The sequence below is a fragment of the Echeneis naucrates genome, chromosome 9 (genome assembly GCF_900963305.1).
Source record: "Echeneis naucrates chromosome 9, fEcheNa1.1, whole genome shotgun sequence".
Classification (NCBI taxonomy): domain Eukaryota; kingdom Metazoa; phylum Chordata; class Actinopteri; order Carangiformes; family Echeneidae; genus Echeneis; species Echeneis naucrates.
The window spans coordinates 24,102,820-24,237,392 of NC_042519.1; the positions used below are offsets into that span (position 1 = coordinate 24,102,820).

A 134,573-nucleotide genomic window follows, 5' to 3' on the forward strand; every position below is an offset into this window, starting at 1 on the left:
CAGTGAACACACTGCAGTGTGCTGTGGGGAAGACACTGCAACAATGTTTTTATCTCCTTTGGTGCACTTTTGATTTGCCGTCTCGGGTGTTTTTGCACAGAAATGGGTGTGAACATGAGGACTCACTCACAGGGCTAACTCAACTTTGTGCCATTTGATCACTTTCATGCCAAAAAAAGCAAAAGAGCAATCAGTGTTTCCTCCTGAAAGAGAAAACAAGTCCAGGATGAAGTAATTTAGAGAGACAGCAGCAGCTGAAGTCGATGGGCGTTGGTTTACAGGCAGCGAGCTGCTCCTGCTCAGGCTCAAGACGTTTGGTCAAATCCTGTTTTTTCCTTTGAACAACTGTGCTGATTCAAACCGACAGTGAACGTCTCAGAGTGATTTAACCAGGAATTAGTACTGTCCCTACATCGCTGTGAACACACATCACAGCAGCTAATATGGATCACTCCGCTGCTGAAAATAGTCCCCAGCAAACACTCTGTTTGGTCCTTTTGAAAAATTTCCTTTTATCTGACAAGACAGTTCAGACAGAAAGTGAATGACTGTTAAAAGTCCAGGAATCGAACCGGCAACTCGTCTGCTTAGAACCTTTCCCCCTCATGGTACGGCCTGAATCCTCAGTGGGGTACTTCTGTGTAGAATTAGTTTATTTTTATCCCAAGACAAATAAAACAGTTTTAGAAGTAACACTTGATCATTCATAAGAATTTTCCTTTAAGGCTGAAACTAATAATTACTTTACTGATTTATCTGCCGGATGTTGCTTTGCATTTCAGCTAATTGTTTGATCTATAAAATGTTAAATGTTGTCCCTTAAACGAAGCCCAGCTCATCTCAGTTAATCATGCTGATGAGGGACGCTTTGAGTCTGCACATGTTGGGTCTGTATCTGTGTGTTCCACACAGATCCTTTCACCTCTCCAGGCGACACACTGATTCACTGATGGGAGTCTTACAGCAGTTTGGCCTGCGTGAACTGACAGCTGGAGCTCGACCACCTGAGACACTGATATCACTATGGCAACACATAGAATCCATCACCTTTTTTATTATGAGAAATGATTTTATATAGGATTTCCTTTATTTTTTGGGTGGTGGTGTGATACTGTTAATCTGTGGGAATGCAAAAACTCTATTTTATTTTCTGAAACCTTAGTGAACCGTTGGAGCTGGAAACACCGACGTTCACCCTTTGGATAGTTTGGAATATGAGACGTATCCGTCTGGTTGTATTTAGGTTACCATAGCAACAGTCAGGGAGCAGGTCTGCGGCCATGACTGAAATGCCAAAAGTCGTGCTGCGTTCAGGTGCTGATTATTGTGAAAACCCAGCCTGGGAACAGGAGCACTTCCTGCAGCTTCATATGATAACATAATAAACTTTATTCAAACACACTCCAGTTCTGGTTCATTATGTAATAAGCAACATACTGACAAGAATCTGTATATGTGACAAAACTGGCTAATTTAACACAGTAAAGGCTCTAAATCATGTTTTAATGTGATGTCATGTTCAGTTCCTGTCTCAACTCAATTTTGACCCGAAGTTATTATTTAAACCATAAAACCCAGATTTATATATATATACACATTTTTAAATCTTTTTTTAGACAACAATTTAAATGCCTCATTAATAGAAATGTATGAATATATGTATTTTACCTTATGAAATTTAGACTGTCAATCTGTCCATCGTTAGTGGTCGTGGCTCCTTACTCGTGATGTCATAAACCTGTTTACTAATTCTGGTTTTAAAATTCCGCTTCACACACAAAAGGACGACGAAAGTTTTCATTCACGTTTCTTCTTTGTTAAAAATGTTTAAGTCGCCTTATTGATCTTGATAATTGGACCTGTATGTTTTCTTTATTTCACATCTTAAGATTTTTATATTTTCGCTTACGTCCCCTGCCTGTGTGCGCCATGACGTCATCCTCTTGCGTCACTTCCACGCAGGCCTCGCTCCAGACTCGGCGCTCCGAGCTGTCACCGTCTGACCGGCAGAGGCGAAGGACATCCGGGGAGCCGGCCGAGAGGGGAGCCGTGGACACGCGTTTCTCCAGGTCAGCAGGGGGAGAGTGGGGAAAGCTCCGAGCTCTGCTCCCGCACACAGACACGCAATCGGGCGGGAGTTTGGAGAGTAAACGTTAAAAAAAAAAAAAAAGTTTAACGGGATCTGCCCAAACAAACCCTGCTAGCATGTTAGCTAACATGCTAACAGGGTTTGTTACTAACCGCCGGGGCCTTGTCCTCGGACAGACTCCGGACTCCTCCAGCTGTCGGTTTCTGGAGGACGTTAGGATTCACTTGGGGGAAGGAAAAGTCTGATTTTAACGCCAGGTTACCTTTATCAGGTGAAACCGGCTAACGCGCGTTTAGCCGCCGGCCCAACGTGCTAATGGGAAGGAACAGTAGGAACACATCGGAGAGGCTAGCCGGCTAACACGGGACCTTAGCGCGTTAGCTGTGGAGCTAGCCACTCAGGACAGACAGCAGAAACTCCCATCGGCGGAATTTCACCGTGTTTTGGACCAGGCAGTCATTTTCGGTAACTCATGACTCGTGAAAGGACAGAGTGACTGACACACAACTCGGCCAATAAGAACCCCCGGAGTCCAGTTTCTGGGCGGGATTTCTCTCAGACAGCCAATCGGGAGCAGCGGCAGGCCGGTGTGGGCCGGGCCGGTCTGAGGGACTGAGAATGGAGGCAGGGAGACTCAACAAGGTCAAAACAGTGAGACAGACAGACAGGGGGACAATGAGACAGACAGGGGGACACAGGGAGACTCAACAAGGTCAAAACAGTGAGACAGAGACAGACAGGGGGACAATGAGACAGACGGGGGACACAGGGAGACTCAACAAGGTCAAAACAGTGAGACAGAGACAGACAGGGGGACAATGAGACAGACTGGGGACAAAGGGAGACTCAACAAGGTCAAAACAGTGAGACAGAGACAGACGGGGACACAGGGAGACTCAACAAGGTCAAAACAGTGAGACAGAGACAGACAGGGGGACAATGAGACAGACGGGGGACACAGGGAGACTCAGCAGAGATTCTGAGCTCTCAGGGATTTGGTGGTGTCTCAGGGGGACACCTTCGTCCTCCTTCTGGCTCCCAGGGACTCGGAACAGGTTCTGAGCAGATGGAAGCCCAATGGGCCAAAAATCCAAAGAGTCTCAAAGAAGCCCAGTCACGGGGGTGGAGGTGGACTAAACTTGTGGACAAAGTTGCTGATTGATCGACCAATCACTGCAGCTCTGGGCCGCACATGTGGCGTTCACTTCCAGTATGGGCTTCACTGGAATTCGAGCTGCAGGTCCTGATAAAGTCCAAACTGACCATCTTCAGGGACTGTTTCCATGCTAACCCATCGGCCGACGGGTGTCAACAGGCTCTGCAGTAGCAGTGGGACCGAACTGATGGCCAAAGAAAAGTTCCTTCATGTTTGTTCTAGAGCTGATCTTCATCAGAAACCACCCTCTGTGTGTGTTAACACCTGAACTGGGGATGACTTAGGAGGCGTAGCTACTGTGTGATTGACAGACTGTACCACCCAATTAGGGCTGAGACAGAGCAGGTCAGCCCCACCCCTCACTCCTTCTGCAAATTTGTCTTCCACTAGTTTGAAAAAACCAAGATGGCTGACGGACAAATGACAAAGTAGAGATGTCAGAATGTTCTGGATTTTGTGTCAGTTCTCATGATATTCCTGAGCGCACTGACAGGAAACAGTAATTTATAATGTGGATGGGGGTCTTCTGTCTCTAACACAGTGTGTGTCTCTCTCTCTCTCTCTCTCTCTCAGTGGACAGACCAGTGGACAGTGGACGTTTCCTTCATCCTTCTCGGTGGAGTTTTATTTCCTGTCTTTGTTCTGAGGACGCCCAGCCTGTCGGACTGACCACCACCACTGTGTGTGTGTGACACTTTAAGGACTGCTTATGCATCGTTTAAGGACTTGCGCGGCGCGTTTGCGCCCGCTCACCGCCTCACAGGCGGCTCAGACTATAGGCCAGCAACGGCCAATCACAGTTGCCTCCACTGGCAGCGCAAGGACATTTCAGCCAATCAGGTGCTACTCTGCACCTGTGGCCTCAGAGCCGTTCCTGAACGGGACGAGTTCCAACTATGTGGAGGAGATGTACTACGCCTGGCTGGAGAACCCCAAGAGTGTCCACAAGGTAAGGATCAGTGGAGCCCCCTTCTGGCCTGGCCCCCAGAACAGCAGCTCCTGGGTTTGACTGTGTGTGTGAAAATGGCAGAAATGCATGTGGGTGACGGTGCAGAGAGGAAGCACCCCCTATAGGGCAGAGTGTCCATCACATTTTAGGAGCAGGCTAAAAATAGAAGCTCGGCCGTATGACAGAGTTTAGGTGAGCAGACAGAAAGTGAAGGAGGGCACATTTTCAACACCCCGTCACAGGCCTGTCCGTCAAGTCACAAATCAAAGTGTTTCTGTTCAGTGAAGAAGAAAATCTCACGAACCAAGAAACTTAAAAATAATCATTTTCTTTCAACAATTGGTTTAAAAAATGGTAACTGCTCATAAAATGAGTTTGTTTGTTCAAAAAAGTATGGAGTATTTTATTATAAAGGAGAAACAAGAGAGTATAAAGTAGAATAAATGGATTCTGGTTGGCTGACTGGCCTGTTGATCCAACAGCTCCAGAGAGGGAATGGAAAAATACACTGAGATGGTTTTTGGCACTTAAAATAAAATTAATCCTCCTACCTTCTGCCTCAGGAGCTTTTAGTGACGTCTTAATATGAATTTTATCTGGCAGCTAAACACACCTGAGCTGAAGGGCTAATAAACAATAGACTATATGTGACTGCCAATTTTGAGGATGGAGGTTCACGCAATACGTTCTGCACCGAAGTGTGTGTGTTTTACTTTATGTGTCACGGTTGTTATGTAATGATCAAATATGAATGGTCAGTGTGAACTCTCTGGTTGTAGCTTAGCAAACTGACAAATAAAACACAGAACGAACGCACACACTGTACATCAGAGTGATGATATGAAAATATGGAATACTGAATGTCTCTATCACTGTTTTTGATCAAATATTGGCCTGAACTTTTTCAACTTTCCCAGGATTCAGTTCATCTAACATCCATTTTGGTTTTTACCCTCTGACTTGTTATTCCTCCTTGATGATTTATTGTTTTTTTTTTTCTCCTTAATGCTCTAAGGCTCACATATTTTCATCACTTTGTGTTTTTTCTTTTTCCAATAACCAAAGAAAGGTTCCTCTCATATGTTTGGGTTGTTTCTGTCTTTATCTGATCAGGAGATCTGCTCATTAATGATGAAAAATCAGCTCTAAATATCTGACTGTCTTAATTTTGTCAACACAATAAACTTCTCCTCATTTGCTTAATGTAGTTTATCTAAAAAATGAGGAAAAGCTCAATGTTTGTTTTTAGTTCTTGTTTTCAGTCTTTGCTGAGTTGGAAAGAATCAGCTGATTCTGAGTACGAGGAGACTTACAAAAAATGAAAAACACAAAGAGATGAAATACAGAGAAGACTGAATGTGAGTCTAAAAGTGCGAAACCCCCCCAAAAAGGACCCATTCTGTATCTGTCATATGACATATGAGCCCCCTCCCTCACTGTTGATTTGAACTTCATGGTGGTGATGAATCTCTGAGCACTGAGCTGCAGGAGTCAGCATTAGAAACTCAGTTATGAATGAACATCTGGATGTGTTTGTCTCGCTGAGCTCAGCTCATAGAGATGTTTGAGAGTCACGAGTCCACTACGAGCTGAATAACCACAGACAGACGGAGTGCTGATGGGAGGGGGGCAGAATGTTTCCTGTCCTGTTGCCTCCCATCAGTTTGTGAGCTGCCCTTCTGAAGCATCCAGTTTATAATCTGTCTGTCAGACATCTTGGTTTTTGAAACCAAAATGTTTGGGGAAAATCTAAGTCAAAGTCGTCTAGAGTTTGAGACAAGAGCTGGAAACAGCAAGTTGTTCTTTGTTTTTCATTTTGTGTCCTTTCTTCTCAACCCTTTCTCTTCTTCGTCCTCCTCCCCTCCAGTCGTGGGATGTGTTTTTCCGTAACGCTAACGCCGGCGCTCCCCCCGGTGCTGCCTACCAGTCTCCTCTGGGTTTGTCTGCAGCTCCTCAGCTCTCATCTCTGGTTGGAGCTCAGCCCAACGTGGAGAAGCTGGTTGAGGATCACCTGGCAGTCCAGTCCCTGATCAGGGCCTACCAGGTACAGGACTAACCACAAGGGGTCACATGATCCTGTCAGTCTGCTACTCATATCTATAATATTATTATTTAACTATTCATTTGAGTTAAGATAATTCAGAGTGAAAGATGTGATCTTGTCATTACGTCAGATTCTCAACTAGGAACTGAATCATGGCATTTGATTTAATTTCTATTTGTCCATGTTCCCTGATAATGTCACTGTTTTCCTTTAGTAAGATAATGTGGCAGTTTTTGATAATCAGATTTATTTGCACTATTTCCATTGTTAGAATGATTCTTCTTTGAAGTGAGATGTTGGACATTTTGTGGTGTAGAGTTTCTCAACCTCATGGATTCATTTGGCTGCTGATGTTTCTGTTTGTAATTACAGTTCCATTTAACTTTACTAAACTGCTCCACAAACTTCCATGAGGTCTGGTTGAGAAACCCTGATCGATGATGTCATCTTGAGGTGTCTTCACAGGTCACACGAACCAAATCTTTTGTCTTTATCAAAGCTCGTCGTGGCGGCTCGTGTTGATGATGTCATTATTGAAATGAAAATGATAATTCGGCTAGTTTTATATTCAAGGACTCCCTTAAAAGCAGTTCAATTCTTGCACAAAAGACCTTAATTTTCCTTAAAGGATGAAGTAAGACTTCCTTAAACTAAAAAAGTTAACCCAAACACCCTTAGCTCTTCTCCTTAAGTATTTAAGGTTTTTTATACTTTTATACTTATGGAATCACTTCAGTAAGATGATAAATGAACATCCCAGTGACACTGAGCTGTGTGACTGTCATTTGTCAGGTGGGTCATTTTAATGTCACATGATCTCACTGTTCGGGCGTAGTTGAGGTGTTTCCGTACCTCAGATCAACAGAAAACTGCTGAACTTTACAGGAACAGTAACTGGATGTTCCCACTGACTTGTCATCACGTGGTTGTGGACCTGTGAAGCCCTCCAGGTGTCTGTCCTGACCTGTGTGTTTTGATAACCAGGTGTGTGTGTGTGTTTAGGTGATCGGGCATCACAATGCTCTGCTGGATCCTCTGGGAATCAGCTGTGTGAATTTTGATGTTGCTCCGGTCAATACCGGCTTCCAGGACGTCGGTGAGAACGCCACAACAAAAAACCAAATGCAGCCAGTGGTGTTAATGTTGCTTTTCCCTCCCACCCTTCCTCTCTCCTCCTTCTCCTGTTTCTCTCACCCTGCTATTCTCTTTCTTCCTGATTTCCTGTTGACCTTTTTGCACTTTTCCCTTTCTCTGTCTCAATCCTTTGCTCCGATGCTTCTCACCCACTCACCTCTCCCTTCCATTTATTCTGTTGCATCTCGTTTTCTCCTCATCTCTCCGTCTCTTCACTTTCTCCTTCATTTCGTTCATTCCTCCTCCTCCTCCTCCTCCTCCTCCTCCTGTCCCGGGTGGGCTCTGTACTGTTGTCACCCTTGTAGATCCGAGGCCATCATGTGGCCCAGTTGGACCCCCTCGGCATCATGGACGCAGATCTGGACTCGTGTGTCCCCACAGACATTATCACCTCCTCCGATAAGCTGGGTGAGGAGCAAACCTGTATGAACCTGGTCTGCCTCTAGTGCAGCTGCTGCATCTGACCGCCAGTTGGGCCGTTTGTCTCTGAAACTCTGTCTTCACTCAAACTTTGTTGTACAACATTCTTGTGAACATTCAGGAATTTTTAGTCTTAGATTTGTTCTCATATATGATGAATGTTTCTGAACACCAACAGTCTTCAGTTCCTGGTGCAGAAACATTTCTGGATTATGTCCGTAGATTCCTCAGTTTGTCTGGAAACTACCACATCCTAAATTTGTCCTTTAAATGAACACTAGATGTTGTTGGAGAAACTGAAAGCTGGAGCCGTCCTCCTCACTGAGGACAGAGCAGGTCTCAGTTTGCCATCAAAGCCTCTTAATGCTAATGGGATTGAAAGTGTAGCAAGAGATTCAGGCCTAAAGTGTCGTAACCTGGTTTTAATCTGTATTGAATGCCTTTTATCTCAAAGTCTCCCGTGCAGAACAAACCAACAGCGTTGACTCTTCAGGGTGAAGACGCTCCTGAACATCAGCGTTAGTTCTCCCTGATGATTTGAACTCCCTTCCCAAGCTTTTTCTAACAAACTCTGATTTTGGCAGCCATTTGGTCTCAGTGCTTCTATTGGCTTCAGTGGGTGATGTCACAGCCAGTCAGAGAGTCTCTGGATCAGTCCTGTGTGTTTCTGAGTTTATTGTGTTGACAGAATAAAGACAATCAGATATTTGGAGCTGATTTTTCATCATTAATAAGCAGAACTCCTGATCAGATAAAGATAGAAACTTCAGATCAGCTGTAGAACGACCCAAACACGTGCAGAGCTGTTGGGAGTACTTTGAGAGGGGGGGTAAATATGAATTTTGTGCTGTAGTGAATATTTGGGGAAGCAGGACAGAGACAATATAAACTATCTCTGTTGGTTTGTCCCTGCAGGAAATTTGATGACAGTTTGCCAATTTTTTCGAAAAGAAAAATCAGACTTTAAAAGTGCATAAAAACTTAAGATTTCATCCAGACAAAAAAAAGAATAAGAGTTTCTTTCGGTGCCAGCTAACACCAGCTTCGTCATGCTGTTTGCTCAGTGCCTGTGGCTCTGCAGCGTTTCTGCTTGGACAGGTTGGCTCTGAGGCCTCAGTCGTTTGTTTTTGGAAAGCTCTGGCTGTGTTTGCTTCTGTAGAGATGTTTGTTGACTCGACTGTGTCCACTGTTAATGAAAGTGATCTGTCAAGTAATGTTCCAAATTAACAAGCTTCCTGCTTCTGATTGGTCGTAACCTCGGAGCAGATACTGAACCACAGCTACAGATGCGCACACATGAAATGTGATGAGATTAGATGAGATCTGAGTTGGACCTTTCATGTTGACATTTTTCTGGAGCCACAAAGTCTGAACTGTCTGTGCCTCAGCTGAAATAATCAGCCATAGTGAGTGAAAAGGCTGATGAACACGTCATTGTAGACGGAGATGGGCTGTGTTCAGATAATCCTTCATGTTTGTGGTGTGTTTGACATCAGGAGCTCAGCTTACATTGCTCTGAAGTGAACTGAGCCAGTTAAAGGGACAGTTTTTCTGTATCCAGTCCCTTCTCCTCTTTACTGCAGCTGACTCCAGCTGCATTTTTAATCATGTTTGGTCTCAGACCGTATTTAAACATCTTTGTTCTGGGATTTCATACTGTCCCTGGTGCAGCAGGGCTTCTTGTTTGGAGAAACCCTCAGTGTGGTTTGGCTGTGCTGTTGCTTCTTGATTGAGGGCTATTTAAACTCAGCATGGTGTTCAGGCCATCTGTCCGTTTCCTCCACCACTCTGAATCCTCCAAACCAAACTTAATCTGACGACAAATAAAAGGTGGTGGAGACGTCCAGATGCCGGGGCTGATGTTTTAGTCTTTCAGCTGCAGTAGTTTTTGTTGTGGTTTAAAATGTCCGTGGGTGTTGGGGTTTGAACCGGTGGTGCATCACTAACAGTGTCCGGGTATCTCTTCCTCTGCTGCCCTGCTGCTGACCCATCCAGACGTGGCCATTTTCAAGGAGAGACTGAGAATCCTCACGGTAGGAGGTACGCAGACCCACGACAACGCTGACATGTCACTGCGCAGGGCTGACAAGCCAATAGTCCATCAGTGTCCCAACCGCTGTCCATGCAGGTTACTTCCACAGGAAGTCCAGGAAGTGAGAACCAGGTGCTGCTGGATCTGCTTCTGACGTCCTGAGCTCCTGTCCAGGTCTCTGCACCACAGGGAGGATGGAGGGATATTTCAATATAATAATATAAGAACTTTATATAAACGTGAACAGTCTCCTCATGATGAGAGGACTCAGCTGTGGTCTGAGACAGCAGCAGCTGTTTGCTGAACAATGTGCCGTAATGTTGGTGAAATATCCCTCTAAGACCTCAGTCCACAGGAGACGTCCAGCAGAAATCCACACACTGCAGATCAGCATGTTCAGCCTCTGACCTCTGCTCTGTGTAGCTTTGTTAGCTTCTAGCTGCTAATAGCACCTGGCCCAGTGCGTAATGTCTCTGATAGATGATTAGAAACTTCACGTGGAGTCTACAAGCAGGAGTAGAATTATTTTTAGCTGTGGTTGGAAAAACTGACAATTCTGAAGAGTAGACATTCTAATTTTATTTAAAGGACAGCATGGACATTAAAACTGTTATCAGGACCATCAGTCAGTGCGTTAGTACATTTGGACAGGTGTCAGTCCAGATTTAAAAGTGACCCTGGTCATGTGACCTGCTGCAGGCTCCATGTTTGTATCCCAGCGATGAAGCAGCTGGTGTCCTGCACCGTCAGGAGACACACACGAAGACGCACAGCAGCAGGACTACCATGTTGTGTTTAAGGAACAGGATTCCTGTCTGGAGTAAACTGAGCAGTTTATTAGGAACACCTGGTTGTTCAGGGGTCTGCTCCAGCTCGGTAGGTGAGGTGTTCCTAATGAAGTGATCAGGAAGTATGGTGCTGTACAAACAGACACATGTGGACTGAGTGTGTGATGTGTGTTTCAGAGTCAGACTGCCACTCTCAGCTCAGTGTTGGCTGCAGACAGAGCGGTAAACCTCACAGACTGGTTTGTGCCTGTGTCGCCTTTTGACCCCCCCCCCCACAGAGGGGTGAACGCTGAGGGTGTTCAGGGGCCAATGTCCCGCCTGTTGTCTGTCAGCATCATGATTGGCCAGCTCTTGTCGGTGTGTCTCTGCAGCTTGTCAGAGGGTGTGAGCTTTCTGATTGGCTGAGCCAGCTGTCAGCCTGTAATGGGTCAGGAAACATGAAGTTTAAAGGCAGTTTTTACTGGATTTAGGGAGCCGGGACTTTTTCAGCCGAGTGAAGTCAAAAACATCGCAGATATGAATTTATGACTCTCTCTCTCTCTCTCTCTCTCTCTCTCCCCCTTCTCTCTCTCTCTCTCCCTCCCTCTCCTCCCTCTCTCCCCTTCTCTCTCTCTCTCTCCCTCCCTCTCCTCCCTCTCTCTCTCTCTCTCTCTGTCTCTCTCTCTCCCTCCCCTCCCTCTCCCCCTCTCTCTCTCTCTCGCCCTCTCTCTCTCTCTCTCCCCCTCTCTCTCTCTCTCTCCCCTTCTCTCTCTCTCACTCTCTCTCTCTCCCTCCCTCCCTCTCTCCCCTCTCTCTCTCTCTCTCTCTCCCTCCCCCTCCCCTCCCTCTCCCCCCCTCTCTCTCTCCCTCCCTCTCTCCTCTCCCTCTCCCCCCCTCCCTCTCTCCCCTCTCTCTCTCTCTCTCTCTCCCTCCCTCTCTCAGTAACATCTCCATCTCTAACCATCTGAAGTTATAAAATAACTGATTCAACTCCCATAATCCTTCACTGTGTCTCGTGTTCCCGCTCACCCCTCATTGCTGTGGTCATGGCTGCTGTGTGTATTTGATTTAAAAACAACCAGATAGAGACCAGTGCTGATCGGAGGCCTAGAGGTCTGGAGCTGCGTCTGGGTGGCAGCAGAGCTGAGAGCTGGACTGATGGGGTCTCTGGGTTGAGTGATGCTCTGAGTTCAGGATGTCAGTAGCTTCAGTTTCAAGAAGTTAGTTCTTTGTTTCTGTCATCAGAATACCAAAATAAAAAACGGGAACTCAAAAAGGAGAAGCCTGGAAGAACGACGTTACCATGAGGGAAAAGGTAAATATTTCAAAATAAAAGCCAGGACGAACTCGGGTTTCAGACTGTTATATTTAATAGATACATTAGTTTTTTGCCACACGGCCCATCAGTAAGCCTTCAGATTGGTAACCACAGATTGGTGAACTCGGCGTCATCAGACCCTGCTGCCATCCAGACCAGGATCCCTTTAGTCCAGAACAGCTCTGGTCCAGCTTGTTAAACCTTTATCCGCTGATCCCAGTCCTGATCCCAGTCCTGATCCCAGTCCAAGTCTCAGGCTAACTCAAACAGAAGAGCAGAAAAACCACATCAGTTTCGTGGAGCTGTGATGTTTCTGAACAACCAGCGGCTTCCTAAGACTCAAACCTGCTGTTGCCTGGAAACATCAGCTGCTCTGTGACGAAGGCGGATCAGGATTTGACCTGAAGACCAGTGTCCACCCTCTGAGTCTGAGACCCTAACTCACGTTGTCACCCTTTGACCCTGGAGGTTCATGGACGCTGGTCTTCAGAGATCCTCAACAGTCAGCGAGACACAAACCAACAGCAGGGCGGTGTGTGTGTGTGTCTGTATCGTTTCTGCTCAGACGCACAGAAACAATGAGAAGAAGAAAACTACAGTCCTGACTGTTTGCTGTGATGAATGAAACTGATGATGTTATCATCTGACGTCTTTCTTCCCTTCTCCCCTTTTTATTTATTTATTTATTTATTTATTTATTTATTTATTTATTTATTTATTTTTATATTTATTTTTATTTTTATTTTTATTTTTATTTTTATTTTTTTTTGGGGGGGGGGGTGGGGGCAACTGATCTTCCTCCTCTGGACCTCACCCCCCCCCCTTCTGGTCCTGCTCTATCTCTAATACTCTTCCTCTTCTTCCTTCTTCATGTTGTGTTATTTCATTCATGACTAACTCTCATCTGCATGTTGTCTGAGACCTGTTTGTGTGTTTCTCTGGTTCCCCCATCCTTCATTCTCTTTTTTTTTTTTTTTTTTTTTTTCCTCCTCTCTCCGCCTGTCTCATGGTGCATCATGGGAACCTGCAGGTTTCTACGGCCTGGACGACTCAGACCTGGACAAGGTTTTCCGCCTGCCCACCACGACCTTCATTGGAGGGTCAGAGAGTGCACTCCCTCTGAAGGAGATCATCCGCCGCCTGGAGGTAAAGGTTTATCTCCCAGAATCCTCTGCTCCAGCCCTGTGACAGTCGGTGGTTTTACTCCTTCAGGAGAGACCCTGCTGGTCTCCCCTGCTGCCATTAAAACTGTTGTGTTGTGCTTGTGCGTCAGATGGCGTATTGTCAACACATCGGGGTAGAGTTCATGTTCATCAACGACCTGGAACAGTGTCAGTGGATCAGACAGAAGTTTGAGACTCCAGGAGTGATGCAGTTCACCCTGGAGGAGAAGAGGACACTGCTGGCCCGCATGGTCCGCTCCACCAGGTACACAACTCCACACAGTGGTATACATCCGTGATGGGCAATGAGATTCAGTGGTTCTAATGTGCTGTGTGTGTCTGTGTGCGCCCTCAGGTTTGAGGAGTTCCTCCAGAAGAAGTGGTCTGCAGAGAAGCGTTTTGGTCTGGAGGGATGTGAGTCTCTGATTCCAGCTTTGAAAACCATCATTGATAAATCGTCGGAGAACGGAGTGGAGAACATCATCATGGGCATGCCTCACAGGTAACACACACACTGACACACAAACACCCTCGTACACGCAGGCTTTTTTGTGTGTTTGTTCACCACCACCTCTCTGTGTGTCAGGGGTCGTCTGAACGTTTTGGCCAACGTGATCCGTAAAGAGCTGGAACAGATTTTCTGTCAGTTTGACTCCAAACTGGAAGCTGCTGACGAGGTAACAAGCGTCCTCGTTCTGCTGCTGCAGGGATCGAACCCGCGGTTCATATCACACCACACGTCCCGTTCAGGCAGCACCCTGGGTTTAACATGGATACACGGCTAACGTTAGCATTACTACCTGTTGACTGAGCTGTCAGTGAGTTCAGCATCAAACTTCATCTTTTATCTACCAACATCTGGAAACTAACAAATTATTCTGGTCTCTGTGGACCTGAATAAAAAGAACCAAACCAAGTGAGGTGGTCACAAGTTGACAGCACAAATGGGAATTGGGTTCAGCTTCAGAGGAACATGACAAACAGCCTCTTTCAGCTTGACTTTTTAATTTGACTTGAGAATAAATGATCAGCTGCAGGACAGACAGTCTAATCCATCTCAGTAACATGAATAAATCCTGCAGGAGTCCAGACCTCCATCCCCAGACCATCCTGTTTTTATAAACAAGGTCCTCCAGAGGAAACTCAGTCTGGACCTGAATCTGCTGTGGTCTCTGTCCTCAGGGCTCAGGAGATGTCAAGTATCACCTGGGAATGTACCACCGTCGTATCAACCGTGTGACAGACAGGAACATCACTCTGTCTCTGGTGGCCAACCCCTCTCACCTGGAGGCCGTGGACCCCGTGGTCCAGGGCAAGACCAAGGCCGAGCAGTTCTACTGCGGGGACAATGAAGGGAACAGGGTGAGCAGAAGCAGACCACCAGGACCTCCAGACCTGATCCAGCTCTGACTCCTAAGAACTGGTCCAGTGACACTAATGAATAGAAGTGATGAGTTTTTAGACACGCCATACGGTTTGTCTGATCCAGGATAGGAATCTGGGTCTACAGCTGTTTGAAGTTTGAGTCCTAACGTGATCCTCTACAGCAGTGGTTCTCAACCTCTAATTCATTTTTGTCCCTGATTGGTCCTAAACCACTCTGTTTTTAAACTCTCACCTACCAGAAATCCACCAGAGTGAGCAGTCTTCTCACTCTGGTAGATTTGTTGAAACTACAGAATCACTGATGACACAGAGATGAAGCTTCAGGCTCCTAATCTGACAAATGTCTGATTTAATGATGTAAGTAGTGAAAGCAGACTGTGTGTGTAGGTGATGTCCATCCTGCTCCATGGAGATGCTGCATTTGCAGGTCAGGGTATCGTCTATGAAACGTTCCACCTGTCTGACCTGCCGTCCTACACCACACATGGCACTGTGCACGTTGTCGTCAACAACCAGGTATCGAACGCACAATCAGACAATCAGATGATCATCTAAGCGATGGAGTTGGGACCCTTCTGTTGTTCCGTCTCCAGATCGGTTTCACCACGGACCCTCGTATGGCTCGGTCGTCTCCCTATCCCACCGATGTGGCTCGAGTTGTCAACGCTCCCATCTTCCACGTGAACGCCGACGACCCCGAAGCCGTGATCTACGTCTGCAAAGTGGCAGCTGAGTGGAGAGCCACGTTCCACAAGGACGTGGTGGTCGACCTGGTGAGTGTCCAGATCTGAGAGACCTTCTGCAGAGAACAGTCACACTTACTTTACACCTGTGTGTGTGTGTGCAGGTGTGTTACCGCCGGATGGGCCACAATGAGATGGACGAGCCAATGTTCACTCAGCCGCTCATGTACAAACAGATCAAGAAGCAGAAACCTGTTTTGCAGAAATATGCAGAGAAACTGATCACAGAGGGAGCAGTGAGCCGGCAGGAGTACGAGGTGACACACAGACACTGAACATGATGATACTTCTGTAAAAACAAACCTGCTTTTAGTCATGTGATGTAAATAAAAACATCATGTCATATTGATAAAGACGTCAATAAACCTGGCTGTGGAGTCTCCATGGTGATATCTGTCACTCACACTGTCACTCTTAGGAGGAAATCGCCAAGTATGATAAGATCTGCGAGGAGGCATACACTCGCTCCAAAGACAAGAAAATCCTGCACATCAAGCACTGGCTGGACTCCCCGTGGCCCGGTGAGGATCTTCAGCTCAGGAGCCTGATCTGAGGTCCTGCTGGTGGCCTCAGGTCTGGATCAAGGTCTGGTCTGAGGTCGTTGACGTGTTGATCTGTTGTCCTCAGGTTTTTTCACCCTGGACGGACAGCCGAAGTCCATGAGCTGCCCCTCCACCGGTCTGACCGAGGAGAACCTGAACCAAATCGGACAGGTGGCGTCGTCGGTCCCTGTGGAGGATTTCACCATCCATGGAGGTCTGACGCCATCTGACGCCATCTGATGCTGCGTCCCAACGGTTCAGGTCCCTGACAACTGATGTCACCGTTTCAGGTCTGAGCCGTATCCTGAAGGGCCGAGGTGAGATGGTTCGTAACCGGACCGTGGACTGGGCTCTGGGGGAGTACATGGCCTTTGGATCGCTGCTGAAGGAGGGAATCCACATCAGACTGTCGGGACAGGACGTGGAGCGAGGCACCTTCAGGTAAACAGTCAGCCTTCTGAACCGACACACCGTCCAAATCCTGCTGCTGATGCAGTTTGTCTCTTTTAGCCACCGTCACCACGTCCTCCACGACCAGAACGTGGACAAGAGGACCTGTATTCCCATGAACCACCTGTCCCCCGACCAGGCGCCATACACCGTCTGCAACAGCTCGCTGTCCGAGTACGGAGTCCTGGGTCAGTGTCGGGTCCAGGGGATTTCATTTGAACAGGTTTTTGTTGAGTCCATCTCTGTGGATCGGTCACGTCCCTCCTGTGTCTCCAGGCTTCGAGTTGGGTTTTGCGATGGCGAGTCCGAACGCTCTGATCCTGTGGGAAGCTCAGTTCGGAGACTTCCACAACACGGCGCAGTGCATCATAGACCAGTTCATCTGTCCGGGTCAGGCCAAGTGGGTCCGCCAGAACGGCATCGTGCTGCTGCTGCCGCACGGCATGGAGGGCATGGTGAGACCGCACGCACGCACGCACGCACACACTCAGGTGAGCCTCAGGGTCTAATGTTAGCTGGTTTTGTTTTCAGGGTCCAGAACATTCTTCAGCTCGTCCAGAGAGATTCCTTCAGATGTGCAACGACGATCCAGACGTCATGCCAGTAAGACGCGTGCGCACACACACACACACGCGCACACAGTTTATTCAGATCGTCTCCTTCTTGTCTCTCAGAACATCACAGATGACTTTGCAGTTCGTCAGCTGTACGACTGTAACTGGATTGTGGTGAATTGCTCTTCTCCTGGAAACTACTTCCATGTTCTCAGACGACAGATTCTACTTCCCTTCAGGAAGCCCGTAAGACAGACAGACAGACACACACACACACACACACACCCCTCTGGTCCTGGTCCGGTCCGATACAGGACACTAACGATCAGTCAATCACAGGAGGAAGTGACGATCAGCTCAGCTGCTGTTTCTGACCCTGATCCATGATCGTCACATGGTCAGGTCTTGATCAGAGTCTGGTTCAGGTTCGGGTCTTGATCCGATCTTTCTTCTACCGTCAGCTCATCATCTTCACTCCCAAGTCTCTGCTGCGTCACCCAGAGGCCAGATCCAGCTTTGACGAAATGATGCCAGGTAACCTTGTCCTGTCTTTTTCGTCCTTGTCGTTGTTGCTGCTGTTGCTGATTGAGGCTGACCTCCCCTGCAGGGACGCACTTCCAGAGGCTGATCCCAGAGGGGGGCTCAGCGGCGGGGCGTCCAGAGGAGGTGAAGAGGCTGATCTTCTGCACTGGGAAGGTTTATTATGAGCTGACCAAAGAGAGGAAGAACAGAGGGATGGACGACAACGTGGCCATCGCTCGCATAGAGCAGGTACTCACAGACACACACAGATACACACAGAGAGACTTACAGGGACAGAGACGCACAAACCTCTCCCTCTCTCTCCTCCCAGTTGTCTCCATTCCCGTTCGACCAGGTGAAGGCGGAGTCAGAGCGTTTTGCCAATGCTGACTTGGTGTGGTGTCAGGAGGAGCACAAGAACCAGGGTTACTATGACTACGTGAAGCCTCGCATCAGGACCACCATCCAGAGAGCCAAGCCTGTCTGGTAACTATCATCGACGTGTCACTGTGACATCACTGAGGAACAGGTGCTCACCTTTACCGGCTTTCGTCTCTGTGTGTCAGGTATGCTGGCAGGGAGCCGGCCGCCGCCCCGGCAACAGGAAACAAGAACACTCACCTGATGGAGCTGCGCCGTTTCCTGGACACGGCCTTTGACCTGGACGCATTCAAAGATCAGCAGTAAACCTGCAGCAGGGAGGAGCCCCCCCACCCCACCCCCACCCAACTGCATTCAAATCACACACAGATGGCAGCATCAACACACACACAGTCTGAGAGCACCATGTGGTCAGAAGTACACACAGTACACACGTAGTGTATCTATCAATCAGTTTAACACACTTGGCTGTCCACATGGTGAATTGAGGGCAGGGTTCGTTCAGGTGACAAAAATACTGATGAGGATAAAAATATCAAATCCAACGTGCAGCGTTAGCACATGAATTTGGTATTGACTGAATTCTGTTTGTTTTCGGTTTCTAGAGTTTGAATTGCAGCTGGAAAAAATCTAATTTTAAACTCTGAGAGCTGCAGTTCCAGAAGCTTCTGAGTCTGAGCAGCAGGGAAAGTTATTTTATGGAAAAAGAAGACGAACCTTAATGACCCCTTGACCTCTCAACACACACCTTCCTCCGTCCTCACACACACACACAGACACACTCTTCCGGCAGGTCAGCGTTGTTACAGAGCAAACGGTTCAGAACACAGTGACTCTTCCTCCTTTCTTTTCTCATCCTCATCACTTCTCATCCCGACTCCAACACCATCTCCTGTTAGTGCTTTTTGTTTTTCTTCTTGAATGTCTCGTTAGCATCGTTAGCACTCCCTATTGAAAACCAATGGTGCAGGATTGTATCACTACAGCAGATGGAGGTTTTCTTGCCTTTCAGCGGGTGTGATTTCTCGTCAACAAAAGTTTGTAATTAGTCACCATGGCAACGCTTAATTGGCACGCTGAGATTTAATTTTACTTGTCTTTTATGTTGAAGGGGTGCTTGGGGAATAAAATGGTGGTGTTCATAAACTCGACCAAATACACTGCTGAAGATGATGATTTTACCCCTCGGCTTCTCTCTCTCTCTCTCTCTCTCCCTCCCCCCCCCACCCCCACCCCCCGTGCCAAAACTGGACCGGAGCGGCTCATGTTTTTATTGTTTTTGGTGTCGAGCAGCTGAATGAACTCTGTCAGCAGGAAAACAAACGAATGAAACGACAGCAGAAGGTGAATCAGCTGCAGGTGTTCTGGCTCCTGTGAGACAAAGAATGATTTATTTATTTTCATAATAGGGGATGAAATTCTCTTCATTATTTTACTTCATTCAATAAAGAAAACTATGTACTGAAAATCTTCTTCTGTCCTGATTGGAGGATTAATCTTCACTGACAACACCAATACTTTCTAACATGTTCCCTTCAGGTGCAATTTGGAATTTCCCAGCTGGATTTAGTTTTAAATTGACCTTCATAGCTTACATAATACAAAAAAGTTATGACTTTTTTATATTAAAGGTCCATAATTTAACTTCTTCAGGCTTTTATTGTGAAGTTTGTGGTTTCAAGAACCAACAGCCTTCTCAGTGTTGTTACCTGGTTTACGATCCGAGACCAGATGGACCTCGAACATCTGATGGGTTTGGTATCGGTAAGGTGAATGAGCAGCAGCTCAAACGTCACAGTGACGCCTGCTGGACATCAGAGGAGCTACAGCTTCCTTCCCTCACTTTCTCTGTGTCCTGTGTCCTAGCTCCCTTTGTTTCATCCCTCCTTAGCAGTGAATGAAACCTCACTGCCACAGGTGTGTGCGCGTGTGCGTCCAGTTGCCATGGTAACAGCGGCTCAGGTCAAGCACATGAAGCTCATGGCGGAATCGGAAAAAAAACCGATCTCTGTGATGTCACGGTGATGTCATCTGACATCCATTCTGTGTTGGTTACCAGGCAGCAGGGCTGCTACGAGGAGAGGATGGCCAGGTGCATTATGGGAAATGTAGGATTCAGGGGTGTTGGAACATCAACCAATAATTGAAATACCGCGATCCATCTGGTTACTGATCTGTAATCTACAGATCTACAGACCGGTCTAAGTCTGAATCACAGCGAGAGTTTACTGGGACTGCTGGAACCGGTCCGGTCCGGTCTGTGGTGGATGCCCCCCCTCCTCCTTCTCCTCCTCTCCTCCTCCTCCTCTCCTCCTCCTCCTCCTCCTCCTCCTCCTCCACCCCCCCCCTCCTCCTCCACCCCCCCCCCTCCTCCTCTCCTCCTCCTCCTCCTCCACCCCCCTCCTTCCCCTCCTCCTCTCCTCCTCCTCCTCCTCCACCCCCCTCCTCCTTCTCCTCCTCCACCCCCCTCCTTCCCCTTCTCCTCTCCTCCTCCTCCTCCTCCTCCTCCACCCCCCCCCCCCCCTCCTCCTCTCCTCCCCCCCCCTCTCTGCAGTTCTCCGGTCCGACCTGCTGGTTTCAGTCCGACCGGCAGCAGAGATGCAGAGGATCCACGGAGGAGCGGCGGCGGCGGCTTGTCCTCATTAACCGGAGCTCGGTGGTTCTGGTCCGGTTCGTCCTGGTTCATTCCGGTTCGTCGGAGTGTGGAAGGAGCCGGAGCTGCGGGGGATGGTGTTGTCCCCTGAAGCCGGATAATCAGACGCAGAGGCCGGCAGCAGGGAGAGCTAGCTCCCGGAGCCGGGGCTGCTGGCTGGATCTCGGCCTCCGGAGGATTTCAGCGGGACATTTTCGGGTTTTCTGTGCCTTTTAGCGGGCTCTCCGGTGGGGGTGGACTTCAGGTGTGCCCGGTCCTTGATGCCCCGGAGCCCCGGAACAGGGCTCGGACACTGGGGAAGTAGAGGAGGTAGGTGGGCTCCCGGATAAACCGGCTCCGGTGGCCGCCGTCCGGTTATTCCGGTTGTGTGTTTTTCTTCCCGGAGGTTCGGCCGTGGAGCCCCGGAGCGGCTGCCCGGCGGAGAGCCGACGGTTCCCCGACAGAAAGCGACTGTTTGAGCCGGAGGCAGGAGCTATCTGGTGGCTAGCTGTTAGCCTCGGAGCATTCCATTGTCACAGCCCGCTGAGCGAGGCTCCCGGCCGGCTCGGTCCGAGCTGCCGAGGGGGGATACCTTCACTAACGGCGGGCTGTTCCCCACATCGGCCCCGTGTCTCCGGTTTATGACCGTTTTTAAATCGCCGTTCTGCCGGTTATTTTGGACCGTTTACACGCGGTCTGGTTAGCATGCTAAGGCTAGGGCTAGCAGCGGAGCTGACCGCAGCAGGAGCAGCCTGATCGGCCGCGGAGCGCAGCCAGCCTGGCCGTTAGCATTTTAGCATTAGCATTAGCCTCCACCGAATCCCAAGATGTCTCCCGTCTCTGTCATTTTGTCGGCGGTTCGGACTCCGGAGGTCCGCGCAGGGGACACCGTGACGTCACGGCCCGGCTCATTCCGTCATTTTTAAACTGATTCAGACACAATGTTATTGCACGGCGCGTGCGTGTGTCTCGTGCACGCGGTTCGGAGGAGGTCGGCGTGAGTTTGAAGGTAAAGACACCGAACCGGCTCACTTCCTGTCACATGACCTGCTGCTCACCATCTAAGGGTTTGTAACTGATTTTAGGTTGGAGGCAACAGAAGAAAGACAAACTGAGACTTCATCGCTGTTCACGCCACACTCATTTACAGCTGAATCTCTGTTAGGCCATCTTCTCCAACTTCAGGCTGGTGATGAAGATGATGGAGCTGATGACATCACATCCAGGAAGTGTGACACTTTAATTGGCCTCACTTTTTGGAGCTCTGCTGTTTGAATATTTTCTCTTCCTGTTTGTGTCATGTGACCGACAGATCAGTACGTCTGGTCCTGGTCAGTTAGGCAGTACCAAGCAGCCTGGTCTGCTGTGTGGCAGCGAGGCGCGAAACTTGAGATGGTTTTATTAACGACATCACATTGAATCAGCAGCTCAGCCTGTCTGAGCGGAGGATCGGTTTCTGAGCTGGTCCAGACTTCATAGACCGGGTCACATGGTCTGAACCAGTCCCTTACAAACCATTTCAGAGGCAAAACTAGTGAATTCTAAGACGATAACTTTGCAAGGCATTGTGGGTTTTTGTTATGAACTGAACATTACATAGTTCTGTTTTTCTGTAAATCTATATTTTCCCAAATAATTCAGTGAAATGAGTTTGCACAGTGAGAGACTGGTTGTCTGTTAAATTGCCTGTGTTGAGGGGCTGATGGGAAATGTAGTCAGTGATTGAGATACGTCATGTGTCTGTCTGTCTGCCTGCAGGAGTCTGTCTCTGTCTGGACCCCAGTGATCCCCGTCCACCATGAACCCTCTGAACCAGATGAAGGCGGGACTGGCCAACAACCCACACAGGTATACACACACACTTCATTATCATGCAACAACTACACAAAGCATGTGTCTGTTGAGTGACATCATGTGACCTTTGACCCTAACCCATCAGCGACGGCTCGTACCCTTATGACCCCTCCAGCTGGCAGCAGCCCACCAATCAGCCCACAGGATCCCTCTCCGTGGTTACCACCGTCTGGGGCTTGACCAATCCCTCGGCCAGCCAGGTATGAAATTTGTGAGGTTGGTGAAGAGCACAGAGCAGATGTTTGCAGATGTGACGCGTGTTTCTGTTTGTCAGGGTCTGGGTGGAGGGGTGATGGGGCCAGGGGCCAACCCAGGCGGAGGGCCCATGATGCAGGGCCCCGGGGGTCCAAGTATGGCTGGAGGGCCTGGTGGTTACATGGGCCAGCAGGGCTACGGAGAGCCGGGCAAAGGCTACGTGAACCAGGGCATGTACAGCCGGACGCCAGGGGGTTACGCCGGAGGACCGGGGGGGTACACAGGGAGGTGAGTGCTTTGTGTGATCGGATAAAGCTCTGATGATTGATCAGGATTGGTTTTGAACCAGTGTGACTCTGTCTGCCCATGCAGCTACCCGTCAAATCCTGGAGCCTCTAGAGGGTCAGCTGACTTCACACAAGCTGCTGCTGCTGCCGTCGCTGCTGCTGCTGCCACAGCAACCGCCACCGCCACTGCAACCGTAGCTGCCATCCAGGAGAAACAAAACCAGGAGATGAACTATGGACAGGTAAAGAGGGGGTCACTGGGGTCAGACAAATGTAAATCTGAAATCACTGACCCAACAGTGAATGTCAACACGGTCCCATTTCCTGTTTCCTTTCTGGTCTTATGTCAAAGTTCAGTCCCTGAACGTCACACAGGAAGTGTCCATGACTTCGATGTCACTGAGGCTTATGTGATATTTTCCAGATGGGGGGTCCAGCCTATAACAACCAGTTCATGGCTCACTCTGGCCCCCGTGGCCCCCCTGGCATGGCTCCTGGAGGAATGGGCCCTGGACCGGGTCCTACCAGGGGTCCCCCATCAATAGGCCCCATGTATGGACCTGGAGGGGGCCCGCAGAGGGTCCCTCAGCACCCAAACTACGGTCCTGGACCACAGCAGGGCCACCTGAGGCCCCAGCAGGGCCTCAAACGGCCCTACAACTCTGAGGTGAGTTTGATGAGCTGAGGTCCGATGAGGTCCGATGAGTTCTGAGCTCCTTACTCACTCGCTCTCATCCCTCAGTCTTTTCCGGGAATGTCTCAGCAGTACGGTGTCCCTGTTGGTTCCAATGTGAACGTCATGTCCGGTCCTGGTGGCGCCGGGGGCTCAATGGCAGGTTCAGGTGGAGGTGGTCATGCTGGGCCCGGCCCATACTCTGGACCCAACATGCAGTACCACCCAGGTAAGGTGATCTTGAAACGTATGGTAATAACGTGTTAATGTCAGTCGCAGCTTCCTGTTTCAGTCACCAGATTATTTTTCCATCTGTTGATGTTCCCCTGCAGGTCCAGGAGGACCAGGCCCTGCCCCCCAGCGCTCAGGCTCCTCCCCGTCCTATCAGAGCCATAAGATGTCCCTCCCACAGTACCCCCCCTCTGCACCTCCCAACTCTCAGTACTACAAGGTGAGTGCCAATCAGTTCCAGCTGCAGGAGTCATGTGACCTGAATCATGTCTGACACTGTTGTGTGTTTGAGCAGCAGGACCAGTTTAACGGTCAGAGTGGTGGCAGCTTAAACTCTCTGACAACAGGTGGCGGTGGCGTTTACAACTCCTTCAACCAACCATCTGGGGTAAGATCCAGATCAGATCCAGACTTCAGATGCAACAATACTGAGTTTTATGTGTCTCTCTCTCTCTCTCTCTCTCTATCTCTCAGCCTGGTCGAGGGTTGCCAGGTTACCCCTCCTCCCCCGTCCCAGGTAACCCGACCCCTCCCATCACCCCCAGCAGTTCCATGGCTCCGCCCTACATGTCGCCTGGAAACAGCGACATTAAGCCAACGCCCTCTTCCTTCCTGCCTGACATCAAACCCAACATGGCCACCCTGGCCCCGCCCCCTTCTACAGGTAACACACAATCTGATCAGAGAACAAAATAATCAATAATCAATGATATGAACCAGAATAAAACATGATCTGTGACCTCTGTTTTGTTACCTGAGTCATCACAGTCACTTCCTCTTCACAGGTAACCCCAGTGACGACCTGCGGTTGACCTTCCCGGTTCGTGACGGTGTCGTCCTGGAGCCGTTCAGGTTAGAGCACAACCTGGCTGTGAGCAACCACGTCTTCCAGCTGAGGGACTCTGTCTACAAGACGCTCATCATGAGGTGAGGACCAGGTCTTTCTGAGTCAGAGACGGTTGTGAGCACATATTCAGTGTGTGTGTGTGTGTGTGTGTGTGTCTGTCTCAGACCGGACCTGGAGCTCCAGTTTAAGTGTTACCACCATGAAGACCGTCAGATGAACACTAACTGGCCCGCCTCCGTCCAGGTTCGACCTTTATCATTTTCCTCGCTCCTGTTTTCTTTTTTCTTTTTTTTCTTTCTTCTGAGGTGTCTTGTGTTTGTTTTCATCTGCCCCGCCCCTCCAGGTCAGTGTGAATGCAACTCCTCTCACTATCGAGCGAGGCGACAACAAAACTTCCCATAAGCCCTTGTACCTGAAGCAGGTGTGTCAGCCGGGCAGAAACACCATCCAGATCACTGTGACCGCATGCTGCTGCGTAAGGACACACCACATTACACACACAAACACGCCCGCTGTCACTGTCCTCGGGACTAATGTTAGCCCCGCCCCCCCGCAGTCTCACCTGTTCGTCCTCCAGCTGGTCCATCGTCCATCGGTTCGGTCGGTGCTGCAGGGTCTGATGAAGAAGAGGCTGCTTCCTGCAGAGCACTGCGTTACCAAGAGTGAGCCCCTCACTTCTGACCTCTGACCTTTGACCTCATCCAGAACTGTGCTAATCTCAGCTCTTATTGTCAGTCAAAAGGAACTTCAGCAGCGGTTCGATCCCTGGGACCCCTGGGTTAAACGGAGAGGATGGCGTGGAGCAGACCGCCATCAGAGTGTCATTAAAATGTCCCATCACTTTCCGCCGCATCCAGCTACCCGCCAGAGGTCACGACTGCAGACACATACAGGTCAGAGGTCACCAGCCAATCTATGATGGAATCTGGGCTGCATGTGGGTGAAAAGTCATCTGCCCCACACACATGCTGACATCCTGGTCGCCATGGAGACCTCAGCAGTCACTCCTGTCATTGTGTTTCCGTGACAAAAGTGTTTGTATGTCCACAGTGTTTTGACCTGGAGTCGTACCTGCAGCTCAACTGTGAGAGAGGAACCTGGAGATGCCCTGTGTGCAAGTATGCAACAAACACACAAACACACACTGTGAAGAAGAAGCCTAATAGCCCCTGTGTTAACCTGTGTGTGTGTGTGTGTGTGCGCACAGTAAAACAGCTCTGTTGGAAGGCCTGGAGGTGGATCAGTACATGCTGGGAATCCTCATCTATGTTCAAAAGTAAGAAACTTTATTTCAGTGGTTGTTGTCCCGGTCCTGTTTGTATCTGACTTAAATGAACCCCCCAGCTCAGAGTACGAGGAGATCACCATCGATCCGGTCTGCAGCTGGAAGCCGGTCCCAGTGAAGCCGGACCTGCATGTGAAGGAGGAGTCCGACGGGCCCGTGCTGAAACGCTGCAGAACTCTCAGCCCGAGTCACATGGTCCTGCCCAGTGTCATGGAGATGATAGCGTCACTTGGCCCCGCCCCCTCCTCTTCCTCCTCAGCGGCCCCCTCCTCTTCATCCTCCCCGATGCCCTACCCCTCCATGCCTGCAGGGGGGAGCAGCAACAGCAGTAACACACCTGACTACCCCGGACCAGGTATGGAGGGGGAGGGGCTTTTTCTGTCCCTCAGGTTGGTGGCTGATCGATAATCGATGTATTGATCTCTCCGTCAGCTCCGTCCTATCCAGCTCAGTCCGGCAGCTTCTCTGACTTCACCAGTCCTGGGACTGCGGGGGTGGGGGGGGACTTCTCCTCCCCCGGCCCCCCCCCTCTGTCTTACCAGTCTGAGCTCTCCAGTGCCCTCCTCACGCCTGACAAACCCCCCCCTCACCCGCTGGCTGGACAGGTACAGTGCCTCATCTTCATCATCGTCAAACTGGGTTGGAGCCAGTTGAGATTCTCTCCTTTCCTTCTGATGATCTCCTCCATCCTTCTCCTTTAATTCTTCCTTTGTCTCCCTCTCTTCCTTCCTTCGTCCCTTGTCCCTCCTCTCCTCCCCCACTCAGATGCCGGTCTCGGGGCATTTGGACTCAACTTCCCATGGTGCTCCTCTCTCCCAGCAGCAGTCACAGGGTCTCCATGGCAACTCCCAACTGGGGGGCAGCAACCAGATGATGCAGCGTAGCAACCAGAATCCCCGTCTCCAAGGCGACGGCTCCTTTGGGCTTGGGGGGTCTGCAGATGTTCCAGAACCTTCTCTGGATGTAAGTGGCGCTTCAGATCAGCTGCTGTTTTTCATTTTGTTGTCTGTCGGACGCTAACGGCCGGAACATGTCTGTCGCTGCAGCTACTTCCTGAGCTCACCAACCCGGACGAGTTGCTGTCTTACCTCGGACCTCCAGACCTCCCGAGCAACAACAACGATGACCTGCTGTCCCTGTTTGAGAACAACTGAACACACACACCTGGTGAATTCAAACCAACTTTAATGTAAAATACAAACTCTCTTCTCTCCCTGTCCTCCATCATGAGTGTCGGTCCTGTCGACCACCACTGTCAGGATGGACCAATCAGAGGGAATGGAACAAAACAAAAAAAAACTTTTAAATATGAAGCCTCTTTGATGTGTGACTATGAACTTTATTTTATTGTTTTGTTTGGTTTTTTTTTATTATTCTCTGAAACTGTATTTTGATGCTTCATCCTTCATTCCCAGTCGGAGTCGATGGCTCCACCGCTCAACATATTTGAAGTGAGTGTTTTTATCGCAGATCATCATCTTCACTGATCCAGCTCCTTCAGGACAGGTTCAGTTCGTTCCATCACGACGGTCCTTTAAAACCGGGAGCTTTCTGGTCCAGTTTAGCATCAATAGCTGAAGATGATCTTTTTCTGTTGGTCACCTCAGACACAGAAGGCAGTGCGACAGAAACAGATGCACCTTTTAAACATGTTTAAGTGTCTTTGTGGAAGAATTTGATCTGAACTGTTGCTCCTCTGTTCAGTGTCACTTCACGTGGGTTCAGGTTCACGTGATCTTCACTGCAGCTCCACGTGAACATTTACCCAAACATCCGTGTGTTCAGTACTGACAGGACGTGAACAGCTGTAATTTTTCCTTTCTCATTAAAGCGACAGAAACAGAGAGACTCTGGCTTTTATAACATTCACAGTCCAACAGAAGTGTTTTTATGCTTCTCAGCTGGTAGGTATTTTACTGAGAGCTCCAACAGAAGTTCTGCAGATGTGGACGTCTTCAGACTGAGCTGTACCTGCCAGCGTCGGCACCCGTGGATCAGTGTAAAGTCGACTGTCACAAGCTGAAGTGAAACATGAAGATAAAACCGACCTCACGCTGACGTCACGTTGATCCAAGCTCCTCCTCCTTAGAAGAGTTTAAACTCCACCCACACTGAGGGGAAGCCAACAGGAGGAGGTGTGACCTAACAGGAATCACTTTTTGGGTCATGGCCTGGAAACGGAGCCTCAGCTTGTATATGTGATAATAAAGAAGAGTTCACCTTCATCCTCCTCATCATTATTCTGTATGTCGTAAAGTGACTAGAGTCCAGACAGTTGTGGTGTCTCCATGTCCCAGTGAGTCCAGAATCTTCTGGACCAGATGAACCTTTACATGATCACTCTGTATGATTCAATAATGATGCTAATAACGATAATAACCTTTGTAATTTAATAAACACACACTGGAAAGACAGACAAACGGCGTCGGTGATGCTTTAATCACTCTGTTCATCAGAAAAACATTATTTCACCCCTGAAAAGAACCGGAGAGGAAAATAATATGAATGAACTGTCAGTGTAGAAGGCACAGCGATCACTTCATTACGTCCACCTGTAATGTTGATGAATGAACAGAGCTGAGCGGTATCCATGGTAACCAGGTAACAAACAGGTAAACCTGGTTTATGGAGATGCCATTCAGTTTTTGTTGTAAACTAAAAATGAATAAATTGTTTGTCGTCACATCTTCAGTTTGTTATTCCTGAGATGTTAGAGTCTTCATGATGCCAGCAGGCAACACCTCCTCTGTCTGAGCATCAAAGGCTGTCAAAGGTCACTGTGGTCTACCCGCCTCCACCAACATCAAACACTTCACTTCCTGTGCTGGCGTCATCCGTTCTGTCCCCAGCCTGAAAGAACTGAAAGAAAATGGCTCCGCCCCTGACTCACCTATACCATCAATCATCAACAGAAAGTAGAGCCGTCCTCTTTCTGGTCACACTGCAAGCTTTTTGTCCTAAAACCTCACTGACTACAACTTTGAGTTGTTTCAACAGTTGCCATTTTTAAAAATATTTTCCTGTTCAAGTTTTCCATCACTCCTTTGAAGGGTCAAAGGTCACAGCTGTGTCCCCGGAAGTGCCCCTTAGTATTTTAAAGACTAAACTTTTTTTTATTTGTGTGCAGAACAGGATGGACCGCGCCCTGACCGCGTGACCGTGCACACGCTCCTCAGTCAGCCGGCGGGGACGCGCTCTGACTGCGGGCCTGGCTGTTCACGCGCTGCGCCTGCCGCGCGTACTGGATGTCCGGGCTGTCAATCACCCGTAGCGCACTGGACTGGACGTTACTGAGCGCGAGCTCTATGGACCTGCTGATTCGCCACAGCCAACGCCGATCAAATTCTCCCGAGTCATTGATTGGCTCAGTGCGGTTTAACCCCGCCCAACGGGGACTTATATAAAAGCCATCCACAGCCCCCCGTCTTTTTCCCTTCCTCGCGGCCGTCGGTGTTGTTCTCCAGTCGACCCGCTCCACTTCCGTCTGCAGACATGGCCAACCCCAAAGTCTTCTTCGACATCGACGCCGGCAACGAGCCCATCGGCCGGGTGGTGATGGAGGTAAGCCCGGACGGCCGGCGGCCCGGACTCCAGCGGCGGCGGAAGGATGCTGTTTACGGTACTCTTATTTTCGCTCGCGGGATGCGTGCACGTGTTTGCGGCGTCCATCTAGCGCGGCTCCGCGTGCTAACATGACCTCAGACCTCCGGTGGCTTCGTGTTCGGTCTCACCGGAAGACGGAGCCCTTATGGCCGCGGCCTCTGCTGCAGCCCGGCCCCCTCCCTGGTCAGAGTCCGGCGGTGTGGGCTTCCGGCCCCCGGGCACCGTGCAGCTCCGGTGTTAGCCGCAGCTAACTGCGCCGGTTCACGTGTTGGGGGGGGGGGGGGGGGGGTTCTGGAAAGTTCCACGGCGGGGGAGGGGGAGGGGGAGGGAAAATGCGGATGTCGGCGCCTCCGGCAGGGCCGGGGCTCCGGAGGCCTTTGTGCTCCGGGATGTTACATAAGAGCCGGCGGGCCGCCATCGGTGAGCCGGACCACCGACAGTCCGGCAGCCATTTTGTTGTCGCTGTGACTCGAGGGGCTTTCCCGCGCGCCGTCAGGGAACTCCGAGCCGCGTGTGACGCTCGCGGTCTTTGTCTGTATTTGGCGCCCCGAGGCTGCTCCATCAACAGGAAGCGCCGTAAACAGACACACCGAGGCCCACCGGGAGGGACCGGCAGACATTTTGTTTCAGTGTGGGGGGGCTGATCTGGATTCAGCTGTCGCTGCAGCCCCCCCCCCCACATCAGGTCTTCGGTCTGCTGCAGTGCTGCAGCCTGTCTGTCACCCGTTAAACGGCCCAGGCCTCCAGCCAAAGGTTTCTTCATTTCCCTGTTAATGCTCAGCCCGAGCCGCTATCAGCCCTATCTGTCTGGAAACGAAGCACTGATTTCACACCCTGTTTGTCCAGAACAGTTAACTGACTCACTTTCCTCCCCTCCCCCTCTTATGCAGCTCCGCAGTGACGTTGTGCCCAAGACAGCTGAGAACTTCCGCGCCCTCTGCACCGGCGAGAAGGGCTTCGGCTACAAGGGCTGCACCTTCCACCGTATCATCCCTGGCTTCATGTGCCAGGTGAGGCAAAAACAGGACTTTAGTGAGATGACGCATTTCAGCCACAATGGCAGCAAAAACAAGTTCATTTTCCTTCAAGCAGCTTTCACTCTGAACTGAACATGAAGTTGAACTTAGATGAAGAGCTTCTTGTTTTGTCATTAGTCCTAAAACATGGTGAAAATCCTGTTTCTAATGTTTGTATTTGGGTGCTTTTTGTCTGAGCAGTGTGAATATTGAATGTAAAAATGACTTATTAAATGTGTGGTGTTGGACATGCAGGGCGGTGACTTCACCAACCACAATGGAACTGGTGGAAAGTCCATCTACGGCAACAAGTTTGCTGACGAGAACTTCTCCCTGAAGCACACTGGCGTTGGAATCTTGTCCATGGCCAACGCTGGGCCAAACACCAACGGATCCCAGTTCTTCATATGTACAGAAAAGACAGCATGGTGAGCAACGCACGCAACACAAACCTGTACCTGGTTGGCTGTGGTCTTTACTCAGACCCCCAGCTGAAATGCAGTCATGGACCGGGACAGGTCCATGACTGGCCTTGTTCAGTGACTCCATTGACCCTCTGTGTCCACAGGCTGGACGGGAAGCACGTTGTGTTTGGGAATGTGGTTGAAGGTTTGGATGTAGTCAAGAAGATGGAGACCTTCGGCTGTGCATCCGGCAAAACAACCAAGAAGGTCGCCATCGCCAACTGTGGGCAGCTCTGAGCTGCAGCACTTAACCCTTCCTGCTTGCCCTGTAGCCACACCCCCTTCAGGCCACCACCCCCACCCATCACCGTTCAACATTCCTATTGATGGAGTCAACCGACCCCCCCCCCCCCCCCCACCCACCTTTTTTTTTTTTTTTTTTTTTATTCTGTTCTTGTTGAAATCATGTTGCTGCATTTGTGACTTTGAAAGTTTCTTTTGCATTAACGTTTTTTTCCACAAAGTCCCAACAGTTTTTTGTTAAGTCAAAAAAAATAAGAAAATAAAACAAATGATGCCTTGACAAGTGAAAAGTGTCAGCTTTTTGTTTGGAGAGTTTTCCAGTAAAAATTGAACTGGTGTGACTCAGCAAAAACAAACTCCTTCCTTCGCTGATCTGAGAAGTGAGGTGGCTGAACTGGGTCATTCTAATTCTCTATTCAGACTCCGCCCAGTTTGGTCTCAACAGGTCGAACAGCAGAACCCATTTACTGACCCCCAACTGTCACAAGTCTGCAGTGAAACTTGTCCATCAGAGGACGCAGTCTTGGCTCTGCTGATTGGCCACAGCTGTCCAAGAAATTTTGTGCAAAGTTGAGGCGGGTTCTTAAGATGGAGGCACTGGGGACAATAAATGTCACAACAAAAGTACTTCCTGCAGTAATGGTGAGATGGTGGTGTTTTGTTTTGTTTGTTTTTAATATAGGAAGAAGCAGAGATGACGGTAAATGCAGCTGAGATGTGATGGAGACAAATTCACATTTGAAGGAGAAGAACTTTATTTGTGTTGAGTTTGAGAAAGGTGGACATTTTCTTGTCAGAAGACAATAAATAAATTGGACCTGGACAGAACTCAGAACAAGTCAGAAAAATGCTCAGATTTTATTAGACGGCTCTACCTTTATTTTTGTGAAAATGTCTAACTTCTATTGGAGGGGCCCTGTGATCTCATGTGATCGACATGGAGAGAAGTTCATTTCTCAGATGTGGCAGGCTGAAACCTGGTCCATGAGAAGATCCACTTTTGAGTTTCAAACAGCTAAAAGAAGCAGCTACAAATTGACTGGCGATTTAAATTAGAGTCTGATGAAGCTGTCAACAGCTCCTCTCTGCCGTCCTCCTCTTCTTCCCAGAATGCCTTGTTTTCCTTTGGCCCGGCCTCGGACGGGGCAGACACACCCCCTGGCCTTTGTTCTTGCCCAGCTCCGCCCTGTTGATTGCGGTGCAGGACAGTCCCACGTCACAGTCGCAGCGGCCCAGGTTCCTCCTAAGCTTGGTGGAGCCTCGCAGCAGACAGGCCTCCCCCTCCACCGGGATCCTCTGACACCGTTTCCCGGTCAGGTACCGGACGCAGCACAAACCGGCCGCACAGTCGCCGGACCGGACGCAGCTTGACATCTCTGGAGCTGAACAACACAAATCCAGAGTTCAACACAACTCCTGAAATTGCATCCTGCAGGCCTGGATCTGACCTTCAGGACTCACCTTTGGTCCTGTTGAAGCTGTCGGTGTCTCTCTCTGTGTCTCCCTGTTGGTCCACCTGTCTGTCCCGAGCAGTCTGTCTTCTCTGAGCTCTGTTACTGCATCGTCCCCTCTGAGGGACACATCAGCACGAACGGTTCAGACCTTCCTGATCCTTCAGAAACCACGACTGTCTCTGAAGATTCACTCTACTGTCTGTTTCATAAAACCCAGAACTCTCATGGAACCGTGAAATTCTGTCTGCCCTTTAAATGATTATTATTTGGCAAATGATATCTGATTCCATCACATCTGACTTCTTTGTACAACCACTGTCGCCCCCTGATGGTCAGTAGAGAGAATGAAGCTGGAGGTCGACAGACTGTGACCTCACAGGCATTTGGACAAAATGTCAGCTGACCTGAAACCTGTTTAGACCGAAGATGATGATGATGATGAGAAGGATCATCATCATCATCATCATCATTGTGTACTTGCACTTCCTGTAATGTGGAACATAAAACCTGTCCAGCTGTCTGCCCCGTCTGGTTTTCACACTCTGAGACTAAGGTCACAAAGCTTTCCACGGTAACAGCCTCTCTGTTCAGAGTCCACATGTCACCTGGTTGTCATGGAAACACAGAGCACTCGTGTGTAACAGTGAGTGTGTGTGTCTGACCTCTGGTGTGTAACAGTCCGGGGCAGAACACGGAGCGGCTGGTCGACGACGGGAGTTGAAGTTTGTCTCGGTCTGATGTCGAGTTGCCTCCTCCACCTGGTCACCATGGGAACCATCCTGTTGGACAGGTGAGAACTGGTATCATTATCGTCAACTGTTAACCTCACAGGAGGAGTCTCCTCCGTCAGCTGCTCTCTGATGGTTAAACAGAATCAGCCCGACTCTCTGACTCCTTCTGTGTGTTTATCTGCCCATCATCATCCTCCATCTTTGATGGTGACGTCTGTAGTCTCTACATCAGATGCTCCCACTGGCTCCAGTGGGTGATGTCACAGCCAATCAGAGAGTCTCTGGATCAGTCCTGTACGTTTGTTAGTTTATTGTGTTGACAGAATAAAGACAATCAGATATTTGGAGCTGATTTTTCATCATTAATGAGCAGAACCCCTGATCAGATAAAGATAGATGAGAGGAACTTTTCTGTGGAGAAGAAGGAAACATTCAGAGTTTAGTTAGTTCTGGCTTTCTGTCTGAACTGATCAGACAGAGTCAGCTGAGTTTGTATTTGTGGAGACTGAACAGCCTGAATGTGTCTGTCAGTCGGTTCAATCGAAGGTTGTATCCTGGACTGAAACGCTTGCTATAATAATCTGTCAGCTGTGACTGAAGCCTCTCTGAAGTGATCCAGAGTCTTACCAGCTGCTCGGAGCTCTGTGCCACCGTCTCTTTGGACGACCGGATGGTGTTTGAGTCCAGAGCCAGACCGTAGACCAGAGACACACACAGAACACTGCGCCACATCCACATCCTGGACTTCAAGGATCCTGCTGTCAGTGAAACCTCTTTAAAATCCTTCAGGTTAGATCTTCTGCAGCTGTTGGAGAAGATAAAGCTCAGTTCTTCTCTTGACTGCTGCCTTCAGGTGCGTTTGTTTTTATACCCCTCCTCTCCCCTCTGATCCGGCCTCTCTCAGCCGCCTGTTCCTCTGAAGTTTTGAGGGTGCGTTTGAAGCTCGACCGCATCAGTCGGTGGAGACAGCGCCGCCTTCTCTTCCTTCCTGGAAGCCCCGCGGCCTCAGGTGAGGCAGGGCGTTTGATACCTGACACCGCAGAGACCACAGAGAGATTAAAACCCACCTGGAGACACAAGACAGGTAGAGCTGTCTGAGGAGCTTGTGTGTGTGTGAGGGAGGGGGGGTTCTTCATGTGGTCTGAGCTGAGGGGATAAAGACTCATTAGAGCTGGAGCTGTGTGTCAGCCGGCGGATGTGCGGCAGTTTACGGGTGATTAAAGCTGATTAACCAACAGAAGTGAGTCCTCTTCAGAGAGTTGTGTGTTTACAGGTGCGTTTGTTTTAACAGACAGGCGTCTCAGCCAATCCACAGCGGAGAAGGCAGGACTTTATGGCCCAGATGTCCAGCTCCTCCTTCTGGTCCCAGACCCTGAACTGGATCCTTTCAGATCCAAGACTACAGGTCTGATCTGATCTGGTCTGGACCAGTCTAGACCTGCCCCAGGTCGGCCTCAGTCCATCAGATCTGTCCATGTCAGCTTCCTCTCTGGTCTCCATGGCAACATGTCTCCAAGGCTTCATGGGCAGAAGTCAGGACTTTGAGTCCGATCTGAACTGAGCAACATCTGGATCATCATCATGCACATAAACCCCCCCACAACAGTCCACAGTGACGCGGACTCACACACTGTATCCAATATGACATTTAATTTAAACTGTGTCTGACTGAATTGTTTGTTTTGTGTTGCTGTGTGGCTCCACATATGAAGACAAACACACATGAAGGAGTTAACAGTAAACAGGCCTTTTGTGTGTGTCTGTGTGTAGATGTGTGTGTGCGATAAGGTCTCCAGCCTGCAGGTTGTTCCAGGGCTTCAATAAAAGGACAGCAGATGCTCACAATTACAGACACACACACACAGGTCAGAGGGTGTATCATTTCAGTGTTCATTGTGGAAATGTGTGTGTGTGTGTGTGTCTCCATATTGTCTGTTTGTGTCATTATCAGAATGAAAGCGAGGAAACATCCTCCTCCTCCCTTCGCTCCTTCCCTTGCCCCCTCTCTCTCTCTCCTCCCTCAGGTCAGACATATAGTCGTTCGGCCAGCAGCTGGAGGAAGAAGAAGATCTGCACTCGTCCAGGTAGGACGTACCTGCTGGGCTTTAATTTTGTTGAATGATTAGAGTTTGATTTATTCATTTTTTCTTTGAAGGTTTCAATCAGCTGTTTCTTGAATGTTGTTTTTTATTTTTTCCATGTTTACATGTTCAGCTTTGATTTTCTCAGATGTTTCTTTTTTTAATTTATTTCCAGAAATGTCCTCATTTTAATTTGATATTTTTTTCCCAATTTAATTTGAACTTACTTCAAATCTTTTTTTGTTAAATTTTTTTTTTAATTTTATATTTTTTCATGCTTATATTTTAGATTCCTTTTATTCCTATTAAACATTTTTTCCATTGTTTATCCACAATGTAAGTCTTTAAAAGCATTCAGTCCAGTCAGATAATGTGTGTGTGTGTGTGTGTGTGTGTGCGTAACATGTTTTATATTTAAATATGAACATTTTTTTGTTTCTGCATTGAACAAAAGCCTCTAAATTACATTTCACATCAATTTTCCACCAAACAGAGGGAGCGAGGGAGAGAGGTGGAGTAAACAAGATGACAGAGATAAGAGAATAAAAGGTGTGTGCGTGTGTTTAACCATGTTAGTGAGGCAGGACAGAGACTCTAAACCAATCAGCAGTCAGCGCAGACGGACAGGAAACAGCTCACCTGCACACTAATGAGGACAACTCCAAACAGGAAGTTAGCTTAGCATAGAGACGGGAAACAGAGGGGACAATTAGCCAAACACATCTGTCTGTTGGCTAAATTATTAAGCTGGGGATGGACCGGGGGGCGTGGTTATGGTGGGAGTGATGGACTGTACCACCCAATCAGTATACAGTACAGAGTGGGTCAGCCCCTCCCCTCACTCTTTCTCAGCTCCGCCTTCTCCTTCAGATATGGTTTCTAAAACCAAGATGGCCGACAGACGTGCGTGTGTGTACGCTGTTAAATGAGCAGAAGAAGAACCCAGACCACGTCTGGACCCAAGGCTGCCTGGAGTCTGATAACAACAACAACAACAACGACAACAACACATGTTTATTAAAGATCAGCTCAGACTCAACACAGACGCACAACCATGTTAGTGTGTTGAACTCAGGTTCAACATCAAAATCACAAACCGGTCTGAGAGTTCAGGACGTCAACCTTTAATGTGTTGAATTCATAAGACCAGTTGATGCTACGGTGTGTGTCTGTGTGTGTCTGTGTGTGTCTGTGTGTGTCTGTGTGTGTCTGTGTGTGTCTGTGTGCAGACATGGTGTGGCTCCATCAGAGTCGTGGTTCTCCCAGACTCGTCCTCGTGGTTGTGTGTGTAGCTCTGCTGCTCGACAACATGCTGCTCACTGTGGTCGGTGAGTACACACAGTCACAGACACAGACACACACAGTCACACACAGTTACACAGAGACAAACACAGACACACACAGTCACATAGAGACAAACACAGACACACACAGTCACACAGAGACAAACACAGACACACATTCACACACAGAGACACACACAGACACACACAGACACACAGAGACAAACACAGACACACACAGTCACACAGAGACAAACACAGACACACATTCACACACAGAGACACACACAGACACACAGTCACACAGAGACAAACACACACACACACACACACACATACACACACAGACACACACAGTCACACAGAGACACACACAGACACACACAGTCACACACAGACACACACAGACACACAGAGACACACACAGACACACAGAGACAAACACAGACACACACAGTCACACAGAGACAAACACAGACACACATTCACACACAGAGACACACACAGACACACAGTCACACAGAGACAAACACAGACACACACACACACACACACACACAGACACACACAGTCACACAGAGACACACACAGACACACACAGTCACACAGACACACACAGACACACAGAGACAAACACAGACACACACTCACACACAGAGACACACACAGACACACAGTCACACAGAGACACACACAGACACACAGAGACAAACACAGTCACACACAGTCACACAGACACACACAGTCACACAGACACACACAGACACACAGAGACAAACACAGTCACACACAGTCACACAGACACACACAGACACACAGAGACAAACACAGTCACACACAGTCACACAGACACACACAGTCACACAGACACACACAGACACACAGAGACAAACACAGACACACACACGACCTCTGGACCTCGACCTTTAAAGCGGTTGTCTCAGATCAGATGTGTCAGTTCAGTTTTGTGTTTTTGCAGCTTTAATGACGAGAGTTTGAATCTTAGCTATAAATTTGATGTGACTGTTTGTTCGTTATGAGTGAACTGATTAAACTGATAAAATTAAAGGTTGCAGGAAAAATTCACTCTAACTTTGAACCAGTGAAGTAAGCTCCGCCTCCTCCTACAGTTCCCATCATCCCAACATTCCTGTATGCGATGGATCATCCCAGCCCGGTGCCTCCCACCCCCCAGCCCAGCCGCCGCCCTGCTCCGCCCCCCTACTTTGACAACGCCACCTACAGTCTGCAGGAAGTCCAGACTGAGACGACCCCTGACCCTGAGTCCACAAACCAGACCACCACAGACCTGCAGGTCAACCAGACCAGCAGCGCCACGGTGAGCGACCTTTTGATCACCATCAGTGTTCAATAATCAATAACTGTGCCATTATTTTCCTCACTGAGGCGGCTGGTTGTGTCTCCTTGCCCCCCCAGCTCCCCCCCTGTTCTCAGGACAGTCTCTTCCTGGAAGAAGAAAATGTCCGAGTTGGTTTGTTGTTTGCGTCTAAAGCTCTTGTCCAATTATTGGTCAACCCGTTTGTTGGTCCGCTGACCAACAGGTGAGTGGGAGGAGCCACGGATCCTTTCTGTTCGGACTAAGTAGTTACTGATTATTGATGATTGGTTGTTGGTTGTCTCTCTGTCTGTAGAATTGGATATCACATCCCGATGTTTGCTGGATTCATCATCCTGTTTGTGTCGACCATCAGTGAGTCACAAACACAAGACGCACAATCACAGCAGTGTGTTTCCTGTAAAATCTGACTGTGTGTGTGTGTCAGTGTTTGCGTTTTCAGGGACATATGCTCTGCTGTTCTTCGCTCGCTCTCTGCAGGGAATCGGCTCGTCTTTCTCCTCTGTGGCAGGTCCACACTTTAACACACACACACACAAATCTGTAGTCTACCTGTGTGTCACAGCCCATTGTGTGTCTGTGCGTGTAGGTCTGGGTATGTTGGCCAGTGTGTACACTGATGACGAGGAGCGAGGCATCGCCATGGGGATCGCACTGGGAGGATTAGCTATGGGCGTACTGAGTGAGACACACACACACACACACTATTTCTATGGCAAACTGCACATGTGTATCTGTAATTGTGTGTTTCCTGTGTGTGTTGTGTGTCAGTCGGAGCTCCCTTTGGCAGTGTGATGTACGACTTTGTGGGGAAGAGCGCCCCCTTTCTGATCCTTGCCTTCCTGGCTGTGTTTGATGGAGGTAAGACCAGAATGGTCCAGGTCTGCCTGTGGACGGACTGCCAAAATAAAAGCTTGACGCAGAGTGTGAGTCTGTGTGTGTTTGTGTGTTGCAGCATTGCAGCTCTGCATCCTGCAGCCATCAAAGATCTCTCCTGGGGTGAGTCCACTTTCAGATCCTGGTCCTGATCTGGTTTGGTTGTGTGTTCTGATTGGCTCGTGTTTCAGAGCGTGGAGGGCACGCCCCTGCTGACCCTGTTAAAGGACCCCTACATCCTCATCAGTGCCGGTGAGATGGCCGCTCCCTTTTGACCCGTTGGCTGTCATTGGCTCCAGCTCCTGTCAATCATTCAGAGTCCGCTCCCTTTCTGTGTTTGTGTCTGCAGGGTCGCTGTGCTTCGCCAACATGGGCGTGGCTATCCTGGAGCCCACGCTGCCCATCTGGATGATGCAGACCATGTGCTCCCCCAAATGGCAGCTTGGTACGATCCGCTTTTTGTGTGTGTTTGTAATTGTAGTTGTGTGTCTCGTTACAGTGTGACACTTCCTCGGACTGACAGGTGTGTGATGTGTTGCAGGTATGGCCTTCTTACCCGCCAGCGTCTCCTACCTGATTGGAACAAACCTGTTTGGGGTCCTGGCCAATAAGATGGGAAGGTCAGTGTGTGTGTGTGTGTGTGTGTTTGTGTGTTTGCTGCATTCATTCAGGAAGAAGTTTAATCATCAGATCAACAGATTACCTGAGTCCTGTTCAGACCTGATCCTGGAGGTTTCTGGGAAACCTGCAGACAGACAGGTGGCTGATGGGTATTTTGTGTCTCCAGGTGGCTCTGCTCCATGTTGGGGATGTTCATTGTCGGCATCAGTCTGTTGTGTGTAAGTAGGACACTCGTCCACACGCCCAGATATCCACCCCCTCGTCGATTAACCACCCATGTGTGTTCCAGGTTCCTTTCGCCACCAGTATCTACGGTCTGATTGGTCCAAATGGCGGTCTGGGCTTTGCAATAGGTGAAGATCACTGACTGATCAGTTATTGATTATTGAGGGGGCGTGGCTCTGACTGTGGGCTGATGGGTGTGTGATCTGCAGGGATGGTGGACTCCTCCATGATGGCCATCATGGGTTACCTGGTTGACATCCGCCACGCCTCCGTTTATGGAAGCGTGTACGCCATTGCTGATGTGGCGCTGTGTATGGGCTTCGCTATAGGTAACACACACACAGCTGTTTGACGTGTCCCTGACTTCCTGCTTTGAGGAGGGTGTCACTGAGCATGTGCAGTCCCAGTGACTGACCCTGTGTTCTTTTATTTTGACACTCACTCACCCAGGAAGTTACTACACCAAGTCAGTTTCTTGCAGGACTTTAGTTTATGATTATGCATTTAACACTGAGACTTCCTGTGACATCACAACCTCAAACAACAGCCACATTTAGTCCTCTGTTGTTCCAGGTCCGTCCACCGGCGGTGCTCTGGTGCAGGCCGTGGGTTTCCCCTGTCTCATGGTCTTCATTGGTGTGATCAACATCCTGTACGCTCCGCTCTGCTTCCTGTTACGTAACCCAGCCATCCGAGAGGAAAAAATGGTAAATGGGCAGGAAGGTGATCAGGTCTGAGGGGGTCAGGGGTCAGGGGTCAGGTCTGAATTTCATTAAGGACAGATGGGTTCAGTCTCACTCAGACCAGCGGGCAGCTGCTCCAGAAAATAACAACACACACAAACACACACGCACACCGTGATCACAGGGCCTGACAGATCAACAGGAGGTGTGTGCGTGTGTGTGATGTTGAAGCCAAAGTGTGCGTAAACTCATCACAGTGATCTAAGATCAGAAGCGTCTGCTTCAAAGTAAAGAGGAAACTTTTATACTTAATAAGCCCCAATATCCATAAACTGTGTGTGTGTGTCTGTGTGTGTGTTTTGCAGGCCATCATCGACCAGAAGTGTGTGATGCACAGAAAAAACTACAACACACAGAGGGAGAGCCGAGAGTTTCCTCTGAGCGACTACAGTGAAGAAGAAGAGACAGAAGAGTGACACACACACACATGCACACAGTCCATCTAGTTGATGTGGTCTCCATGTTTCACCTTATCATCACTTCCTGTTGTCACACTAAGGTCAGTCCTGCTTCTTAAAGGGCCAGCGTCTTTCATTTTGTTGGATAGCATTGTGACAAAGCAACGTAACTGCTTAATTCTTCTTCATTAGTGAACACAAAATGTTTGGATCATCTGAACAAATGAACAGCTGTTACAACATCTACTTCTCCTTAATGGTCCTGAGTGTGTGTGTGTTTGTGTGTGTGTGTGTGGGGGGTTCGTTAAAGTGAAGATGGAGGATTTTGTCTTAGCATAACCAGCTATCCTTGTTGCCTAGCAACCTTGAGAACAGGCATGCATCCTCAGGGGAACTCTGTGTTTTTTAGGTTGTTGATTAACAGTCTGATCCAGCTTTAAAAGTACATTTTATTTTGTGGTAAAATTGGTTAAAGTCAGTTTGAAATCTGAAATCTTGAAATCAATTAATTTTCAGGTGAAAAAGTGAAATGTTTTATCATTCATCATTTTAAATTATTTGATTATTTGAAGGGAATTTGACTTAAATTGAAGCAATTTCTGTGTAAATGTGTGTTTATTTAATGAATATTAATTCTTCAGTCTGAAAAATTTTGACATGTGAAACTGAACCAAACTCTGTATCTGACCTTTGACCTTTGTTGCCATTAAACCTGCTGTAGCTCTTGTTGACCTGTTCTGTCTGTGGCTCCAGCTTCTTATCTGCTGTTTCATTTCCTGTGATGATGCAATTGTTGGCTGCGGGAAACAGAAACTCTTTCAGATGGAAAAGTCAACAGGAAGTGAATGAAGCTCTCAGATTTTTCTGAATCAAGGATTATTTATTCACGTCCTTGTGACATCGAGTTTTTTCTAGGCTAAATAACTCACTTAGCATCATGCTAAGCTGTGGTTCACATTAACACTGAGATAAAACTGATAGTGAATATACCTGCTGGCTTTGGCCTTATGCTAGCTTTAATTAAATCCTGAGCTAAAATATAAATCAGATCTGGACTAAAATGAGCTAACAAAATGACTTAGCTAACATCAGCTGTGAGCTAACATCTATGAATGAAGCAACTTCATCACTCAGTCACACAATTTCAATTTGATCGAATGGAGGATTTAAACAAATTGTTGTTTTGTGTGTGTGTGTGCGTGCGTGTGCGCGAGTCGATGACATGTCCTGACAGCAGCTTCCTCCTGCTTTGAAACCTGAATAAACAGCCTGTCAGTGGAAACCATGTTAATCTGCCTCATCAAAGGTGGTGAGGTCTTTGTGTTTCACCTCTGATGTGGTCGTTTCTGTGTAAACGAGTCGGAAACACTCGACTCCGTCACTGCTGGAAAACAACAAGACAAGCTCTCCCTCCAAAAGTATCTGTGGGCTTTTAATCTGCCACTAATGTCCCCACAAACACTGAGGCTGTCTGGCAATTGGTCACGTTCACATGTTGATTCTTTGATCTGTCAACACGTGTGAACACGTTGTTTTGTGTGTTTTGTTTGTGAACACTGAGCCTCATCAAATTTTTACTTTTAATAACAGACTACACCTGTTTATTAAAAATGTTTCCTTTTACCACAGTGAGTCTGTTTGGTCCAAATAACAACTATTTCAGTAATAATGAACAATAAAAGTGTAAACCTCTGGGGTGCGTCTGTCTGCTGTTGCTCTGTTGTGTACTTGCTTCATGATGTAAATTTAACATACAGTTGATCCGCATTCAGTTTTTTGTTTGAACCTCAGATAATTTTTCTCAGAGCTCAGTTCCGGTGTAGGAACCTTCGTGCTGAGTTTGTACCCGGCCGGACACATTCTCTAAACACACATTGTCTTCCGGTAAAATGGCCGCAGCTTTCTGTCGGTGAACGGCGTTAATTTAAAGATGATTTTCACTTAAAATGAAATAAAGGACCCAAAGAGAACAGACTTGGTTCGGGTAAGTCTCCGCTTCCGGTTACATGTTTTTATGAATTCATTACAGCCCCTTCAAAATAAGAGTGGCTCATTTCAGCAGGACGAACACACAAAATGTTGTTTTGTGTGACGTCAAACGTTTTTGACCTTAGAGAAACAACAGATCCAGTTCTAAAGAAAGAGTTTCAGTCCTGATCTTGAGGTCCGGCCCCGGGCTAGGACCTGGTTCTGGTTCTGAGGACCGGTGGAGACCAGAATCTGAGCTCAGGAGGAGGCGTGAAAAATGACTGTTCACCTTTCCTCCATCATGTCCGATCTCTCCCTCCCTCCTTCTTTCCTTCCCTCTTTCTCTCCCTCCCTTCTTCCTTCCTTCCCTCTTTCTCTCCCTCCCTCCCTCCTTCCTTCCCTCTTTCTCTCCCTCCCTTCTTCCTTCCTTCCCTCTTTCTCTCCCTCCCTCTTTCCTTCTTTCCTGCCTTCCTTTGTTTCTTCTTTCTCTCCCTCCCTCCATCCCTCCTTCCTTCCTTTCCTCTCTCCTTCCTTCCTTCCCTCCCTCTTTCCTTCCTTCCTTCCTCCCTCCTTCCTTCCCTCTTTCTCTCCCTCCCTCTTTCCTTCTTTCCTTCCTTCCTTTGTTTCTTCTTTCTCTCCCTCCCTCCCTTCCTTCCTTCCCTCCCTCTTTCCTTCCTTCCCTCTTTCTCTCCCTCCCTCCCTTCCTTCCTTCCTCCCTCCCTCCTTCCTTCCCTCTTTCTCTCCCTCCCTCCCTCCCTCCCTCCTTCCTTCCTTTCCTCCCTCCTTCCTTCCTTCCCTCCCTCTTTCCTTCCTTCCTTCCTCCCTCCTTCCTTCCCTTTCTCTCCCTCCCTTCTTCCTTCCTTCCCTCTTTCTCTCCCTCCCTCCCTTCCTTCCTCCCTCCCTCCTTCCTTTCTTTCCTCCCTCTTTCCTTCCTTCCTTCCTCCCTCCTTCCTTCCCTCTTTCTCTCCCTCCCTTCTTCCTTCCTTCCCTCTCTCTCTCCCTCTCTTCCTCTTTCCTTCCTTCCTCCCCTCTCTCCCTTCCTTTCCTTCACCACAGGATGGAGCTTTCATCTTTGCTTCAGGAGCTTCATCTGTCCTCCACAGAGAAGCTCCTCCCCTCTTCTCTTCCTCCAATCACAGAACTCCTGCCTCAGCTGCAGAAGAATCTGATTGGTGCTTCCTCAGACTCAGAAACCAGCTCCCTGATTGGTCAAGTGGTGCAGCTCTTTCAAACAGCTGATCCTGATTGGCTGTTCTCATCAGCTTCAGCCAATGAAGAAGGTGGGGTGGAGCTTCAGTTGGCCTACAGATCTCTGACAGATGCTCTGGTTGGTTGTGCTGCTCTGCCATTGTGCGAGGACGACGTCAGCTCTCTGCCAGCTGCGGCCTATCAGAGCGTCCCGAACCAAGTCGTCACAGTGTGCTCTGCCCTCGTAGCCCTGCTAAGAACTCTGGAAAACAGGAAGTGCACTGGTGTGCTGCAGACCGTGGCGCCGTCTGTGTGCGTGTTCGCTGTAACTCATTTCCAGGTGAGTGTGGTGGGAAAACATCAAGATAAAAGTCGAGCCGATGTTAATGCTTCTCTGTGGTTTCAGGATCAGGTCTGGACCACCTCCTCCTCCAGGGCAGCAGCTCAGAGCCTGCAGGAGGCGCTGCTGAGGGCAGGGAGTTGGACAGACTCTGCCCACTTCTTGATGGGGGACAGGAGGGGACAGGAGGGAGAGGAAGGAATACTGGGAGGGGTCCTGGACGTCCTGCAGCCGCAAATCAGCAAGTGAGAACGTTTCTGAGAAGATTCAAAGTTAAGTTTGTCTGGTTTTAACCCTGTGTGTGTCTGTGTGTGTCTTTGTATCTATTTGAATTGTAGGGAGTCATGGCAGCATTGTGAAGCAGCGAAGTTCGTGTTTGTTTGGACCCTTCTGCAGGTCAGTGTGACATCATCAGATAAATCACATGACCACAGGAAGCACACGGTTTCCATGCCAAAGTGATGTAAACATCACAGATGTGGATCTGCTGGATCCAGATCTCAGCAGGTCCTGGTCCTCACACTTTCATCATGTTTTACACAGGTGACTCGTCCATCCCTCTCTCCTCACCTGCCCCGCATCCTGCCTCCCTCCCTCCTCCTCACTGACCACTACAGACCAGAGAACTGCATGCTGGGAGTTCGCTGTCTGCACCACATCATCATCAACACGGTAAACACACAAAGATTCATCATTAAAACACAGATAATTCCCTTTAATAAACACTGTGTGTATCCAGGCCGCTGCTGATCTCCGTCAGTTCAACAGAGCTGAAGTTCTCTACCAGGCATTGTTCAAACACCTGTACACAACCGAGGCTGCTGTCATCCAGGTAGAACACACAGTGACACACACACAGACACACACAGACACACCATACTCATGGAATGTCTCTTTGTCCCAGCTGGTCTTGTCCTGTCTCTTAGACCTGTTGCTGGTGCTGGAAACACCGCCGTCCTCCCTCGCCCCCTCCTCTGCCCGCAGGAAGCCCTGTCGCCATGACGACGTATTACGTCTGGTCCTGACCAACATGGAGGCGGAGCATAAGGTGGCACTTCGCTACGTCTATGCATCAGCCCTGCCACCCTTCATCGACAGGTGAGTCTGATGATGATGATGATGAAGAACTGTGATTGGTTGTCAGGGATACTGTTCAGACTTTGGTTGCCATAGTGATAAGTGTCTCCGCTTTAGTCAGAGGTGCATTTGATTCATGTGTATGATGCAGGATGGGTGTGACCGTGTGCAGACACCTGCGGCGGCTGGAGCGGGTGGTGCTGGGATATCTGGAGATCAGAGAGCCACCTGAGGAGAAGACCAGACTAAAGATCCTGGAGGTCCTGCAGAAAACCATCAGAGCAGCCTGGCCCAGGTCAGACACACACAGACAGAGAAAGAGGAACGCACAAACATGTTTCTTGTGTTTTGGTGCCTTCCCTCATCATCACCGGTGTAATCATGGCGGACTGCGTCCTCAGGATGGAGCAGCGGGTCAACATGTTGCTTCGCTGCTTGCTTCGGCTGCTGGTGGACGTGTCGGAGGACTCGGAGCTCAGAGTCGGTGTCAGACAGAAGGTGATGAGCCACGCCAGCCTGTGTGTCAAACTGCTGGACCACTGCACACACGGACAAGTACAGGTGTGTTCACTCACCTGACACTCAGCTGTCGAACACTCACCCGGCACTCACCTGTCTCTCTCTTTCTCAGCCCCTCCTCCAGCAGCTTGACAGCAGCTGTTGTGGCCCTGAGGTGCTGCGTTGCCTAGCAACTGTTACAGAGAGGTGATGCTGCACACCTTGACCAGCTGGATGTCTGACTGTAACAGAGCAGGTGCTGCTGTTGGTGTTTAGTGTCAGAGACTTTTATTTCGGAAGGTCAGCAGTATCACTTCCTGTCTTCTGTGGGACTGTTTTTAGCAGTGTATTAATCAGCACCTGAGGCTGGAGTGACATCATCATCATCATCGTCATCATCAGGTGTTCATTGTGTTTGTTTTCACTGACAGCTAGTCAGAGATGATGTGTTCACAGACTCTAGGAATATTCATTTTGTGTTGTTTATCCGTTTGGTTGCGATGTCACAGTTCAATCGGTTTATTTGTCCAGTATTGTGTATGAAGATCCTGGTACTAGTCCTGGTCCTGGTCCTGATGTTTGGTTCCTGGGGTCTCGTGCTGGGCTTGTCCAGATCTGAGCTCCATGTTCGTGAGCAGAGAGTCCAGCTGATCCAGTCTGAGCCTCAGGCCCGTCAGGGTCTCCTCAGTCTCCAGTTGTCTCAGGTTCTCCTGCTGGTTCCACAGCCTGAGCCGAAGTCGAGCCTGAGGACAAGCAGAGACCAGCATGAGGGATCAGCCTCAGGAGACACCAAACAGGAGAGAGCTAACCAGAGACAGATGGGACTTCCATGATCAGTAAAAAATGAATTTGATGAACTCAGAGTCATCATTTGGTTCTTCTTCTGTTTTCTGAGGTAAAGGAAAAATAAAGTGTTGTCACCTTCAGTCGATTTTCTTCCTGAGTTCTCTCTGTAGCTCTGTCCGCCACCTCTCCTCCTGAAAATACACCTGTGATCTACCTGTCCACAAGGGCAAGAACTACTGCCCTGACATGTCTGACCTGAGAAGAGCCTGGATTCTTTAGGAAGGTCTGGAGCATGTGCCACCGAGATAAGACGAAGAAAATGGATGTATGTTTTTAAATCATGTCTTCTTCAGCCTCCTGTCTCATATTCAGTGTTTCCTGTGCTGGTCTGATGTCTGTGGAACTCTTGAGTTCCTCTAATCTGAACAAGCAGTTTGATGGATGGATGGATTTGTGTGTCTGGTTCCCGATCAGACTGGGTCCCACAGGACTCACCTCCGTGTTGATGGGCGAGCTCAGACGGACTGTTGACAAGTAGAAAGACTCGTCCTCCTCTGACTCTGCCTCTGTGCTGTGACCCTACACACACACACACAGCTATTTTTTGTCCCATTTCAATTCTTCTGTGTCACCACAGGGATGAATAATAAAGTTATATTATTGATCAGAAACTTTAATCTGTTGAATTTTTCTTCACCTGCTCTTCAAGCAGATCATCACATTTCTTCTGAGGCCCCGCCTCCATCTGATTGAGCCCCTCCTCGCTCATGTGACCCTCCCTCTGCTGTTTTAGCTCCTCCCCTGATCAGAAAGATTTATGAGTTAATGTCAACTCCAGCAGGAAGTGAGTTTGGAGGAAACGGAATGACTTCAATGTCGACTGACCGAGGAAGCTGAGCTGCAGCTGTTGCTTGTCCAGATGGCGCCCCCTGTCCTCCAATCGGCAGACTGCAGCTTTAATGTCCTTCAGTACCTGAGACAGAGATAGAGGGACAGACGGGAAGGGGGAGCAGAGTTGGTGCTCAGCTGCTTGATTTATTCAGCTGCTCAAAGTCATCAGTACCTGTCGCAACTGCAGCTCCTCCAGCTGTGTCTGCGTCTGCGTCCTCTGCCTGGACACACTCAGCTCCTGATACACACAAACACACAGTTCATAATACACAGACACACACACCTCCTACACACTGACAGATTGTGTTTGACCTCCTCCAGAGTCTGAAGCTCCTTCTTCTTCTTCTCCACTCGCTCACTGAGCTCAGACAGAAGCTCAGAGCTCTCTGTAACACAGACATCAGAAGATCCTGAGACCCTGAACACATCACCGTGAAGACTAACCGATGACACTGTCCAAACTGTGTTATGTTGTGTGCATTACTCACACCTTTGAGCTGTTCCTGATTGGCTGCTGTTTCTCTGACAACTTGTTGGTTGAGGAGGTGGGCGTAGCTGAGCTGCTCCTTCTGTTTAGCAAGCTCCGCCTCCCCTGCTGACAGACACCTGACACACACGCACACAAACATTTTTATATTTGCATTATCAATCATCAGCTGTTTGTAACTGTTCTCAATGTCCCAATATGTCTCTCTGTGACTCCACTGTCTTGTCAACACCTTCAGACAGTGTGTGTACCGTTGTGCGTGCGTCCTTCTGGCCTCCAGGTGTTTACACTGCTCCTTCAGGCTGCTCTTCTCCTCCCTCCTCCTGCTCAGCTCCTCCTGCAGAGCCCCCCCCCCCATCTGTTAGTCTGTATCTATGACTGGGTAAAGGGTGGCTCAGCTCTGACTCCGCCCCCTGACTCCCAGCTCATCCAACTATGGACAAAGAACTTTTGAGACACTCTGATTGGCTGTGACATCACCCACTGCGGCCAATAGGAGCGCCACTGTCAAACGTCACTATCAAAATAGGAGCTGATTGTCTAGTTGAAGGAGACATTTTGACCAACCTGTGTCTCTGTTTGCAGCATCGTTGTGTTTTGGAGACAAAGCTCTGCCTCTTTTCTGTGGGACTCCACTTCCTGTTGCAGGCCAGCCAGCTCTTTCCTCTTCCTCTCAACTTCATCCTGCATTCTGTCCATTTCATCCATTTTCCTGTCCAGTTCCTGCTGCTGCGTCTCCACCATGTCCTTCCTCTTCTTCACCTCGTCCTGTATCCTGTTCAACTCGTCCCTCTTCCTGTCCGCTTTGTCCTTTGTCCTGTCCAGTTCGTCCTTCTTCTTCTGCAGCTGCTGGAGAGTCTGGGTGTGTTTGTTTTTAGTTTCCTGCAGCACCTGCTGCTCGCCCAGAAGCTCCTGAAGAACCTGCTTCAGCTCTGGAGTCAGACACAGAGGACAGGCATCTTATGAAGACTTAAATCTTTCGTTTACGTTTTTAGATTCATCAACTTTTGTGGGCAGCACAGTGTTTAGCTCTGCTGCCCCACAACAGGAGGTCCTGATTCAGTTCACGGCCTGGAGCCTCCAAACACATCCTGGTGTCATTGGTGACTAAACGGTCCGTAGGTCTGTCCAGGCTGACCCCGCCCCTCGCCCAGAGTTAGCTGGGATTGGCTCCAGAACCCCCCATGACCCGGAAACAGATCAGAGGAGAATATGGATGAATGAATAAATTGTGTGTGTGCTTTGTTACCTGCTCTGTGTGCGCTGACTTCAGACTGCAGTCTGAGAAGTTTCTGCTCTTCTTCTTTTAGAGCTGAGATTGTCGACATCTTCACAGTCAACAACATCTCCTGCTGCTCCAACAACCCCTACACACACGCACACAATTTTCAGACATGAGCTCACCACGTTTTTTTTGCTTGTTTATGTTTCTTTAGATCTTCAGTTTCTTTGTGGTTTAATAGTTTGCCTTGTAATCTTTTGTATGTTAGCTGAAATGGAGTGTCTTTCACACAAAGTTTCAGCAGAAGTAAAAGTGTTTGTTGACCAGTTTTTTCAGCTGTGTGAGACATGAGTGCCACTGAAGAATGTGGGCATCGATCCCACTACCACTCACATGCTGAGTGAGCTAATTCCCCTCTGTTGGCAAGCGAACATGCTAACCTGCTGGATTTAATACAGCGCTTTGGGAAAGGATCCATTAACATGCTTTAAAAGAAGAATCATCATTTAAAAACAATTTACGTCAATTTACACATTAAACCAGGAACATACTGGAGCTGCGTCGTTACAGCTGAGAGGGCTTAAAAAGTAAATGCATATAAAGAGTATGCCACCTCATCAAGACTTCCTCACCTTGATGGTGTTCTGTAGTTGTTCCCCCTCATGTCTGACCTCACTTACTCTCTTCACAGCTGTTTGATGCTCGTCCGTCCTCTGAACCAGTCTCTGCTCCTGCTGCTCCACCTGCAGAGAGACATGAAGCTTCAGTGTCTCCTACTTCAAACTTCAGTCTCCCGGTGGTTTTGGATGTGGGGTCACGAGTTTACCTGACTGTTCACTAACTCCAGACACCTCTGAGCCTCCTGACAGTCTGACAGCAGACCAGATAATCTGAACACACAGATTTGTGTTAATACCGCAGACTCACAGACATCTACACAATAAAAGTCCTCAGATCTAAAACTTGTAATTTAGGAGTTTTTACTGTGGCAGTAAGTTCAGTTATAAACTATCTGTGAGCTCTGTGTCCATGATAGACATGCTAAGTGTGTTGCTAATGTCACCTGAGTGTGTTGAACTGTACCTTTGTGTAGCTGAGTGTGTTTGTGTCCTGAGCTGTTGGAGCTCCTGATCTCTGCTCTTCTGCGCCTCTTTCACTTCCCTCAGTGAGTTCTCCTCCTCCTGCCTCCTCCTCCTCAGATCTTCCACCTCCTCCTGCAGCTCTCTGCCACATCAGTTCACACATTAGATACACCTGATAAAGGATCAGGGCTGAGTCTGGAGGTCAAAGGTCAGCCTGGGTTTACCTGATGTGCTCTGTGGTCTCCAGCAAGTAGGTGGCGCTGTCCTGAGCGCTGTGCTGCAGGAGATCTGCCTCCCTCTGAACTGAAGTGACCTGCAAGAAGTGGGGAGTTGTCCTGAGTGCTGCAGGCACAGAGCTGTGTGTGTGCGTGTGTGTACCTGTTCTCTGGTGGTGCGTATGCAGCTCTGAGCCTCCAACAGGAGCCGGTCAGCCTGACGGAGTTCAGCACGTCTCCTCAGCAGAGTCTCCTCCACACAATCCACCTCATTGCATACCTGCATCACACTCCTGCCCCCCAAAAATAAGGTCTCCGTGTCAGATGTTTCCGGTCTCAGGTCAGTGTGGTACTGAGAAAGTGCGTTGTTTAGCGTTACTTTGATTGTGTGTTACCTGTGTGCGCTGTGTCTCAGTGTGTCTTGCACCTTCTTGGTTTCCACTTGTGGTTTCTTCTTCTTTTTCAGTCTCTCAGCTTCTCTGAGCACACACTCACACTCCAACCCCTGCTGATACAAGCACACACTGACACGTGAAATATCTGTGATCTCTCAGTGAGCTCTATGTGGACGAGGAGGGGGTCCCAGTTCAGGATCCAGATACTGACCGGCAGTGAGTGTTCAGATCCCCCAGCTGGAGGACCATAGACGGCAGCTGCAGGGGAACCACAGAGCAACCAGGCAGGTTGGACCAGGGGAGGGTGAGCTGCAGCTGGGGAAGGAGTCCCCCCCCTGGACCTCTGGTCAGTGTCACTGTCCTTCCAGTCTGCTGGACAGATGTTACATCAGAGTCTGAGGACATGAGAACATCTGAACAACCTTAAAAAGCCTCAGTCCATTTACCGGTGCCTGTGTCTGTGTGTGTCGGGGGGGCAGAGACCCAGTTACCCCCTCCTGGAGGAGGCCTGTCCTGCTGCTGCCCCCTGTCAGGAGAATTGAGGTACTGAAGCCCCAAACCAGAGTCCTGAGTCCCCTGAGAACCAAAACTCGGAGCCTGAAAGCGACAAACTATGTTTTAAATTCTATGATTCTTTACATGATAAAACTTTTACAATACATACACAGACTTTTTCTTCATTTACCTTACAAAAACAAAACAACTCTACCTTTGGGATTTAAATGGATCAAGTAAAAAGTAAAAATGTCTCACACTGTGTCCAGGTGCTACGTAGCAGCACTGTCCTCTGTCTCTTGTCTTTTTCTGACAGAAAACTTCAGTTTCAGACAAATGTTGACACAGAAACACGACTCAGGTCAGATGTGCATTTGATGTGAGTACCTGAGTGTGCAGCAGCTCTACGGTCTGGTTCAGAGCTCTGAGCTGTTTGATGGCTCGTCTCAACTGTTCTGCTGTCAGCTGGTCAGAGTCACACATGGACCTGCCGAGCTGCTGTAGCTTCCTGTTCAGATACCTGAGGTTCCTCTGGTGTTCTTTGCTCTGTGAATGCAGCTGGACCAACAAACAGGAAGCTTTTATGAAGCACAAACTCCTCCACCTTTAGTCTTTGGTTCTGGGTTTTGCAATTGGCTTCACATCTTAATTCATTTAACAAATTTTCATCTCAGCAGTGTATGTTAGAAATTTTACAAATTTCTGAGGCAACTTTCCAAAATAAGAGCTATGAACAGGTTTTAAGAGGACAGGAAATATATGTGGCCGAGTGCAGATCAGCTGATCCACGGTCTGACGTTTCTGTCTCAGACCTGCTGCAGCAGTGCGTCTCTCTGCTGCTGGACGTCGTGAAGCTGCAGACCTCTCTGCTCCAGTGCTGACTCCTGCAGTATGAGCACAGATGATTTAATCTGCTGATTATTCTGTTTCTGTGGTTTCAGAGCAAAAGATCAGAAGCAGGTTCTGCTCTGTCTGGACTGCTACTGACCAGGTTCTGTTGAATGTGTCTGTATCTGCTGCGAGACCTCTGCAGTTTGTCTCTGAACCTTTGGATGTCCTCCTTCAGCCTCCAGCCTTCAGACTCCTCATCCTGCTCCACACTTTGGGATACCCAATCCTGTTCCTGAACAACTTGGGTTTCCAGATGGGATTGTAATTGGTCTCTGCGGTCCTGCTCTTGTGCAAGCTGGGCCTGCAGCCTGGCTATCTGTTCTCGGCTGTGGTTGAGGTCTCGTTGGAGCTGCTCCCTGCTGGTCCTGTGTAGCTGCTCCATACTTTTGCACAACATGTTCTCAGGGCTTCTGTGGGTGGACAGGACCAGGTCGTCATTGGGTTTGTGGTTCATTGCTGAAATGGAGCGTCTGCTCCCCCTGTTAGAAGTTTCTGGGTCTTGGCCACAGATTCCAGGACAGTTTGAACCCTGTTCTGTCTGACTAGTGTTTTTCTGATCCCACTACCTCTCACATGCTAAGTGTACCATTTGAGCTCAATCCCCTGTGCTACTGTGCTAACATGCTGTATTTAACACAGCGTAGCTGAGCTTTGGGAAAACAAACATTTAACATGCTTTAAAAACAGATAGATAGACCTGAAAACACCTCTACCACCAAAACATCAGGGGAATATTCAGATCTTTTCCTGATAATTTCACATCCTGGATTTGCTTATGAGAATTTATGGGACACAGCCACAGCGCATTCAGAGATACAATACAGCAGCATGAGCAGTTTTTAAAGCCAGGCAACCTTTGAGTTCACCATCAACAGGTTGCACAGCTATTTGCGATCCACCAGGATGGACATAAAATCAGATATTTAGGCTTTAGGAAAAGCAGGGTGCAACTTGGAAAGATGTAACTTTCCAATAAACTCTGACAAGGATGGGATTAGAAGCCACACGTGCTGAGCACAATGGATCAGCAGCCCATCACCTTAACCACTCAGCCACCTTGTCACTGAACTTGTTAAAGCAGGGACATACTGGACCTGAGTCATTACAGATAAATAAACCTTCAGTGAAACCTCGGCATTTGTAGCAGCTTCTGCTGGGAGGGGGTGGGGCACAATGGTTCCTGGATTCAGCCTCAGCAGTATTTCTGATTTGCTGTCGACTCACCAGAATTGAAATTAAAAGTTTTTTCCTTTGCTAAAGTTTTGTGGAGAATGTGGGCATCGAGCTCACTGCCACTTGCATGCCAAGCAAGCGCTCTACCATTTGAGCTAACTCCCCTCTGAGGAACTATCCTACAGTTTGTGGGTCAAAGGTCATCACCTCCCTCTGTCTATGATGTAGTGACTTATTTAAGAGGTGTGGCTATTGTCTGACTGACAGACTGTACCACCGAATTCACGGGCAGAAACCTCAAGCAGAACCAGGCTCGGGAGGCGGCATCTGCCTCGACCGTTTGGGTAGAGAGAGAGAGAGCGACTGATGACGCTGATGAGGGTTAAATCAGTCAGATGAAATCATATCAGGACTGCAGTACGGGTACCTGTCCTCGTCCTGAGCCTCCTGAGGATCCAACAAGGCTGCTGCTGCTGCTTGGTCTTCATACAGAGCGCTGTTCTGGTCCAGCTGGGCCTGAAGTCTGTGGACAATCTGCTGAAGAGATAACTTTTCATCCTACAACCACACACACGCACAACAACAACAAAAAAACAAAACGTATGAGGAGTCATAATTCACTTGAAGTTTCGTTCTTTTGTTTTATGAGTGATGGCTGAAGATTTTCCACCATCATCTTCATCACACAGTGGAACATGTGATGTCTTTTACATATGTTGTGTGATGTCATCAGCATCCTGTCTGTGGTCTGCTGTCTCATGATTTTCTCATCAAGGATTTGACCATTTGTGGTCATGTTTAGGGGCGGGGCTTTAGGGAAAACATCATGTATTAGAGTCTCAGGTCATGATAACTTGTGCCTGGTCTTCCTGGTCTTTGGTTTCTGGTCCCTGTCCTCTGGTCTCCCTAGCCTCTCTGCTCTCTGGCCCTTGGTTTCTGGCATCTGGACTCTGTGGTGTCTCCAGGTCTTGGGGTGAATCTCTCACTTGTTGTGAGTCAATGGTCAACTGCAGCTGTTTGTCACACGCACACACACAGATGTACAAATTCAGCAGGTAAAGCTCACACCAGCAGTCTGATGTTGTGTTACCTGAAGCGCTGCCTCCACCTGTCTGTCTCTCAGAGCTGGAACTTCCACCTGCAGCAGAGACAGGGACAAACTCAGACCTCAGGCTCAACATACATCAGTAACAACATGAACAGACCTGACTGAGTGTCCTAACCGTGTCCTCCAGCCGTCCGCAATGTCTCTGAGTGTCCTCCAGCTGTCCGCAATGTCTCTGAGTGTCGTCCAGCCGTCCGCAGTGTCTCTGAGTGTCCTCCAGCCGTCCGCAATGTCTCTGAGTGTCCTCCAGCCGTCCGCAATGTCTCTGAGTGTCGTCCAGCCGTCCGCAGTGTCTCTGATTGTCCTCCAGCTGTCCGCAGTGTCTCTGATTGTCCTCCAGCCGTCCGCAGTGTCTCTGAGTGTCGTCCAGCCGTCCGCAGTGTCTCTGATTGTCCTCCAGCCGTCTGCAGTGTCTCTGAGTGTCCTCCAGCCGTCCGCAGTGTCTCTGATTGTCCTCCAGCTGTCCGCATTGTCTCTGAGTGTCGTCCAGCTGTCCGCAGTGTCTCTGAGTGTCCTCCAGCTGTCCGCAGTGTCTCTGAGTGTCCTCCAGCCGTCCGCAGTGTCTCTGAGTGTCGTCCAGCTGTCCGCAGTGTCTCTGATTGTCCTCCAGCCGTCCGCAGTGTCTCTGATTGTCCTCCAGCTGTCCGCAGTGTCTCTGATTGTCCTCCAGCCGTCCGCAGTTTCTCTGAGTGTCCTCCAGCCATCCGCAGTGTCTCTGATTGTCCTCCAGCTGTCCGCAGTGTCTCTGATTGTCCTCCAGCCATCCGCAGTTTCTCTGAGTGTCCTCCAGCCATCCGCAGTGTCTCTGATTGTCCTCCAGCTGTCCGCATTGTCTCTGAGTGTCCTCCAGCCATCCGCAGTGTCTCTGATTGTCCTCCAGCCGTCCGCAGTGTCTCTGAGTGTCCTCCAGCCGTCCGCATTGTCTCTGAGTGTCGTCCAGCCGTCCGCAGTGTCTCTGATTGTCCTCCAGCTGTCTGCAGTGTCTCTGAGTGTCGTCCAGCCGTCCGCAGTGTCTCTGAGTGTCCTCCAGCCGTACGCAGTATCTCTGAGTGTCCTCCAGCTGTCCGCATTGTCTCTGAGTGTCGTCCAGCTGTCCGCAGTGTCTCTGAGTGTCCTCCAGGTGACGCTTCAGATTCTGGTTTTCATCTTGCAAACTGTGAACTTGCTGTTGAGTTCGACGAGCCTGAAACATGGAAACAACATGTGTCACACGCACACAGACACACACAGACACACTGGATCTCTGGCTGAACAGCCAACAGTCCTCCCAGCAGTGATGTCAAAGTGGACTGACAACAGTTAGACTGTGGGGACAGGGTCAGTAAAGTACTAATGACGATCAAATGTCCACCTGCTCTCTGAGTCCTCTCAGATATTCCTGAAGGCTGAAGATGATTCCCTCCAAATCCCGCTGAAGAACTTCATTCACCAAGATCTGACCTGGAGGAGGAGAGAAGGAAACAAACAAATCCTATTTTTAGAATAAATAATATCCTCATTACAAATTATGGTTTGATGGTTTTCTTCGTCCTGTGTTCAAACATCAGAAACTACTGACTGATTGAACACAAGAGAAGCCAAATGGATGATCATATATAATCAGGTAATAATTCAGTTCAGCAGCTGTTTTTTCTGCTGGTCATCATAGTTTGTTCCAGTTCAAGCCCACATCTTCTCCAGTTAAGATCCATCCCAGAATGCATTGTGCACTAAACAGGAACTGTAGTAGAAATTCTAAAATTCTAAGTTCACACTTGAGAAAGTTGAGAAACGACTGGTTTCTTCGCCGGAGCCACAGCCTGACAAAGGCTCTGCGATTGGTTGGTGGCCTCCGCACCGTCAGTCAGCTGTTGCTCCAGCTCTTTAATCTCCTGCGTCTCCATGGCAATGCGTGTCAGCATGTCGTCAAGGCGACCCTCCACCTCGCCATGCCTGCTGCTCATCGTGTCAGACAGCTGTTGACAAATGCACGTGGTCACATGGGCCTGAGGGAGACAAGAGCCAATCAGGGAGGGACACATTGTTCTAATCAGTTCTAATTTACTGATGATCAGATTTATTTATATGGTGCTAAGTTGATTTTTGATAAACTGATTTCCTGTCTAGAGTGAACCCCTCCGTTGTCCAATAACAGTATACATTATGATTAGATGGTGAAATTTCACAGTTGACATAAACTCTGTGGAAGCCAACAGAGCTGGCAGCAGTGAGTCTCAGCATCAACCTCACCTCCTTCTGTTTGTGTTTGAATAAAAAGCAGTGAAAGATTGGTCTTCACAGGTCAGGAGAGTCAAAAGCTTAGTGGAGAATGCGGGCATCGATCCCGCTACCTCTCGCATGCTAAGCGAGCGCTCTACCATTTGAGCTAATTCCCCTCTGAAGGGGGGGTGATGGGTCTGTTCTCTCTTAGGGATCTCCATCTTGTCATTATTTGGTTTAAATCTAACCAGTTCCAGTTCTTGGTCTCCTTACATGTCAAACCAACCTGCCTTGATCTGACTGCTTATCTTCATTTCACTTTTCCTCCCTTCAGACATGTTGTTGTACTCACAGTCAGCAGTCTAATTCTTCCACTCCAGAGACCAGCAGGGGCTGCTGGGAAAAATCTGCATGCCGTCCTCCCTCCTCTGGTCTGTCAGCTCCCCTTAAAAAAACAACCCCCCATTGTCTCTGCCCCCCCCCTTCACCTCCTATTTGTCCTCCTCTGGTCTCCAGTTTGTTTTTCTCTCCTCCGTCTCATTTTTCCAGGACAAACTTCTCCTGATGTCGTCTCTGTGTGTCTTTGAATCCACACAGGAAACTATTCTCTCAGCCAATCACACTGTCCTGCACAGTGACAGGTTTCCTGCTGTCCAATGGGTGTGAAGAAGCACAAGGGAAGCCCAAGCCTACAGCAGGGAGGGGTTAGCACTGCCGCTCCAGTTTCTCTGAACATGATTCACACAAACACACGAGCTGTCTGCCCCTTTCCTGCTAATTCCCCTGATTGTTTATGTCAGTAAAGACTATATATTAAACTGAACTTCTGCTGAGTCCTGACATGTAAAGAACTTTTTAAAAAAGCAACATTATCAGAAAAAAAACCAATAGGGCTAAAAATCCAGAGAAAAGTAATTCAGAGTGAATGTGGCTTAAATCACTGGATTTATGTTTAGTTTAGCTAGTTTATCATTTAAATATAATTAGAATCATTAGGTATATTTATTATATGTATTATTTTATATATTTAGAACATTTTTTTAATCCACATTTACTTCTCAAGCTCTCCCAGCTGTAACAACTCAGCTCCGCTATGTTCCTGGTTTAACATGTAAACTGATGAGGTGGCTGCTGTGCTCTGCACACGTGGATTGGAATCTCGTCCTTGTTGGTATTTAGCTTAGTTACATCTCTCCGTGTTGCTTCTGCTTTTAAAACCTGTTAAACTGTCCTTTTCTCAAATCTGATCTACAATCTGTTAAATCCAGCAGGTTAGCATGTTAGCATACTAACACAGGGGAATTAGCTCAAATGGTAGAGCGCTCGCTTAGCATGCGAGAGGTAGTGGGATCGATGCCCACATTCTCCACAGGACTTTTGCTCTCTGGAGATACAGCAACAAGTGAAGGCCAAAAAAGAACATTACAACTTCAAAACCGGTTAGTCAAACGAAGTTAATTAGTAAAATTCAATGAGCCAAGTCCACTGGGACAGATAAAAAATGGTTTTCATGTGCGTAAAATAAACTGCTCAGGTGACAGACCAGTTTAAGAGACGTAACCCTAACCCTTCACTTTACAGCACACGACCAGCAAGAAGAAGTCTCCGAGCGGTTAAATCATTGTGCTCGGCACGCGTGGACTGGAATCCCGTACTCGTCGGTATTCAGCTCTGGTTAGGCTTTCCATATTGCAACCTGCTTTTCCAGCAAGAATTATTCTAAACTTAAGGATCATCTTGAATGAGCTCTATCTTTGAAACTGTTGCTGGTGAACTCAAAAGTTGTCTGGCTTGGCTGGACTGTACACCTTGAATGTGCTCTGCTTTCAAAGACCTTTCTGTTTTTAAAGCCTGTTAGAGGATCCCTTTCCCAAAGACTGTGTCAAATACAGCATCATATCATGTTATCATGTTAGCATACTAGCACAGGGGAATTACCTCACATGTTTGAGCACTCACTTCGCATACAAGAGGTAGTGGGATCAATGCCCACATTCTCAACAGGACTCTAACTCTTTGGAGAAAGGCAGTTTCACTGTCATTAACCTGGATTTATGTGTAAATTGCAGGGCTTGACCTGAACATTCTTCTGAGATTATCCAGATCAACTCTGAGTTGTCCATCTTCAGGTTGCAAAGATTTTTTTCAGATGTTTTTGTTCTTAAAGCCTGTTAAAAGTTTGTTTTCCCAAAGCTTCCCAAATATTTGCAGGGGAATTAGCTCAAATTTTAGAAAGCTCGCAAGAGGTTGTGAGATTGATGCCCTCATTCGCCAAAGACTGTCATGATTCACTCAGCTGAACAAATGTGACACCATACTTCATTATGCATGAATTTCTAACAGACAAAAAAAATCAGGCAGGACTGGGTTCAAACTGTCCCAGCAACCTCTAACAGCATTGAAGAGGTGGTGAGATCAGAGCCAACATTCTCCAGAATAGGAAGCTCTTTCTTGTTTTTTTCCATTAGCTGCCCTGGTTGTGCAACATGAAGGGACTAACCAGCATTGAAACTCTGGTGGGCGTGTCCTCTCGCCTCAAGGTTGACTGGCAGGTCATCCGGTCAGCCCAAGGTCCGCTGATGGTAAAGCAGAAAGAGGAGGGAATGTGGTATCCTGACACAGACACGTCTGAATGAATGTGGTCTGGACACCTCATACAGCTGCAGGCACACACACAGACAGTTCCATGCCAAGAAGAACTATCATGTCATCAATGTTTTAACATAGAAAGACAGAAACGCAGACAGACAGATAGCCTTTACTCACAGATGCAATCAGGTTGTGTGCAGTGAGTGCAGTTTCTTTCACAGCCATGAGGAGACATGGTCAATCCTGACATAAGACAAGTTCAGATGCTGCAACCTGGATAAAGGCTCCAGTCCCTCAGTCCTCCCACACACATTCATAATCAGCTCACATCAGTGATAAACTGGGCTCTGATCTGTTGGTTCGCCCAGAGAGAGGCTCTGAGGATCATGAGAGGAACATGGAAATCTGATCCAGATGCCGTGAGGATCTCTCTGATGGTTGTGGACATCATATTTCTGAAATTCATGGAACTGCTTTTTCAGCCCAGTTCATCAAAAAGATGTGTCTCACTGGATGCGGCTGTGGGCCAGCTGGAGCTTGGAGGTGAGTCTTTCCATCTCCTGGGTCATGTTGTGGCTCAGGTTTAAAACCTGGAGATGGTGACAACCAAAGAGGTTCCCTCCAAACTGAAACACAGTCAGAAAACAACAACTGACGTTAATGTGACTGTCTGCAGTTGAGGATGAGATTCACAGAGCGAACCAGAGCCAGAGGCTGACAACCAGTCAACGTCAACAGTAACTGCTCAGTGATGATCCTGGTACCTGAAAGGAGGACAGAGAATCTGAACTCTGTCTCCTCCGTGTCTGAGCCATAAACTGAAACCCTGGTTCTTTCAGATTTAATAATGCAGTTTTAACATCAATAGGTAGAAAATAAGTTGCATTTCGGTGAAATTATTTGACATTTTATGTGGACTGTGTATGAAGGCCAGGTTCATGTAATCTTTGGTTGAAGACAGCTTGTTGTCTCCTGTCTTTGTTGGACAGGACTTTCAGGAACACAAACTGCAGACTATCAACAGACAGTTCAATACTGACAGCAGCAGATTAACCTTCATAACGGTCTAATTCCGGGTTAACCGTTATTCAACACGAGTGAAAGATTAGTTTTTTCCAAGTGCGCTGAAGGGAAAACAATATTTCCGACATCACATGAAGGCAGCATCAGCTCAAGGTCTCCGGTGATTTTCTGTTTAAAGACTTTTATGAAGTCACAGTTTAAGGATCCGTCCATCTCAATAAAATCACTGGATTTGTTAGATTAAAGACACTTTATTGTGGTAAACACACAGAGACAGTTTACAGTTTATTCTATCTTTAATGGCGGTCAAGTGTGTAAAGATATAAAATCCATTTAAAGTTTGGTGTTGACCTAATAAAACATTTAAAAGCACAGTTCACTACGGTCACACATTTCCTGTTTACAGGTCTGGTTTCATCTTTATCCACATGGAGAGATCAGCAGCCGCTGAACTGCATGTTTATGCTGAACAGATCCAGCACCTTCATGTATTCAGTACATTCAGGATCCTCACAGCTGTCTGGCAAAACCTCCACCAGGGCGTCTGAGTCAATATGAAGACGATAACTGCAGCACACAGAACACCAGGGTCAAGACCAGGTCAGGGTCAGGGTCGGAGTCAGGTCAGGGTCGGGGTCAGATCAGGGTCAGGAGCAGGGTCAGGGTCAGATCAGGATCGTGGTCAGGGTCGGAGTCATATCGGGGTCGGGGTCAGATCAGGATCGTGGTCAGGGTCGGGGTTAGATCAGGGTCGGGGTCAGATCGGGGTCGGGGTCAGATCGGGGTCAGGAGCAGGCCAGATTGTGGTAGAGACACTGACCTTGGGCCATGACTGGTTGAGAGCTTGGCCCCGCTGGCCCCCATCACCAGGTAATGTCGGCCGACCTGGATGTCCACTATCTTACAGGTGGCCTTCTTTATCAGATTCACCTCTGTACCTGAATTCACATTTTCAAACTCTACAGGAAAAAAGAGCAGAATGCAGAGAGACACAGTGACATCATGTTCAACAACCGTACTTTAAGTCCGTACTAATTCCTGAAAATACCACCTGACGGTTCAATGGCACTGAACACGTGCCTGCAGGTGTAAACAGGAAGTAGATTGGGTCCTCTCAACTGGTCAGTTACAGGAAGAGTCGGACATTTTTTCTGTCCAAACAATACAACCCCAGGGTTTTCAAAATAAAGTGTGTCCGTTGCTCACCTTTATCTTCGTTCTTCACAGTTTCAATGACGTTGGCTCTGTAGTTCATAAAGTCTCCTTCTGCAGCTGAAGCCTTCACCTCCACCTTAAAGGCTGCAGAGAGGAAACAGAGCGGATGACAGTCAAATGAAGACTTCATCATTTTCATGTGCTACAAAATAACACGAAGCAGGCTCATCTGACCGAGCAGGAATCAGTTTTGGACACTTTGAAATCGAGGTGTGTCCCATCATGGAGTGGTGCAGATCACATTCTCTGACCCACAAACATCATGTCTTCGTTTACATTTTATTCAGTGGGAATGACTTTTAAAAATGACCTTTCGAGATTCATCACAACATGATTTATTGTTTTGTGAAGCCTTAATGTGAATGCAAATAAAATATTCCTTCGTCTGTGATGGTTTGTTTCTTTGACACGGTGAAGTATTTCCTCAGTCTGAGGACTCACCAAACTTGATCTGTTGCTGACAGGTCTCATTGGTTCGTTTGGCTTCTGTCAAGGTCACATCTATCTCTCCTCTGAAGGCGGCACAGGCAGCTGCACAACAACACACAACATAGTTACAAGAAAAACATGCAACACAAGCGTAACACACATCCAACAGGAGCTGGGCCGGCTCCAGATGTTACCTCTCATGCAGCGGCATTCAGCTTCCATGCAGACCTTCTGCAGCTTCTGCTGCTCGCTGGAGAACTGTTTGGTGCACATGCTGCCTGGAAGACACAGATTCATCAATTCACTTGTTTAAAAGAAAGGTAAAGAACACATCAAACACGAATACACGCTGAGCGCATTTAGTGGGGCGACGATGATGTTACAGACATCAACAATAAAAAGGCTGTGTTTGTCTGAGGAGGAAAACAAATATCAGAATCAACGTGTGTAACATTCATCAAACTGACAGAAACAGCTCAGGTCCGTTCTTTGTCTGCTTCAACGACAGAAAGAGAAATTAAGAGACGCAGATCCTTTTCTAACATAGAATGTGAAAGCTGACTACAGTTCCCAGGATGCACAGCACGTCTCACCTCTGTCCTGAGGCTCGTACACGCTGATGAACGACTCACTGGCTCCGATCACGTCAAACTTCGGCATGATCCGGAAACCGATGCACAGGAAGACGTCAGAGGGAACCTGTCCAACAGAGACAACAAATGAGACTGTCCACCTGCCGCCCAGGAGACACTGATGGGTGTGAGACTCACTGTGTCCATCTGGATGACCACGGTGTTTCCCTGCAGCTCGTAGTGAGAGATGACCGGTTCATCGATGTCTCTGAACTGAAACACAACAACCACATTCATTTACCTCACAGAAGTCTGAGAACTGTTTAGTTGTGACATCACAAAGTCCCAGAAGTCCTGACGGCTGGTTTTAAGGTTCAGGTTCTGACTCCAGACTGGGAGGGCTTCCCTGGACTGAGATGTCTGAGACTTTAACTGGATAAATGTAGAACCAGGACCAAGACCACGTGGAGGTTTAAAATTAGGCTTCAGATCAAATGGTGCTACTTTGTGGTCCGTTCTTTCAAACAGACCACCAGGTCTCCGTGTCTGGAGTGGACCTACAGCCTGATGTTTGAGCTGAGGGACTGCGGTCCAGAGCTCACCTGTCTCAGATCCTCCAGAAAGGCCTCCACACCTGTTGGCAGCTGGATCTTCATCACGGTCAGAGTGGACTCGGTGTTGACATCGTTCGGAGGAGGTTTGTACCTGAAGACACAGTCGGGTGATTCACATGAACAAAGAGAAGGAACTTGCTCTGATTAATAAAGATTGTTCTCCCACTGACGAGCTGCGAGCCGATCATCCGGGGGGTTGTTAACTTCTGGGGTTAATTCATTAACCGTGTCTCTCTCTGGGCAGGTCAGTTTTTATCTCAGATGAGAATTTACAGAAAACATCAAATCTACGTTCTCAGCAGAAGGTCCAGGACTCTCTGGGAGTGCTGGACTCTGCCAAGGTTGTCCTTCGTCTCCTCTTTGCAACCTTCATGGACAGGAACGTAAGGCACAACCCAGGTCAGGACTGTGTCCGCTTCAGTCCAGGTCTGAAGGAGTCAACTGTCTCTGGTCCACAGTGAGGATGAGACAGAGCAGGGGGCTGGATCAGCATCAGCAGAGAGGTGGACTGTCCAACGAAAGGACAGACGAAGACACATTTTGCATTGTGGTTGAATTGTGTTTTTTTGTGTTCACAGGACAGCTTTGGTCCAGTTGTGGGTCGTTTCCAGGAACTTTGTCACAGTTTGATCAACGTCAGTCAGATTCTGCTGCTGAGGAAAGAAAACATCAGAGTTTGGCGTCTCTTACTTTGTACAGGCGATGAGGTTAGGAGGTCTGAGCTCAGCATCTGAGGGGACAGACAGACAGGAGGTCAGCAGGTGGACAGACAGGTGGACAGAAAGACAGGAGGTCAGCAGGTGGACAGACAGGTGGACAGACAGGTGGACAGACAGAGAGGTGGTCAGCAGGTGGACAGACAGGTGGAAGGACAGAGAGGAGGTCAGCAGGTGGACAGTAAGGTGGAGAGACAGACAGACAGACAGACAGGAGGTCAGCAGGTGGACAGACAGGTGGAAGGACAGAGAGGAGGTCAGCAAGTGGACAGTAAGGTGGAGAGACAGACAGACAGACAGACAGGAGGTCAGCAGGTGGACAGACAGGTGGAAGGACAAACAGGAGGTCAGCAAGTGGACAGACAGGTGGACAGAAAGACAGGAGGTCAGCAGGTGGACAGACAGGTGGAAGGACAGAGAGGAGGTCAGCAGGTGGACAGACAGACAGACAGACAGGTGGTCAGCAGGTGGACAGACAGGTGGACAGACAGGAGGTCAGCAGGTGGACAGAGACAGGTGGACAGACAGACAAACAGACAGAAAGGTGGACAAACAGGAGGTCAGCAAGTGGACAGAAAGATAGGAGGTCAGCAGGTGGACAGACAGGTGGACAGAAAGACAAGAGGTCAGCAGGTGGACAGAAAGACAGGAGGTCAGCAGGTGGACAGACAGGTGGACAGAAAGACAGGAGGTCAGCAGGTGGACAGACAGGTGGAAGGACAGAGAGGAGGTCAGCAGGTGGACAGACAGACAGACAGACAGGTGGTCAGCAGGTGGACAGACAGGTGGACAGACAGGAGGTCAGCAGGTGGACAGAGACAGGTGGACAGACAGACAGACAGACAGGAGGTCAGCAGGTGGACAGAAAGACAGGATGTCAGCAGGCTGACACACAGACAGACAGACAGACAGGAGGTCAGCAGGTGGACAGACAGACAGACAGACAGGAGGTCAGCGGGTGGACAGACAGGTGGACAGGCAGGTGGACAGACAGACAGGAGGTCAGCAGGTGGACAGATAGACAGACAGAAAGACAGACAGACAGGTGGTCAGCAGGTGGACAGATAGACAGACAGACAGACAGACAGACAGGTGGTCAGCAGGTGGACAGACAGGTGGACAGACAGGAGGTCAGCAGGTGGACAGACAGGTGGAAGGACAGAGAGGAGGTCAGCAGGTGGACAGACAGGTGGAAGGACAGAGAGGAGGTCAGCAAGTGGACAGTAAGGTGGAGAGACAGACAGACAGGAGGTCAGCAGGTGGACAGACAGATGGACAGACAGGTGGACAGAAAGACAGGTGGAAGGACAGAGAGGAGGTCAGCAGGTGAACAGACAGACAGACAGACAGACAGGTGGTCAGCAGGTGGACAGACAGGTGGACAGACAGACAGACAGACAGACAGGAGGTCAGCAGGTGGACAGACAGGTGGAAGGACAAACAGGAGGTCAGCAGGTGGACGGACAGGTGGAAGGACAAACAGGAGGTCAGCAGGTGGACAGAAAGATGGACAGACAGGTGGACAGAAAGACAGGAGGTCAGCAGGTAGACAGACAAGTGGAAAGACAGGTGGACAGAAAGACAGGAGGTCAGCAGGTGGACAGACAGATGGACAGACAGGCGGACAGAAAGACAGGAGGTCAGCAGGTAGACAGACAGGTGGACAGAAAGACAGGTGGAAGGACAGAGAGGAGGTCAGCAGGTGGACAGATAGACAGACAGACAGACAGACAGGTGGTCAGCAGGTGGACAGACAGGTGGACAGACAGGAGGTCAGCAGGTGGACAGACAGGTGGAAGGACAGAGAGGAGGTCAGCAAGTGGACAGTAAGGTGGAGAGACAGACAGACAGACAGACAGGAGGTCAGCAGGTGGACAGACAGGTGGAAGGACAGAGAGGAGGTCAGCAAGTGGACAGTAAGGTGGAGAGACAGACAGACAGGAGGTCAGCAGGTGAACAGACAGACAGACAGACAGACAGGTGGTCAGCAGGTGGACAGACAGACAGACAGACAGGAGGTCAGCAGGTGGACAGACAGATGGACAGACAGGTGGACAGAAAGACAGGAGGTCAGCAGGTAGACAGACAAGTGGACAGACAGGCGGACAGAAAGACAGGAGGTCAGCAGGTAGACAGACAGGTGGACAGAAAGACAGGTGGAAGGACAGACAGGTGGTCAGCAGGTGGACAGACAGGTGGACAGACAGACAGGAGGTCAGCAGGTAGACAGACAGGTGGACAGAAAGACAGGTGGAAGGACAGAGAGGAGGTCAGCAGGTGAACAGACAGACAGACAGGTGGTCAGCAGGTGGACAGACAGGTGGACAGACAGACAGGATGTCAGCAGGCTGACATACAGACAGACAGACAGGAGGTCAGCAGGTGGACAGATAGACAGACAGACAGACAGACAGACAGACAGGTGGTCAGCAGGTGGACAGACAGGTGGACAGACAGACAGACAGACAGACAGGAGGTCAGCAGGTGGACAGACAGGTGGAAGGACAAACAGGAGTTCAGCAGGTGGACAGACAGATGGACAGACAGGTGGACAGAAAGACAGGAGGTCAGCAGGTAGACAGACAAGTGGACAGACAGGCGGACAGAAAGACAGGAGGTCAGCAGGTAGACAGACAGGTGGACAGACAGGTGGACAGAAAGACAGGTGGAAGGACAGACAGGTGGTCAGCAGGTGGACAGACAGGTGGACAGACAGACAGACAGGTCCTTACCCTTGAAGACTTCATTGATGCTCATCTCCACATTGATGTCAAAGTTGCAGGACTGTGTCGGAGCGACTGTCTCATAATAAACTGTCTTCAGCTGGAGACACAGTCAGTTTGGTTAAAGGGACCAATCAGGGAACAGGCTGTCAATTAAACTGAAGTAAACCACGCCCACCTGCACGCTGGACACGCCCCTCCCAAAACCTGTTCTCACATAAATGTCATCATTCTTCATCACCTGGAAAATGAGACAGAAACTGTCATCATCATCATCATCTCCCTCTGTTCGACCTGTCTTCCTCTGTTAGACCTGTCTCCCTCTGTTCGACCTGTCTCCCTCTCACCTGAATGGGCGAGGACACAGGCATTGTTTGGGTCAGGTGGACTTGTCTCAGCTCTCCGTATTTGCCATAGTGGATCTGGATTGGCTGGTCCAGGGTGGCCCGAGAGATGGTCTTACTGTATTCAGTCAAGGCCTCCAGAGTCAGAACTGTGTCCTGAGAGAGGTCAAAGGTCAGCAGAGGGACAGGGAACCTGTGTGTGTGTGTGTGTGTGTGCCTGTACCTGTTTAGAGTAGAAGGCCTCCCCGTAGTGCTGGTCGTTGGTCAGCCAGGCTATGATGGGTTTGGTGTACGGGATTCTCCCCTTTAACAGAGACACAGACCGTTAGGCTTTGGACACATGACAGACTGAAGCCTGAAGACGTCTCTGAGACGTCTCAGAGACGTCTCAGAGACGAGCTGCTGTCTCAGGTCCCGATGAGTCTTCAGGATTGTTGTCTGTCATCGAGGCGCTGGACCTGCTCTGTGTACAGAGCCTAACCCTAACCCTGTTATGATACAAGAAGGAATGAAGGAATGAAGGAATGAAGGAATGACAGAATGAAGGAATGAAGGAATGAAGGAATGAAGGAATGAAGGAATGACAGAATGAAGGAATGAAGGAATGAAGGAATGAAGGAATGAAGGAATGACAGAATGAAGGAATGACAGAATGAAGGAATGAAGGAATGAAGGAATGAAGGAATGAAGGAATGACAGAATGAAGGAATGACAGAATGAAGGAATGACAGAATGAAGGAATGAAGGAATGACAGAATGAAGGAATGAAGGAATGACAGAATGAAGGAATGAAGGAATGAAGGAATGAAGGAATGAAGGAATGAAGGAATGAAGGAATGACAGAATGAAGGAATGAAGGAATGAAGGAATGAAGGAATGACAGAATGACAGAATGAAGGAATGAAGGAATGAAGGAATGACAGAATGAAGGAATGAAGGAATGACAGAATGAAGCAATGACAGATGAAGAATGAAGGAATGAAGGAATGAAGGAATGACAGAATGAAGGAATGAAGGAATGAAGGAATGACAGAATGAAGGAATGAAGGAATGAAGCAATGACAGAATGAAGGAATGACAGAATGAAGGAATGAAGGAATGAAGGAATGACAGAATGAAGCAATGACAGAATGACAGAATGAAGGAATGAAGGAATGACAGAATGAAGGAATGAAGGAATGACAGAATGAAGCAATGACAGAATGAAGGAATGAAGGAATGAAGGAATGAAGGAATGAAGGAATGACAGAATGAAGGAATGAAGGAATGAAGGACTGGCACCTTTAGTAGCATTGTCAGCACAACATACGCCGTCGTTGCCACCGTCAAACCGCTTGTCTCATCCGGTCTCTGCCAATCAGCTGTCACCTCTGACTCCCTCCAGTACCTGAGCACAGCAGGATGACCTGTACACATGCAGACACACACAGACACACACAGACACGCACAGACACACACAGCTGTTCTGATAAACAGGACTTGATGGGTACTCAGACTCGGTGATCCGGACCACAGACCTTTATCTCGGGCCAGCTGCTCCAGACTAAGGAGCAGATCAGAGACCGCCCTGCTGTTTGGGTCAAAAAGGGTCAGAGCGTAGGTCGCCACTGCGCGCACATGCACACTCTTCACGCCTGGGGCATGCTGGGAAATGTAGTTTGCTGCAGACCTCATGCTGTTAACTTGGAACTGAGAGAAGAAGGATGAGAGGAAGCTGTTAGTCTAACTGCTCAATGTCTGGGAGACACAAGACACAAGGACACACTATGGATATGACCAAACACAAACAAGGTGTCTTTTGTGTCACATTTGCAGTTGGAGACAAAAAAGGACAATGAGAGGATTTGTCCTAACTTGTGCATTCAGGATTGGGTCTTTGATGAGCGTGGCTTTGCGCAGGGCGATCAACACAAAGGAGGTCAGATACACCGACTGGTCCACCGCACTGTATCCTGGAGTCTGCAGCCAATCACAAGAGAGGTCAAAGGTCCACATGGTAGAAAACAGGAATCAGCAAACCAGGCCCACAGGAAATAAAAAGCTTTTCCAAACTGTCGACATGATCTCGTTGGTTCAACAAACTAAGAACTAACTTTTTATAATGAACAAATATTGATTCAAATAAATAAATTATTTTTATGTTGCTTATTAATTGGTGTCATCGGATCTGAAGAACATGATCTGACCATGATCTTGTTGGCCCCGGAGAAGGATCTTTCTCTGAAGGAGCCGTCCGCCTGCTGAGTCTGGACGATCAACCAGGACACGGATTCTGACAGAGACTGATGGTTCACATTGATGACCTGGTCCACCAGAGACAGTGTCCTCACCACCTGGGCCGTCACCCTGACAGACAACACCCAGGGACGTGAGGGCACAAAGACACACTGAACAGTCCTGGTTTGAGTGTTACTGTTTGAACCAGGAGCAGGTGAAGGTCCTGGTCCTGGTTCTGGACTCACCAGGTACTCGCTTCTCTCTTCATCCATCTACTGTAACTGGAGTCGGCTCGTTTGAAGGAGATGACACTAATCATACCTGCACGCACACACACACACACGCACACACACACGCGCACACACACACACACACACACACACACACACACACAGTAAATACACACTCAATGAGAGTGGTGTGTTTGCATCAGTTTGCCCCCCGTGTCCTCACGCTGTTTGATGTTCCGTCTCACGATGGCAGCGTTGCCTTGGACGTCGTCTCCCAGCAGATTCCAACTCGCCGTGCTCTCCAGGTACTGATACACCTGAGTCAGCTGTTGGAGCAGGTCCACCTCCACATCAGCTGATCCGGGCGGGAGGTCGACCAGCTTCCGGAGGCCGTCGGGATTGTGTATCACTGTCAGGACTTCGTCCAGAATTTCACCTGGCGCACAAACACACACAGGGTCAAAGAGACGCACACTAATGCAATCATCAACCATAAGACCTCAGAAGAGGGCAGGGCCCAAATTTTCCCCAGCATGCATCTGGTTTTAAAACCCAAATGAATTGATGGTAGACTGAAACCATTCAGCTCCGGGCTTATCTGTCCCCCAGAGGATCATGGGAGCTGGTCTCTACTCACCATTGATGGTCAGCTCTCGCTCAACAGCAGTTTCAGGGACAATGTTTAGCGGCATCTTGTTCTTCAGGTACAGCGCCCTCCTCTCTGAACCTATAACAACACCAGAACGCACAACTTCAGCAAACTGCCATCAAACAGAGCATCAGGAGGAAGCTGTTGGTGAGCTGACGTACCGTAGACCCCCTGGGGGTCCAGCCTCCCCCCGGAGAACACCTCCTTCCTCACCCCTTCAGGCTGCATACACACAGTTCAGAGGTTGGGAACAAGAAGCTCATTATTAAAAAAAACTGAGTGGCTCTGGCACAAGTGGCATGTTAACTCAAAAGGTTTGTCCTATTTTTTTGGTGGAGGGGTTTGTTAGGGAGGTTAGGGTTAGGATCAGGGGTGGGGGGAAGAAAGAAGGGAGAGGAAACAAGCAAAAAAAAAAAACATCTTAAAAATATATAAACAAACCTATGTGTACACATAAACATGTATATGCCTATAATTATATAAATGAGATCGTCATACCTTTCCCCAAGTTTAATGTTAACAGATGGTACCATGTTTCTGACCGTTCTTTTAGATAAAAGGTTGATATGTTCATTCAACTAAGATATACACAGATCAAAGAAGTAAGAAGGAATTAAAAGAATATTAGAATACATAAAAACATAAATGAGAATTAGATGGAGGGTAATAAATAACTTAATAAGTGCTTTAATAAAATAAATAAATAAAAATACATTATAGGTTGTATATATGAGTTAAACTCAAATAAGAACACAAGGTTAGTTTTAAAAAAATGATAAAAAAAAACATTGTGCATGCAATAAAAATTTCATGCATTAAAAGACAAGTTTTTATATATATAAATATAAATGACGAAATAAATATCTGTAAATGAAGTTATAGTGCAAGAATTCATATAAAATGTATTATAAGAAAGTGAGAAATAAAACATACATGAGGCATGGAGACATAGAGGAAGTCTATGTATTAGCTTAGTTAAAAGAAGAAAATCAGTCTTCATCTAATATTTTACAGAGTAAAGAACTGTCCGGGGAGTGGGATATATAGAAGGGGATAAAATAAGGAAGAAGGGAGGTGAAAAAATCTATATTATATAATAAAATATAAAATGTGTATTTTTATTTATACATTATTATTAGCTGAAGTTTCCGGTTAATGTCACGGCCAGGTAACGTGTGACCCGGAAGGTGTTGTGACATCATTTCCACAACCCGTAGTCGGAAGAGAAACGATTCGGTGTCCTCTCCCCAATGACCACAGTAAATGTTATATAAAACCATTCCTGGTACTATAATGGGTAAGCCTGTACTTGAGAATAAAATTTGTTAAAGCCCAAGGTCACGGATGAAAATGAAGGGGTAGATGGATGGCTAGCTGTTAAGCTCACCGGATCGCCAGGAGGTGTGGCCGCTATATCCAAAAAAGATGTTAGATGTTAGTAAAATAAGTGCTATAAAATTATTTATATATGTATATATATATGGGTGAGGCTGAGTTTTCATAATTGTAGAAGGGCCTGGTCTGGACGGGCAGAGTCCAGATTTGTATTAAAAGCTCTTTGTACTGCCTTTGATCCCAATTGTGTGTCTATGTTTGTGTACAAGGAGGAGATATCTATGGTGCTCTTAATGCTTTGAGTTTGGCTCCAGAGTCGTAGGTATCTTTAACATAGCTCCCATGTTTTTGGGATAAGGGGTTGATGTAATAATCTATGAATTCTGCTATTCTGTATTATTCAAATCCACAGTCACTGACGATAGGACGGCCTGCTGGCACCTTAAAAGGGACTGTCCAACTTTTGGGATCTTTATAGATATTGGGTAAGAGGTACAATTGTTCAGCACAGTTCTGAGTTTCTAATTGAGACGTGCTGTTCCTCACATGTCCACCAGGTGACCTCAGAAATTCATGAATGACTTTCCGTTAACCGGTTTCTTTTGTCTCTTCATATTAAAAGAAAAACTTTTAATTACATTTCATGGATTTATCCAGACAATAATCAGTCATGAAGATGATCATTAATTGCTCACTGATTATTATCACATTAAATGTTTTGATTCAATAACTTAACTCAACTCAACTCAAACTGCTTTAAAATTGTCCACAAATACACTTTTTCACTGAGGTGGAATTATCCATCCTTCCATGTACCAACCACGACTCTGAGCGTCTTCTTCAGGGTGTCTGCGTTCCCGTCCCCCCTGCGGATCCTCAGTTCAAAGGTCACAGTGTGCTCTCCAGGCTTCAGGGCCATCAGGGTGAAGGTCACTTTGCCCGTACGGCCCCCAAGCAGCGTTTTCATAGTGCAGGGCGTCGAACGCAGGTCACTCCCTTCAATCGGCTGAGAGTCCAGGAAACAGAGTGCTGGACCGGCTGTCGCCGTCACGCAATACTGTGGAGGAGACGACAACAGTATGACTCACTTTGACTTTCCACATCTCCATCAGCAGACATCTGTCAGCATGGTGGGGAAGTTGAGGGTGGTGGGTGATTGGTACCGAGATGGAGCGGCCCTGCTGGTTGTAGATGGATCCTGATAGCACCACCTGTTCTCCCCTGACCACCTGATAGGGCAGCGGGACGTCCAGGTTGACCGGCAGAGTGACCAAAACCTGAACTGGCTCTGCAACACATATGCCTGCAGGCCAGACAACAACAATGAATAAAATTGAATGTTCTTTACAGCACTGCTGAAGGAGGGTTTGGCCAACAGGAAGACAGACGTGAAGAAACTGACCGTTGTGGAACATCCCCACGGCCTTGACCTCCCAGGTGGTCAGAGAGTCTGGGAGGGGTTCGGTGATCTCATTCTGGCCTGCTCTGAAAACATGACGGCCATGTTATTGAAGAGTGATAAAAAGTTACTGTTATCAAATCAATACTCAAGAGTTACTCCTTTAGTCTGACCTTCACTGTTCTGACCTTTAGTCTGACCTTCACTGACTTTTAGTCTGACCTTTAGTCTGACCTTTAGTCTGACCTTCACTGCCTTTAGTCTGACCTTCACTGACTTTCAGTCTGACCTTCTGTCTGACCTTCAGTCTGACCTTCAGTCTGACCTTCAGTCTGACCTTCAGTCTGATCTTCAGTCTGACCTTTAGTCTGACCTTCAGTCTGACCTTCACTGCCTTTAGTCTGACCTTCAGTCTGACCTTTAGTCTGACCTTCAGTCTGATCTTCAGTCTGACCTTTAGTCTGACCTTCTGTCTGACCTTCTGTCTGACCTTCAGTCTGATCTTCAGTCTGATCTTCAGTCTGACCTTTAGTCTGACCTTCAGTCTGATCTTCAGTCTGACCTTCTGTCTGACCTTCAGTCTGACCTTCAGTCTGATCTTCAGTCTGACCTTCAGTCTGACCTTTAGTCTGATCTTCAGTCTGACCTTCACTGCCTTTAGTCTGACCTTCACTGACCTTTAGTCTGACCTTCAGTCTGACCTTCACTGACTTTCAGTCTGACCTTCAGTCTGACCTTTAGTTTGACCTTCAGTCTGACCTTTAGTCTGACCTTTAGTCTGACCTTCAGTCTGATCTTCAGTCTGACCTTTAGTCTGACCTTCAGTCTGACCTTTAGTCTGACCTTCAGTCTGACCTTCTGTCTGACCTTTAGTCTGACCTTCACTGCCTTTAGTCTGACCTTCACTGACTTTTAGTCTGACCTTCAGTCTGACCTTTAGTCTGACCTTCAGTCTGACTTTTAGTCTGACCTTCAGTCTGACCTTTAGTCTGACCTTTAGTCTGACCTTCACTGCCTTTAGTCTGACCTTCACTGACTTTTAGTCTGACCTTCAGTCTGACCTTTAGTCTGACCTTCAGTCTGACCTTCACTGCCTTTAGTCTGACCTTCAGTCTGACCTTTAGTCTGACCTTCAGTCTGACCTTTAGTCTGACCTTCAGTCTGACCTTCTGTCTGACCTTTAGTCTGATCTTCACTGTTCTGACCTTCAGTCTGACCTTCACTGCCTTTAGTCTGACCTTCAGTCTGACCTTTAGTCTGACTTTCAGTCTGATCTTCACTGCTCTGACCTTGACTCTGAGCTCAGCTGTCATTATTTGACCTCCCCTTTGAGGAGTTTCTTGTGTCACCTGACGGGATGAGCCTCCCACAGCCAACTCTCCGGAAAGGAGCTTCGCACCAACGAAGGAGCCAGGTCGAAGTCGGCACCCAACTCTACACAAACACACACAGATATTACTGTAAAGTGACTAAGTGTTGAGAAATGGGCTTGATAGATATTCAGTCCCTGTGTTTGCCCTTTAACCCCCGGTGACCTTTAATGGCCGTCAGTGCTCCGAGGGACCCAGGACAGGTCCCTGACCCCATGTGGAGGCTGGGTTGTGTCAGTTGGCTCACCGCTTCGTGCCAGGATGAGGTTCTGGTCCTGGTCCAGGTGCTGCTGGATGAACTCGCAGCAGGCTCTGAAAGCCTTCTGGCAGTCAGCACGTCTCCTGAACTTCTGCAGAGCGAACTGATGGCAGGTCACAGTCTTTGGGATGAACTTCATTCCAAGCTCACAGCATTTTTTCACTGCACCATAACTCTGAGCTGTTGACACAAAGAAGGACCAGAGTTAGTCCGGTCTTCACTGTCAAACGCAATGAATCTGGTTTGAAAGGGAGATATTTTATATATTTAATCATGATTAAGAGATATCAATTAAAAAGATGATCTGGACTAGAAACAGCATATTTATGACAGAACCAGCTAACTTTACACATGTTAAAAAATAAAGTCTTGGTGTGCAACATGAAGCAATGTAACTGAGCTAAATACCAACGAGGATGGGATTCAAACCCCCGCACGCAGAACACAATGGATTATCAATCTTAACCACTCGGCCACCTCGTCTCTGCACAGAGTAGTCCAGGAACATACTGGAGCTGAGTCGTTACAGCTGGGACAGCATAAATTGTAAATGTGTATAAATATAAGTAAACCTTCGCCATCTTGTGGAGAATGTGGGCATCAATCCCACTACCTCTTCCATGCTAAGCTTCCATGCTTCCATACTAATTCCCCTGATGGACTGGAAAGCAGAAATGGTCTCACCTTTATCTCTCTTGGCCTGTTCAGTCAGCTGTCGTTTTGGACGAACCAGAGCGGTACACGCCTCATCTGCACACACACACATTCATGAACACCCTCCAACACACACTGACTGGTGGATGATGGCTGGATGGATTGATTGACATACCACTAGTGAGTGGGCGGGCATTGGCATTGGTCATAAAGGTGAGGCCAGCCAATCGGAAGACATCTGCAACGTTTTTGCCGCCACCTCCACCGCAGCCGAGGTCACTCTGTTCAATGTGACGCAGCACCTGCAGGCCACCGTACATGCTGTCAGGGTCGTTTAACAGAATCACATAAAGAAGTGCCTTCTAATGGGATGTATTCAGGGTTACCATGGAAACAGGGTCTTTGTAGTTGGGTCGCAGCGAGAAGAGGGCGGAGTCTACAGCAGACAGGGCCACCAGCCCTTTCTGATTGGTCATGATGTCCAGAGTGAGACTGTCCTTTGGCTTATACTTGTCCTGGTCGATTGATACACCAGTCTGAGACACACACACACACACACACACACACACACACACACACACACATATGGCAGGAGGTCAGTTGGAGTGGAACTCCAGGGCTCAGAAAGATGGACACAGTCCTGCTACCTAGCAACACCATAGCAACCACCTTGTTCACCATGGCAACCAGCTGTCAGCTCCCAATCTGCAGCCTGATCCTGCCCACAGTGCCCCACCAGATACCACATTGTGTAATAACCTTTGGTTGTTGGTCCACAGGACATGAGCAAATATTTGTGTAGATAAAAACACTGAAATGATAAAGTTCAGTATGACTGACACAAACCGCCGACAGTTCAGAAACACTTTCAGTTTGGTCAGTCAGGTTTTATGGGGAGGGAGGTCTGCCCACCCAGACACACCCTTCGACCAATGAGCTCCTGTTGCTGAGCAACAAAAGGAACATTCCCACATCCAACCAGCACAATGGCGTGGACACAGACAAGATTGTCTCCTACCTGGAGTCCATTGACACATTTGTCTTTGACGTCCAGCCAGACGGAGTCGGCCACCAGCTCAGACGTCCCCTCTCCAAACAGACTGTAGTAGACCAGAAGTCTGATGGACGGGGACATGGATTCTGTCACCAGGAATCTCAGAGTCTGTCTGTTATCAGCATTTTGCAGGAACTCCTGAGTCCCGTATTTCACCACCTTCCCTTTAGAGAGCACCTGGGAGTGGTTCACAGTGATGCCATCAGTAACCACGTAAACAGGACAAACAGCAAGAAAGGGTAAGGCGAACTGTGTCTTCTCACCAGGTAATTGAGGTATTTTATCCTCAGGTAGGAGGGCGTGGCTGAGTACACACTGATGTCCGCATATCTTCCCACCTCCAGGGCATTGCCGGGCAGTGGGGGGTCGATGTAAAGGTAACGCTCATTTGGTGAGAAATAGGCCTCCGCCTTCAGTTCCAGATTGGCCTGACTGAAGGGTGGGAGGCTGGAGTCCGCTGTCTCAAACTGTCAACAACAAGTCAGGCAGAGGAAAGAGAGATAAACCAAAGCTAACAACAAAACGGAAACACTGATGAGACCCTCGTAATGGCAGTGATGAAAAGTGAAGCCGTCACCTTCAGCACCGCCTTGACCGCCTGGCTCGGCATGCTGCAGACGAACAGAGCAAGACCGCTGCTCTGACTCGTGCTCTTGTCGTTGCAGATCAGGTCTCTGTTCTGGTTTTGGTCCCCAAACAGCTGTTTCTCCGTCATGCGGACAGGAACCCCCCTGACTGGCTTCCCCAGGTGATCTTTGACCAACACCTGCAGAGACCCAACGCTTCTAACTGTGACTGTTTAGGAACATATTGAATGTCTGACATGCTGATCAATATCTAATTAGGTTCACAATCTGCGGCTGATTCAGTCAAATCTACCCATCATGCTCTGCTGCTCGCCATCCCTGTGATCAAACACAGTATGTGCTCTGTGATGGGAATGTTTCTGCTGACGTGCTGATGTCCTTGAAGGTTTCTAAGATTTTTGTCATTCTCTTCTGTGTCTTTGTGCTGAAAAGCCCCTTCGATCAAATATGTTGTATCATAAAATGACAATCAATTACAATTAACTTCAGTTATTTTAACAGAAAAACAAAGTAGTTGTGTTCCAATGTCAGCTTTTCTCTGGAGAACAAGAAAAAACAACTGTGTGAAATAAGTGCAACATGGACGCAGGAGTCAAACTTTACCTGGATGTTATAAGGAAGTCCAGGTTTGAGAAATGGGGGTGTTGACACCAGACCCAGGGTGTAAGGTGATTTGACAAATTTGACATAAGCGAACTCCATCTCCTGAGAGATGCCACCTTGAGAGACAAGGACGGGAAAGGTGACATCAGGTCTCAGGTTAGGACTTCCTAACTTAGGTAGACCAGGACTACATGAAGACTAACAGCGTCCTCATTGTGGAGTTGGTGGACTACCTAAGCTTGGACCAGACTGCCCACCTGTCCTCATGAGTTGATTCTGAGGAAAACCTGAACATCTGAGTTGATGTGAAGCTCATGTCCAGTATGTGTACCTGCGTCTTCCTGCAGCAGGATGGCAATGTACAGGTATTTCCCTGCCAGGCCGTTGAGGTCTCGCGGTCCGTCGTATTTGGACAGAACGGCCTGCATGTCGAGGGTCACCTCCACCTCACCTTGCAGAGACAGCTGGAGTAGGAAGACAGACTCTGCTCAGCCTCAGGAGCTCAGGGGACATTTCACTGTGGTGCCACCAACATGTTCAGATGTTGTCTTACAGTTTCTCTATGGATGGAGCTGGCGATGATAACTGGAGGGCTCTTCCCGCTAACGTAGCCATATCGCAGAAACACCTCGCCCCCAGCCAATGGGCCCATGTGGAGATACCTGCCGGGGAAAATACAGTCTGCGTTCACGGCTGAGCTTAGCTGCTAAGAGGCTAACTGTTAGCACATTTATTCACCTGGCAGATACTTTGAACGGAAATCTCCTGAAGTTTCCGTAGCTGATGTAATTCAATTCTGATTCCATGGCAATGGAGAAACTGGGAAGAACTGATGCAGAAGAATAAAGAATCATTTCCATTCCCACCTCAGAGCCAACATTATTAATGAAAGCAGTCTGGAAACTTCATACCGTATTCTCTGACTTCAAAGTCTGTTTTTGCTTTTGTGGTGAAGTCATCTGAGTAGGAGGCTTCAATGGACCAGAGGCCCAACCTGGAATCACATACAGGGAATAACATGGGAAACGCTTGGAATCAACATTGTCATTGTGTGTGAACTGTACAATGACAGTATTGACCTTTGACCTTTGACCATCCTGGAATCATCCTGATTACATTGCAGACTGGAGATGCCTTAATCAGGCCCAAAACAATGATCACATGAAACTCAGACCGAAGGTTTGTTTTTGAGGCTCTTACTTTGGCTTGATGGGGATCTTAAAGGGGGTTTTCATTGAGGGGATTCCATTATTTGCATCAATTACTGTCACAATATCCACGATTGTCTGATCCGGATCCTGTGGACAACCACATTACTGATGTGATACTTGGAAATGAAAGAAAAAACACTGAGCTTTACTGCCGACAGTCTGAATGGTGTGACACACCTTAAAGGTCAGGAAGACGGTGCGATTGGCTGGCCGGAGCTCCTGGTTCATGGAGAACGCCCTCACCTTGACTGGAAACACACGTTCAGTTTGCAGATGTAGCTGACATGGCAAGTTGAATTCATTGTGTGATAAACTGAATCTCAAGGACTACCGGAATCAGGTCCAACTAAACCTGTTGGAGCTAAATGTTTCCACTGGATCAGAACTGACTGAAGGACCAAACTGTCTTCATGGGCTCAGAAACAAACCTCTGAGGATCAGCTGATTTCACAAACTGTTGATGAACACCTGAACCTGAATCACTTTGCTTTATGACTTTATTCAGACTACTTAAAGACCACCTGAAGGAGGACGAACGAGACAAACTTTGTGTCTCACCACTTTGATGAGGGGTGTAGAGCGGTTTGTCGGTCTGGATGAACAGGAAGCCGTTGGAACGTGTGAGAGGAATCCTCAGTTCATGGGTCATCACTGACGACTGGACGTGGAGGAGCACATGAGTCACACTCTTATCCACCTGACCTTTGAATAACTGGAGAGAGACAGAAAACACACCGTCCTGATTCACTTTAATGAACTATAAATGTTGATGGACTTCCAGCTGCCTGATTGTAGAATGTCCCACCCGGACTCTGGCGATGGCCTGAAAGTTGTTGCGGGCGTTCAGGTTCACAACCTCTCGAGTCAGAAGGACTTGTGCTGTCGTCTTCAGGGACACCTCAACAGTCACCGGCTGTGTAAACTCAAACATTTGGATCAGCACCGTCTCTGAGGCGTCCAAACACCAGGAGGAAGGAGCCGTGATCAGGTACCTGAGACGGGACGAGACATGGCGTCTTGGTTTTGGTCTGTTTGGTCACAGAGTCAGTATTTGATGGAACAGTGAAGGATCGTTCCGTAAACAGATAAAAAATCATCCACCCAGCATCAGTCCTGTTGCTCCGGACGCCACAAATGCAACACAAACACAAACCTGGTCCGCTGTCTCAGGGACAGAGAACCAGGACGGATTCTGGACTGACGACATGAGAATGAGCTGAACTTCTGGACATGTTGAGCTTCAGTGTCTTCAGAATTGAATGGAAATAAAGTTGACTTACGATCGAGGATCGGCCTCTGAGCTCCAGCTGAGACAGCAGACACACACCAGGAGGACCCACAACCTCATCCTGAAGGTGTGGAGGCAACACACAGAGCCCCCCAAAAAACACACTCAATGAGCTCTGCAGACACACAACTGACTCCGATCACTGACTACTGAAATAGATCTAGATTTAATCAGTGATTGATCAACTCAGCTGCTGGCAAACAGAAGGAACGAGCGGGACGAGCGGGAAGTCAGTGTGTGTTTGTGTGTGTGTGTGTGTCTGTGTGTCAAAGGTGTGTTGACTCAACCTGTGTTTTCTGATGTTGCCTCACAGAGCTCGCAGTAATCAGCTCATCACATCACAAAACAAACTCTGATGGACGGCCTGATTAATGGGAGCTGTTTGTTCTGCTGCACAGAGAAATCTGAGTCAGCGTGGACTTTGTCTGTCTCTGGTCTGTCTCTGGTCTGTCTCTGGTCTGTCTCTGGTCTGTCTCTGGTCTGTCTCTAGTCTCCAGTCTCTCTCTGGTCTGTCTCTGGTCTGTCTCTGGTCTGTCTCCAGTCTGTCTCTGGTCTGTCTCTAGTCTCCAGTCTCTCTCCAGTCTCTCTCTGGTCTGTCTCTGGTCTGTCTCTGGTCTGTCTCTGGTCTGTCCCCGGTCTGTCTCCAGTCTGTCCCCAGTCTCTCTCTGGTCTGTCTCTGGTCTGTCTCCGGTCTGTCTCTGGTCTGTCTCTGGTCTGTCTCTAGTCTCCAGTCGCTCTCTGGTCTGTCTCTGGTCTGTCTCTGGTCTGTCTCCAGTCTGTCTCTGGTCTGTCTCTAGTCTCCAGTCTCTCTCTGGTCTGTCTCCAGTCTGTCTCTGGTCTGTCTCTAGTCTCCAGTCGCTCTCTGGTCTGTCTCTGGTCTGTCTCTGGTCTGTCTCCAGTCTGTCTCTGGTCTGTCTCTAGTCTCCAGTCTCTCTCTGGTCTGTCTCTGGTCTGTCTCTAGTCTCCAGTCTCTCTCTGGTCTGTCTCCGGTCTGTCTCCAGTCTGTCATCCGGTCTGTCTCTGGTCTGTCTCTAGTCTCCAGTCTCTCTCTAGTCTGTCTCCGGTCTGTCTCCAGTCTGTCATCCAGTCTGTCTCTGGTCTGTCTCTGGTCTCTGGTCTGTCTCCAGTCTGTCTCTGGTCTCTGGTCTGTCTCCAGTCTGTCTCTGGTCTGTCTCTGGTCTCCAGTCTGTCTCTGGTCTGTCTCCAGTCTGTCTCTGGCCTGTCTCAGGTCTGTCTCCAGTCTGTCTCTGGTCTGTCTACGGTCTGTCTCTGGTCTGTCTCTGGTCTGTCTCTAGTCTCTAGTCACTCTCTGGTCTGTCTCCAGTCTGTCTCCGGTCTGTCTCTGGTCTGTCTCCAGTCTGTCTCTGGTCTGTCTCCAGTCTGTCTCTGGTCTGTCTCTGGTCTCCAGTCTGTCTCCAGTCTGTCTCCAGTCTGTCTCTGGTCTGTCTCCAGTCTGTCTCCGGTCTGTCTCTGGTCTGTCTCCAGTCTGTCTCCGGTCTGTCTCTGGTCTGTCTCCGGTCTGTCTCCAGTCTGTCTCCAGTCTGTCTCTGGTCTGTCTCCGGTCTGTCTCCGGTCTGTCTCTGTCCCCTTCTGGGGTTACCTGCTCCAGCAGAGACCTGTAACTTAAATTGTTTATTTGGGAGAAAAAATATGTTGCAGAATGAAAAATTAAGTTGAGTTCTTTTGGCTCAAACTGCTTTTCATGCAGTTTGATTCCTTCACTCACCTGAAGGAACATGGAGGAACCTGAAGAACCTGGAAGAACCTGAAGAACCTTAAGAACCTGGAGGAACCTAAAGGAACCTGGAGGAACCTGAAGAACCTGAAGAACCTGGAAGAACCTGAAGAACCTGAAGAACCTGGAGGAACCTGAAGAACCTGGAAGAACCTGAAGAACCTGGAGGAACCTAAAGAACCTGAAGAACCTGAAGAACCTGAAGAACCTGGAAGAACCTGAAGAACCTGAAGAACCTGGAAGAACCTGAAGAACCTGGAGGAACCTAAAGGAACCTGGAGGAACCTGAAGAACCTGAAGAACCTGAAGAACCTGGAGGAACCTGAAGAACCTGGAGGAACCTAAAGGAACCTGGAGGAACCTGAAGAACCTGAAGAACCTGGAGGGACCTGAAGAACCTGAAGAACCTGGAGGAACCTGAATCCTGGACTTCAGTACATTATTTGAGTGGTGATTGTTTTATTCAACTCCTCCGCGTTTCAGCATCCCTTAGTCCGTTGTCTGATCCACCTCCCAGCTGCAGCCCACCGGACACACATTTGGAAACATCTGTGACATGAGGGCTGATCCTGAAATCACAGACAGACAGACAGAAGCATTACTGTGCCTGGACTTAGTCTGGAACAGGTTTGACTGAAGGTCTGTCTCACCCTGACTTTCTGCAGATCCACAGTTTCTATCAGGAGCTCTTCTGATGGAGCAGCAGTGACCCCCGACCCCTGACCACTAACCCCGACCCTGTGGTCCTTGGACCGGGACCTCAGACCTGAAGATGTTCATCATCTTCACACTGGACTATTTTTCTGCTTCAACATCAACTTCAGGACTAAAGTTCATCTCATAGACCCCGCCCACTGACAGGTATCCATGGTAACCAGGTGATCAGTGTTGAGGCAAAGCCTTTATTCAGGATACACATACAGATAAATTCATCTTCATATTCACATTCTGTTCTCGACAGTTTGGAGCTTATTTACATCACATGAGCAGAAAAGTACTTTGATTATTTCACATATTGATCAGAAATCAGAATCATTTCAAAACATTTACAGACCCGATCTGGGCCCGGAGCCAGAGCTTTAGAACCACAGACATGATAATAATAATAATAATAAAGTTAATATCTGCTGGACTTCCTACTCTACCTCCAGAATCTCAGCGGGATCTTGTGTCCGAAGCGTCTCCCATTTTATCACACACACCACAAACGGTAACACAACCATCAGCATGCAACGCAAAGCACAACATCATCATCTCAGAGATACACGACTCACACCGACACAGAATAAAATGTCCCATCATGCAACAGTATACAGCAGCACCCAGTGTGTGTGTGTGCAGCTGTGTCCAGTTCAGGTCTGGGCCTTTGGAGACCAGTTCGGTCCAGACTGCGTCATGATCCGTCATGCATGCTGTCCTTTTGCTGGACGACCAACATATCCCAGCATTCATTGCAGCAGAGCTAAACCGAAAGTTATGTGGTTTCAAGGTTGCTAAGCAACAGGAGACAAATTGGACCGAACCACCCCAGACCAGTCCGGCCCTGGTCTCCCAAGGACCAGACCTTCTGGACTGGACCCAGTCAGCTGTCAGAGGGAACTGTTACCCAGGTAGTCACAATTACATTTGAGCCCAGAGTCTGGATCTCATCTCGGTCTGGACCGGACTGACATGGATCAGCTGGCTACCTGGGTAACTGGCCATCTGAGTCCCGGTCCAAGTCCAGTATTTGATCATGTAGTCTCGGTGGGTGTCGGTGGCCCCGCCCCCTCACAGCACCATGGTCGGGATGTGATGGACCAGGGACGCGGGGTGGGGCACGGCCGTCAGCTGTGGCGGGTGAGGGGGGGGTGGCGAATGAGCGACGTGCCCGCCCCCCGCCCCGCCCCCCACCACCACCACCCCCCCCCCCTTGGGCTCCAGGGTCCCCGGTGGGCCGGTGCCGGGCACTCTTCTGGTGCGCCCTTAGGCCGGCCAGCTGGGAGTAGGCGGACTGGCAGACGTGGCACTTGTACGGTCGCTCCCCGGTGTGCAGCCTCACGTGGTTCCGCAGCGTGGATGACTGGCTGAAGCGCCGGTTGCAGAAGCGGCAGACGAAGGGCTTGTCCAGCGTGTGAATCCGCATGTGGGACCGCAGGTTGCTGCGGGAGTTGAACCCGCGATGACAGATGACGCAACGCATCCGGCCCAGACCGGAGGAGGAGGAGGAGGAGCCAGAGGAGGAGGAAGAGGAGGAGCCTTCACAGGTGTGGAACTCATCTGTCAGGTGGAGGAGCAGATTCAGTTCAGACCAGGAAAGACCAAGACAGACCAGGAGAGACCAGGAAAGACCAAGACAGACCAGGAGAGACCAGGAGAGACCAGGAGAGACCAGGAGAGACCAAGAGGGACCGGGAAAGACCATGTGAGACCAAGACAGACCAGGAGAGACCAGGATAGACCAGGAGAGACCAGGAGAGACCAGGAAAGACCAGGAAAGACCAAGAGAGACCAGGAAAGACCAGGAAAGACCAAGACAGACCAAGAGGGACCAGGAAAGACCAAGTGAGACCAAGACAGACCAGGAGAGACCAGGAGAGACCAGGAGAGACCAGGAAAGACCAGGAAAGACCAGGAAAGACCAAGAGAGACCAGGAAAGACCAAGACAGACCAGGAGAGACCAGGATAGACCAGGAGAGACCAGGAAAGACCAGGAAAGACCAGGAAAGACCAGGAAAGACCAGGAAAGACCAGGAAAGACCAAGACAGACCAAGAGGGACCAGGAAAGACCAAGTGAGACCAAGACAGACCAGGAGAGACCAGGATAGACCAGGAGAGACCAGGGAAGACCAGGAAAGACCAGGAAAGACCAAGAGAGACCAGGAAAGACCAGGAAAGACCAGTAAAGACCAAGACAGACCAGGAAAGACCAAGAGAGACCAGGAAAGACCAAGAGGGACCAGGAAAGACCAGGAGAGACCAAGAGGGACCAGGAAAGACCAAGACAGACCAGGAGAGACCAGGAGAGACCAAGAGGGACCAGGAAAGACCAGGAGAGACCAGGAGAGACCAGGAAAGACCAGGAAAGACCAAGACAGACCAGGAAAGACCAAGAGAGACCAGGAGAGACCAGGAGAGACCAGGAAAGACCAGGAAAGACCAAGACAGACCAGGAAAGACCAAGAGAGACCAACAGGGACCAGGAAAGACCAGGAAAGACCAGGAAAGACCAGGAAAGACCAGGAGAGACCAGGAGAGACCAAGACAGACCAGGAAAGACCAGGAGAGACCAGGAAAGACCAAGAGAGACCAGGAGAGACCAGGAAAGACCAGGAAAGACCAAGACAGACCAGGAGAGACCAGGAAAGACCAGGAGAGACCAAGACAGACCAGGAAAGACCAAGAGAGACCAGGAGAGACCAGGAGAGACCAAGAAAGACCAGGAGAGACCAGGAAAGACCAGGAGAGACCAAGACAGACCAGGAAAGACCAAGAGAGACCAGGAGAGACCAGGAAAGACCAGGAAAGACCAAGACAGACCAGGAAAGACCAAGAGAGACCAGGAGAGACCAGGAAAGACCAAGACAGACCAGGAGAGACCAGGAAAGACCAGGAGAGACCAGGAAAGACCAAGACAGACCAGGAGAGACCAGGAGAGACCAGGAAAGACCAAGAGAGACCAGGAGAGGCCAGGAAAGACCAAGAGAGACCAAGAGAGACCAGGAAAGATCAGGAGAGACCAGGAAAGACCAGGAAAGACCAAGACAGACCAGGAGAGACCAGGAGAGACCAGGAGAGACCAGGAGAGACCAGGAAAGACCAGGAGAGACCAGGAAAGACCAAGAGAGACCAGGAGAGACCAGGAGAGACCAGAAAAGACCAGGAGAGACCAGGAAAGACCAGGAGAGACCAGGAAAGACCAGGAAAGACCAAGAAAGACCAGGAGAGACCAGGAGAGACCAAGACAGACCAGGAGAGACCAGGAGAGACCAAAAGAGACCAAAAGAGACCAGGAGAGACCAGGAAAGACAAAGACAGACCAGGAGAGACCAGGAGGGAACAAGACAGACCAGGAGAGACCAAAACAGACAAGGAAAGACCAGGATCTGGTCCTAAGGTTTTTGACAGAAAAGTCACCAAAGACACAATCCTGGTCTGATCCTGCCACTGTTCATTTGACATGTCTTGCTGCCACAAACACACTACAGCACCAAAAGTGGATAAATCCGCTGTTGAAAGTAGTCCCAGACTATGAAACTACGGTGGCCCTGAGAGGTCAACTAACTGTCTCTGTGTCATCTCTATGCTTTTTGAATAAAACTATTGAAATCTGATGACTCTCATTAAAGCTTATTTAAGTCTGAAAATAATCTTTAAAAATATCTTTCACTAGCTCTTATTTTGAAGTGATGACTTTTCTTCAAACTTCCTGGAATGTTAAGTTTTCTTTTAAAACTAAATGTTGTCTGATCTCTTTTGGCTTCAATGTCTCAGTGTTTTAATATTTCTGCATTTCAATCTGAGGATTTGATTCAGTGTCAAAAAAGTTTTTGCTTCCATGAAGTCCAGAAGCTTTTATTCTGAAATTAGGATCCTGATAAAATAATATTCAATAATCAATTATCAATCATCTTTACCAGTTTTGCTCTTCTTGCTCTGTTCGTCCTCTCCTCCTGGAATTCCAGGGATTCCCAGGAAGGTGTTGTGGGAGTTTCCGTACCAGACCAGCAGCTCCTGGTCTGGGGGGATGGTCTGAGGAGACAACGTGGACTTTAAAAATCAGAGCTCACAACAGGAAGTAACAGAAAGCTTCAATTCAAAACGAACTTTTGTCTTTAGACCACCAGGGGGCAACAGAGACCTGAACGAGGTCTAAACATGGAAATTTAAAAAAAAGTTGTTTTCACTCATTTTATTCTGGTTCAGTAAACGCCTCATGTTATTGTTTAGGTAATCAGCTCATTATTATAGAGATATTTTATATTATATGATTAATATAAATTAAACCAAAAATCAACCTGATAATGGCTCAGTCTTTTACTGAACCAGGACATAATAAAATATGACCAATAATATAATATAATATATTCTACTGGCGTTATTTCTGTTTTTACTGCAGAGACATACATGTTGTTTTATCGTTTCTGGAATAATGTATTATTAAATATATTATTGTGGATATATTAAAGTGTCTCTAAAAACAAACGGGGGGGTTTATTGGGTCGGGGTGAGAGGGTGATGCGTTCACTGACCTCCACGGCTTTGTAGAAGATGCTGCTGCCAATCTGAACCACCTCCAGGTTCTGCTCCTGCTCATTCCGAGCACATTTGATGTAGGTCATCCAGCTCCGCTGATCCTCCTGACTGGCGTCGATGAAATACCTGACGGTTCCGTCCTCATTAAACACCTGACGGTGAGAAACACCTGGCAGGTCATATTGTGTTTATGTGACCTTTCACTAACTAAACAGCTGCCTCAAACAACAATATAGAACAAACTACCATTAGATTTGTGGCTAGGTGTGTTAGCACATGGTTACCTCCACACTTATACACCTGGTTCATTCATTTAATGGGCTGATAGTTGTCTGTTAACCTCCAGCAGCTGCAGCTAATTAATTATTAGCTCATTGCTTATTTAGTTTCCAAATGGCCAACAAGTTAATTAACAAGTTAGTAAGTTATGGTGCTTGTTCAGAGTTAGTTATGCAGTTTGTTGCAGGTGTAATTGAGTTGGATTCCACCCCAGGACCTGCAGGTCCCTCTTCCTGTTTCCTGCCGGCTGCTCTACTGATTTCTGACTGTGCTAGCACTCGGTGAAGCTCGGGTCGCTATTTCCTGATGCTAACTGGCTAGCAGTCAGTTAGCTGGTAGCTTAATTAAAGGCAAGTAGAAGTTAGCTGCTCTTTATTCTGCTTATTGAAAGTTAAATTTAATCAAATGAGTAGCGTTGACATTGTCAGGTCAAAGGTCACATGTTTACCTCCCACATCAGGTTGTTGTTCTTGTACAAGTCGATGTGTTCAGGTGAGATGAGGCGTCCGGTGAACGGTCCCATCTCTGTTCCTGCCTTGATCCAGGTTTTTGAGAAAATCCCCAAACCTTCCCCTGAAATACAACACAACAAACATCAACAAATACACACCGAGCCTGACAATTTCAACCTGACACACCTATGAGCCTGCAGCCTCCACACACACACACTTTACTATAACACACAAATAACATTACATTCCAATGGAAATAAAATGTTTCTGATCAAAAGAGATTTACCGGGAACTGAACTCTGAGCGATGATCACCTCACTGGGTAAAACCAGACTGGACAGCTTCTGCACCTCTGGACCCAAACACAGAGAAATCATCATCATCATCATCACCATCATCTTTGTGAAACTGAACATTGAGAGAATAATATAAAAAAAAAACTCCGCGAAGAGAATCACACACACACACACACACACACACACTGAGCCGCTGATGGAAGAAATAAAAATCCACCAGAAGAAAATAAAGTCACATTTAATGTGGAAAGTGAATAAAAAAATAAGTACCTGAATAAATGAAATCAAATGAAATCAGATAAAATCAAATAATTAAAATCAGAAAGAGAAATTCTTCCTCCGGTTTTCTGTCAGAAACAGTTTCACGGTCGGTCCCAACCGTGAAACTGTTTCTGACAGAAAGGAGAAAAGAGATTTAAATGATTATAAAAGTCGGAGAAGTTTTCACATTTAAAGCTCAACAAGAAGAAAAGAAGAAACTCATAAATGCCACGAGCACAAACGCCAGGATTTAAATTCCTGTGGAGAAAAATCAGCCAAAAAGCGCCCACCAACCGGGAGGTCCCGGCCCGGGACCGAGCGCCCCCCGTCCGGGAAAATTGTTCCGAACGAATTTCACCAAATACGGAAACGAATGTTCCCCCCAAATTCAGGAAAAACTGTTTCTTTATTTTGTTCCATTTGAACTTCAGAACAAAAAAGTAAAAAAAAAAAATGAACGAAGTAAAATTATTTTTGTTATTTCTGGAATGAATTCAACAACAGGCAGATTCATTCATTCATCAACTAATGAACGAATCCTTAATTGAGAGAGTTTTTTTAGTTTCTGGGCGCGCGGCTGAAAAGATCAAACGCATCAATTATTGACGGTGTTCACCTGACAAATTATTACATTTAATAGATAATTATAAAAACAAAGAAATGATTTTTTATTAAAGTATAATTTCCGTTTATTTCTGTTTATTATTACATCAAACAGAGAATTTCTTAACCTCACACACACACACACACACACACACACACACACACACACACACACATTAAAGAGCAAAAAAAAGATGAACCTTGGTTAATTGTTTCCGGTCCAGTTAATCAGCGCGTGCCTAATTAATCAGCTTAAAATATCAAACAAACTGAGGCGGGAAAAGTGAATCTGATCAAAGAAAATAAAGCTCAATTTTAACGTCGTTTTTGCTGACGTCATCATACATTAATAGTTTGCTGATTAAAAATAATTTTCTGTCTGTAATAATCAAAGCTGTCTGTTATTGATCTCAGGCGACTAATTGATTAATTGATTCCCTAACTTGAATCTAATTGGTGCATGAGTGTCGTCACTGACCTCCGGAGAAAGACTGCGCGAGGACCTCGGCGGTGAACGCGGTCTTTGGGCTCGCGCTCGGCGCGGTGCGGTCCTCGTGCTGCAGGTGATGCTGCTCTCCGAGCACGTGCCTCCAGCGGCCGTACAGGAAGCTGTGCAGGATGTCCGATGTGATGACGTCCGCCAGAGACAGCGGCTGCTGCGGCTTCAGGGCCAGAGATGACCCGGGCAGCACGGAGCCCATGGCGGGGTGGGGGGGGGCCGGGAGGCGGAGAGCTCCAGAAGAAAAAAATCAAAATGAAAAGTGTGAATAAAGAATAAAAAGTTGTTCTTTCTGTTTCTAGTAAAGCTGAAAAAGAGGCCTGAAGGTCTGAACTGAGAGCCGGTTCTGGTCTGCAGAGCCGAATTAAAGGAGCTGCTGCTCAGAGTGTGTGTCCGTGTGTGTGTGCAGTCTATATACACAGTCTGTAATGAGATGTTATCACCTCCTCCATTTCTTCACGGAGGGGGGGGGGGGGGGTCCAGGCGCTGTGACCGCCGTTTGTCTTCTGGTTTGGGACACTCAATTACAACTTAAGAGACCAGGCCGGACCAGGTACACACTCCCAGAGAGAAGCAGGAACTCACTCCCGGTCCCGGTCCCGGTCCTGGTCCAACGTGAGTTCTACAGGTCCAGACCTCAGACCTGGTCCTGCTCAGAGAACACCTGGTGCATCACTTCCAGCTCCGATCCTCGATCCTGATTGGCACACTGCTTTCTCAGGTAAAAGACAAAAATTAATGCTGGCTCCAAGTGGGCGTGGCTTGGGCCTGACTGAAGGTGCTTTGTTGTGACATCACAGGCTGGTTTTAAGGTTCAGGTTCTGAATCCAGACTGGGAGGCGTTCTCTGTATTAATACAGACCTGGACCTGATTCAGACCATCTTTTTCCAGATTTTGAAGTGAAGCAGAATCAGACGTGGTCCTGGTCCTGCTTTCGGTCACAGTTTTTTATGTCTTCAAAATAAATGACAAAGGCAAAAAAAAGCAGAGGAATGTGGGGGGGTCAGTGTGAGTGACAGAGCAGGAAAACAGATTAGAGGACAGATTAGCAAAACAACAGCTGCTTTCTTCACCCTCCTCCTACAGATCGACAGGATTATTATTCTCTCTTTCAGTCTGATCTGTATTTATGAGCTTTTAAACATTTATTGTCGACACTCGTGAGCGACACACACGCGCGCGCTTTCATTGTGGCGTTTCTTTCGGTTGAAACATCTGAATGAATGAATGAAATTTAATTTGATTCAAATTGACTTTAAATATTTTTCTCACGAGATGAAAAAGAACAAGAAAAACGAAAATAAAATAGAATTAAATAAAAAAAAGCACCTTTTATCAGAAACTGAAGAAACAGAAAGAAAATATTTTTAGTTGAGAATCAAATTTCTCAGTCGGATGGATCATGAAAATAAATATCCAAAGATTTAATCTGAATGATGGATGAGGAGGATTTAAAAATCCTATTTTTTCTTTTTTGTGAAATTTAATTTGGAATAGAATAATATCCTTCTTTTATTATTATTATTATGATTATTATTAGACTGAGACTTCCATGTGAACTCGGTCCCGGTCCCGGTCCGCCCTTCGTGCTGCTGGCTGCTCTTTTGTCCGCAGGGACAGAAAGGAGAAAATCCGGGAATAAAAGCAGATTTGAATGTTTCCCTTTGAATGGAGTCAGTGAACGGACTTCGGCTGCACGCGGGCCGAGCGGGAGTTTCTTAATGGAGAGCGCGTTCCTATTGGAGGAGGACACGCTTTAATGAGCTTTAATGAGCTTTAATGAGCTTTAATGAGCTTTGGCCAACAAAAAGCTCCGACTGTCCCGGTGTCCTCTGCGCCTTTATGCGCGCTCCTTCCAGCCAATCACAGCCCGCTTTGGTCCAGAAAAGACGACTGGAAGTCTGCGGGGGGGGCGACAGGTGACTGGCACGCGTAAAGACAAGAGAGGCGAGGAGCGCGAGGCCGCTGGGTGATCCGGGGGGGTGGGAATGGGCCCAAATGGCGCGCTAACATTGTTCCGCTAACGTGATTAAGGCTGCGCGCGGCCTCATTAGTATTCATGCGTCGGACAGACGCAGCGTGTGCGCGACAATAATCCGCCTTTAAAAAGACTTTAATCATCATCAGCTGCTCCGGAACCAGAATCAAACGCTCCTCTTCATCATCATCATCACCTGTAGTTGGACCAGCTACAGATGGTCCAGGTCTACATCCGACGGAGATTCTGTCTGGGGGTCTGGGTCTTGATCCATTGGACCCGAACTGGTCTGGTTCTGTTTTGGGATGAGGTTCAACCTGCTGGATCTGGATCAGGGCCCCTTGCAGATTTGTACAGGGACGGACTCAGCTTCATGTTTAGATGTCCACAGCGAGCTGAACTCAGACTGACAGTTTATGGCCTCAGTGGTCCCCGAGCATCATGGGAAACATTTGGACGCCGTCCAGATTACCATCACTTTAATGTTTAATCAGGACGCACACACAACCACACAGAGTTCATCTGTATTTACCGAGCTCTTTCCTGTACTTTATGACCACCGGCACTCTGCTCTACACCACAAGACGCACACACACAAACACACACACACTCTGCCAGTAAGTGTCTATTTCCTGTCTGATTTCTCGGTCATTGTCTCCATCTCTTACATTAAATATGTGCATCACATTGATCCTGTTGTGGTTCAGCTTCTGGAGACAAAGGTGGACTCCTGATGTTCCTCATCAGCAGGCTAATGTTGCTAATGTCGCTACAATCATCCAAAAAACTGAGATACCAGATCTGAGTCCTGGATCTGACCTGTTCTTGACTCTCTCCTGATTGGGCGGTCCAGTCTGTCAGTCACACAGTAGCCCCACCCCCTAACCCCTCCCCTCCTTCCTGGTCTGTTTCCCTCTAAATGGAGCTTCATTTAAAAAACGAACATCATGTTGAAACTAGATTGAGACCAGAAACTAACAAGTTGCTGGTTAGCTTGAAGCTCCAAGTCTTCCTGCTCATTAATCCATCCAACGCTCAGAGCTGCTGATCGATCCCACAGGTCAGGAGGCGTGTGTGTGTGTGTGTGTGTGTGATTATAGTAATGTCTTAATGACAGATGACATCACACCGTCAGTCAGACCATCTGCTCTGAGAACATGAATAAATGATACATCCCACTACTGATGTTGGGACATGAGAAGATAGTGATGACAGAGATAAGAACACAGTCAGTCAGAAAGAATGAGCCTGTTTATTAGCCCTCATGTTAATCATCATCATCATCATCATCATCATCATCTTCATCTTCCTCTCCCTCGGCCACTGACAGTCTGGTGGCTCAGGGTTCACTCAGCTGATCCGAATCTAATAGAAAATCTGCAGGTTACAGTCAGGACAAAAGTCCATTAGAAAAACAACAGAAACCATGAAACCAAAAAGCCCCGCCCCTTCAGTACCAGGGGCCGGACAAGGAAGAGCTAAACCGAAGGGGACCGGTGACGGTGGGTCGGTTCTGGTCCTGGATCAGCGGGAGGCTCTGTGTGACCCCCTGCTGAGTCCAGATCCAGATCTAGACTCAAGGTCCCAGACCACTCCGGAGGTTTTTAACAACTTTGGGGGCTACAGCTCTGCTCGCCGCTGAGCCACCACGCCACCAAGAGGCGGGGCTCTTCGACACGCCTGTGACATCACACTAATCACATGGTCCGATTACAGGCGTGTGGAAAAGCGTCGGCCGACCTGCTGCCGTGGAGGCGTCCGGACCGGGACAGACAACAGACAGTCAGCCTAGCAGTCTTGAGATCATAACACACGCAGCTTCTCTCAGGGGTGACGCACAATGTGGGAATCAAACAACAAAGAGAGCACCGCCAAGTGGAGACACACAAACTGAATATTCAGAACTGGATTAACAGATTTAAATAGACCCCTGAACAGGAGAACTCATCATCATCACCATCACACATTCAAGCAGCACAACAACCGACTCAATATTCAACTCGACAACAGCCAGATCCCCCTGTGGTCCAACACGCACCCAGCTAACACACAAACGCACACCGGACAGGTGAAAACACAACGCTAATAAACGTATAGACAAGGCTGGAATCACACCTGCAAAACACACAAACGTCTGTGAAGTTACACTATGAGGCAGACTCACATCAGCAGAGGTCAACAAGCCGATCAGTAGACAGTCGAGACGCACAACCAACCAAAACACACACACAGGTTAAGGCTGGAATAATATCTACAAATACACACATGTATAAATGTCTCTGTAAAGTTAAACAAAAAGCTGTTAAAGGTCACTGGGTCGAGTTGTGATACTTTGAATAACACAACTTCAAGACGAAATTGATCCAGAAGAGAAACAACACAACACTTTTACATCTGTACAAGTAGAAAAAAGCCAGAAACAAAAACTGTGCATGTTTAGGAAGTAAAATCCAGTCTTAACACACAAACAGACACACACTGTGACTACAAAGTTAAGGCTGGAATAAAACTTCTACAAAAATACACCAACATCTGAATTCATGAAAACGTCCAAATATAAATAGAATCAGATGAAAAGCAAACTTTGATGTTCATAAAAATATAGAAATGGCAGCAACGTTCAATTGATGTTATCAAAAGTCCCCCAAATCTTAAAACGCCTCATTCATCCAATGAAACTCAAAAACACTACCGAAGAATCAGAAATAAACCAATCAACGGTTCACTTTAGCAAACAAACATTCAGCCACAACACACTCAGCGTTTGCTAAGCTAGCTAGCTATCGAGGTAATAACCTCATGTTGGCAGTTTGGGAGAGTTAGCCTGAGCCGCTAGCTGCACAGGATAAAAGCTGCTAAATGTATATTAACACTGTAGCTAACTAGCTAACATTAATTTACTTGTGTTAACTTGTGTTTATCATTTAGTTTGTTTTTAGCCAAAAGGCCGACATACATTAATGATAACCTGCTGCATTGTAGCCATCTAATTACCGCAGATGAACAGACATGAAATTGAATCATAGAGATTTGGAAGATTCTGATCAAAAAACTGTTCAATTCAACAGAACTAATTGGCTTTTGAGCTTTGCGAGAGGAAACGCGTTATCTTTGGGTTTTGTGGCGTTTTAAGAAACAAAATGATGGAAAAAATATTTTCACAATTTCCTGATCAGATGAATTGATAATTAAAATAACTGCCGGTTGCTCTTGCTGCGCTTAGTCAGAATTATGATGCCGATGTGAATGTCCTCACTTCGCCATTCACTAACAGCTAACCTAGTGCACATCGAGCTAACGGATACAGATCCAAGCTAGCACACACAAACACACAACCAAAAATATTACACACGTGTTCAGTAGAAAATATCAACTGTTAAGTTTTAAACACTCCTTCTGCTGAGACGTCTGCCACTTTAACATCCACTTCAGCTAACACACAACCGAGCCACCAAGCTAACACACAACATGTACCCAATGCACAGCTAGCAAACATTCATCCCGGCTAACGCACAGCTGAGGTAACACACACCCTTCTGCTACAGAACATTGTTTTGCTAAATGTCACATTTAGCCAGAATCAATAACTTCATAGTTCAGCAACAAACAAATGGCTGAAGTAGAAATGCAGAACTAAGTTACAACAATAATTAAGTTTCACTGTGTAAGAAAATAGAATTTCTCCCGCTCTTTGTATGAAAGTTGAAGCGGGAAATGTGTTGTCGGCTGGAGGTTCGATCCCTGGCAGACACAGAGTGTTTGACCACAGAGAGATCTGGCTTTAGACAACGCAATATAAATCGTCATTTATTCATCATTACATCATAAAAACTAAAGAATCACTATAGAGATACAGGAATTAGAACTATCATCAAACCAAAAGGAAAACAATAAACGCGTCATTGCACCTCCAAGATGGCGACTAAACAGGTAAAATTAGATCAAAAAGAAACAGACCCAGCGAGCACAGATTTAGTACAAAAACAGTTTGTCTCTGACGGTAAAACATGACATTTCCATCCGGTGCTATTAAAATAGTTCTATGCCAAAAAAAAAAAAAAAAAAAGTAACCGAGAGTCAACACACACAATCTGACGCATGCTTTAAAACATTATCATCAACAAAATAATATCTGATTCTCTTACTCAAGACTGCTAAGCCTTATACCGTTTTCTTATTGGAAAATAAAACTAGACAAAATATAGATTATATTGGATTTTGTTTTTGTTCAAAGCCACACTGATACATCTTTAAGTTCAAGTTTGATAAAAAATAAAACAAAAAGAAAAACCAGGTCTACACGGAGGAGAGACCAGAGGCTAGTCCAAAAACATCTGCCCGACAAAATATCAACTTTGTAAGGTTAAAAAACAGAAAGAAAAGAGTTCGTGATTTTTCAGTTAATCCTTAGTTTTTCTCTACAAAAGGAAGGAGGAAGCGGTGGAGCGTTGCTAGGAAACCCCGATTTCGGTTGCCGTCGACGACCATCCGAGGCCTTCACTGGTGAGGGAGGAGCCTCTAGTGATCCTAAAATATGGGCAGGAAATGACATCATCAGTCAAAGACAGAACGGGCAAGACCACACAGAGACCAGCAGGACTCTGCGATCCAGATGGCTTGGTCTTATGTGCTCTCATTCTATCGTCCTGTCCTGATGGCATCAAACACATGCAACTCGTTCAGAGATTTGCAGACAGGAAGCAGCGAACACAGAGATGGATTATTGAATCAACTGATCAAAGGTAATATGTTAACCACTGAAAAAAAACTGTAGACTCTTTGACCTGGTCCACGGCACTCCTCAGTCTGCAACTCACCTGGACCAGGAGCATCCTGGAACCTGTTCTAGGGGCCTGGTGGTCTGTTACCTGGATCTGGGCGGGGTTCCACAGGTAGGGCTGCTGTCTGTAGTATTCTGCTAACGCTGCAGTGTAATCCGGAACCGAACTCTGAGACGACTGACCTACAAACAGGAACCCAACGGCACACACATCAGTGACACACACTCAGAGCCCTCATCTGGTCTGACCTGAGCTTGGTAGATCCTGGACCACGGAAGGACCAGACCAGAGGAGCCAGTTTCTTCAGGAACTGCTCCTGGTGTAACCTATTTAGGCTAATGTACTAACAGGCACAACAGCTAAACAATTCAGGTGGTCTGTGGTCTGGTCTGTACCTGGTCTGTGGTCTAGTCTGTACCTGGTCAGGTGGTCTGTGGTCTGGTCTGTACCTGGTCTGTGGTCTAGTCTGTACCTGGTCAGGTGGTCTGTGGTCTAGTCTGTACCTGGTCAGGTGGTCTGTGGTCTGGTCTGTACCTGGTCTGTGGTCTAGTCTGTACCTGGTCAGGTGGTCTGTGGTCTAGTCTGTACCTGGTCAGGTGGTCTGTGGTCTGGTTTGTACCTGGTCTGTGGTCTGGTCTGTACCTGGCCAGGTGGTCAGGTGGTCTGTGGTCTGGTCTGTACCTGGTCAGGTGGTCACGTGGTCACGTGGTCTGGTCTGTACCTGGTCTGTGGTCTAGTCTGTACCTGGTCAGGTGGTCTGTGGTCTGGTCTGTACCTGGTCAGGTGGTCTGTGGTCTGGTGTGTACCTGGTCAGGTGGTCTGTGGTCTGGTCTGTACCTGGTCAGATGGTAAAGTGTAACGTACTCTGTTTCTTGTAGTAATCCTCCCAGGCCTTACTATAGTCCGTCATCAAGCTCTGAGGCTGGTTCTGCTGACCTGCGCGTGCACACACACACACACACACACACACACACACACACAGAGTGACAGTCAACATTTGCATGTGTTCATTCTAACCCTACAGTACATGTGTGAGTCGTCACTACACAACACAGCTGTTACATTTCCTTCTTTCCTGTTGTGATGTCACTGTGTCAGGAGTGAAATCATCACACAGGCACATCTCAGTCCTCCTCACCAACTCACAACAGGGTTGTTGTCTCTTCTTGTGTGTTCAAGTTCAATTTGTGTGTCTAACATCACAAAACTCAACGAGTGTGTGTGTGTGTGTGACTTGCCTATCTTCTTATAGTACTGCTCCCATGCTTTAGAGTAGTCCATCTGTCCTGTCTGTGCCATATTGTGACCTACACACACAGACACACACACATAAACACACAAAGAGAGTCTTTAATACTGGACTCAACAAAAACCAGTGTGTGTTTATGTGTGTGTGTGTGCGCGCACTGAGCAGTAACTGCCTTACTGTAAAACACAACAAATGTGCTGCTACACAACAGGGACAAAGTGTACTTCATCACTGGATGACCATCAGCTCAACCTAGACGAAGATTTAAACACTCCAACCAGTACGCCATCCAGACCGGACCACGTTCACCGGTCCAGAAGAAACCTGGATCCTTCATCAGCCTGCTGCCTGTGTGTGTTTGTGTGTGTGTGTGTGTGTGTGTGTGTACCAGGGTCTTGTTGTCCAGGGTTCTGCCAGCTGGTCTGATAGGTGTTTCCCCAAACTCCAGTCAGGAAGGTCTGACCACTGCCACAGCTGCACACAATACACACACACACACACACAGTCAGCATTACAGTCATACAACAGTCTGACTACTGATAGGCTGGTGTGTAGTCCAGGTGTGATCAGGACTGAACTGGTCGTGACTCAGCCCACCAACCAGCCGATCAGGAGTCAGAATGAAGACGTGCAGATAAAAACATACGATGAGAGAGAGGACGTGTGTGTGTCTTACTTCTGGTGCGTAGCGGGGCCCTGGCTGAAGGGACTGAAGCCAAATCCTCCATTACTAATAATACCTGAACCCTGTGGGGGGGAGACGGAGCTTTATTTCTCTGGGTGGGGCATTAACTCACACAGAGGGCGTCACAGTGAGGTGCGTTTGCTTTACACACCCCGATCTTGTCGTCTATGAGCTGGCGGGCGAGGTCCATCTGCTGGGCCGTCCCCCGGATGGTAAAGACCCGGGTGTTGGGGTCGGTGGAGGGGGGGGGGTTCCTCTGCAGCTCCACATGAGCTCCAGACTGCTGGTTAATACTCTTAATGGTTTCCCCACCTGCGTCAGCGCGCGCACACACACACACACACACACACACACACACACACACACACACACACACACAATCACACACACACACACACACACACACACACACACACACACACACTTTTGTTAGTTAATTCACTGTATCACTGAAGAAGAGGAGGAATGAAGTCCTGAAATATCTAATAATAACAGGAAGTCAATCTCTGGTTGGTAGTCCTCGGTCACCAACTTTTGGTCAAACATTGTGTCTGTTTTTTGTCACCATTATTTTTTAATAGGACACTGTAGAGAGACAGGAAATGGGACAAAGAGAGGAGGAACAATATGAAGAAAAGAGTCCAGTTGGCTGGGAATCGAACCGGGGACTCATCTGCTCGAGGACTTCTTAAAAGAAAGTATTGTCTTTATTGTCAATGTACAAACAGTGCAGCTGTCTCCAACAGTGTTTAATGTGAATCTGTGATTTCTACCTGCTCTAATGCTGTTGAATTAAATTTGTGTTCAACTGAGAACAACACACATACACACACACTCACTTCCATTCATTGTGGACACACTAATCCTCATCAGAACCTCAGAAAGAACACCGCCTCATTTTGGCCCCTATCAGGACGGAGTACCGGAAAGAAGTAAATACAAACTCTCTCTCTCACACGCATTCACGTGCACACACACAAAGAGGCCATATGGTGTCTAAACACCGGGTACTTGACATCTTTTTTGTAACGCTGCTTTTATTTTGGAAGCTGCTGCTTGACCCTCTTGACCTCCAACACACACACACACAGAGACACACTCTCTCTAACCGACAGACACAGACACACACACACAGTGAATGGAGCAAATGGACTGGTGGAGGTGGGGCTCTGGGCTCAGGCTGCAGAATGTTCACTGAAGATGCACCTGATGATCTTTATATCTGACTCATTATTTTAATTCAGTGTCAGTTTCCACCAATCACAGAGCAGGTGGTGATGTGACCTCACAGCTCCACCGAGTTGAGACTCCAGGGGATGAACTATCTGAAGCTCAGAGGACCAACCCCATAATAAGGTGGCTGTGAATATACTGTCAGTGTGTGTGCTCTGTGCAGTCAGCACTTCCTCCAGTTTATCACCAGACTGAAACCCGTCCCCTCCTACCTTTACCGATGACCAGGCCACACTTGTCAGCAGGGATTGTGTAAGTCACTTCCTGTAGGGGACCAGGTGAGCCCATAGTCCAATCACCACGACCTCTGACCCTCCCGCCCCGGAGGGCCGAGCCGAAACCGTCACGCTCCTACAAACAGAATCAGAGGAAGTGTTTCAGCAGCCTGCACAGCCCTGTAGTGTGTGTGTGTGTGTGTGTGTGTGTCTGTGAGTTACCTGTGCAGTCTGGATGAGCTCATTGATGAGGTGGACTGCGTGTTGACAGCGGTCCGGCTGTCCGATCACCATGGCAACCCGCTCTGGACTAATGCCATCATCTGAGGACAGACGTTTGAAAGGTTAACAGAGCTTCTTAAACTGGATCTCACAGTCTGAACTGAGTCAAACAATTTAAACTGAATTAGATTATAGTTTCATTAATGGACCAGTGTGGATTATAAACGGCTTCACTGGTTTTAACTTAATCTGGATCACACCAGCAACGATGATATGGATATGAACTAAAACAAGATTTAAACCATATTGAGGTTAACAAACAAATTCTATTCTGGATTACATTGGTATAAAGAGATTTAATTTAATCTGGATTATACAGGTAGTAACAGACCTGCTTTAAACTGGATTCGGACTCCTGCATCGTTCTGGATCTTCTTGATCATTTCTCCATTTCTGCCGATCACAATACCAACAGCAAACCTGGGAACTGGAACCTGGAGAGAGGGAGGGACCTTTAAATACTGACTGTGTGTGTTTGTGTGTGTGTGTGTGTGTGTGTGTCTCTCATACGTCCAGGCTGGTTCCTCCCAGTCGGGCGCTGAAGTCGTTGCGTCCAGACCTGAAGTCTCCGTCCTTCTCCCGGATCACTTCCAACACCAGCTCCCTCGCTGCCTGGAGGAAGAAACAGATGAGCTGTGTGTGACTGTGTGCGCTCTCAGGTTCTCATCTGGTCTATGTTCTGATTTGTTCGGGTTCTTGTTTTTAGGTCACGTGGTTCTGGTTTTGATTTTTTGGGTCCTAATCTGGTGAACTTCTGGATCAGTACCTGAACTTTGTATGGGTCTCCAGAAATACGAAGAGGTTTATCAGCTCCTGTTGGCATCGGGCCATCCTGGATCATCATCATCTTTACTCCAGCTCGCTCCTAGCACACACACACACACACACACACACACACACACACACACACACACACACACACACACACACACACACACACACACACACACACACACACACACACACACACAGGTCAGACAGGTGAGACCTCAACAATTGTTTCTCTGCTGAGGTGTCTCAGGTTTTCTGTACCTGCAGCTGCTTAATGGTGTCTCCTCCTCGACCAATCACCAGCCCCACCTTACTGGCCGGGATCAGCATTTCCTGCACTGAGGCCCCGCCCTCCCCATCGCCATGGAAACCTGGCCCGTTTCTACAACGGTCTACGATCTGGACCAGCAAACGTTTCGCCTGCCTGTAAACACAAACGTGAAATCAGCGTGTGTGCACACACATACAGGTGGAGCTCAGGAGCAGGTGAAGGTGAGAGTGATGTGACGGGTTGTTTGAAAACCTACTCAATGCTCTCTGGGGTTCCCGTCAGAGAACATGGCCGCTCCATCAGACCGCCGCTGTCTGCACACACAAAATGTTACACAGCTGAGTCTACAGCACATCAACGTGTCACCTTCACACTGATCAGCATTAAAACAACGGACATATCAGAGAAGCTGGGCCTGACCCGCTCAAATGGATCTGAGGATGGTCAAAGATCAGAGAGGTGACACTGCAAAATGTATAATGGGCCATGCCCACTCAAATGCAATTTATACAAGGCTCCACCCACTCAGCCAGTTTTTTATATCACCCCCTCTTATTTGGGCGGATTCCAACAGGAGCTACTTTCATACCAGACTCGGTCTGAATCTGTGTCCCCGTGCTCACCAGCAGCAATCTGGATCTTGCAGCCAGACTCCAACTGGATCCTGGTGATCTGTTCTCCTCCTCTGCCAATGACTGGAGAAGAAGGAGGAGTCAGATCATCATCATCATCATCATCATCATCATCATCAGCGCTCCATCAGGTTAAAGGTCCTAACAGGCTCCTGACCATGAGAGAGTGGAAGCTGCTACACTGCTAACGTTAGCATCAACAGCTACTCAGTTATGGTGCTTAATTTTATAGCAGCTTATAAATCATCTGGTTTGCCAGCAGAACTGAACACACACATTACAGGGGTGAGGACTGGATCACTGTCCTGGTTCAGACCTGTTTTCATCAGTTCAGCTGCAGTTAAAAACTAAAACCTGGCAAGACCATGAACCCCTCAGAGGCCGGACCAGCAGGACCACCTGAAAGGTCAGAGGTTGTACTTACTGAAGCCCACCATCCTGTCGGGGACCTTGTAATCTTCTGTGATTACTCTGCTGCAACACAAATACAAAGACACACACATTAATATCAGGTCACACAGAAGACCCACAATGTGTGTGTCAATAAGTGATTATGTTGATGTGGACTGTAGGAGGTCAGATCTATAACACTTATCCACTGTCACACTTCCACACACACACACTGATGTCTATTTGCAAAGGAGAGTATGAAGCTGCGTGTGTGTAAATCAATATATACTGCTGGCTGTACCTTTGATGTCCCATGGCTGCTAGCTGGTTACCTACTGAGAGACAGAGGCAGAGATTAGACATGAGCTCTGACTAATGCTAAGCTAACAGGGAGTGCGCTGAGGACCTGCTTCTGTTTTACAGCTGCAGCTGCATCCAGCGTTAATCTTTGACCTATGACCTCACTTCCTGCACAGAGAAAAGGTGGAGGCTCACACCTAATGAGGACATTGGAAAGATTTATCTGGGGAAACACGTCAATAAGGAAAAATTCTATGTGTTTGTAATGTCCTTGTTTTCTGAGCCACCACCTTCCATTACTGCAAGTTTTCACTGACCTATGTAAGTGAAAAAGACAGACGTGAAAGTGTGTGCACTTCAGTAAAAACGGTAAATATGGGAGTTTGCTTAAAACTGAAGAATTATGACAAAGTGAAAGTAAACGTAAACATAGGGACAGTAAAGTGTTCTTGATCATCAGCAAGTAGTTTTATGACTGATGGAAGGTTTTCCACCATCTCTGAAAATGTGTATGAATAGATTTTTGCTTAAGTGCATCAACAAAGTGTTTTAACATGAAGCTGTTTTGTCCTAATGAATCAACTGAAAGCTTCTAATTGAGTCTTATTATTATAATCAAATGGATGATGTGTATTAAAAAATGTTGCTGGCAGTGATGGGGGGTTATACATTTCCGAGATAAGGATAAATTAGTCACAGATGGGAGATCTGTCATTCAGTTCAAGGTCAGAGCTTCCAGGGAAATGTATACACTTCTATTGTACAAATATTCCGAATCCATCTGCATATCTATGTGCCAGCAGTAAATATAAAGTCATTACCGGAGATCAAGACCAATTCAACATTCTCTCCTCAAACAAAGCATGAATTATCTTTCAGATGCAGCGACACAGGAAGCTGTTAGCTGCTTTTACAAAAGCTGTTGGTTCAGCACCTTTAAATGAGATCAGGCTGAATATGGAGGTTTCCAAACATCAGGATATGAATTGTTTGTCCCTTTAGAGCTTTCAGCCTTAGAGACCTTGAGTCTGATGGAGCCACAGACTGTAAAGTTGAAACAAAGTCAAACCACCCAGTTGAATGCTTTAATCTTGAACACCTTCAGCAGGTACACATCTGAGGAAAGAATTAATGTCTTAGATAAAACATTTGACTGTCTTTTAGTTCAAAGCATCCTACAGGTCCAGGTCCATGCAGTCTAAAGGTGTCAATGTCTGTAATTTAAGGGAGGTTAAGTTCATATTAAAGTTCAGGTGAAAAGGATGTAGAAGGTTCTATAATGTTCTGACTCAAGACAGAAAGGGATCTGGATCAGGTTTCAAGTTCTCGGGCTGGTGGCAGCTGTGGAGTGTAAAAGTTCTAGTTCAGGCTGAAAATTACAGCTGAAGTAAAAAAAATATTAAGGTTTAGGTGAGAATTCTGTGGCTGGATGTGTCCGTCTTACCTCCGTCCTCTCCGGGTCGTTTCTGGTTGGCGTAGTACAGCGAGGGCTCCACACTTCCTGAAGAGCTGTTGAGGTGAGACATGGCATCTCCACCCATTTTTCCCACCATCTGAAACACAAATCAGGACAAGGTCAAGTCCCAAACTGGCACCAGTGAGTCTACAGTAAAATTTCAGATTGAAAAACAACAATGTCAAGCTCCACTTTAGGATCAACGTTTTTCGTGTGCAATTCTTCGGTTCAGTCCCAGGTTGATGGGAAAAGGTCCCAAACCACAGGAATCAAGCCTCACATTAGGAGCAGCTAATCCAAAATCAAGTCCACATTTAAGACCAATGAATCCAGCGGAACTAGAGGTGGACTAATGCCCAGTCCCAACACACCCCCTACCCCAGAGTACAAACAGGGTTTACATATGAAAATAAAATAATGCGGATTAAAATTTACATGAACCGTAGCCTCCATGTTGCTGCTGGGACTATGCAGTCGCTTGCGTGCCTGAACGTAAACTACACAGTGACATAGCAAGTGTCGTCCCCATTCCTAGGGAAGATTACAAAGCCCTACCCCTTGTGGCTTCCTTTTGAGGGCTAGGGGTAGTGAGTAGGGTGAACATTGGGATTGGGTCCAAGCCTCCCAGGTCAGCTTCCAGATCCGACCGACAAGTCTGAAATAAACTCTCCAGTTGACACCAACAAGACGAAAGTCAGTTCCCTGAGACTGATTTAAGTAAGACAGCAGACCACATCAAGACAAACGAGACCAAAACAGTACGTCCAGACTGGATGACGATGAAAGCAGCAGGTTGGTGTCACAGTGAAAGAGGACAGTTACAGTCAGAGTTGAATGTTGTTGCTATTGTTCAGCTCAGTTCTCCTGTTCTCAATCAGGAACCTTCCTAATAAGGTTCCTGTCGTGGCTGCAGACAGACGGAGACATGCTGTCCAGTCTGATAATATGAATGATACACACACAGTGCTCAATATTTAAATATAAAACGTCCACAATGTTCAAGAGAGATCAAACAAGTTACATTTATTTTTCCTGATAAATGTATCATTTGAAAAATATCTCCACGCAGTAATGATGAAAAATCAGCTCCAAAGCCTCTAATGCTCTAAATATCTGATTGTCTTTATTCTGTCAACACAATAAACTCTCAAACACACAGGACTGATCCAGAGACTCTGACAGCTAGGCCTCTGATTGGCTGTGACATCACCCACCGGAGCCAATAGGAGCGTCCGATGTAGAGATGTGACTCATCTATGGGCTCCATTTTTTAGTTAGTTCTTGTTTTCTGAGCTTCTCTCCGAGACTGAACTCAGACAGAATCAGTGTCTGAATATGGGGAGACTTTAAAAATGAAAAACACAAAGAGATGAAAAGCAGAAAAAGGATCAATGATTTGTGAAAAAAGAGGAATAGTTGGGGATTACTTTTCTATTGATTACGCTAATCGATGATCACTGGATCACAGACAATAACAATACACAACTGAATCAGATGATTGACAACAGCTACAAGTTCTGCTCTCAACTGCCTTAAATTCAAGCTGTCTGATTCTCAGCCAGCTGATGGCACAGATTCACGTCTTCAGTGGTTCGTCCTCTGAAGGACACCAGATTCCTGATCCTCTCTGACAGCACAGTCTGTCTGCTCTGTCTATTCAGTCTACAGCTCTACAGCCCGTTCACTGCTATTAGCTTTTAGCTGCAAGCTGACCTTACCTTGACTGCAGCGCTAACTACAACACACACACACACACAACCTTGAATGTCTTCATAATAAAGCAGCAGAGAAGTGCAGTGGTAGAACCAGTGAGAAACCTGCTGCTCTGACTAAACACAGGACTGAATCAGTGTTCACACCTGTTTACACCTGTTAACACATGACTCAGCTACTGTCCAAACAGCTATATGGTCTACAGGTAGCCCTCCATCTGGTCTCTGATCCTAAACCAGGTCCAGGTACTACATCAATCCAGTTAAAGTCTCACAGGCCTCAGTCCTCAGAGAACCCCTCACAGTCTGGACTCAGAAACTGAACCTTAAAACAAGCCGTCAGGACTTCTGACACTTTGTGATGTCACAACAAAACAGAGACAGCCCTCAGCCATCTCCCCAAGCCCCGCCCACAAGGAGCCAGCATCCAACAAAAAAGGATTTGATCTCTGGTTTGACAAACAAATTGCTCAGGGGCAGACTTTGTTATATCCCATCATGCCCTGGGGCAAGAAGGAAACTTCTGATTTTGTGTGAAGAGGGGTCACTGCTGGAGCTGAATCGAGTTCTACATGACTAACATCGGGGTCCAAGAGGATCTGGTCTGCACAGATGTAGATCCTCACAAGGCATGTGCCTCGGTGTGTCTATTTTGTATATGTGTATTAGTGTGTAGGTGTTTTGTGTGTGTGTTGCTCAGTGACCTGATGTCTAAACAGCCATCATAAAATCAGTCAGAAAATGTACGACTGAAACCAACAGCCTTTAATAAATGACAGCATGATGAATAACAATAATAATAATCATAATAATAATTATTATTATACAACTAAATATTATTTGTTTAAAAACAAATTCTCACAACGGGTCACATCATTTAGCCTGAGCTTTCTAGTCCTCCTGGTCAAAGGTCCACAGACACACGACCACCACAAAGGGACACCGTCAGACGACCTGCCCAGCGTCAGTCGTTTTCAATGATGAAATAACTGAGTTCTGTGTCTGACACCAGCTTACCTGAGACCCTCCATCCGTTCCATCCTGTCTGTCTGCCTGTCTGTCTGTCTGTTTGTCTCCATTGCTCCCCCCCTTCTCTCTCTCTCTCTCCCTCCCTCCCTCCCTCCCTCCCTCACCCTCTCTCTCACTCTCCCACCCCTCCCCCCTTCTCTCTCTCCCTCCTCCCCCTTCTCTCTCTCTCTGCCCCCCCACCCCTTCTCTCTCCTTCCCTCACCCCATCCTCTCTCCCTTCTTCCCCCCTTCTCTCTCTCTCTCTCTCCCTCCCTCCCTCCCTCCCTCACCCCATCCTCTCTCTCTCTCTCACCCCCCCTCCCTCCTCTCTCTCCCTTCCTCCCCCCTTCTCTCTCCCCCCCCACCCCTTCTCTCTCCCCCCCATCCTCTCTCTTTCTCTCTCCCTTCCTCCCCCCTTCTCTCTCTCTCTCTCTCCCTCCCTCCCTCCCCCCATCCTCTCTCTCTCCCTCCCTTCCTCCCCCCCTCCTCTATTTCTCTCTCCCTCCTCCCCCCTTCCTCGCTCACCCCATCCTCTCTCTCTCTCTCTCCCTCCCTCCTCTCTCCCTCCCCCCCTCCTCTCTCTCTCTCTCCCTCCCTCTCTCTCTCTCTCACCCCCCATCCTCTCTCTCTCCCTCCCTCCCCCCCTCCTCTCTCCCCCATAGGATCAGACACACCTCCCAGCTGTATATGGTCTCGGTCTGTTATATAACTGCAGCCTACTTTCTAACCAACTTACAGTAAACAGCAGCCTATTGGGAGGGGGGGGGGGGGGTCCAACTCACATTAACTGGTGCTAAACGGATGAGACTTTAAACACAGTCTGGTTGTCCCCCCCCCCCCCCCGGCCCGTGGAGGACAGCCGGTGGGGGCTGAAGTCCTCGCCGTGTCCACCGTGTCTCTGTCCCGCAGCCCAACAGGTTGTCTCGGCCGCCTCAGTGACACGTGTGGCCAAACTTCTATCCCGCTCCCACCCCACCCCCCCCCCCACCCCGGTCCCGCTGCGCTCCCTCCGGCTGACAGCTCCACAAAGTGTCCCTAAACTGACTCCCGGACCGTGTCAGCCCGGAATAAGTCGGCACAGGCGGCCACAAGTCCAACTCCGAGCCGCTTTCCGAGCTAGTTAGCATGCTAGTCTGTTTGTGAGTGAGTGTTGACGGAGCATAAGTTCGGAGCAGCAGCAGCACAACACGGGAGAAATCGAATAAAAGTGCTTTGGCTCGATCTAAACGGCCCGGTTCGGCCCGGAACGGGTGCGTGCCGAGCCCCGGTGGAGTTGTTACCTGCCGGGCCCTCTGTAAAACATCGGCCAGGCCGTCTGACTTCAGCCCCGGCTGGTTCATCGAGGCCTGTCCCTGCACCAGCTCCGCCATCATAGCGCCACTAGCTAGCCGTTAGCCGTTAGCAGTTAGCCGGATTAGCTCGGCTGCTAGCTGAGCTGAAGCGCCGTCAGAGAGCGGAACACGACAGAGTCTCACTCCGCCGACTATCACTAAGCAGTCCGGGAGTAAAGTCCGCACCTCCGCACCACCCCTGTTAGTCAGAAGACAGTTTATTTATAATTAAGTTAAGAAAAAACTAATTTACCTGTTAAAGCCCAGGAGGTAAAAGCATGCAAGTGTGTCTGAAATAAATATTTAATGTCTCTGAAGTAAAATAAGAATGGAGAACATCTCCTGGAAAAAACGCCTGAACTATCTAACCAGAATATAAACATGTAGTTTTGGATAATATATTAAGCTACGTGTCTTATAATAAATCAATAACGTCTAAAACTGCTCTGTCACCATGGTTACAGTTGTGTTTCTTTGTGTTGTTTAGTTCAGTGTTGATTCAATTTTTGTATTTTGTTGCTTTGATAAAATTGTTTGTTTTTTAAAAACTTCTTGCCATTAAAGCGGCTGAGTTAGATTCCTGATGTCTGATTTCTCAGACAGAGTGGTTGGTTTTCCCGGAGATGATCTCTGCTACTGCTCAGCTGTTAGCGACTTGCTGCTCTGTTTCCGCTTCCGCGTTCAGTCACGTGCTTCAGCCAGCTCCACAGGTGGAGAGCAGAGTGAAGTTTAATAATAATAATAAGAAGAAGAAGAAAAGGAGTGTTTGGATTAGTTGCAGGAAGAATCAGCTGATCTGTCACTGACTCCTCTGAGGTTACTGTGATGTTTACCTCTGTGACCTCTGACCTTTGACCTCAGTAAATCCCCTGTAGAAGAAACCTCCTTTCTGTTAAACTGAAAATAACCGAAATAACATATTAACATAAATCCATCTTTGTTAGTCAGAAATAATTGGCAGTACATAAAAAAAAACATTGTGTTACATTCATATTTCCGTTAAAATTAGAGGAACATCTGAATTTAAATATAAGATTATTTTTTATGCATGAATAAGTCTGAATAGATCAAAGGTTTAAACAGTTGACCTTTACTGTTTGTATTATCTTGATATTTCGTCTTCTGTTTAATTATTGTGTATATCAGCAGGATCACTCTGTGCTTGTGTGTCCAATCTAGAAGTGTTGTCGAAAATTGTAGACATGTCGCTCAATTCAAGCAAGTTCACAGGTGTTTGATGATGATCACATATTACGGCTATGATGTTGATTTACTTTTCACATCTGTATCTACTCTGCAACATAGAACAGGGAAGGAAAAACAAAGCTGTTTACGCTAAAGAAAAGAAACAAAGGGACTGACGTGTAGCTACAAAAGGCCAGGTAGACCGACGGCTCAAACTGAAGGGATGGAGAGAAAAGTTACTTCGTAACTTGTTTGTCTGTTCCTTAGCAACCACCATACAGCAGCCAGGAGGACCTACCTTTTCTTGTATTTATTAAAAAATTTGGAAAAAATGTGTCTGTGTGTAAATGACAGCAACCCGGAAACGGAAAAGCAGTAGAAGATGGATGGATGGATGGGTCGATGGATGTAAATGAAACATCCATCAACAGCTCGCTTCAGTCAGTGGAATGCATTTCTGATATCACATGAGGGGGTCGTCAGCCAGAACACCTCTTCTGTCATATAATACACAGATTCCACAGCCACAGTGTCCTGACTGGGACATTCGCGTTATTACTGTTATTAACAGAATGTCCACTCATTTACCAAATATTTAGTGTTTTGTCACACTTTCCTCAAAGAAATTAATTTAATAAAGTCTGAAAATTTTTGTTATCGCCCTCAGCTGCTGGGACAGACGAGATTGGTTCGGCCGCCTTGAGTCAGCATCAAGAATGGCATCCTAAAGGTCAAAGGTCATCGCACTGTCAGCAGGTGGAGGAAAAGTTTGACACGAGTCAATATCAGCATACCTGACCCAGATAACCTGAGGTGACCTCTGATCTTCCCTCATTCACACACACCTGGTGGTGTCACACGGTCAAGTGATCCCTCCACCTGAGCTGAACTGAACCAACGACTCTGAAATAAATGTGCTATAGCTTATAGAACAACTGGAATAATGACATCATCATCATCAGTATAGTTGATCTCTATAGTGAATATACGCTATCCCCCACCTGAAACTCCTTTATTTTTACGGTATTACGGTTTGACAAAGTTTTGCTGATTAGCTGATGATGAAGTGAAAACTAGTTCATTTATTTCTCCATTTCAAGCTCTGCTTTCCTTCACTGAGGCACAGAGAGAGAGAGGAGCTCCACATGGTCCAACAAACAGGGCTCCAATTAAGGGACACACACACACACACACAAACACACACTCTCTCTATAGTGGGTCTTTAATGCCACTTAAGGCTGTTAGTGTTTCCTGTTGACGTCCAACAACAGCCTCTTCACAAGCCATCATTTTCCACTCTGCAGACCTCTTTACACACACACACACACACACACACACACACCCAGATGGCTGAGTGCAATCAAACATGGTCAGATGTATCACAATGGTCTATATTAATAATAATCTATAAACTATTGTATATTATTGAAAAAAATAATCTTCTTTCGATCATCGTCATCATCATTGTGTGCGTGGTTTGTTTATTGTTTATCAGCAGGATGAAGATGATGATGTTACACTGATGAAGAGTCAGAGTCAGAACCACCCTCAGTTCACTGCAGTTGGACTGACTCAGAAACACAAATTATTCTGAGTTCACATTTAGACAAGCCTCTCAGTTCACGGACCATTTGACACTAATACTCACTCGTCTTTACCGCCCCCCCACCCAGCTTTCTCTCACTGGGCGGCCAAGCCCCCCCCTTCATTCAGTCTTCAGTTACTGACTCTGTCATCACTGAACCCTCCTACAGTCTGTTCCCAGCATGCATCTGGGCAAGACAGGTAGTGTCATGTCCCCTCGGTCAGCCCAGCAGCGACAGACAGAGAGACGTGGACAATCAGATATTTGGAGCTGATGTTTCATCAGCAGAACTCCTGATCAGATAACGATAGAAACTTCAGATCAGCTCCAGAACGACCAAACACATGAGAGGAACTTTTCTGTTAAAAAGAAGGAAACATTCAGAGTGTTTTAAAATAGTAAGTTCAAAAGAAAAACCTAGAGGTGTCTCTGGGGGGGTTCATCTGAGTTCATCCTCCTCTTCCTCATCTTCAACCTTGGCTGAATTGTCGTCGTGCTGACATCATCTGACATCGTCACGTTACCATGTCAACGCTTTGATGACCCCCCCGCCGTCAGACTGTTGGATTATTCTTTTTCTGTTCATGTCGTCTTTCTGTTTTGAAACTGCTGAAAGATTCAGATCTTCACAATTTTCGTCATCCTCCCTGAAGGTCCTTCAGGTCCGGTGTTTCAGCCTGGACCTGCAGGACCTGCCTCACCTGGTCTTCAGTCAAAACAGGTCCTTTAATGCAGTTGAATCCAGACACCCCCAGGGGGTTGGGTCCTGGTCCTGGTCCAGACTGAGTCCAGGTATTAGAGGTAGTATTCCTGGAGCTCATTATCATATAATTACAGTGAGCTGTTGAACGTCGGGGGGGGGGGGGTCCACATACTTCTGTCCACATTCTGCAGCAGAGCGGGGGGAGGGAGGGATGCAGACAGACAGGTGAGGGGGGCTGTATTACTGCAGGCTGCTGCTTTTAGACGACTCATTACTGTGCCCCCCCGCTGACTGAATCCATTACACATTAGAGCGGCGGGACACGCCCCCTCATCGCAGCACATCTAAATGTATGGAGCCGACTTCCTCCTGCATCACCTGCTCCACTGAGCGCGCTCAGTACAGCTCACTCTGAGCACACACCAAGCACTGGTCCCCCTAAGACCGACCTGGTCCCCCACAGACCGAGCTGGTCCCCCACAGACCGAGCTGGTGTCCCACAGACCGAGCTGGTCCCCCTAAGACCGACCTGGTCCCCCACAGACCGAGCTGGTCCCCACAGACCGAGCTGGTGTCCCACAGACCGAGCTGGTCCCCCACAGACCGAGCTGGTCCACCACAGACCGAGCTGGTCCCCCACAGACCGAACAGGTCCCCCGCAGACCGAGCTGGTCCCCCACAGACCAAGCTGGTCCCCCACAGACCGAACAGGTCCCCCGCAGACCGACCTGGTCCCCCACAGACCGAGCTGGTCCCCCACAGACCGACCTGGTCCCCCACAGACCGAGCTGGTCCCCCACAGTCCAAGCTGGTCCCCCACAGACCGAGCTGGTCCCCCACAGACCGAGCTGGTCCCCCACAGTCCAAGCTGGTCCCCCACAGACTGACCTGGTCCCCCACAGACTGACCTGGTCCCCCACAGACTGACCTGGTCCCCCACAGACCGAGCTGGTCCCCCACAGACCGAGCTGGTCCCCCACAGTCCAAGCTGGTCCCCCACAGACCGAACAGGTCCCCCGCAGACCGACCTGGTCCCCCACAGACCGAGCTGGTCCCCCACAGACCGACCTGGTCCCCCACAGACCGAGCTGGTCCCCCACAGTCCAAGCTGGTCCCCCACAGACCGAGCTGGTCCCCCACAGACCGAGCTGGTCCCCCACAGGTCCAAGCTGGTCCCCCACAGACTGACCTGGTCCCCCACAGACTGACCTGGTCCCCCACAGACTGACCTGGTCCCCCACAGACCGAGCTGGTCCCCCACAGACCGAGCTGGTCCCCCACAGTCCAAGCTGGTCCCCCACAGACTTACCTGGTCCCCCACAGACCGAGCTGGTCCACCACAGACTGGCCTGGTCCACCACAGACCGAGCTGGTCCCCCACAGACTGAACAGGTCCCCCACAGACCAAGATGGTCCCCCACAGTCCAAGCTGGTCCCCCACAGTCCAAGCTGGTCCCCCACAGACCGACCTGGTCCCCCACAGACCGAGCTGGTCCCCCACAGTCCAAGCTGGTCCCCCACAGAGTGAGCTGGTCCACCACAGACCGAGCTGGTCCACCACAGACTGATCTGCTCCCCCAGAGACTGTCCCCCAAAGACCGACCTGGTCCACAGGTTCCTCGTGGTGTTCCTCACTTCATTTCCTGTAACCTTCACTACGAAGAGACACAGGTGCGACAAAAACACAGATATTAAAACAAAACAAACACACAACAGAAGCTGTAAATCAGACTGTTCATGAAAATACAACATTAATGTGAGAAGATGACTGAGACACATTTTGTTGTGTTGTGTGGATGAAGTTTATCTTGCAGTGAAATTGTGTTTTTGGGCAGATGAGGATGAGGAGGATGAAGAATCTGTCTGAATACAAACAGCCTGATTTCTTCTTCTCGCAGTGATATTAAAGTCTGAACCTCCTGCTGAGTTGACTCTTCCAATCTTCTCTGCTGCTGATCGTCTGTCAGATAACAACAACAACAAATACACTATTAGAGTCCAGACGGACAGATAGACAGGTCTCAGTCTGTCACTCACACACTTCATCTTTCTCAAGTTTTAATCTAATTATAAAGTATTTTGGGGGGGCTCTTTGTGTCTCAGTAGGCTGGGTGCCGGGGGGGTCGCTGACAAAGCCCCCTGTCCAAAAACATTTAGTCCGATGTTTGGGTGTCATTTAAAGGTGCTGGGGGGGTCATGAAAACGGCGAAGGGGGCAGCAGATGGATTCCAGATTAGCCCACCCGTCAGCGCCCATTCTCCACACTCCTGCCTTTCTTCTCCCACAAAAGTTTCTCTCTTGTTTCCTGAGACCCCCCCCCCAACTCCAATCACCCCACTGACCCCCTCCTTCCCCCGTCACCTCCCTAAGCCTCTTTTATTGCTCATTTCAGCGCAATGAAGACGAGGCAGCGCCTCCTCAGCCAGAAAGCAGCTATAATGAATTCATTGGCTGTAAAGGCCTTGATCCTCCATCGCCCCCCCACCTCCACCGGGGGAGGGGCACTATTGTTTAGGAGTATATAGGCTTGTCTATTACCTGCACACACACACTCTTATACACACAGCCGCTGAAAAGAGCCATTTGTTGCAAAAGAACCATTTCATAGAAACAACCCTCCCTCTAACCCCCCATTACACACACACAGACACACACACTGACACACACACGCACACAGTTACAAAGCACTACAACAGTAACAGAAGGTGGTGAGTCTGCAACAAAGACAGGCCATGAAATTCAATTAGCCGATTTTGAATGTGTATGTCTGTGTGTGTGTGCGTGCGTGTGTGTGCGTTCACTCAGTAGGTCTGTATCACTTCTTCCTTTAACTGCCTCACATCAATACTTATCTGATGGCTGAGAGTTTCTCTCTGATGTATAATAATAACAACAACAACAATAATAATAGATTGGATGCTCTCTGTATGGAAACACCTTCGACGTCGTTACCTCACATGATATCTGGACGTTTGAATCATTTCTGGTTCCTGATGACTTTTCAATGATGAGGATGATGATGATGAAGGCGGTTAAAGGTCAATAGTTTATTTATATTTATCTAAACAGACTCAGGTCAAAGAAAATCTTCTTGATTTTTAAGTTTATGTTAGCATCATTGGTGCCTGCAATACAGATAGATTTCCTTTACAGGAGCGTTTTTTCTAGCAGCTAATGCTAATGTTAGCAATGAAACGTCATTCAGGAAGGAAAATTCTTTCTCTGCTCAAGTTAGCATGCTAAAAAGGTGATCCCTGTCTGTCTCCTCACCGTCACTTCCTGTCCATCATGTCTAATGTTGTGAACGCAACAATGTTATTGTTAGATACGTAGCATTAATAAGACACGCAAATAAAAATTGTATGAAGATCACAATAAAAACTGTACACACTCACACACTAACTGGTACATAATTGACTCACAGGTTTTTCAGACAGATGATCAGCTATTACACCTTGACCTCTAATGGACATCAACACAATACACACTCATCAGTCAAAACTAACACACACTCCTCTCCTCTGAGGCCACAGCTGTGGGAGTTCTTGCAAACAGATGGACACATTTTTATGGTCACACACTCACACAGGACAAAGAGCAGCTGGTAGTTGGTACCTGCTGCAGCAATGTTCCTGATGGAGGAGGAGGATGAAAACCTTCTGATTCTCTGACCTTTATGACCTTTATGACCTTAAGTGACCTTGAATGCACTAATTTTTCAAAGACTAACAGCTTAAAAGTCATTTTCCTATAGACTTCAATACTATCTGACTTCTTTTAGCCAGTGGAGGGAATGAACAATAACTAAGGCTATTCAGACCAGAGTTCAGCTCCCTCTGGCCCCTCAGTGTGGCCCCTCTCATCATGTTTATTAAATGATTTAAGAATTAATTTATTGAGATGAAATTAAATGAGTTTTGTTTGGTTCAGCATGTCCTTGTGTTTGTTTGTTTGTTTGTGTGTTTGTGTCTCCTCAGCTCTTTGTGTTGTGTCTTTTGTTTGTGCTGCAGCTGATGAAAATGTTGGGCTTTTTGTGTGTTTCTGCTGAAAAGACCCTGAACACCAACGCCCTCCTCCGTCCCCTTCTAATCAGCCAGAGTCTCACTGTTTACTGTCTGTCTCTCTGTCTGTCTGCCCCTCTCTGTCTCTCTCTCTGTCGCTCTCTCTGCCTGGCTGTCTCTCTCACTCTCTCTCTCTCTCTCTGTCTGTCTGCCCCTCTCTGTCTCTCTCTCTGTCGCTCTCTCTGCCTGGCTGTCTCTCTCACTCTCTCTCTCTCTCTCTGTCTGTCTGTCTCTCTGTCTGTCTCTCTCTCTCTCTCTCTCTCTCTGTCTCTCTCTCTGCCTGTCTCTCTCTGTCTGTCTGGCTCTCTCTCTCTCTCTCTCTGTCTCTCTCTCTGTCTGTCTCTCTCTCTCTCTCTCTCTGTCTCTCTCTCTGCCTGTCTCTCTCTCTGCCTGGCTGTCTCTCTGTTTTTTAATCATAAACATGTTTTGATGGTTGAATCTGTTTTTGTTTTTTGTTGCAGAATCAAAACATGAAAACACGTCTTTCAAAAATAATGAGTGTGTTTGTGTTTGTCTGACTCTCTTTGTGACGCACACTAAAGACACACAAAGAGCTGAGGATGTGTATAACCTTAGTGTTTCGTCTCTTCTGTTGTTGTCCTCCAGGTGTTCAGATGCTTTGTCAACATAAACAGATGTTGTGTCTCCTGAGGTGTGAGAGCACATACAACACTACTATACAAACCTACAGGATCACACATACACACAGTGGTGTGTGATGAGGAACACTCACCTGCTGACACTCTGTGAGCTCAGTGTTTGGTCTCCTCCAGCTGGAGACGGAAGTGCAGGTCAGGAGGAAATGTGTTCGATTCCCACATTATTTCCATTCTCAATGACAGTTTGTTGTTGTTGTGGTAACCATGACAATGGAGACTGTCAGTTCAGGAAGTATGGGTTCCTCATCATCTCCGGACACCGCAGCCTGTGAGGGCCAATTCTGGTCAAGTTGAAAACGAAGGCATGGCTGTCATAACTATGGAAACGGAAGCCTCTGGACCACCGTCAGTCCAGTCTGCGTGATGACTGCTGTAACCATGACAACAGCGTCTTAGCGATGACTCCTCCTCTGGTCTGAGTGTGAGTCCACCCTGACGGACCCTAGTCCAGACTGACTTGGTCTCATTGGGTTTCAATGTTCTGTCACGCAGGAATCGAACACAGTTCTTCTGTGTCGTAGTCCATCCACCTGAGAGAGAGAGCGAGACATAGACACACAGCAGTAATTTAACTCTGTGGGGTTCAAGCCGCCTTTTAAATGACACAGTAATGAATTCACACACCGATCCATTAGAGACTGACTGAGACACACACACACACACACACACACACACACACACACACAGAGCGTAGCTGTGGGGTTGGATTTGTCTCTCGGGTCAATTAGCAGCTAATTGTTGGACAAGTGTTCATGTTTGATTGGATAATTATCAATTAGAGCAGAGAGGACAGGAAGTGATGTAACACTGACCCTACAGGTACACAACAAGCACACACTAAATACACACCAAGTACACACCAACACCAGGTACCCCCTCTCTGCAGTGTGTTAATTGCAGGGTAGCAGTGGAGGGCGCGCTGGATTTGCAGTGCAGGGCGTCTAGGAGGAGTCAACCTGTCATTTAGCTCTCTGGCTCTGGGCTGAGACCGGCAGGGAAGCTGAAGATTTTCCCAGCATGCCGTGGGCCAGAGTGGACTGAGCCTCGCCACAGTGGGCGCCTAATGGCATCACGCACACACACACACAGTAGTACTTCACAGTAGGCCTTAATGACAGCTGCCTTTTAATACTGAACTGTGTGTGTGTGTGTGAACGGCGGGGTACTTGTCAGGCTGAAGGGGGATAATTTTGTGTGTGAATGTGAATGAAGTCTTTGTGAGCAGCAGCCCGTCAGCTGACAGCTCCACACAGGAAACACTCAGAACGGTGAATTACACCTTTCTCACACCAGAAAAGAACCTGCTGCACTTGCCGCCGCCCTGAACGCCACATTCTGCATGGTCTGCACTGGACTGCTACAGTGGGGGGGGTCAACTTCCTGTGGCCTCCCTCACATGGTCAGCGTGTTGGAGGAGGAGGAGATAGAAGCTGCTCACACGTGATGGATCTATTAGTTTGGTATTGATCTGCTTGACTTTAGTCTAAATACAACATCAGAATTATTGATCCTTCAGGAACCGATCGATGGGAACAAACCTCAGACAGACTGTGTGAAGAACCTGAGACAGGAGCCATTTAATCATCAACAGATCATATGCTCCTCCTCCTCTCCTCTCCTCCTCTTGCTCACTCTACTCTGTCTTCATTTTATTCTTGGTTGGAAAAAGCTTTTATACCTGATAGGTGCGTGTGTGTAATTAGCCTGTAGTTTCTACCCACTGAGTGTCTAAATGCTTCATAATGTCAGTCTGTCAGTCAGAGGAGGAAGGAAAGGAGGAGAGGAGAGGAGGGGAGAGGAGGAAGAGGAGGAGGGGAGGAGGAGGGGAGGAGGGGAGAGGAGAGGAGGAGAGAGGAGAGGAGGGGAGGAGGGGAGGAGGAAGAGCAGGAGGGGAGAGGAGGAAGAGGAGGAGGGGAGGAGGAAAGGAGAGGAGAGGAGGAGAGAGGAGAGGAGGAAGGAAAGGAGGAGAGGAGAGGAGGGGAGAGGAGGAAGAGGAGGAGGGGAGGAGGAGGGGAGGGGGGGAGAGGAGAGGAGGAGGAGAGGAGGAAAGGAGAGGAGAGGAGGAGAGAGGAGAGGAGGAGAGAGGAGAGGAGGGGAGGAGGAAAGGAGAGGAGAGGAGGGGAGGAGAGAGGAGAGGAGGGGAGAGGAGGAAAGGAGAGGAGAGGAGGGGAGGAGAGGAGAGGAGGGGAGAGGAGGAGGGGAGGAGGGGAGAGGAGAGGAGGAGAGAGGAGAGGAGGAGAGGAGGGGAGGAGGAGGACAGGAAGAAAGGAGAGGAGAGGAGGGGAGGAGGAGAGGGGAGGAGAGGAGGGGAGGAGGGGAGAGGAGAGGAGGAGGAGAGGAGGAGGAGAGGAGGGGAGGAGGAAAGGAGAGGAGAGGAGGAGGGGAGGAGGAGGAGAGGAGGAAAGGAGAGGAGAGGAGGGGAGGAGGAAAGGAGAGGAGAGGAGGGGAGGAGGGGAGAGGAGAGGAGGAGAGGAGAGGAGAGGAGGGGAGGAGGAGAGGAGGAAGAGGAGGACGGGGGGGGGGGGTCTTATTACCACTGTTCTGACCATGCTTGGTCAGTTGGATATTAGGGGGGCGGAGTCAGATGCTGCCAAGACGGCAGCGGTGAGCTGATGTCACAGAAGTGGCGTCCATGTTTGTTTACAGTCTGAGGTCAGGAGAGAGAGTTATATACAGGTTCTCCATTAGCACGAGGAGATGCTGACAGTTTCTCCTTTTATGGAGCAAAGTGACTGAAGGACGTGTGTGTGTGTGTGTGTGTGCGTGTGTGCATGCATGCGCACTAAAAGGCCCATTCGTGTATCACAAGGCCAGCTCCTGTGGCCTTGGACTTTGTTCATCAGTAATAATGACTTTCTCCTGATTGAGCTCTTCATTTAGGAACACACACACACACAGATACATTCAAATGCAGATGCCGTGAATTAAAAGCCTCTGTCCTTGTGTGGAGCCTCAGCAGCAGGTGGGTAAGAGCAGCTTTCATTTTGCGCGGCGCGAGCCGCGGCGTCCAATCATGGGGAGCAGGAAGAACCGTCCTCATGACGATCAGCAGAGAATGACGGCGCTTCCACCACAAAGGGTCAGACCAAATCCTTCAGCCCAGACCAGCTTCACCTGACAAACTTCCTGTCGTCTCCATCAGGCAGAGACACTCACTTCAGCAGGTCCTCTTCCCATCAAACAAACAAAAACAGTGGTTTTTGTTGTCGTTTGGACCGATCCACAGAAAATCAATAAAGTTATTGATTAGTGTGTGATCGTGACAGAGAAGTGTGTTAATGACATCACAGTGGGCCCCAACATGGCTGCCCTGCTGCTGAAGGACGACCAATGAGAATTCTTTGTTGATCATCCAATCAGAAACAAGGCCTCAGGTCACTCTGATCTCAACATCAGGTTCTGTTGCTAGGTGATGACATCAGAAGTGACACAACATAGCTGTTCGATTGTGGAGGGCTCTGGGGTCTGCCTCCTGTGATGTCATCATCAGAAGACATAACAGCTGGATCTTATCGGAATCTCCTGTCCGACCTCAGTCCTGACCCCTGCCACCTCTGACCTTATCAGGTGACTCTCCTCAACACCAGCAGGGGTCAAAGTTCAGCATACTATTTCCTGCCTTTGTTGAATCACTTTTACAATGTTTCTTCACCTGATTGTCCAGACGGCATTTAGTCAAATTCAAATCTAAATTTAAGTTTGTTTATTTCATCAAATCATAATTTATGGCCCGTACAGAGATCCAGAGATCTGGGACCTTCAGATCGGACTGGATACACATCAGACCGTGCGGACACGCCGGTCTCAGATCAGCGTCTCTTTTCTTCAGATTTCAAGTCCTCTGTGTTGCTACATAGCTAATGTTAGCATGAGCCGCTGTTGACGCTGGTCCTGTTAAATTGGACGGTTTATTTTAGCGGCAAAGTGTCAGGAGCAGGGTTAGGGTTAGTTGTCTGTCATCAGTTCATCTTTTATTTTACAGCATCTGTTTTCACTAAACTGTTCGTTGGATGAACTGACTTTGTTGCAAACTTCTCATCAACAACCAACAGCTAGTTCAAACTTCACTCACTAACATCTGTCTCCATTGTCAGCCTGCCAGGAGCGACAATCATTAGCTGAGGCAGCTAACAGATGAGAAACAGTCAGTCCACTCAGTTCTCTACAGGCCGCGGCTCTCTACCCAGCATGCTTTGCTTCATGTCTCCCCTTCATGAGTCTGATCTGTGGGAGCATCGATTTCATCATCAGGTCAGAAAGAAGAGAACCAATCAGACACCGCACGATCAATATGGCGTCAGAGCGAGTATGGAGTCTGAGAGAGATGCATCATTAACTGACAACACACAGACACACACAGAGACACACAGAGACACACAGAGACACACAGAGACAAACCATATAAAAGTCATATTTTTTTTGTTGTAGTATTTTATTGTTAAAATTGTTTTTGTGTATTGTGTATTACTTGATAATTGTTGTAATCCAATAATTTAGTAATAAGTAATATGTTTGTGATATTCATTATAAAACACTTAAAATGTGACAATGATCTTTGTGAATCAGTGAATTCAATATTTAATCAGTTTTTACTGGGTTTAATTGAATTTTTAAAATTTTCACATGATCAAACGCCTTAACTTCAAATTTATTTTCTTTCAAACATCTTAAAATCGTAACATGTACAATGTTACAGCAGTAATTAATATAATAATTATTATGATTAATGTATACATCTGGGCACAATTTTCACTTGAGACTAAACATTTTTGTTCATTAACAGAAAAACGAAAAGAAGGAAAAGTAATTTTCTTTTATAATGAAAAGTGAAAACAGGGGTGATATCTTGAGTCAGAAGGAGAACAGAATATTTCCTGAACTCACCCAGATATGACCCTCCGCTATGACACCAGCTTGATCCCAGAGACTCTGACCTCTGAAGACCAATAATCTTTATCAGAGCTGCCAGATGTTTAAAATGATGTTAATTACAGCAGACCTTCATTTTTCCCTGTTTTGATGCCACCATGATCAGTTGTGTCTTCCTGCAGACTTGAATTAGACACAACGATCTACACAATGCGCCACGAACACACAAATGCAGTAGCAGCGCCCCCTGCTGACCAACGTAATTACAGCAGGAACCGAAGGTCTGTGTGCCCACAGCCTGTTTTCACAAACTGAGCCTCGAACCAACCTACAGGACTTCTGGGACAAAGCTCCTCTGTGTTTCACCTTAAATCTGAAATTACTGAGTGTCGTGCTGCTCCTGGAGCTCCTAAGAGAAGCCTGAGAGAGAAGAACAAAACAAATATAAATATATACAAATATATCTGCTGATGGATACCAGCCCTTCAAAATAAAGACAAAGTTCCAAACTGAAATATGGACATTTAATGGAAATATTTAACTGTTAATATTAAGATAGAGACCTTTAACTCTTTGAACACGGACGTTTAAGCTCATCATTTTTAAAATGTCAGAATAAAACATGATAACAGAATGATGACTGTGACCTTGTTAACTCACCTGCTGAGGACAAGACAGCCTGACAGCAGAGAGGGAGGAAATACGCAGCTGGAAAATCACAGAAGAAGAGTTCAATATTCACTTAGAGCAGAGAGGTCGCACAACCAGTAGACCTTCACACACACACCAGTGTCCGGTGGGTTTTGTCCTGCCTAATAACCTGCAGACTGCGGCCAAGGGCAGCACCTGATCACCACACACAGACACACAACACAAATACACGAACTATGAACACACACACAGCAATTATGAGTTATTGATTGCCTTTTTCCAAAAGGCAGCAGCTGGAAGGGTGTGTGTATATGTCTGTGTGAGTCTGTGTGTGTGCGTGCATCACGACTTCATCAAATGTGCCTGTGTGAGGTGTGTGACTGAACTGTTTGATGGTGCGTTCAGGTACGGGTGTGATCACCAGGGAGTTGCTCCTCACAGCTGATTCATTCATTCATTCATTCAGGTGTGATATCAGGTGATCATGACTCTGACTCTAAGTCTCACAGGTAGTCCTGTAGACCAGTTCAGACCAGGTCTGGAGCAGGAAGTGGTTTCAGGTGTGATGGACTTTTCACAATAAGAGAAAAAACACAATGTTAGCAATGCTGACAACTTTATTAAACTTCTACAAAAACACGTCGTAGAAAATTATTTCACTTTGTCACAATTGCAGACAGAAACACAAACAAACACACTGTGACGTCCTGCTGTATAAAAATAGTAATAAAATCAGACATGTTTATTTTGTGTGTTATGAACAACCAAAGCCATGAAGGAGTGAACAGATGAACGAGTGAACAGCTCTACCTGCTGGACAAACTCACTCATTACAATCTGAGACAGCTCAGAGTCATAATGCTGAAACAGCAGCGCGCGCACACACACACACACACACACAGAACATGTGAGATGTAGAGAGGGAGACAAGTGTAAAATAAATAGAGAGCCGTGTCCTCATTGAATCACTCCAATCAGCTGGAAAATGAACCCAGTCTGAGTCTGACTTATCTGGGCTGGACCCATCTAGCGTCGAGGCCGCTCTGGACTTCAGTCCTGTTGTTTCTTGTTACCTTGACAACACCTCAAACTGAAGTGGCTCTGGTTGCTAATTGTGGCTAACATTAGCAAAGCTAGCAGCTGGTTAACGAAACAGTTTGATGAATGGACTGATGGGAGCCCGGGGTCAAAGGTCACTATGACCGAATCTGTCTGTGGGGATGAAGGCCACTATGACATCCTCCTCCTCCTCTTCATCAGGGCCGGAGGAAACATCCTGAGCACAGACACTTCAAGACCAGTGGACAAGAAGTGGACCTGAAGCTCTGGTTTGTGTGGATCCCTGAATCTAAAACCTGCTGAGTCCAGAACAAACAGACTTGCTGTTATTTTCCAGGATGAACGGAGTGATGAATGAAAGACGACACGCTGACCTGTCCTCCTCCCTCCTCCCCTCACCACTCCTTCTTCTTCTCGTCCATGGAGACCCCCCCAGGGCCCAGGGCCACCACCAGCAGCAGGCCCCCGATCACTGATGTGGTCTGGAAGAAGTCGTACTTGAGGAAGTCGTGCATGGGCCTGTAGGAGGGGACGGTCCAGAAGGCATTGAAGGTGAAGTTGATGCAGAGCAGCCAGACCACCAGAGTCAGAGCTGCCAGCTTGGTCTTAAAGCCCACAGCCACCAGGACCATCAGTGCCGTGCCCACCAGGTTCTGCAGGAACTGAAAACCGGGGGGGGGAGTTAGCATCTGGCTTCACCCAACAGGCTGGTGTCATGTTGTGTGGACTCACAGTGAACAGGCTCAGGTCGAGGTGTAGCAGTGTCAGGAACATCAGGACCAGGAGGACTCGACCCCCCAGCTGCAGGAGGTGCTTCGGAGAACTCTGATGACCGAGGGATGGGACTCCGGCGAACATGCTGCGAGCCTCCTCCCTACACTCAGCCAGCAGGAGCAGCAGACCCCCCCCCAAAGACAGATTCCTGCAGCAGTAGGGGGCACGGTCACGTTAATGAACCTGTGAGGTAAAGTTCCTGCTGCAGGTCAAAGGTCAAAGACTCACCTCATTAAGAACTTCAGGTCCCACAGGATGCTGTAGGCCAGCGTCTGCAAGGAGACAGGAAACCAGCAGACTTTCAAAATAAGACTGACCTGAACGTGTTTTTAAGACAGAAGTTCTCTGAGCTTTCACTTTGAGTTGGCATCTAAATAAAATCTCAGATGTTTTTTTTTTTTTTTCATTTTCCTTAAAAACAAATGGTGAAGAAATTATTCAAAACAAGTTTGAATTTTACTTGTTTTGGGGTTAAAGTGTCAAATGTCCTTATTTCACATTTTCTCGTCAATCAGTATCAGTCCATTGGAGCTGCTATACATCGCTGTCCAAGATGGCGGACCAGACTGTGAGTCCCTGCGCACAGCTCACGTCAGGAAATACCAAGCTCAGCGCCCTCTGAGCTACAGGAGCCCGAAGGGTGAGATCGACTTTTGGTTCAGCCTTGCTGTTGCTGATGTTTGGCATTTAAACGCAGCAGACCAACGACCTGCTGCCACATTCTGGATGAACAAACGGCTGAATACTGTCACAGCTCTGAGATATGAACGAATCAGGCTTACCTGCAGGGCGATGATCCCAAACAGAGCGAAGCAGGCGTTCTGAACAAAGTTCCTGCTGAGGATCAGCACACAGCCGCCTGCGTACACACAGTCAGTCAGCTCTCGTTCTTCATCTGAGGACGGTGTGTGCGTGTGTGTAAATTACCCAGCTGCCCCAGCAAGTTGAGTAGCACAAAGATGTTGGCGAGGAAGCGTCCACAGTTCCAGGTGGAATCGATGTACTCGCTCTGCTCCGCCCACTGAAGCCACATGCGGACTCCGTCCTCCAGGAAGGTGCTGACTAGGCAGAGCCGGGCCACGTGGGGCAGGTAGTGCTTGGTGACCCGGAGGAACTGGAGAGGGGGGGGGGCAGATTAATCGTCCATTAGTTTTGAGGATGCGGTCTGTGGCTCACTGGCCCTGCAGATCATTTTACCAATTTACTGATCATTATTAATGATTCATTTTCACTTAAACTGTGATCATCAGTCCGTTGGGCTTCCTGTCAGGTGACCAACAGGAACGGTTGCTAAGTAACCAGTCAGGATGTGTGTGTGTTGTGTGCGGTTCAGATGAATGAAAAACTAACAAATGACATAATAAAAGTTAAATCACGACAACTGGTGACGTCATTACAGCGCACTTAGAGAAAGTTATCAGTTTGACCTCCACCCCTCAACAGAACTGACAGAACCAACAGAACAGACAGAACAGATAGAACAGACAGAACCGACAGAACAGTCAGAATGAACAGAACCAACAGAACAGATAGAACAGACAGAACGAATAGAACCAACAGAACAGATAGAACAGACAGAACGAATAGAACCAACAGAACAGACAGAACGAACAGAACAGATAGAACAGACAGAACGAATAGAACCAACAGAACAGATAGAACAGACAGAACCAACAGAACAGATAGAACAGACAGAACGAACAGAACCAACAGAACAGACAGAACGAACAGAACCAACAGAACAGACAGAATGAACAGAACCAACAGAACAGATAGAACAGACAGAACGAATAGAACCAACAGAACAGATAGAACAGACAGAACGAACAGAACCAACAGAACAGACAGAACAGACAGAACCAACAGAACAGATAGAACAGACAGAACGAACAGAACCAACAGAACAGACAGAACAGACAGAACCAACAGAACAGATAGAACAGACAGAACGAACAGAACCAACAGAACAGACAGAACAGACAGAACCAACAGAACAGATAGAACAGACAGAACGAACAGAACCAACAGAACAGACAGAACAGACAGAACCAACAGAACAGATAGAACAGACAGAACCAACAGAACAGACAGAATGAACAGAACCAACAGAACAGACAGAACCAACAGAACAGATAGAACAGACAGAATGAACAGAACCAACAGAACAGACAGAACCAACAGAACAGATAGAACAGACAGAATGAACAGAACCAACAGAACAGACAGAATGAACAGAACCAACAGAACAGACAGAACAGACAGAATGAACAGAACAGACAGAACAGACAGAATGAACAGAACCAACAGAACAGACAGAACAGACAGAATGAACAGAACCAACAGAACAGACAGAACAGACAGAATGAACAGAACCAACAGAACAGATAGAACAGACAGAATGAACAGAACCAACAGAACAGATAGAACAGACAGAACCAACAGAACAGACAGAACAGACAGAACCAACAGAACAGACAGAACCAACAGAACAGATAGAACAGACAGAACGAACAGAACCAACAGAACAGATAGAACAGACAGAACCAACAGAACAGATAGAACAGACAGAATGAACAGAACCAACAGAACAGATAGAACAGACAGAATGAACAGAACCAACAGAACAGACAGAACCAACAGAACAGATAGAACAGACAGAACGAACAGAACCAACAGAACAGACAGAACAGACAGAATGAACAGAACCAACAGAACAGACAGAACCAACAGAACAGATAGAACAGACAGAACGAACAGAACCAACAGAACAGATAGAACAGACAGAATGAACAGAACCAACAGAACAGACAGAACCAACAGAACAGATAGAACAGACAGAACGAACAGAACCAACAGAACAGATAGAACAGACAGAACCAACAGAACAGATAGAACAGACAGAATGAACAGAACCAACAGAACAGATAGAACAGACAGAATGAACAGAACCAACAGAACAGATAGAACAGACAGAACGAACAGAACCAACAGAACAGACAGAACAGACAGAACCAACAGAACAGATAGAACAGACAGAATGAACAGAACCAACAGAACAGACAGAACAGACAGAATGAACAGAACCAACAGATGAGTCTCAGAGGAAAATGGACCACCGAAAGCTGGCGTACTGACCCCCCCGCCCCCCCCCACCGGCATACGTGTAACACACCACGAGGAGGCACGACATCATTTTTATTAATTTATAAATAAATATTATTAATTTCAAAATTAAAATTCATTTTCTGCTCTAATCAAATTCACTTCCTGCTCCACACAAAGTTCACCAGAGTTCACTTCTTCGGACACAAGCTGTCGTTAAACCGACAGGAGACACCGACGGCTCCGCGCGGACCCTGAACGACACCGAACCGATCGATCCGGTTATTGATCCGAAGTAACCGAAGCTCCGAGGGCGGGCCGAGTCCCGGCCCGGTCTGCGGCCGGCTCGGCGGCTGTGTTTCCGGTAAGAGCAGCTCACCTGGTCCGCTACATCCTCCGCCCGGCTCATCAGGTCCCCGTGTCCCATCTCTCTTACGGTGAGCTCCGGTCCGGTCCGGTCCTGCAGGAGAGCCCCGGTAACGATGCTGCTGCTGCCTCCGACCCACAATCCTCTGCGAAGAGGGGGAGGGCGTACCCTGCGGGAGGGTCGGGGAAAGGCATGCCACGTGGACTGTCTGAGACTGATGATTTTCTACAAAACTTTTTACTTCTCAACTCTGACAAAACAGAAGTTATTGTACTCGGTCCTGAGCACCTCAGAAAAATACTATCCAATCATCTAATCAGTCTGGACGGCATCACTTTGGCTTCCAGCTCCACTGTAAGAAAGCTTGGAGTAACCTTTGACCAGGACATGTCCTTTGTCCCTCACATAAAACAAGTTAGTCGGGCAGCTTTCTTCCACCTGAGAAACATTAGGAAAATCAGAAACATCCTTTCTCAGGATGATGCAGAAAAACTAGTCCATGCATTTGTAACTTCTAGGCTGGACTACTGTAACTCATTACTATCTGGATGTCCAAACAAATCTCTGAAAGGCCTTCAGTTGATTCAGAACGCTGCTGCACGAATATTAACAGGAACTAGGAAAAGAGATCACATCTCTCCTGTGTTAGCTGCTCTTCATTGGCTGCCAGTAAAATATAGAGTAGAATTCAAAATCCTTCTTTTAACATATAAAGCTCTTAATGGCCAAGCTCCATCATATCTCAGAGAGCTCATAGTTCCTTACTGTCCTAGCAGGCCACTCCGCTCTCTAGATGGAGGTTTACTTGTGGTTCCTAGAGTCTCCAAGAGTAAATCTGGAGGCAGATCGTTCAGTTATCAGGCTCCTCTTCTATGGAACCAACTTCCAGTATCGGTCCGGGGGGCGGACTCTTTAGTAACTTTCAAGACCAGGCTTAAAACTTTCCTGTATGACAGAGCTGATAGTTAAAAAGTTAAAGTCATCTACTCTTTAGCTACGCTGCTGTAGGCCGAGGCTGCTGGGGGAAGGACTGAGCTTCTCTGTCTCCTTTCCTCCCCCCTTGCATGCGCTGAAGAGAACAATGCTTCTTTAAAATCCCTGTTTTTCCCAGTTCTAAGCATTTATACTGCATGTACTAACCATGTTCTGCCAAAGTCTCTGTCTCTCCCAGTCCTCATCTCCATCTTCCTGCAGCATCATGTTCCTCCCTACACCTGTTTGAATATCCCCTCTCCTGCTCTCATTCTCACCCTACACTACACCCCCGCCCATGCCCCCACTCTCGACCCAACTGGTCGAGGCAGACCCCCCCAGCCTGGTTTTGCCCAAAGTTTCTGCCTCTTAAAGGAAGTTTTTCCTGCTCATGGGGGGATTTGTTAGTCTCTTTAAATAATCTAGGCTCTATAATCTGCTCTATATGCAAGGTGCCTCGATGTAACTTTGTTATGATTTGGTTACGATCTGATTTGATTTTATTTGATGTGGACTGATGTAGTCTGATGTGGACTGAGGTGGTCTCAGGTGGTCTGTATTTCAGGACCAGGTATTCAGCATTTAGAGCTGTTTGTGTTCATCACATTATTTTTAATTAAAGATGAAACAAAGAAAACCTGAAAATTTTACTTCATTTAAATATTTGGACTGAAGGACACACACACACACAGTGACAACCTTTGATTTTCCTGTTAATTAAAGTCTCACTGTTGATGGTTGAGTACATGTTAGTCCCTTAGATACCCAGGTGCATGATGGGATACAAACTGAGCAGATTCCTCTGTGCCATTATTACTTTCTCGTCTCCTTTCTCCTCATGTGTCCTCTGTCCTCGTCTCCTTTCTCCTCATGTGTCCTCTGTCCTCGTCTCCTTTCTCCTCTGAGCTTTGTGACTCTGAACACAGGAACACAGTTGACGGTCGATGGTAAAGAAAAATGACCAGTGAAGTTATTTATTTTGACTTAAATCTGAGTTTATATGAAACCATTCAGAGTCTTAGCAGTGTCTTCAAATGATGAAGCATTTGTGTGTGTGTTACCTGCAGGTTAAGGTAGTGTGTGTGTGTCCTGCAGTGTGTGTGTCGAGCTGTGGCCTCTCTGTGGAAAAACTTGTTACAGAGTCGACACAGGAAGCCGGACACAGGAACCACAAAGCTACTTCCTGTTGAGACAGAGACATGTCATGTTAGTGCAGAACTGAGTAGCGTCCACAGGGGGGCAGCAGAGCTCCACCCTCCACCTCCCCAACAGCCAATAGGAACGTACCATATGTGCAGAGAGAGTTGTATTCTAGTGTGTCCACTGTCTGCAACACACACACACACACACACAGGCTTTTGTCCTTGAAAGTCATTTCAACACTTCAAATACTTTCCAGACTTCTTCAGGCCCTGCAGGTTTTACCTCCAACTCTTTGTCCTCTGTCACCTCTGTTTGTTCCTCCACTTCATCATCAGCTACGCCCACTTCCTCCACTTCCTCCACTTCCTCTTCCTCCTCGAAGCAGCCGACAGCATCCACAGTGATCAGCTCCTCCTCCTGAACATCCTGCAGGTGAACCTGGGAGGAGACAGAGAGAGAATCAGACTCACCCCCCAGCTCCTGAGCAGGACGCTGTTTGGTTTTTCTCAATGCAGTTGACCTGCTGTTTGTGCTCTGGAGACTTCATGTGCTCCACAAACTTCCTGGGTGTCCTGAAGTGACGTTTACACACCGGACAGAAGGGCCGACACAGCTGCTTACACAACTGGATCAGAAACACACAAACAGACCTCATCAATCAGTCAGTGTTCTATGAAATATCATCTAATTACTGATTCCAAAGGTTCTTAAAGCTGTTGTTAACAGCTTAAAAGACTTAGATCAGGATCAGGATCTAGGCTGATCCAGATTCTGAGTATATTTGTCCCTGACAATGAAGGAGTTTCCATGGAAACCTTCAGAGCAATAAAATCCAGCAATGGCTGCAATGTCATTGGCCCCCTCTTTCTCTCACCTTGTGTTGTTTTGTTCGTCGGTGAACAATGACATCACCACTGAAGTGAGTCTGACAGGCATCGCACCAATGCCGAGGCCCAGGCCGACGCCCCCTGGAGGACGACACAGTGATGTCAGAGTGCGCTAGTCTGTGTCATCTCTGCGTGTGTGTTCTTACCTGTCCTGCAGTGTGTGTGTGTGGAGGCAGATAGAGTTGGTGATCTCGTGCAGTTTCTTCATGTGTTCTGCTCCTGACATGTGTTCATGAAACACCTGGACCAGACAGACAGACAGAGGCGTTGACCCTGGTGTTGTGGAGGTGTTCCTAATAATGTGATCGGGGTGTAGGCTCACCTGCAGGGAGCAACAGGTGAGGTTACAGACGTGACAGTGGAGTCCGCCTGCCTGTCGGTCTGCTGTCCTGTCTGTCTGCCCGAACTCTCTGCTCTCACTGCTCTGCTGGATGGTGACCTTTAGTGACCCCACACTCTGCAACTGCGAGAGCGCGCGCGCGCACACACACACACACACACATATATATATATAGACTAATTGTCCTGGTTGAGGCCTCTGAGGTCCCACCTGAGTGAAGATCAGCTCTACCTCAGCTGCTCTGCTGTCATCACTGCGCTCAGCTGACTCCTGGTCAGGGGGCGGAGCTCTGGTCGAAACACCACCTACTAACACACACACACACACAATACATATAATAAATATGATAAATGAAATCCAACAGAGGGTTTTGTTGCTGTGAACTCACCTCCCGTGAAGCAGGCACCACTTCCTGTTTGATCACATGACCACGGGGTAGGAGCGGCTGACTCCTCCTGCCTGTGGGAAACAGGTGTGTTTGGTTTGATGAACGGAGTGAGCTCTGTGTTTGGGGAGACGCGGAGCTGCCCGTCCAGTCTGGCCCTCTTGGTGCCTCCTGAGCCTCCCTCAGGTCCCGGGTGTCCAGCTCCTCGCTCTTCTTCTTCTGTGGTGGTGGAGCTGCTGCGGTGTTCCAGATTGTCACTGGTCCCTGAGGCCGCGCACTTCCTGCCTGACACCTGACCATTAAATATACATTAAAGGCCTCCATGAACAGCAGAAGTGTGTGTGTGTGTGCTGAAGGGGGTCTTTTACATGATGAGGGGAAGGCTGCCTCCTCTGCTCAGGTCCAACTGGGAATCGAACCTGCGCCACACTGTTACCTGCTGCAGGCAGGAACCACCTGCAGGAAGAGCAGAGCTGGTATTTATTAGAGTCCCCTACAGACCACTGGACCAGGTCTACTGAGGTTGGGTCTCCATGGTTCTCATCAAACAGGTCAAAGTTCTCACCTTCCTGTCCTCCTCTGCTGTTTGACCATGATGACCTTTGACTTCTGTGTCGCAGCGCTGACGTCAGTGTGAAAACAGGAACTTGGTTTCAAGTCGAAATTTCCGTTCGAACAATTAAAAACAGCCGACGTCGAGAATCTAACTGACAATACATCTAAAACTATCAAAGTTGGCTGTTCGCCACCTCAGCCGAGTTTAAGGAGGCTGTCAGACGGCTCCCTGAATGTTTCCGTTTCAATGAAATAACGAGCTTTACCGAGTTTTCACCGAAAACAGACTTTAAATACGCAGATTTCCAATGCGGATCTGTTTCGGTTAAAGTGAACAGAATAAAGTCAGTAGGTCTGAAATTCAGATCTTCGACAGATAAGAAAAACGAATCTTCTGGTTGAATGAAGACGAATTTAACAGAACTACAGTTCTCTTCTCGCCGCACAGCTGCTAAAGCTAACGGAGCTACATGGAAACTCGGACAGCAGCAGGCGGAGCTGCAGCGACACCTGGCGGCCCGGAGGCCGCGGACACCCGGGGAACTGCAGCCGACCTGCCGGGACCCGGGAGGAGCACATCATCAGTTCATCCGTTCATCTGCTCATCAATTCATCCGTTCATCTGATCATCTGCTCATCATTTCATCCGTTCATCTGATCATCTGCTCATCAATTCATCCGTTCATATGATCATCAGTTCTAAAACTTTAAACAAACTTTCATTCCGATCTGAGTTTGAAGTGGATAAAGAGGAGAATCAATGAGACTGATTGGTGATATTGATCCGTTTGTCATAGACCTGTAACCATGGTAACCTTACCACAGGAAACACTGGGTCTTCCTTTATGAGAGAGACAAGATGACACTCTCCCATAATTCCTTGCAGCAGCTGTAGTTGCCTCTGACACACCTGCTGACCTCATGACTGTGTCAGTGTACCAGCCAATCAGCTGAATTGAAAGACATATTTCTGTCAGCCATCTTGGTTTTTTTACACCAATAGAAGCCATGTTTGGATGAGAAGGTGGACCCGACCCACTCAGTTCTCTCTCCTGATTGGATGGTTCACTCAGTCAGTCCCACAGTAGCCCTGCCCCCTAACCCCTCCCCTTTCCCTCTAAATGAACATCATATTACACTTCTGACTGAGACCAGAAACTCATTGGGGAGGAGGAGGGACATTTTCCCATAGACTTCAATATTATCTGGCTTTTGCTTTTATGCAGCCAGTGAAGTCGCCCCCTGATGGTCAGTAGACAGAATGAAAATGGACTCTTCAGAGGAAGATAAAGAGCAGCTTGTGTCTGTGTGTCTGTTGTCGATCTATAGTCAGTGTTTTTCATTCTGGTTGAAAAGGGAAAAAGAAACTTGGACCATGTGTCCAAAATAATGTGGACACCGAGTCCAGATCACTGAGCTCTGGCAGGACCTGGACCGAATCCTGATGGATTCACCACATGTTGGATCAGGTTCCTCTGTTCCTCTTCCTGTGGTCCAAATCTGGTCTACAGAGGGTCCAGGGGGGTTCCAGGTAGGAATGAACAGCTGATCTGAGTTGGTTCACTTTGAGTTGCACAACCTCTATAAAAGCCATCATCAATGGAGCCCCGATACCACGAGTCACCATGACAACGAGAAAAACAGATCCAGTTACTTCACCCTGATGGAGGTGGAGGTCTGAATTCAGGCCGATGGAGAGGATGAACATGTTTCACTGTAAATGTAACACCGCTGCAGCAGGAGAAGAAATTACTACCTGAGTCAACACGTAAGTTTGGATGGACTCTTCCATTTTACATTTCACCGTCAGAGATCGCGAATAAAATCAGATTTTCATTTAGGTGCAGTTCATCAGGAAAGAAGCAAAATATAAAAACACCATTCTAAAAGGTCAGGCGTGCCTCACTTTGATTTTAATTTTATTTTTTTAAATTGACTTAAGCTATTAATTAAAGTAAATATTAATTATAACCCCGAACAAAATATTTTAACATCATCTCTAATAGCCCACCGAGTAGATGAACACATCATACAATGTTTAGCCATTTTTACTGAAGTCATTCAAAAAGTGACGATGTGTACACAAACACAATAAAATCTACTAATTTAAAAAAAGAGATTAACATTTGAATTCTGCTGAGCCAACAGAAAACCTCTGACAGGCTGAGGAGCTGAGGTCACCCGGGGTCACCCCCCAGGACACAAGTGCCTACATCAGGTGTAAGTATAAACTGGTGTCTTTAAAAAATAAAACTTATATATATAACCCCCCCAATCATCTGCCTGGTTCAGCCTCCGACTGAAACAGTTGAAGTATTCCAGACTCAGATCGAAGTATTCTGAAACATCACAGGAGGAGGATGATGGAGGAGAAACGCTGTCTGCTGCCACAGGGAGAGCAGCAGAATGTAAATCATTTAAAATAATAGAATATATCATTTCTGAATCCTGTTGACTTCCTCTCTGATGTTTCTTACAGGTTTGTGTCCCGGAACACGCCCATCGTTGGGAACAGCAGTTTCAGTGCTCTAAACCACTGTTGCCTTTCCAAAGTGCTCTGCATCACAGATGTTCTAAAGAAAACTACCGTTTGCAAAACGAAAAACAAAACAAACAAAAAAAAAGAAACTGCGATGTGAGTGCACGTACACGGTGTGAGGTCGGTGATGTGTGGCCAGAGAATGTTACTGAGATAAATGACAGATGCTCCTCTGGAAACGCCAGGACATCTAATCTCTCGCCACATAAAGCATTTCCAATTACTTGGCCTTTGATATCAACCGGATCGGGAATGAATGTGGGAGCAGACAGGCAGAAACTCAGAGTTTCCCTCAGTTTTCACATAACCTGCTGTCTGGAGTAACCCTCTGGTCTATAGAGGGTCCAGGTCTAACTGCCATCAGTTTGTGATGGACAAAGTGATGCAGACAGGAAACAGCTGTTTGTTGTTTATTTATTAAATAATGAGGTGACCTTCAGGAAGTCGAAGGTCAAATTAAACACTTTATTACATCATCAGGGTGCGAGAGACAACAGGAAGTCACATCAGTAGAAGTCCTGGTCATAGTCTGTGGCATCCATCAGCTGTTCCATCTCCGCCACGCTATTGGCCAGGTAAGACGACAGCTCCTCTGGAGGGGGGGGGGCAGTTGTGGCTTAATTACATCAACACAAACGGACAAACAGACAACGGCAGCTCTTCCTGTTCCTGTCTCACCTGGTCCCAGGACTCCCAGGACGGCAGAGGCGGAGACAGATCCCAGATTGTTATGCGCGATGCAGCGATAGGTTCCAGAATCCCCTGGCTCCGCCCCTTCAATCTGCAGCCAACTGGAGAGCTCAAATTTCAGAGGCCCGCCCCGAGACTGTGATGCAGACAGATGGGACAGGAAATCAGACAGAAAGTTTTTCTGTTAGCCATACTAGGCTAACAATCTCCCTGTACCTGAACAGAGATGTGGGGGTCGTCCCCCGGCAGGACAACGTCACGCCCCTCCTTCCTCCACTCGACCAATGCCATCGGAAATGCAAACACCTCACAGAGGAAGACAAGGCTGCTGCCTGTCCCGTTCACCTGGCTCAGGGGCGGGACCTTAATGACAGGAACTGACAGACACATGAAGACGTCACACAAGGTCAAAGATTGGACGCGTGGCTTCTTAACATGACATCACAGTGGGGGAGCCGCTCGGGAACAGCTGAGCTAGTTTGTGGTCAGTTAGCTTCATCTGCTAATTAGTCAGTGAACACCTTTGTTTTTATTAGACTTTTATTCTG

General features: G+C 47.8%; 13 protein-coding genes and 2 non-coding genes across 38 annotated transcripts in view; 6 read left to right on the plus strand and 9 right to left on the minus strand.

Moving 5' to 3' along the window:
• Positions 1-1,958: 1,958 nt before the first annotated feature.
• On the plus strand, positions 1,959-19,113 carry ogdha (oxoglutarate dehydrogenase a). Of its 3 annotated transcripts, XM_029509633.1 has the most exons (24): positions 1,959-2,069; positions 3,819-4,194; positions 6,062-6,238; positions 7,678-7,780; positions 9,788-9,832; positions 12,940-13,055; positions 13,183-13,337; positions 13,428-13,574; positions 13,659-13,749; positions 14,255-14,434; positions 14,846-14,974; positions 15,052-15,231; positions 15,306-15,458; positions 15,620-15,722; positions 15,829-15,957; positions 16,034-16,184; positions 16,254-16,381; positions 16,470-16,648; positions 16,725-16,796; positions 16,868-16,993; positions 17,209-17,281; positions 17,355-17,518; positions 17,601-17,755; positions 17,836-19,113. In XM_029509633.1, the coding sequence occupies exons 2-24, from the start codon at positions 3,955-3,957 to the stop codon at positions 17,954-17,956; spliced, it is 3,117 nt and encodes a 1,038-aa protein (XP_029365493.1). In that variant the 5' UTR covers positions 1,959-2,069; positions 3,819-3,954; the 3' UTR covers positions 17,957-19,113. The 3 variants fall into 3 exon arrangements, with proteins under 3 accessions (XP_029365493.1, XP_029365495.1, XP_029365494.1); XM_029509635.1 differs by lacking the exons at positions 7,678-7,780; positions 9,788-9,832 and adding an exon at positions 7,241-7,334; XM_029509634.1 differs by lacking the exon at positions 9,788-9,832.
• A 1,101-nt stretch (positions 19,114-20,214) lies between these two features.
• On the plus strand, positions 20,215-26,984 carry LOC115048287 (zinc finger MIZ domain-containing protein 2-like). 4 transcript variants are annotated; one of them, XM_029509639.1, is made up of 21 exons: positions 20,215-20,612; positions 22,041-22,130; positions 22,222-22,336; positions 22,411-22,619; positions 22,704-22,860; positions 23,043-23,285; positions 23,361-23,520; positions 23,624-23,742; positions 23,818-23,910; positions 23,997-24,186; positions 24,308-24,449; positions 24,534-24,614; positions 24,694-24,844; positions 24,926-25,031; positions 25,105-25,262; positions 25,420-25,487; positions 25,577-25,645; positions 25,714-26,009; positions 26,087-26,201; positions 26,416-26,617; positions 26,701-26,984. In XM_029509639.1, the coding sequence occupies exons 2-21, from the start codon at positions 22,081-22,083 to the stop codon at positions 26,806-26,808; spliced, it is 2,832 nt and encodes a 943-aa protein (XP_029365499.1). In that variant the 5' UTR covers positions 20,215-20,612; positions 22,041-22,080; the 3' UTR covers positions 26,809-26,984. The 4 variants fall into 4 exon arrangements, with proteins under 4 accessions (XP_029365499.1, XP_029365496.1, XP_029365497.1 ...); XM_029509636.1 differs by having other exon boundaries at positions 24,534-24,612; positions 24,713-24,844; positions 26,087-26,259; positions 26,420-26,617; XM_029509637.1 differs by having other exon boundaries at positions 23,385-23,520; positions 24,534-24,612; positions 24,713-24,844; positions 26,087-26,259; positions 26,420-26,617.
• A 3,157-nt stretch (positions 26,985-30,141) lies between these two features.
• LOC115048321 (peptidyl-prolyl cis-trans isomerase-like) lies at positions 30,142-31,260 on the plus strand. Its single transcript, XM_029509696.1, has 3 exons — positions 30,142-30,267; positions 30,529-30,701; positions 30,842-31,260. Exons 1-3 carry the CDS (start codon positions 30,142-30,144, stop codon positions 30,972-30,974), a joined length of 432 nt encoding a protein of 143 aa, XP_029365556.1. The 3' UTR covers positions 30,975-31,260.
• Positions 31,261-31,732: 472 nt separating this feature from the next.
• LOC115048317 (uncharacterized) lies at positions 31,733-33,987 on the minus strand. Its single transcript, XM_029509694.1, has 4 exons — positions 33,793-33,987; positions 33,097-33,213; positions 32,442-32,550; positions 31,733-32,362 (listed from the first exon to the last, which is right to left on the minus strand). Exons 1-4 carry the CDS (start codon positions 33,901-33,903, stop codon positions 32,052-32,054), a joined length of 648 nt encoding a protein of 215 aa, XP_029365554.1. The 5' UTR covers positions 33,904-33,987; the 3' UTR covers positions 31,733-32,051.
• Positions 33,988-35,190: 1,203 nt separating this feature from the next.
• On the plus strand, positions 35,191-41,479 carry slc18a1 (solute carrier family 18 member A1). 3 transcript variants are annotated; one of them, XM_029509663.1, is made up of 17 exons: positions 35,191-35,249; positions 36,476-36,574; positions 37,660-37,868; positions 37,967-38,091; positions 38,182-38,240; positions 38,314-38,397; positions 38,476-38,568; positions 38,658-38,747; positions 38,842-38,885; positions 38,954-39,014; positions 39,112-39,207; positions 39,304-39,382; positions 39,550-39,601; positions 39,673-39,736; positions 39,818-39,937; positions 40,182-40,315; positions 40,657-41,479. In XM_029509663.1, exons 2-17 carry the CDS (start codon positions 36,478-36,480, stop codon positions 40,765-40,767), a joined length of 1,518 nt encoding a protein of 505 aa, XP_029365523.1. In that variant the 5' UTR covers positions 35,191-35,249; positions 36,476-36,477; the 3' UTR covers positions 40,768-41,479. The 3 variants fall into 3 exon arrangements, with proteins under 3 accessions (XP_029365523.1, XP_029365522.1, XP_029365524.1); XM_029509662.1 differs by having other exon boundaries at positions 38,314-38,568; XM_029509664.1 differs by lacking the exon at positions 38,314-38,397.
• A 1,145-nt stretch (positions 41,480-42,624) lies between these two features.
• Positions 42,625-46,751, plus strand: LOC115048293 (TELO2-interacting protein 2-like). 5 transcript variants are annotated; one of them, XM_029509649.1, is made up of 10 exons: positions 42,625-42,733; positions 43,774-44,245; positions 44,312-44,490; positions 44,584-44,641; positions 44,789-44,917; positions 44,985-45,077; positions 45,150-45,343; positions 45,474-45,617; positions 45,724-45,883; positions 45,954-46,751. In XM_029509649.1, the coding sequence occupies exons 2-10, from the start codon at positions 43,775-43,777 to the stop codon at positions 46,029-46,031; spliced, it is 1,506 nt and encodes a 501-aa protein (XP_029365509.1). In that variant the 5' UTR covers positions 42,625-42,733; position 43,774; the 3' UTR covers positions 46,032-46,751. The 5 variants fall into 5 exon arrangements, with proteins under 5 accessions (XP_029365509.1, XP_029365507.1, XP_029365506.1 ...); XM_029509647.1 differs by having other exon boundaries at positions 44,985-45,343; XM_029509646.1 differs by having other exon boundaries at positions 44,985-45,343; positions 45,474-45,883.
• LOC115048283 (centriolin-like) lies at positions 44,946-57,225 on the minus strand. 6 transcript variants are annotated; one of them, XM_029509623.1, is made up of 28 exons: positions 57,114-57,225; positions 56,400-56,547; positions 55,914-56,002; positions 54,681-55,745; positions 54,548-54,595; positions 53,885-54,015; positions 52,382-52,694; positions 52,206-52,277; positions 51,781-51,951; positions 51,652-51,702; positions 51,345-51,495; positions 51,110-51,267; positions 50,899-51,011; positions 50,667-50,796; positions 50,513-50,601; positions 50,290-50,430; positions 50,033-50,096; positions 49,839-49,949; positions 49,234-49,351; positions 48,552-48,916; positions 48,236-48,321; positions 47,988-48,103; positions 47,810-47,883; positions 47,670-47,735; positions 47,492-47,579; positions 47,304-47,407; positions 47,102-47,185; positions 44,946-46,563 (listed from the first exon to the last, which is right to left on the minus strand). In XM_029509623.1, the coding sequence occupies exons 2-28, from the start codon at positions 56,503-56,505 to the stop codon at positions 46,375-46,377; spliced, it is 4,293 nt and encodes a 1,430-aa protein (XP_029365483.1). In that variant the 5' UTR covers positions 56,506-56,547; positions 57,114-57,225; the 3' UTR covers positions 44,946-46,374. The 6 variants fall into 6 exon arrangements, 5 of the variants coding, with proteins under 5 accessions (XP_029365483.1, XP_029365482.1, XP_029365481.1 ...); XM_029509622.1 differs by having other exon boundaries at positions 50,899-51,008; positions 51,110-51,270; XM_029509621.1 differs by having other exon boundaries at positions 51,110-51,270.
• Positions 56,865-56,937, minus strand: trnaa-agc (transfer RNA alanine (anticodon AGC)). Its single transcript has one exon. It is a non-coding gene; the product is annotated as a tRNA-Ala (tRNA).
• An 832-nt stretch (positions 57,226-58,057) lies between the features above and the next one.
• trnaa-agc (transfer RNA alanine (anticodon AGC)) lies at positions 58,058-58,130 on the plus strand. Its single transcript has one exon. It is a non-coding gene; the product is annotated as a tRNA-Ala (tRNA).
• A 2,680-nt stretch (positions 58,131-60,810) lies between these two features.
• On the minus strand, positions 60,811-79,902 carry LOC115048502 (complement C5-like). The gene is given in 42 exon segments (XM_029509995.1): positions 60,811-60,940; positions 61,194-61,332; positions 61,580-61,672; positions 62,030-62,119; positions 62,212-62,295; positions 62,611-62,716; positions 62,788-62,862; positions 63,192-63,294; positions 63,894-63,933; positions 66,652-66,742; positions 66,821-66,883; positions 66,990-67,142; positions 67,210-67,290; positions 68,268-68,392; positions 68,504-68,675; positions 68,841-68,938; positions 69,163-69,332; positions 69,449-69,524; positions 69,657-69,869; positions 70,071-70,160; positions 70,244-70,304; positions 72,238-72,474; positions 72,581-72,720; positions 72,820-72,902; positions 74,166-74,250; positions 74,434-74,625; positions 75,130-75,195; positions 75,275-75,401; positions 75,486-75,635; positions 76,118-76,330; positions 76,417-76,620; positions 76,731-76,919; positions 77,344-77,459; positions 77,675-77,807; positions 77,897-78,005; positions 78,082-78,172; positions 78,255-78,337; positions 78,544-78,641; positions 78,732-78,802; positions 79,113-79,266; positions 79,360-79,546; positions 79,835-79,902. Coding segments are annotated over 42 exon segments (5,049 nt in total).
• A 3,445-nt stretch (positions 79,903-83,347) lies between these two features.
• On the minus strand, positions 83,348-89,406 carry LOC115048307 (PR domain zinc finger protein 12-like). 2 transcript variants are annotated; one of them, XM_029509680.1, is made up of 7 exons: positions 89,184-89,406; positions 87,832-87,897; positions 87,542-87,666; positions 86,811-86,966; positions 86,196-86,310; positions 83,512-83,836; positions 83,348-83,474 (listed from the first exon to the last, which is right to left on the minus strand). In XM_029509680.1, the coding sequence occupies exons 1-7, from the start codon at positions 89,404-89,406 to the stop codon at positions 83,348-83,350; spliced, it is 1,137 nt and encodes a 378-aa protein (XP_029365540.1). The 2 variants fall into 2 exon arrangements, with proteins under 2 accessions (XP_029365540.1, XP_029365541.1); XM_029509681.1 differs by having other exon boundaries at positions 83,348-83,462; positions 83,503-83,836.
• Positions 89,407-92,415: 3,009 nt separating this feature from the next.
• LOC115048295 (far upstream element-binding protein 3-like) lies at positions 92,416-107,559 on the minus strand. 3 transcript variants are annotated; one of them, XM_029509656.1, is made up of 19 exons: positions 107,449-107,559; positions 103,437-103,545; positions 101,994-102,027; positions 101,727-101,773; positions 101,294-101,365; positions 100,927-100,984; positions 100,661-100,823; positions 100,395-100,493; positions 100,139-100,240; positions 99,960-100,062; positions 99,569-99,669; positions 99,344-99,482; positions 98,050-98,210; positions 97,890-97,960; positions 97,602-97,687; positions 97,203-97,271; positions 96,829-96,900; positions 96,052-96,146; positions 92,416-95,710 (listed from the first exon to the last, which is right to left on the minus strand). In XM_029509656.1, the coding sequence occupies exons 1-19, from the start codon at positions 107,539-107,541 to the stop codon at positions 95,702-95,704; spliced, it is 1,683 nt and encodes a 560-aa protein (XP_029365516.1). In that variant the 5' UTR covers positions 107,542-107,559; the 3' UTR covers positions 92,416-95,701. The 3 variants fall into 3 exon arrangements, with proteins under 3 accessions (XP_029365516.1, XP_029365515.1, XP_029365517.1); XM_029509655.1 differs by having other exon boundaries at positions 101,727-101,776; XM_029509657.1 differs by lacking the exon at positions 97,203-97,271 and having other exon boundaries at positions 101,727-101,776.
• Positions 107,560-121,817: 14,258 nt separating this feature from the next.
• On the minus strand, positions 121,818-126,810 carry LOC115048312 (surfeit locus protein 4-like). The gene is made up of 6 exons (XM_029509688.1): positions 126,527-126,810; positions 123,973-124,159; positions 123,828-123,904; positions 123,274-123,317; positions 123,004-123,193; positions 121,818-122,933 (listed from the first exon to the last, which is right to left on the minus strand). The coding sequence occupies exons 1-6, from the start codon at positions 126,572-126,574 to the stop codon at positions 122,667-122,669; spliced, it is 813 nt and encodes a 270-aa protein (XP_029365548.1). The 5' UTR covers positions 126,575-126,810; the 3' UTR covers positions 121,818-122,666.
• A 1,308-nt stretch (positions 126,811-128,118) lies between these two features.
• Positions 128,119-131,322, minus strand: LOC115048302 (cip1-interacting zinc finger protein-like). Of its 5 annotated transcripts, none has more exons than XM_029509668.1 (12): positions 130,807-131,322; positions 130,610-130,697; positions 130,245-130,533; positions 129,839-130,164; positions 129,663-129,757; positions 129,504-129,597; positions 129,150-129,254; positions 128,912-129,067; positions 128,774-128,813; positions 128,548-128,669; positions 128,389-128,402; positions 128,119-128,356 (listed from the first exon to the last, which is right to left on the minus strand). In XM_029509668.1, the coding sequence occupies exons 1-12, from the start codon at positions 130,833-130,835 to the stop codon at positions 128,323-128,325; spliced, it is 1,392 nt and encodes a 463-aa protein (XP_029365528.1). In that variant the 5' UTR covers positions 130,836-131,322; the 3' UTR covers positions 128,119-128,322. The 5 variants fall into 5 exon arrangements, with proteins under 5 accessions (XP_029365528.1, XP_029365532.1, XP_029365531.1 ...); XM_029509672.1 differs by having other exon boundaries at positions 128,119-128,402; positions 129,839-129,979; positions 130,088-130,161; positions 130,807-131,316; XM_029509671.1 differs by having other exon boundaries at positions 128,119-128,402; positions 129,839-129,979; positions 130,088-130,164; positions 130,807-131,316.
• A 2,472-nt stretch (positions 131,323-133,794) lies between these two features.
• Positions 133,795-134,573, minus strand: part of LOC115048310 (kazal-type serine protease inhibitor domain-containing protein 1-like) — a 2,409-nt gene continuing 1,630 nt past the window's right edge. Inside the window, exons 2-4 of the mRNA XM_029509684.1 lie at positions 134,242-134,402; positions 134,014-134,161; positions 133,795-133,927 (exon numbers count right to left, since the gene is read on the minus strand). Of these exons, the coding sequence (XP_029365544.1) occupies positions 133,842-133,927; positions 134,014-134,161; positions 134,242-134,402 (395 nt within the window). The 3' untranslated portion in view covers positions 133,795-133,841. The remainder of the gene's footprint in view (positions 133,928-134,013; positions 134,162-134,241; positions 134,403-134,573) is intronic.

Excerpts from the sequence above, each read along its gene's own strand:
- slc18a1 (XM_029509662.1), top strand. The coding sequence starts at position 36,478 with ATGGTGTGGCTCCATCAGAGTCGTGGTTCTCCCAGACTCGTCCTCGTG. Across the intron at positions 38,569-38,657 it reads ATTAGCTATGGGCGTACTGA|TCGGAGCTCCCTTTGGCAGT; the intron begins GTGAGACACACA and ends GTTGTGTGTCAG. Across the intron at positions 39,383-39,549 it reads CTGGCCAATAAGATGGGAAG|GTGGCTCTGCTCCATGTTGG; the intron begins GTCAGTGTGTGT and ends TTGTGTCTCCAG.
- LOC115048317 (XM_029509694.1), bottom strand. The coding sequence starts at position 33,903 with ATGTGGATGTGGCGCAGTGTTCTGTGTGTGTCTCTGGTCTACGGTCTG. Across the intron at positions 32,551-33,096 it reads CGGACTGTTACACACCAGAG|AGGGGACGATGCAGTAACAG; the intron begins GTCAGACACACA and ends TGTGTCCCTCAG. Across the intron at positions 32,363-32,441 it reads CAGCTTCAACAGGACCAAAG|CTCCAGAGATGTCAAGCTGC; the intron begins GTGAGTCCTGAA and ends TGTGTTGTTCAG.
- LOC115048302 (XM_029509668.1), bottom strand. The coding sequence starts at position 130,835 with ATGGTCAAACAGCAGAGGAGGACAGGAAG. Across the intron at positions 129,598-129,662 it reads ACACACACACTGCAGGACAG|GGGGCGTCGGCCTGGGCCTC; the intron begins GTAAGAACACAC and ends GTCGTCCTCCAG. Across the intron at positions 128,814-128,911 it reads CAGAGGACAAAGAGTTGGAG|ACAGTGGACACACTAGAATA; the intron begins GTAAAACCTGCA and ends TGTGTGTTGCAG.
- LOC115048312 (XM_029509688.1), bottom strand. The coding sequence starts at position 126,574 with ATGGGACACGGGGACCTGATGAGCCGGGCGGAGGATGTAGCGGACCAG. Across the intron at positions 123,318-123,827 it reads TTGGGATCATCGCCCTGCAG|ACGCTGGCCTACAGCATCCT; the intron begins GTAAGCCTGATT and ends GTCTCCTTGCAG. Across the intron at positions 122,934-123,003 it reads TCGACCTGAGCCTGTTCACT|TTCCTGCAGAACCTGGTGGG; the intron begins GTGAGTCCACAC and ends CCCGGTTTTCAG.
- LOC115048295 (XM_029509655.1), bottom strand. The coding sequence starts at position 107,541 with ATGATGGCGGAGCTGGTGCAGGGACAGGCCTCGATGAACCAGCCGGGG. Across the intron at positions 103,546-107,448 it reads TTTTACAGAGGGCCCGGCAG|ATGGTGGGAAAAATGGGTGG; the intron begins GTAACAACTCCA and ends TTTGTGTTTCAG. Across the intron at positions 101,366-101,726 it reads CGACAGGATGGTGGGCTTCA|TCATTGGCAGAGGAGGAGAA; the intron begins GTAAGTACAACC and ends CTTCTTCTCCAG.
- LOC115048283 (XM_029509621.1), bottom strand. The coding sequence starts at position 56,505 with ATGAGCAGCAGGCATGGCGAGGTGGAGGGTCGCCTTGACGACATGCTG. Across the intron at positions 54,596-54,680 it reads GCGGACGGCTGGAGGACACG|GTGGAAGTTCCAGCTCTGAG; the intron begins GTTAGGACACTC and ends TCTCTGCTGCAG. Across the intron at positions 46,564-47,101 it reads GCTCGCCCATCAACACGGAG|GCTCGACTTCGGCTCAGGCT; the intron begins GTGAGTCCTGTG and ends GCTTGTCCTCAG.
- LOC115048321 (XM_029509696.1), top strand. The coding sequence starts at position 30,142 with ATGCAGCTCCGCAGTGACGTTGTGCCCAAGACAGCTGAGAACTTCCGC. Across the intron at positions 30,268-30,528 it reads TCCCTGGCTTCATGTGCCAG|GGCGGTGACTTCACCAACCA; the intron begins GTGAGGCAAAAA and ends TTGGACATGCAG. Across the intron at positions 30,702-30,841 it reads TGTACAGAAAAGACAGCATG|GCTGGACGGGAAGCACGTTG; the intron begins GTGAGCAACGCA and ends CTGTGTCCACAG.
- LOC115048307 (XM_029509680.1), bottom strand. The coding sequence starts at position 89,406 with ATGGGCTCCGTGCTGCCCGGGTCATCTCTGGCCCTGAAGCCGCAGCAG. Across the intron at positions 86,967-87,541 it reads ACAACAACCTGATGTGGGAG|GTGTTTAATGAGGACGGAAC; the intron begins GTAAACATGTGA and ends TCTCACCGTCAG. Across the intron at positions 83,837-86,195 it reads GAGCAAGAAGAGCAAAACTG|ATGAGTTCCACACCTGTGAA; the intron begins GTAAAGATGATT and ends TCCACCTGACAG.
- LOC115048287 (XM_029509636.1), top strand. The coding sequence starts at position 22,081 with ATGAACCCTCTGAACCAGATGAAGGCGGGACTGGCCAACAACCCACAC. Across the intron at positions 22,620-22,703 it reads CCGGGGGGGTACACAGGGAG|CTACCCGTCAAATCCTGGAG; the intron begins GTGAGTGCTTTG and ends CTGCCCATGCAG. Across the intron at positions 26,618-26,700 it reads TTCCAGAACCTTCTCTGGAT|CTACTTCCTGAGCTCACCAA; the intron begins GTAAGTGGCGCT and ends CTGTCGCTGCAG.
- ogdha (XM_029509633.1), top strand. The coding sequence starts at position 3,955 with ATGCATCGTTTAAGGACTTGCGCGGCGCGTTTGCGCCCGCTCACCGCC. Across the intron at positions 13,750-14,254 it reads AACTGGAAGCTGCTGACGAG|GGCTCAGGAGATGTCAAGTA; the intron begins GTAACAAGCGTC and ends CTCTGTCCTCAG. Across the intron at positions 16,649-16,724 it reads CGCACGGCATGGAGGGCATG|GGTCCAGAACATTCTTCAGC; the intron begins GTGAGACCGCAC and ends TTTTGTTTTCAG.
- LOC115048293 (XM_029509644.1), top strand. The coding sequence starts at position 43,775 with ATGGAGCTTTCATCTTTGCTTCAGGAGCTTCATCTGTCCTCCACAGAG. Across the intron at positions 44,246-44,311 it reads TCGCTGTAACTCATTTCCAG|GATCAGGTCTGGACCACCTC; the intron begins GTGAGTGTGGTG and ends CTGTGGTTTCAG. Across the intron at positions 44,918-44,984 it reads ACCACATCATCATCAACACG|GCCGCTGCTGATCTCCGTCA; the intron begins GTAAACACACAA and ends GTGTGTATCCAG.